The 144,179-nt window shown below is 43.4% G+C and overlaps 1 long non-coding RNA gene across 1 annotated transcript; it reads left to right on the forward strand.

The window, feature by feature from the left end:
• The first annotated feature begins 15,263 nt into the window (after positions 1 to 15,263).
• Positions 15,264 to 72,728, forward strand: LOC142070569 (uncharacterized). The gene is made up of 3 exons (XR_012666435.1): positions 15,264 to 15,357; positions 17,777 to 17,899; positions 72,172 to 72,728. It is a non-coding gene; the product is annotated as an uncharacterized LOC142070569 (long non-coding RNA).
• Positions 72,729 to 144,179: the final 71,451 nt, after the last annotated feature.

Below are 144,179 nucleotides of genomic sequence, written 5' to 3' on the forward strand. Positions count from 1 at the left end.
AATATGGCCAGAACACAGATCATGTCTGTCACTGCACCAAGTATATAGCTGTAGATAATTAGAAAGTTACTCAAACTCCAATTCTTGACACTTAAAGAATTTCCAGTTTGTAGATCAATGACCTGAAAGATTGCAGTACAGTAACTCTGAAGAGCGGCTCTGTGTGCTAAATCTAGCTGAAAAATTCATCATGTTCAATTACATAACTAAGTGCACTCTCCCACTAACTGATTTGTAAGAAGACTGACTCATTTCAGATTTTTCCAAATAGTAAAATCAATTATTTCAAATTAGAGCGATTACTGGAAGAATTACAATAAGAAGCATTTTCATGTTATACAGGCACAAAAAATGCTTTGTTTCTTACAATCAGCCAGATTTTTCCCCCATATCTTCTAAAAAGGGATTTCTTTTCAGCTTAGTCCTTTCACTCAAATTTATTCAACAGAAAATATTTTAAAAGAATTTAATTTTCACTTGTATACCACCTTTCAGCTGAGGACGTCAAAGGACTTTACGAATATTAATTCAACTTCATGGTACTCCCTGTGAGCACAAGAAGCATTACTGAACCTATTTTTTCAGATGAATAAACTGAAAGGTTTTCTTTTCCCACATAAAATCCCAACTTCTCAGAAAAAAAATAAAATCCATTCATAAACTTTCAGCTGAAAGCCAAAAAGGTCAATTTGTAAATGGCGCCTTATAGTTTGGATGCTGCATTCTCTACTATGGGCTGGTTTTCCCCTGCTGTACTATGTAACTCATGATGAACTATGATTTTCTTGTTGCTAAGCCACCGCTCTGTACCATGGGAGAGGTAATCCAGCTGCAGCATCCAGTCTATACAGCACAATAGGGATCTCAGACACCCAAAATACAACTCCTACGCGGCACTGAGGCAGCATTTTAAAATTGATAATTTTCAAATGTTTGGCTTTTCATAGAAAAAAATGAAATTTTCTTCAGTCAGACACTTTTTGTGTGTGTTTGTGTTGATGGAAAATTTTCAATCAGTCCTAACAAATGCAAAGATGTTAGCAACTTGTCTGTATACACACATCACCTCATTAATAGATCAGGTGTAAGAACTCAAAAGTTCTCTCTCTGAGCCACCTCATATAAATACATTATATTCTGTGATGGAAAAATAATTAAAATTAAAAAGCTTTAATTGTCTGAGGCTAAATTTCCATCACCAACAGATGGGCTTGGGCTTTGAGATGGTACTGCTTTCCACTCCTGGATGTAGCAGACACCTGCATGCACAGATCAGGAAGGAGAGAGTGCATATTTCAAATACACGAGTGTATAATAATTAATAAAACAGCACTGCAATGAGGCAAATCACAAGCACTGGTCCCCTGCCAGCTGCCCATTATTGCCATCTTGATTGATAACCATTAAAAAATATTCCCCTGTCGTTCCCCTGTTAAGCGGTGCAAATTAGTTGTCTATACAGTGAAGAAGCCAGGATTTCTCAGGATAGCACTACTATAGCATTTGCTTTAATTACATAAACTGCATCTGATTACTCCTACTTTCAACAGTGCATTTCCTGTTGGGTAGAAAAGGTTTTTTATTAGGTGTACATAGTCACCATTTTGGATAGGTGAAAGAACAACCTGTGCTCCATCTTGGCACCTCTTCTCCTTCAGCTTTTTGGCATTCTTTTAGAGTTTGGCGCCAAAGCAAGGAAAAGGAGGAAAGATAGCACAGTTGCCAACTTTCATGCGGTAAATAAGCACCCTGACTTTCACAATAAGCCAAAAATCAAGTTAATCTCATTTCAAAACAAGGCCCAAACAAGCCAATTCCTAAGAACCCCAACACTCTATGTGACTACATCCCCCCAGCGTGCAGTCTGGGACTGTGGTGGGCCCACTGTGCATCCCAGACTCTCTTCCCCCTCTTGCCCCTGCTTGCCGGGAGCCCATCTCAAAAAAAAAAAAAAAAAAAAAAAAGAAGAAGCAACAAGCTACAACAAGCAACAAACTACATGCCAAACAAGCAACAAGACAAAAACTAGCCCACAAGCAACTCACAAGCCAATTAAGCTAAAAACAAGCCCAATTTCTGCATTTTTTTCATGGGTTTGGCATGTCTGAAAGGTAGTGTCTCGTAACAGTAGGATCTGCCTAGCAACAGGGAACGTATATAAGGGAGTGTCCACCCTCTGAGGAGCTCTCTGTGTCTCTGGATACTGTGAAAGCAGATCATTCCAGTGAGGCATAGGAGCCCTCCCACAGTGTATCAGCCTTCTTATTAGCTAGAGCCCTGAGGGAACAGAACTTGAGGTGAACCAGTAACACCTATCAGGGTTCCCTTAACTTACCTCCACTCACCTGTTCCATCATCACGTGGGATAGAGTTTGCATTCAGCACACAGGACAACGAGATCAAGAATAGAAGACACCATAGTGAAGATCTACTTACCTGTCACCTTTCAGAGCAGCAGCCGTGTTAGTCTGTATTCGCAAAAAGAAAAGGAGTACTTGTGGCACCTTAGAGACTAACAAATTTATTTGAGCATAAGCTTTCGTGAGCTACAGCTATGGATTACCTCTCCCATGATACAGCTGTAGCTCCTGAAAGCTTATGCTCAAATAAATTTGTTAGTCTCTAAGGTGCCACAAGTACTCCTTTTCTTTTTACCTGTCACCGAAGTTCCTGAGGTCTGATTCCTATTGTGTTCCTGTTCCTGGTATCTGTCCCTGAGATCCTGTTTCCCGTCTGTGTTCCTGTTCCTCTTCTCCTGTACAATGTGTGCAAGACATGATATAGTCCTTCTCTGTTATTTTTGTAAAACCCCTCTGTGTAAGGATTTGGGCTCTGGGGTTCATCCCCATTTCCATCATCTGTGTTAACAACTAAGCTGTTATTCTTTATGTTATCTTAGTTGCAGGGAGCCCTAGTTTGTTGTTGTGTATCTCAATAAACACCATTTTGTTGTTTGCAACCTTAACCTGCCTTTCTCTTAACGACACTAAAACACTGTTGATAGATGCAGAGGGGGGTAGGATACTGTAGATAGCACATCTTCTGTGAAGTAAAACCTAATCTTAACTGTCTCGGGATAACATTCCCTTCATGCAACAATAGACAGAACTAGCTGTGAGGATGCAGAAGAATGGATGGGTTGTTGGGGGGAGCCTTAAGTACCCCATGCCTTCTAGTTGCCCCACTCCTGTGGCAGCCGTGCCTAGATGGACATGGCTGTGGGCTAACATGTAGCTGGTTGGACCACTAGCATTCCCTGCACTTACACAGTCATGTTGGCAGGATGTTGATATTACCACTAAAAAATTCTTTCTGCACTCCCTGGAGAAGAAAGCTGTACTAGCATCAACTCCTTCCACACTTGAAGCAAAGAGGAGCAGATGCTGACAAACAGCACTACTGTTTGGGATTGTAATCGCTACCCAACACACTGCAATGGTTTCACAGAAGCAGAAAATATCAACAAAGAGCATTAATGAACACAAAGTTCACAGGTTTCTTCTGTCTATTCACTTATGATACCAACCACTCTATGAGCGGAGAAACTGAACGGAATGGACATAAATATATATTTTCAATTACAATGGCTGATGGTGTTTTAAAGCATAGCAAGTTTGTTTTCTATGATGTTAGCAAACCGCTCAATATCAGACTTGAGGAAATAACTTATTTTATTTATGCAGAGTTGTGTAGGCGTATTGGTCTCAGGCTATTAGAGAGACAAGGTGGGTGAGTAATATCTTTTATTGATGAGAGAATCAAGTTTTCAAGCTTACCCAAAGCTCTTCTTCAGATGACCTTCTGATATTCAGCATCTTGCCAACATCATAGAAAACTTCCTCAGCCATTGTAATTAAATATTATATATTTATGTCCAGATGCACTGCCGCCTTACTCACCTTGCGTAGTAGTTTATGTGACCTGAAGAAGAGCTTTGGGTAAGCTCAACAGATTGTCTCTCTCACCAACAGAAGTTAGTCCAATAAAAGATATTATTTCATTCACCTTGTTTTTCTTATTTATAGCTTAAGTTCAATCATAATTACATTATACCCTATGCTGATATACAATTTCAGTGCAGAAGTGCTTATTTCATAGCTTGTTATTAGAGAATGTAGTGAAATAAACAGCTCTTTGTTCTCCCTCACTTGTTTTCTAGACCATTCATGGCTACTGGGACACTAAGAAAAAAAAGTATTTTAATAACTTCAAGTGTATATACTTTCCCTATGTTGTCCTTTTATCAGAGAAGGTATCTGTTTCTCATAATGCAACTCCCCCTCCATCTGCTTTGTAATATACAACACATGAATAATTAATATTATGATAATTCATTGTGAATTATGAAATCTTACTCTGAAAATATGCTGGTCTTAGTTCAGTTGCTAAATCACTTCTTTTAAAATTGATAATGTTTCCGGAGGAGTGAATTAAATTTATATTTGGTTCATTCTAATTACCATTTTAGAAGATTGTACAAAAGTAAAGTTTTTGCTTGTCACATCCATAGATGACAGATGTTTTTCTTTTAATTAATCCTGTTGCATCTAGACTGTATCTATTTTTATTCTTTCTAATATCTGATCTCTAAATATATTTGTATTTGAGTAAAACTCGACAATTACCCCAAAAGTTCTTTTAAATCTCATTGAATATAATATTCTCCAAAGCAGCACAAATACAATAGTTTATATCTGTAGCAATGTTTTCTCTAATTTTTGACAGGCCGTGTGCACAAAAAATTCCTTCTGTGCAAATTTTTGAAGCAGAGTTCAAATTTGTGTGCCATGAGGCAAATGCACCCAAGCGAGTAAAATGCTTATACATTTAAAAAGTTTTAATTTGCAGTTTGTGTCAATTTATACGGGTTTTCAGATAGAGACATCATAAGTAAAAAAAGAAAAACAAGAGTCTGTGTTTTAAATTTAAAATTTTCTAAAAAATATCAATAAATGATTATCAGCCAAGAATAAGATATGAAATTACAAATGCATTTTAATTTCCTTATTGGTCGAAATGTCAAAGACTGCTAAACTAACCTTACTGTTTTTCCCTGCTATCTTTTTCATTTTCCCATTCAATATAAACTCTGTCCAGATCTATCAGTCCTCCATTCAGCTGGTAACTCTTAATACACATCAGCATGTCCAAATGATCTACTTGTAAACGATTCCACAGTTTGTTTTTTAGACTGTTCATTAAACTAAAGCCACACTCACAGTCTGCACTTGATGCTAGGAATGTTCCTCCAATATCTATCAACTTTGCAAGATCCTGAAACTGTTAGTTCTGGTGAGCAAATGTCACCATATCCGGGAAACTTAAAATCAATTGGCTTTTGATTCTTTCGGCTACTGCAAACTTGAAGCCATTGTACTGACTGACTATAACAATCTCTTCAGCAAGAAAGTCTTTGTATTTTGAACATAGGGATTTGACCTGATGAATTGCAAAATTGAAGTCACAATTAACTATTGCTGCGCAATCAAAAGCAGACAACTCCTGGACTTCATCCTCTGGAAACCTATCTGCCAAACATGCACACAAGATGTTTATGAAAGTTATTATGGAACTGGTATCAGTTTCATTATTTTCTTGAGAGCTCATATCTAAGAGAGCCTTAACTTTGTCACTCCATAAGACTGAATCTCCAAGGTACTGTCTTCTGATCTTGTTCAGTTTACCTTGGGCAAGGTGAAGTGCTTCAAGAGGTGTAAGGCCCCGTTTCTGAAGCAGCATGGATAGTGAAGTCAGCTCCAACAAAACATTCAAAACTTCTAATGTTATTTGGTATTCCATGGTATTCAGCTTTTTGTGGCAGTATTTAGAAACTGGATCAGAATCTTTGTCTTGCTCAAAATATTCCAGAAGAAGATTATAGTTGCGAATAATTGCTCGAAGTGCAAAGTGCCTAGAAAACCAGCACACTTTATTGAGTGGCCTGAAAGCCACTGACTCACATTCAGAAGCATCCGCTATTTCCTGAAATTTGCATTTTCTCCTGGGTGACCAACAGAACACCATGTAGACAGTTCTCATTAAGGTTTTAATGTCTCTGATCAACTTGATCTCTTTCCATGCATCGAAAATCCCTAAGTCTTCCTGGTGTGCAGTGCAGTGTTGCTGGACTAAGTGTGGAATATCACGTTTCAGCTGAGCTGCCACACCATTGAGTTTGCCCAACATCACGGAGGCACCATCAGATGTGCACATCACCATTTTCATTAGATCAAGTTGGTGTTTTTTATAAAACTCTTTGATTGCAGATACTATTGAAACAGCATCACATTCTTTCAATTGTAATAGACCACCAAACAAAGTTTTATAGTCTGCAGAATTTATGTATCTATATTTAAAGTCGAGTATCAGGTATCTGTAAATGGATATATCAGTGCCTTCATCAACAGCTAGAGTATGAAACATTGCCGATGCTATTTCATGCATGAGGTCATTTTGGACAATGCAGTTGATAATTTCAAGAAATTCAAAAGCGTAATTTTTACTTCTCCAGCTCACTGGTATGCGCACATATTTTTCCATATGGTCATTAATTTCCTGAACAGAAAGCACTGAGCTTTTCATTTTAATAGCCAACAACACACTGTCAATAAGTACCTTGATTTCTTCTGGGTTTGAGTGCATGCATTCAAGATTACGCTACCAGCACTCCCAGCTATCTCCTAGACACCACTAACTTCCTGAGGAAACTACAGTCTATTGGTGATGTTCCTGAAAACCCATCCTGGCCACTATGGATGTAGAAGCCCTCTACACCAACATTCCACACAAAGATGGACTACACGCCATCAGGAACAGTATCCCCGATAATGTCCCGGCAAACCTGGTGGCTGAACTTTGTGACTTTGTCCTCCCCATAACTATTTCACGTTTGGGGACAATGTATACCTTCAAATCAGCGGCACTGCTATGGGTACCCACATGGCCCCACAGTATGCCAACATTTTTATGGCTGACTTAGAACAACGCTTCCTCAGCTCTCGTCCCCTAATGCCCCTACTCTACTTGTGCTATATTGATGACATCTTCATCATCTGGACCCATGGAAAAGAAGCCCTTGAGGAATTCCACCATGATTTCAACCATTTCCATCCCACCATCAACCTCAGCCTGGACCAGTCCACACAAGAGATCCACTTCCTGGTCACTATGGTGCTAATAAGCGATGGTCATATAAACATCACCCTATACCGGAAACCTACTGACTGCTATTCCTACCTACATGCCTCCAGCTTTCATCCAGACCATATGATCCATTGTCTACAGCTAAGCTCTACGATACAACTGCATTTGCTCCAACCCCTCAGACAGAGACAAACACCTACAAGATCTCTATCAAGCATTCTTACAACTACAGTACCCACCTGCTGAAGTGAAGAAACAGATTGACAGAGCCAGAAGAGTTCCCAGACATCACCTACTACAGGACAGGCACAACAAAGAAAATAACAGAACACCACTAGCCATCACCTTCAGCCCCCAACTAAAACCTCTCCAATACATCGTCAAGGATCTACAACCTATCCTGAAGGACGACCCATCACTCTCACAGATCTTGGGAGACAGGCCAGTCCTTGCTTACAGACAGCCCCCCAACCTGAAGCAAATACTCACCAGCAACCACACACCACACAACGGAACCACTAACCCAGGAACCTATCCTTGCAACAAAGCCTGTTGCCAACTGCGTCCACATATCTATTCAGGGCACACCATCATAGGGCCTAATCACATCAGCCACTCTATCAGAGGTTCGTTCATCTGCACATCTACCAATGTGATATATGACATCATGTGCCAGCAATGCCCCTCTGCCATGTACATTGGTCAAACTGGACAGTCTCTACATAAAAGAATAAATGGACACAAATCAGATGTCAAGAATTATAACATTCATAAACCAGTTGGAGAACACTTCAGTCTCTTTGTCACAGACCTAAAAGTTGCAATTCTTCAACAAAAAAACTTCAAAAACAGACTGCAACGAGAGACTGCTGAATTGGAATTAATTTGCAAACTGGATACAATTAATTTAGGCTTGAATAGAGACTGGGAGTGGATGGGCCATTACACAAAGTAAAATTATTTCCCCTTGTTTATTCCAACCCCCACCCTTCCTCAGATGTTCTTGTCAACTGCTGGAAATGGCCCACCTTGATTATCACAACAAACGGTCCCATCCCCCGCCCACCCCTGCTCTCCTGCTGGTAGTAGCTCACCTTAAGTGATCACTCTCGTTACAGTGTGTATGGTAATACCCATTGTTTCATGTTCTCTATGTATATAAATCTCCCCACTGTATTTTCCACTGAATGCATCCGATGAAGTGAGCTGTAGCTCACGAAAGTTTATGCTCAAATAAATTTGTTAGTCTCTAAGGTACCACAAGTACTCCTTTTCTTTTTACAAACCACTCCGTTGTCCTCATCATATGTGAATATTTCACAGAGTGTAACAAGCATTACACTGTGTGATTTGGTGTTACTGTCTCTATAGTCTCATCCAGCCATCCAGATTTAAATGAAGTTGCTGTTCTTTTACGCTTTAGACCTCTAGATAGTGACATTTTGGGATTGATTTTTTTACCAGATTGGTTTATTGAAAATTAATACTTTTATTATATGGCTACTATTTCAATGCGCTTAACAGTGTGACTCGACAAAAGGGCAAACGGGAGATCATTCAGATCAGGATATCGGAAGTTTGTGCATAGCTCCGATCACGTCCATGCATCTGCGGCAAAAAAACGCGGGAAAATGGTAAAACTTCATGAGTAAATGTACGAAGTCCAATGGCTTTGAAATATTTCAGTCACAAAAACAACACTTATCTTTGTTCATTTCTGGGAAATCTTTGCAGTTCCTTAGCAACTACGGCCAGGTATTTTGACTTATTCACACATATTTGAGTTTGTACACAGCCAAATGAACAGACTACAAGGAGATGTGCGGGTCTCAACCGTCCCGACATAATCAACGTTCCACGTTCAAAATGCTGGTGGGGAGGGGTATGATTCATTGCCCTCCTTTCCCTTCCCCCCTTGCCAGCTAGTAGAATCTGGCTGTGTTGGTAGATGGCGGGCGAACAATGTCAAAAGTCTCCTGTAAATAGGGTGACCAGATCGTAAGAGTAAAATATCAGGACACATTGGGCGAGCAGGGTGGGGTGGGGTAGGAAGAGAGCCACACAGCTCCCCTGCCCTGCACCCCCTGAACCCACAATGCCCAGAGCCCCCCCACAACTCCCCCCACATTTCCACCACAAATGCACAGTGCTGTGCACACCACCACCCCTTCCCAGTACCCCCCCACCCACAGCCCCACCACAGCTGCCCAGCACCCCACACAGAACCCCCCACTTGCTAGTTTCCCAATACATACAGATTTCTCCTCCCTCCTTCCTTCCCTCCCTCCCAGTGCCCTTCCCCACAGCCCCACCACCACAACTAAACAATGCCCCACACAGACCCCCAGTGCCCTGATACACACAGATCTCCCCCACTGCTCAGCACCCCCCAACAGGCCCTCATTGCCTAACACCCCAAAACACAAACCTCCTCCACTGCCCAGCGCCCTCCACACCCTCACAGCCCAGCACCCCACAGACCTCCCAGACACTGACTCCATCACACCCTGCCCCCTTCCCTGGCCTCACTCACCAGCCCTGCTGGGAGGTCTCTGGCTCCTAGGGTCAGAGCGGCGAGGGGGAAAAGGAGGTGTCTCCAGATTCTCCACGTTCTGTGTCTGCCACAAGCGTGAGCTCCGTTGCTCCCATTGGCCGGGAGAAGCACCAATGGGAGCTGCCGGAGCCGCAGAGTGGGGCTTGCAGGCACTGGCAGCACGCAGAGACCCTAAGAGCCAGCAGGTCCCTCTGGCTCCTAGGGTCGGGTCAGGGGGGAGGGGCGAAGGGCTCTCTGCCTGCAGCCGGCGCCTGGAAGCCCTGCCCCCGGAGCTCTGATTGGGCAGGAAGTAGCTGGTACAGCACACTGAGACCCCCCTCCGCCTCTGTGCCTAGGGGCCGCCCGCACTGCAGACTCCTGCTGGTGGGCGGGAGCGCTGCCAGGAGCTGCCCCAGGAAGTGCCACCACGCCAGCCCCGGGACTTTGACGGTGATGGTGAGTGGTCCCTGATATCGGGACAAAGGGCATCCCAACCGATGTGCGGTCAGGACGCGGGACAGATATGCGCACGGTGTTTAGGATCTGTGTGCATGCGCACATGCGCACAGCTTAGAGGGAATAGTGAGCTGTAGCATGTTGTGACCTAATATAGTTCCAGTACTTTTTATTTGTCTTGATGAATATTTATCTTTACACAAGAAGAAAAGTACATGAAACAGAACTAAGTAGTTTGAATTCCCAGTGGTGCATCTTTGTCTGCACTGCTTCTAGTATATTTATAAGCATTGAATACCACTGGTCAGCCAGGTCCTGCGAAAACTCCACAATACTTCATTCAAAGTATAATCAAAGGGAATAATATCATTTTCTTACTTGAAAAGAATTCTTTGGGAAATCAAAGTTGTACTAGATTTCACATAATGAGACTTTGCTTCCTTTGTCGCTGTCCGAATACCTCTTCAAGTGTATCTATGCAAAACAATTGTGTAGGCCACACCCTTCACTCTTAACCATGATCTGAGGGGCTGGGGCTCTCCTGATTTTTTTTTTCTTCACCTTATGTACAATATCTCAAGTCCTACTTCTCTCCATGTTAACCAAAAGTTTCACTTTAGTTATATATCTTGTAGGATTGCATTATCTATTCTTTTACAGGGCTTGATCCAAAACCCATTGAAATTAATGGGACTCCTTTCATTATCTTCAATGCACTTTGGATCAGGCATAAAGTGCAGAGGTATTCCGAAGTGACACGTCAAAAATGATGTTGTGTAGATTTATAGTTATTGTCTCTGAGTGATGTTCCATATCAAATAGAGTCAATATACAAATAATTTTTTCACAGTTGCTAGTCCAGCAAATTTTACCCAGAGTCTGAAAGTCAAGTTGGATTACTTTTTTTCATAATCATCTTGACCAGTAACAAAATTTGTGCAGGTTAAGATAGACCTCTAATTACAAACATGCCAACCTATTATTTTTCTTGGGTGTGTACAGATGTGGTTGACTGGAACTGAGTAAACAATTGTATCAATGCCCACAATAAGCAACAGAATTCAGTTCACTCCTTCTTAAGTATGTCGTCTCTGCACTACCAAAAGGAGTATAAAGTGGTAGCAATTCACATGACATGCTACAGCTAGCAGATATTCTGAATGTACATCCAAGGAGCAGATCTTTTGAAAAAGAAGGTGCCATACCTTCAAAGGCCTTTTTCAGGTCAGAACTATACTTCAAGCATGTTGCTTACTTCAGTGCACTGAAGTGAGAACATTAGGGTACCTACAGTTAGTTACATATCACACAATGTTTAAGTGATTTCAATTAACCAGTTTCTCATACTGGTTTCTCATAAGTTCACTGAGATATCAGACTTCTAAAATGTATAAGTTTTTTTTACTTGACATAAATTTTAACATTACATAAGAAATGACAGAAAATAAAATAAAGATGGTTGTATGATAGTGCTTGCAAAGTCTAACAGAGTATTCAGAGTAAAACTCATGAAGTAACAAACCGAAGTGATAACTCAAATTCGTCTATCACACAGTGATATTCAACTCTATTCTGCAGAGATGATATACCTACCAGCATTGAATTAAAGAGCCTTAAAACAAGGCCTTATCATTTTGCAAATCAAGATGTATATCAATCAACAATTATGGGACTCTATGTGACGGTTCAGTCACAAGTATTTATAAAGTTAGAAATTTAAACAATGAATAAATTATTGAAATAGCAAGTCAATTGAAAATTCCAGACTATGATAATTCACAGACAAGTCTGTTCTCTTCACATACAAACTCCAGATTAAATCCTGGCCCCATTGAAGTGAATAGCAAAAGTTCCATTGAGTCCAGTGGGGCTCGGATTTCAACTGCCACCTCTAAATCCTGTGTGGACTGTCCACGGATATGGGATGGGGTACATCATTTTGCCTATATTTGCCATATTTCTTTTGTTCGCTCTTTCCATTACTTGGTTCCCATTGGGCATTTTTACTCTCCCATCTTTTTGACTGATTTACTCTCACTTTCCCTTCCTTCTGCTCTTTTCAGCAGAGGCAATTGGAGTTTAGACTAGTGGTCTCCCATCTCTGGCATACAGATTATTTCTCAGTTGTTGACAGTGAGCTGGCTGATCACATGTGGTCTGATCCAAAGCCCACTGAACTCAATGGAAAAATTCCTAATGATTTCAACAGGCTTTGGATGAGAGCCATTCTACTCCTTGTTTCCAGCTGCTTCTGGAGATGTCCTGGCTCTTAACTGAGAAGTAAGCTATCTATACCCTTAAAGGCAATGGGAGAGGAAGAGAAGAAGCCTCTAACTTAACAGTGTCTAGGAGATGCTGATGCTACATAAGAGGAAGAAGTTCTTCTAAGGATGGATTCGATCAACGAGTCTGGACCTGCCAGCCACTAAATGTAAGGGGAATGCCTAGTGGAAAAAAAAAGAATGGGACAGCTGGGTAGTATACCCAGAGGAACAGATTGAGAAGAGATTCATGAGTCTGGGTAGCATATGCTGAGAGAGTGGAAGACCAGGGGACCAATTAATTGGCAGAGTAGGATGTGCAGAGGAAAGGAAGGGAATAACAGAGGAGAGGGGAAGTATGAAGAGCAAAAGTGGTTGAAATTCTGGCCCCTCTGAAGCCAGTGGGAGTTTTGCCATTGACTTCAGTGGGGCTTGAAGTTCAACCAAAGTAATTTAATTGTAATAAAAACAAACAAACAAGCAAACAAATATAACATCCCCCGAAGACAGTTAAAACACAGAAATTTCATCCTATTACTTTTCCTTTTCCATATTAGTAACTGTTGTAGCAGCCGAAGTGGTGTTATGTAATTGTGAGTGGGAGGGGAGGGGACACATAAAGCAGTCTGTTAATTAATATGATCCACATTATGAAAAAGTTTGAGAACCTTTGCTCTAGGAGGAAGAGAAACTGTTCAGGATGGACTGAAAAAATGATATTTCCCCATGACTTTGAATTGTCTTGTGTTACATTAAGGCACTGAGTTGTTCTAATGATGGTGTATAATTTGTTTTGTTCTCTAAAGTATATACTGTGCCAGTGCATTGAACTGTTAAACCTGTGTCTAAATTTTAACTAAACTTTTTTTTCTATTAAAAGTCAGTTGAAGATAAAGAACAAATGCTTCAGGCATCAATTATTTATGTTTCCAGCTTGACAAACTGTGATATGTATTATAGCTCTGTAAGAAAATCTGTATTGGAATGTGCTACAGTTTGTTAACATTATGAACAAACTGTGTTTTGTAGATTACTTTAGGGGGTGGAGAAGCTTAATAGATTTCTAGCGTTAAAGTTCTGAAGAACTTTACACTTTAAAAAAATGTTTTACACAACGACAACAACAAAAGCTAAACTTTTTCAACATGTTGAAATGTGATCAAATCTGTCCGTTCACTTTGATATTTAGGGTTTGTTTAAGCCTTAAACTCAGACATATCCCAAGGGGTATAAACTCAAGTGGCTCAACTCCCTCCCCCAAAACTAACATGAGATCACGTAATTAATAATTGTGTCATGATGCACAACATTCTTTTAACGTAGGGTTTTTAATGTAATTTCCTATATTTAAAAAAAAAAAAACTGAAAAATAAGAAAAAAATATAATTTCCATATTGTGGAAGGACAGTCAGAAAGATCCCATGTAGGGAAAGTCCTGCTCAATCCCTGCGGTTCTGGAATGGTGCACTCTGTGGGGGTGGTGTACCAGTGCATGCACACTCTGGTCACGAGCGGGAACTGTGAGGGTCTAGACAAAGCTCAGAGCAGATGGAATCTTCAGAGAATTTAGCACCAAACTCTACCAAATCTCTACTGCGCATGTATAAACTGCTCTTTTCTTTGAGCCTTATAACTTGGTGTCAAATTTGATGGATTTTCTCAGCCTCGGAAAATGGCACAGCCCTGACATAAAGCTGCCACTGCTGCCAAATTTTCAATTTCTGCTCCAAAGCACAGAGATGCTAGGTGCTAGAGCTTCTTAATAAGCTTTTAAAATGTATAAAACAATGCCTTATTCCCTAACCTCATCCTGAAAATGGCTGAATTACTTTTGCTAAAACTTTCTCCTGCCATCCTCTTTCCCCCTTCTCCTTCCCTCCCCAACCCAGAATAAATGAGCCTGAGACTGTCTCCTGGCATGGAAAATTTCAACCTAAACACTTTGTTAGGCAAAACAGTCTTTATAAGGAAGACTGTTAGGCAACCTTAACTACAGGTGTTACTACCTGCAATGTACCTATAATATAATATAATTATATCATCATGTTCCTATTATGCCTCTGGCGTTTAGCGCAGTGACAAAGCTCCTCCATTCCTGTCTGTTTCTGGCAAGACTTTCAGTGGTTCCCTAGCTGTGCCCCAGGTTTTTCAGCTCGGCTTCCACAGCTTTTCACCATGTTGTTTTCGGGAGGCCTCATTTTTGCTTGCCTTCAGGTGTCCATCTTATTGCTACTCTGGTGATGGAATCAGTTTCCATCCAAAGCACATGGCTGATCCTGAGGAGATGGCCTCAGGCTCATTTATTCTGGGTTGGGGAGGGAAGGAGAAGGGGGAAAGAGGATGATGGGAGAAAGTTTTAGCAAAAGTAATTCAGCCATTTTGGGGAGGGATAGCTTAGTAGTTTGTGCATTGGCCTGCTAAACCCAGGGTTGTGAGTTCAATCCTTGACAGGGCCATTTAGGGATCTGGGGCAAAAATTGGGGATTGGTCCTGCTTTGAGCAGGGGGTTGGACTAGATGACCTCCTGATGTCCCTTCCAACCCTGATATTCTATGATCCATCTCCAGTGCCTCCTGGCAATGATTGTGCTCAGAGCCTCTTGGCTGCACTGTGTCCATAGACCTGGGTTTGAGATTGTTCTGGCCCAAAAGATACGGAGGATTTTTCTGAGGCAGGTTGTATGGAATGAAGACAATTTGGACATGTCATACTTTCTTATTCCCCAGAATTCTGCACTATAAAATAGTGTTGAAAGTACGCAGCTCTGATAAATCTTGAGTTTGGTTTTGGTGTTGTATTTTGATTATTTCCAGACTATATTTAAGCTGCTGAAGGTGTTCCTGGCTTTATTGATTTTGTTTCAGATGTCCTGGCTTGTTCCACCGTCCTGGCTGGTGGTGCTGACCAAGTATGTGAATGTTTCTACATTGGCGAGAACATAATCCTCTATCTGTACTGATGATGGTGAGGCAATATTAAAGGTCATGATATCTGTCTTACTGCAGTTGATTTTCAGTTCAATTTGCTGGCTGAATGCATTGAGTCACGTTGTTTTTTCTTGTATATGGTGTTGGGTATGTGATAGGAGAGCAACATCGTCTGCAAAGTCCAGGTCTTCAAGGGATGAGAAGAGTGTCCATTTAATGTCTTGGCATGTCTTCTGTTGTGTATATAATTATATAATAGACCTTTATATAATAAATAAGTAAAAAACTGTGCTGTCCGATGGGTGGAATTTGTAAAGTGTAAAAAAGCTGAAAATGGCTGAGAACTTAAAAATTGGACAGTATTAGACTGCAAATCCCAGTTATGACTTAACCTGGTGGTATTCTAAACAAAAAGCACCTCCAGTTATGCCTGTAGATGTTTCCATAGCTTTCAACTGACTCAACAGACACTGTAGACTTCAGACTGACACACTGACAATCCTGAAATTGTATTATGTAGATAATGATTAATAAATGTTGAAAACACCACACTATAGTACCAATCTTCAGCTTTCCAGGGAGTCAACTATAAATTCATCCTGGCCTAATGTTTGTAACAGATTTTGTCATAAAGCCTGAAATTTTAGATCACTGATAGACTCATGTGCAGAACAGATAGGGCTGGGCCTGCTTTGCAAAGATAGTGTTGATTTCCTCAAGGTACCTGGCACTAATCTAGTCCTGTTAGAGCCTTATGCTCTGATTTGGTGAACACAAGAGATAAATAGCTTTGCTCACACAGATAGCCACACTGACTGCAGTGCATAAAATGACTCACCTGCCTCAGAGTGTGAAGGTCTGGGGTAAAATAACCAGTGCATACATCTGAAAGTTTAGAAAAAGAATCCACAGTCAAAATGTTAGCTCTTTCTTATTCTGATAGGCATTGGATGCTTCCCTGGAGTAAGATCTCTTTGGTGTAGTTTAGAAATTCCTTTCTGAGATTCCATTATGGGTTCTGTGGAGCAAAGACTGACTTTTACTATGTATTTGTATTACAGCAATGGCAATTCCGGTCTCAGCTGAGGACTTTAGTTGCTGTTGCTGTAATAAAAATACATGATAATTATACTTTGAGTCCATCTGGCAACATTTGATGTAAACTAATAAAATATATTGTGTTGGGGCATTTTTAGATATTTTCAAAATGAAGAGACAGATCCTCAACTGGTGGTGTAAATTGGCAGAATTCCATAGTTTCAATGGAGTTATGCCCATTTACAGCAGTGAGGATCTGGTCCATGTGCTATGCTGAATGCTGTATTCTACGGCATATTATTTTTGTGCCATTTTGTTTATTTCAAAACTAAGTACTGTATATGCTTGGAGATACTAATATACTTTTTGACTTCACATCAAGCTGTATATTAGGGCTGTAATGTAGCTCGTAAGGCACATTCAGTTTGGGGCATTTGTATACATACCCACTGCAGAAGGAGTTGCCAGAAGCATCCAGACAGATTCTGCTACAATTCTCTCGGGCTCTAGGATAGTTCATGCCCCAGTTAGAACTCCACCACTTCTGCACAGCACAGCATGTGCTTTTCTCCCATTCATCCAGTCCACTAGTTGTGCTGCATTCTGTGGTCCTGTCTAGTGCCAACAGTGGTGTGAAACTCCCTGTCATGGATTGCTTTACTGAGATAGAGACTGACCTCTAGACGGTGTTATCAGTGATGGTGTAAGTTAGCACCTTCTCCCCAACCTTGCACACTCCTTAGGGCACAGTACTGCTCACTTAAAAGCAATTACTCCTCATAGGCAAAAAATGCCATGGCTATTTTTCATTGTAGTTAAGTTGTGTTTTAGCTTTCAGTTTCAGAATTGAGAATATTAAGTCTCATCTATGACTGTGTGGGGAAAGTGCAAGCTTGTTATGGTTTCTCTCATGCCTGATTAATGATCGACAGAAACAAATATCAACTTCCTCCTTTTAGCCACTGCATTTACACAGTGCATAAATAGACCTTTATTTGCAAGAATGATACAGGTATATCAGAATGTTACCTAAAAAGGATGAACAAAGACAGTGGATACAGAGTGTAAGCTCTGCTCTATCTCTGCAAATTATTAATCTGTTAGGTATTTCTAATTGCTTCATTCTTCTTATGAACATGCCCTACAACTGACAAAAAATGTATGTAAACAACTTTAGCACTAAGGTATTGTCAGCCGAATGATGTGTAGTAGCTCAGAATAACATAAAAAGGCAAGTGCACATTTGTAGCATTAGAGGCAATAGATGGCAGTCTTTATCCGATGTTCTGAATACGCTGCAAAAATATCAGCATCTCTTGCCCCTCACCCAATAAACCACCCACTATCTCTCTGTAGATTTTAAGTCGCTGTATGAACATATTTGAAAAGATCATTTTGAAGCTACTTTCCTTCTACAGGCCAGACTTGATTTACACTCTCCCCACCTTTCCCCGAAACTGCTTTTCAAGGTGAGGATTGACAATGCCAAGGAATGAACAGCTTCACCTCTCTTGCATCTAGTTCCAGAGAGTGCTCTTAAGGTAAGTAACATTGTGGGATTATTACAGCATTAAGCTATGGGAGTATTGGCAATATGTAGATCCAGACTGATGACCCAGCCCCAGGTCCCATTAGGCCCTCCCTTTGAGAGCACAAAGGAATGCTGCTTTGTGTGCAGTACAGGTGAGATCCACAGTGGGAAAGGCACACCATTCACTCAAATGGTTCTGTCCCTATGGCCCTGGACTCTGTGAAGACCCATTGATGGGGTCGTAGTGGGGTGCCCTGTCCCCACACCAATGTGCTGAGGTAAAGCTATCCAAAACTAATTCTGCCTTCAGCTACATTAGAGCACAAGGAGCACAGAAAAGCTATCTGTGTTGAAAAACACCCACTAAATAATGGTCCCAGGAGCAACCATACCCTATGCCAACAGAGATGCACAATTTGGAAGCAGTAGGAGAGGAAAGGCACCTACTAGGATTACAGAAGCACAGTGCCAACATGGGGTTGTGCAACTTCTCTGCGGGAAGAACTGCTGCTTCTTCTGCAGACAGGTAAAGGCTATACACTGCTGTCTCCCCACTCCTTATGGAACGATCCCAAGAAAACTATTCACCCTTCAGAACCCCTCCCATGGATTGTTACATGGGAGAAAGTGATTGGGATCCCCTCACACGATTGCTGAGAGGCTTAACTAGTTAATTAACTAAATTTAATTGCTGCTGATACAGTAGGCACAAATTGTCTCCCTGCTAGTTTGTTCTGCTGTGCCTGGCGGTGATTTCACCTGAGGGAGTAGAGACAGCCCTTTCTTTGTGTTTGCTACAAGGGGAGGTCAACATTAATCCTGAGAAGCCATTCCAGTGTAAGCTAAGCAAGGATGCACTGAATCACAGCATCCCTCAGTCATCCTCACAAATGCCCCTCCTCAGCCCCAGACATGTGTTTTGGGGAAATTTTTTTACCCTCTCTCATCCCCCCACAGTGCCTTTACAAGTCCAGAGACCTTGTGCTAGACTCTGTGCTGACAGGAGCCTGTGCAAAACCTAGATACATTTGCCCAAGATCCTTAGAGGATGTAAACCACCATATACATAGTAAGCATGACTGTTATTGCTACCAAAAGTCCCATGGAGGTATGGGTCTTCTGCCCGCAGTGAGGCCACAGAATGATACAATCTAGCATGCCTCTAGCAAATCAGCAAGCACCAGAGGATTTTGCAGAAGGAAACAGAGATTTTTATAAAGGTAGATGTTGGTGCAGAGTGCCAGCAGGGGAATGAGGTGGGTGTCAAAGAAGGGGAGAAGCAGTGAGTCAGTGTTTCAATGTTTGAATTAGTTTTCATTTTATCTTGGCAGCCCACTTTCAATAACTCCTTGTTGTTCCTTCCTCAGTAATGTGTGTATGGCTATTTGCTGGTATTTTTATGTTTAGATAACATTACACCCTGAATCATAAGAGTCAGCTTTTCAAAGAGAGCATTGTTTATTCTGGAAATTCAAACCTTTTGCTTCTTGCAAAGTGCCCAGCTACAGACTAGCCTTCTCTTGCAGCAGCACCACACACTTCAAACATTCTGGATCAGTGGTTCCCAAACTTTTACTAAGGTGACCCACCAACTGCACTTCGTTTTGTTGTTGTTGTTGGGTTGTCGTGGTGGTGATGGGGAAGGGAACCCAAAATTGTAGGCCAACATCCTCCTCCTTCTCTGCCACTGCCTCTTCCTCGTTCTGCCAAGGGGACACTGATTACTCACTGCAGCACTCTCTACCCTGGCACCACAATCCTAATCCCAGCCCAGTGTGGAGGATGGTAGGTTTGTTGAAGAGTGAGCCTTCCTCACATTCATCCTGCTGCGGTAGATCCTGTACCATGGGGCTGGGACTGGATCCCTACTCTGGACTTTGCAACCTGGCACACAGCAACACTCACATTTGACCTGGCTGCCCCTCCATCGTGATGGAGGGGTGATTGGGCCAAATTTGGGTGAGCGGTGCCAAAACCTGGCATGTAGGGGTGCAGCACTACTCAGGTCCAACTTGATGCTAGTGGAATGTTCCCCTGCAGAAGGAGATTCTCTGCTGGCCACCTCTGGTCAGAGCGTGTCCACTTACTGAAGAACTTGAGCTTTTCAAAGTGTCTGTTGTGAATTGCATAGTCTGGCTCACTAGATATCTATCTATATGTGTGTCATAAATATAAAGGGAAGGGTAAACACCTTTAAAATCCCTCCTGGCCAGAGGAAAAATCCTTTCACCTGTAAAGGGTTAAGAAGCTAGGATAACCTCGCTGGCACCTGACCAAAATGACCAATGAGGAGACAAGATACTTTAAAAAGCTGGAGGGAGGGAGAGACAAAGAGTCTGTCTGTGTGATGCTTTTGCCGGGGACAGAACAGGAATGAAGTCTTAGAACTTAGTAAGTAATCTAGCTAGATATGTGTTAGATTATGATTTCTTTAAATGGCTAAGAAATTAAGCTGTGCTGAATAGAATGGATATTCCTGTCTGTGTGTCTTTTTGTAACTTAAGGTTTTGCCTAGAGGGATTCTCTATGTTTTGAATCTAATTACCCTGTAAGGTATTTACCATTCTGATTTTACAGAGGTGATTCTTTTTTACTTTTTGCTTCTATTAAAATCCTTCTTTTCAGAAACGGAATGCTTTTTCATTGTTCTTAAGATCCAAGGGTTTGGGTCTGTGGTCACCTATGCAAATTGGTGAGGATTTTTACCAAACCTTCCTCAGGAAGTGGGGTGCAAGGGTTGGGAGGATTTTTGGGGGAAAGACGTTTCCAAACAACGCTTTCCTAATAAATAAACCCAGATAAATGTTTGGTGGTGGCAGTGGAAGTCCAAGGGCAAAGGGTAAAATAGTTGTACCTTGGGGAAGTTTTAACCTAAGCTGGTAAAAGTAAGCTTAGGAGGTTTTCATGCAGGTCCCCACATCTGTACCCTAGAGTTCAGAGTGGGGAAAGAACCTTGACAATGTGTAAATATCAACCCAGCAATATAGTATAATTTATAGACAAAAGAGCACAGTGCTTGTCAATGTTCATTAATATAAGATGGCTAGAAGCTAAGGAGAGATTACTCAAAAAGTTTGAACTTCTCAGAGTGGTACAGAAGAGGAGCAGCAGATTAATTTTAGGTACTATCCACTCAAGAGGGGCTCAAAATGAAATCCAAATGGTATATCTGTGGCAGAACTCATTCCTTGAATTAAACACTATGTACTTGATACAGATAAGGTAAGATTCAAGGAAATGCTTCATGTGTCATGACCAGGACTTGGGCAGTCAGACCTAGTGGTCAAAACAGGGATTGGTGTCAGGAGACAGGAACTCAAGACAAGAGTGAGAACTGGAGCCATGAGTCAAACCAAGAGTCAGAGCTGGAATTGGAATCATGGACCTGGGGCAGGGATCAGGAATGAGGAAGGAAGGCTGGAAAGCAGGAACCAGGAGAAATGCAGGGAAGCTGGAATTAGGGACAAGTCAGGAAAAGAGGGCTCAGGAGTCAGGCCAGAAACCTGGGTCCAATGTAGCAGCCAACCAGGAGTTCACCTAATTCATTAATAATGTCCTGTGCCACCTCCTGGCTTAAATAGTGCAGCTGGGCCAGTGGCTCCAACAATCAAGACTCCCATGGGTGGGGTCTTTGGTGGGCCTAGCCACTCCACCCACCACTTACTAACAAGCCACCACATGGTGGCTGGGATTCAGCAGTTGCTTTGAGGACCCACAGACTTGGGTTCAAGACCTGTGGATCCTCACACTATGTGATGGGCTAAAATCTGATTTTAGGAGCACTGTTGTTAATTCACAGTGACTTCACTAGGATCAGAACATGGCTTCCTGCCTTAAAAATAATGAATGCATCCAATGAGATCTGTTTGACTAGTTTTAGACAGAAATCTTGTAGGACAAACCTCCTGAGGTCCCTTCCAACCCTGATATTCTATGACGATTCTATGACAGTGAGGTTCCAATCAATGTTGTAATATAGATGGACGATTATTTTACAAGATGTGCCTAAGTGTAGATCCTTTTATCAGTATACAGCCCTGAGGATGTGAACCAGTGCCTTTGCAGGTCAATGAAAAGACTCCTATCAACATTGGTGGGCACTGGATCAAGCCCATAATGAGGCCCTTAATATGTTGATTCTATGAAATATTCAAGACTATTCCACCCTGACTACTATTTGATTGCTCTCAGTTTCTGTGAAGTATCATTTTAGTGTTTCTCTGTCCAAATGCAAATTGATATACCTTACAAATGCCTTGGTTCACGAAAACCAGCTGCTTTTTTGTTTGCCTCTCATGACTGTGATGTGAATCATGCTACACAAAAGGGTTAATCTTTTAACATGGATACAGTGGAATGTCATCGTTCTAAATTGTATATCCTGGCAAGACCATGGAAGTCTGGTTTCAAGCTCAGTATTTTATTTGTAAATGGAAATTCATGGAGTTTTGTTGCAAAGGAAAAAGAGCGCATAGCATGTATATAGCATATTACATTTTAAAAACATTCATATACGTTAGCTCTCCTGAAGTAGGTATTGTTCCCATTTTACAGAAGAGAGTTGTCCAAGGCCACATCTGGAGTGAGTGGCTCAACTGAGATTACAAATAGGAGTGTCTGGATTTCAGCCTCAGACACAAGCTGCTAATCAACACTTGCCCGCCTCAGTACTTTTAGTCTTAGCTGTGTTAGAAATGGATTTTTAAACTGCAGCTTTTCAATTGGTAGGTTTAAGAAAAATGTCCTGACCTGCTCTCTTCTGTAGTTCAACAATAGAGATACAGATGCTGTGAAATGAGCTGGAAAAAAACTTGTTTTCCTTGGAATATGTCATGCAGTTCTTATTAGGGCATATACAACACTGGTCAACATAATTTAATTCAGCATTTAACTACTACAGTACGTTGGCTAGGGTAACTGGGCAGATAAAGGGAAAATATTCATGAACATTTTTTGGAAAAAAAACAATGCATTTAGGGCTTCATTTTGCAAATTGCACATAATCTGTAATAAGGGGAGGTGTGTAATTGCACCACCTCACCGGGAACACATTGGGGAGGCAAAATGCCTCCCTGGGCATCCCAGTATACATGGAGAATACTCCTCCTCCATCACTACATCACTATACAGCTAGCCAGGAAGAATTATGGCTTTGCCTCTACCCTGCCCATCTGCATCTCTTCGGGGATTCCATACAAACATCGTCCCCCTCCCCCAGACAGGTAGGGAAAGTGAATTACTTGTGTAACACTGCAATTCTTGACCATGCAAGAGCTGTGGATGCTTCATTCTCCCTCACCAGTGTAAGTGCCAAGCAGAATCTTACCCTTAGATGGTGTGATAAAGTTCCTGTTCTATCGTGGTGGGTCTTGTGCTTATTGGCGGATTTGCTCGCCTTGGAGCTTCACGGCAGCCCTCAGCTTGGCCGTTTTTCTGAATTCACAGTCCAGGTCGACGACTCCTGTGTCTGACCAGGAGTTGAGAGGATTTGGGGGGAACCCGGGCCCGCCCTCTTCTCCAGGTTCCAACCCAGGGCCCTGTGGAATGCAGCTGTCTAGAGTGCCTCCTGGAACAGCTACAACTAGAGTGCGACAGCTACAACTCCCTGGGCTACTTCCCCATGGCCTCCTCCCAACACCTTCTTTATCCTCACCATAGGACCTTCTTTCTGGTGTCTGATAATGCTTGTACTCCTCAGTCCTCCAACAGTCCGCGTTCTCACTCTCAGCTCCTCGTGCCTCTTGCTCCCAGCTCCTCACACGCACACCACAAACTGAAGTGAGCTCCTTTTTAAAACCGAGGTGCCCTGATTAGCCTGCCTTAATTGATTCTAGCAGCTTCTTGATTGGATGCAGATGTTCTAATCAGCCTATCTTAATTGTCTCCAGAAGGTTCCTGATTGTTCTGGAAAATTCCCTGCTCCCTTACCCAGGGAAAAAGGACCTCCTTCGCTTGCTGCTAATCTATCTGCTTTCTTTTCTCTCCTAAAGGCCCCGGCCTGGTCTTTTCTTACTTTTTGACCCTGCTTCAGCTCCCACCCCCCCCAACCGGGCCCGGCGCTTTTTCTTCATTGTGGTTTTTTTTTTTTGCTGATTTTTTGCTACCGTTCAAGTGCTGGTCGGTTGCCAGCTAGCTGCCAGCTCCCCCACGCCTGCCCTCGGATGCTGCTACTGCTTCAGCTGAAACCCCCGGGTGGCGGGGGGACTGCCGACCCGCTACCTGGAGGAGGGGAGTGGAAGCCCCAGACCCAGCTGTTCGCTGTTCGTTTGTGGACCCGTAATTAACCGGCAGGTTATTTTTTTCTTCTTATCTGCTTGGCATTTCTGGAATGCTCCACAAAGCCCGGGAGAGAAGACAGCCGACAGAGAAATTGCCCACGGAAACTATGAACCATCGTGGAGGGGGCCATAAGACTGAGTAACTTTTGAACTGTACTCTCATGTGGGGGGAGTTTGACTGTGTCTTAATTGCATTTGTAGGAGCAAAGGAGGTGTGGCACGGAGCTGCCCCCCGATCCATCGGTGCCCCCCCCCAACACTACTACAGCCGTCACGGCCCCCCCGCCATCCATACCTGCTGGCAACTTGCCATCTGCCTCTGGATTCAGCTGCTTTCCCTGATTCCACCGTCCAGACCAGAAACGACAGCCGACCAAAGGAGACTCTTTGGACAAACGCGCGTGGGTCAACGTCCCCCATCCCCCCCCCGGACTGTCCACCCCACAGTTTGCCCCTACTCCCTGACCCCAACTCCTGTTTCCTTCTCCTGTCCAGGCCGACCCATTTGCCCCCCGCCCCCCGCCTGCAGCCCAACAGGGAGAAGTGGTTAATCTGCTTCCCCCTCCCCCCTCCTCCTTCTGGTGTCTCCCCATCTCTCCCTGCTCATGATGGCGGGGAATGAGAGGGATGAGGCCCCTCTAACAACCTCAGCTGCCCCTCCTCCACCTACCCCCCTGCCCAACACCCAATCCTCTCCCCCCACCACTGCTGCCAAAACACCTGCCCCCCCCCCCAGGGCATCGGCAGCCAGAGGCACCGGGGCGACTACTGCCGGTGCTATGCCCACCCCCCCCCCCCAGATTCTAGGAGAGCCACCCCGGTTAGCCGGAAAGGCCAAGGTGTGAAGAAGGGAAAAGGCCCCACAACAACGACCAGGCCCTCCATGGCAGGGGCTGCCCCCACCGCTGTGGCCTCGTCATCAACCATGGCATCCCTCCCCGCTGTTTCCTCCACCAGCTCTGCGAGTGTCCCTCCCCCAGCACGTATGCCCGGGTGGTGGCAGACCCTCCCCCGCCTGCGGCCTCGTCATCTCATCCACCCACTGCCTCCGCTACCATCAATAGTGGCCGGGGCCCCTTTCCAACCATGACCAGGAAGCACGGCATCCGTTGCCTCCTGGTGCCCGCCTCGCCCCACGTGGAGACATACGTGCAGGCGTTGGCGAGGGTGGTAGGACCCACAGCCATTGTGGTGGCCTCCAAAATGTATGGGAAGGTCGTCTTTTTCTTAGCATCGGAGGCTGCCGCCAGGAGGCAGTGGAGAAGGGCCTGGCGGTGGGGGTGGTGTTTGTCCCCCTGGAGCCACTAGAGGACCTAGTCCGAGCCACTGTCTGGGCTGAGTCCTTGCAGGGCAGGGTCCTCCCTCTTTCGTGCAGGTGAGCTGTGCTCACCTTCCTGCCGAAGAAGGGGGACCTCCGCGATCTACGAATCTGGCGTCCCGTCTCACTCCTTAGCACGGATTACAAAATTGTAGCGAAAGCAAGCTCGCTGCGGCTAGGGTCCATGATGGCGGACGTGATCCGCCCAGACCAGACCTATACTGTCGCGGGTCGCAGCATTTTCGACAACCTATTTCTAGTCCGAGACCTTTTGGAACTCGGGCGGAGAGATGGTCTGTCGTTCGCCCTCCTGTCTCTTGATCAGGAGAAGGCGTTCGATAGAGTAGACCATGGGTACCTCCTGAGCACTCTGCAGGCGTTTGGATTCGGACCTCAGTTTGTGAGTTTTCTCCGGGTGCTGTATGCCTCCACGGAGTGTTTGGTAAGGCTCAACTGGACCCTGACCGAACCGGTCAGCTTCGGGCGAGGAGTGCGGTAAGGGTGCCTCCTCTCGGGCCAGTTGTATGCTCTGGCGATTGAGCCTTTCCTCTGTCTCCTCCGCAGGAGGATGACAGGGTTGGTGCTGCAGGAGCCGGATCTGCGGCTGGTCCTGTCAGCGTACGCCGATGACGTGCTCCTCATGGTCCAGGACCCAGGGGACTTGGCGCGTGTGGAGGCTTGCCAGGCCATCTTCTCGGCAGCGTCCTCCGCCCGAGTCAACTGGGTCAAGAGCTCTGGCTTGGCGGTGGGGGACTGGCAGCAGGTGAGCTCCCTCCCACCCACGCTTCAGACCATCCAGTGGAGTGGGGGTCCACTACTCTACCTAGACGTTTACCTTTCTGCCACGCACCCTTCTCCACTGGAGAACTGGCAAAATTTAGAAGGCAGGGTGATAGAGCAGCTCCGGAAATGGATGAGGCTACTCCAATGTCTCTCCCTCCGAGGGAGAGTGCTGGTGCTTAACCAACTAGTCCTGTCCATGCTCTGGTACCGGCTCAACACCCTGGTCCTGGCCCCGGGTTTCCTGACCAACCTCCGGGCATCGATTCTAGAGTTCTTTTGAAGCGTCCTGTGACTGTAGGGCCATTTTCCGATCCTCAGTACATTCACGTATCCAGGCGGAGTTCCTCTGGGCGGCATCCACCGACTCCCTTGACGCCTTCGAGGAGCGGTGGGCGCTGTCCGAGGTTCTCTGCTCAGTGACCCCATCCGGTTCCCTCCTACTGACCCTTTGATTGAGGGGAAGAACAAGAGAATGCACTGGGCACCTGTTGGGGTTCTTCATCTACCCCTGAAGGAAGGAGGGCAGGGCCTGAAGTGTCTGCACACTCAGGTCCGTGTCTTCCGCCTCCAGGCCTTGCAGAGGTTCCTCTATAGTGCAGGTAGTTCGACATGGAGCATATTGGCGCACGCCTTCCTACGCCGCTTCCAAGGGCTCCGATACGACAGGCAGCTCTTTTATCTTTGTCCGAGAGGTTTTCCGCGAGACCTCTCCGGGCTGCCGGTCTTCTACCAGGACCTCCTCCAGATCTGGAACCTGTTTTCAATGACCAGGTCCACGGCGGCCACCGAAGGGGCAGATCTCCTCGCGGAGCCCCTGCTACACAACCCCCAGCTCCGTGTGCAGGTGGCAGAGTCCCACTCGGTGCGCCAGAGTTTGGTCCTGGCGGAATTCACGAGAGTCAGAGACCTCCTGGACTACGACCGGAGAGACTGGCTGGATCCCCTGACGCTCGCTCGGTGCATGGGGCTCTCCAGACCTCGTACCCCCCAGCACGTACTTCAGGAGGTGAAGGTCGCTTTGACGCCTGCTGCTCGGGCTAATCTCAACCGAGCCCTGCGCGAGGCCGCACTCCGCCCACCCTCTACCCCAGGCCAGCTGGACCTTTCAGTTCGGCCCCTACCCCGTAGATCCCAACAAACCCCTCACCCTTTCACTGTGAGCCGGCTGCATGAACTGCAGCTGGTCAGCTTCCAAACCACACCAAGGAAACATCTATATACACTCACGCTTCACACCCTTCACGCCCTCACTCTGGTGTCCCGCCCCGATACAAAGTGGTGGGATCTCCTGCCACCTCTGGAGGGTGAGCAGCCCCAGTGGGCCAGCCTGTATTCCACCTTGGTCCCGAGGCCCGTCAGGGACATTAGTTGGCAGCTCCTTCACGGACCTGTGAACACGGTCGTGTTTTTGACACGGTTCACCCCCATCCCAGATACTTGCCCTTTTTGCAACATGAGGGAAACCCTGGCACATGTATATTTAGAGTGTGCCAGGCTGCAGCCCCTTTTTTGGCTCCTCACAAATATTTTATTACGCTTTTGGTTGCACTTTTCCCCTCACCTTTTTATTTACACACTCCCCATCCGTGGCCCCACAAAGTTGCGGGATCTCCTAGTTAACCTCCTCCTAGCCCTAGCTAAAACAGCCATCTATAAAACCAGAGAGGGGAGACTGGCCAATGAAGCGTCCTGCAATTGTAGGGCCGTTTTCTGATCCTCAGTACATTCACGTATCCGGGCGGAGTTCCTCTGGACGGCATCCACCGACTCCCTTGACGCCTTCGAGGAGCGGTGGGCACTGTCTGAGGTTCTCTGCTCAGTGATCCCATCCAGTTCCCTTCTTCTGACCCTTTGATTGAGGGGAAGAACAAGAGACCCCAGCCATTGCCACTGTGGATACCATCATCACCGTCACCTAGGAAGGGTCCTATCACACGTGGGTGTACATCCCCCCCCAAAAAAAACTGCCCACCCCGCAGCCTTGCCCATCTTGTCGGGCACTCTCAGGAGAGGAATAATCGGTGACACTGGGCATGGCACTAGGTAACTCGAGGGGGTGGAAGACCATGAGTGTCAAGGAAGCCCCCCCCGCTCTGGGCCCAGGCGAGCCTGAACACTTTTCCCTCCTGAAGGCTGCTGTGTTATACCTTGTGTTTGCTTTTGTTTTGTTGCATAGTTTTGTTTTCTTTTTCCTTTTTGGTGATTCTTTGTAAGTGTTATGCAAATAAAATTCTTTTCTGCTTCAAAAAAAAAAAAATACTCTCCTATAGCCATCTGGCCTGACCCTGTCACAATGGCTACTGTGATCTTTTTTTCTTGTCTTACGCAAACATTCATATGAGGAAACTTTTGTTCTTCAAGTTGTTGCAGATGCTCATGTGAATGAGTATTTGCTTCAAAATGGGTGAGCAATCAGCTTCAAATCTCTGTGTGGGGCTGGGTATCCCCCAGTCAGAGAATAGAAAAATACCATATTGCTTATAAATGGATATGTGTGAGTAACAAATTACAGATGTGTAAAGTAATAATTATTGCAAATAGCTTGCAGACAATCCATACGATGAAGTGTGTTGCAGTAGTAACCTAGTCACTGAATAGAGTTATGCAAAATCAAAAAAATCAATGTTTGTCTATGGATAATTCACAAATAAAAGACTAGTTTCAGAGGAACAGCCGTGTTAGTCTGTATTCGCAAAAAGAAAAGGAGTACTTGTGGCACCTTAGAGACTAACCAATTTATTTGAGCATGAGCTTTCGTGAGCTACAGCTCACTTCAATCAGTTGATCCTTATTTTTTTATGAACTCTGAGTTGTTTGCCCAGTTTTGTTTGCTAGTCTAAACATCCATATTACTGGAAACTGATTAATTTCATAAGCTTAATTCTTAAGCAAAAAGTTTGGAAAACTAAAACTGGGTAATCAAATGCCATAAGTCAAAAGTTAAAGAATGTTTTTATTAAGTAATTGGTATAAAACAATTTGAGTAGCTCGTTAAATACTTAAATGGTCAAAAATATTGGTTCTTTAACAAATAAATTTACTAAAATTATAATCTAACTAAGAATATTTTTAATTTGACTATAAAATACCCCCCCCCAAAAAACCCCAAAAAACAGTACATGACTGGTTAACCCGACTCTTGCAGTGTCCAAAAATAGGAATTTGGTGTCTTGTCTCTCTAGAAATCACCCCCAAAAATATTTGCCTTTTGGACGCAGCCATGCATCACTCCTATTAAACATGAAAGGGAAAGACAAATAAACTATTGGAAATAAGAGGCTTAGTTAATCCTTTCCGCCTTGGATGACAAAAAGCAAAACCAGACTATGTTTTAATAACTCTCAGATATTCCCGGTTTGGTACCATCTTTCTTCAAATGAAACTAATTGGCTTCGCACTCCTGATGACCTCTCTGCTATTTTTTTAATGACTTTTCCAACTTCAGTTGACTTCTCTGCACTCTAATATGCCCAAAAATATTTTGGAAGCTAAAAAGAAATATGACCTGGAAAATGGCATAATCTGAGGTCCTTTGTTTTTGAGAACATCCTTCTAGCAAACTATGGTAGGACAGCATGAAAATAGAAATAACATTTCTATTCTCTCCTTGAGATAAGATCAAGCAATAGTGTCACAAGGGAGACTTCCCTTTCAAACAGTCCACTGATTCTGGATTCGAAGGCCTGGTCTACACTGGGAGGGGTGGGAGAAGGGGCGGGGAATCAATCTAAGTTACGCAACTTCAGCTACGTGAATAATATAACCGAAGTTGACTTACTTAGATCTACTTACCGCAGTGTCTTCACTGTGGTAAGTTGTTGGCTGATGCTCCCCCGTTGACTCTGCCTGTGCCTCTCACTGCAGTGGAGTACCAGAGTCGACGGGAGAGCTCTCAGCAGTCGATTTATCGTGTCTTCACTAGCCGCAATAAATCGACCCCTGCTGGATCAAGTGTAGACATGCCGTAAGTGCTGGTTTGCTTGTGAACTCAGAGCATGGAATGTGTCTGTCAGGTGCTACAGCTCATGAACCCAGGCCTGTGGAGTTGCTGAGTGAGAGCCTTACCCTCTGCACCACAAGGTCAGATGAGGGAACTGTCAGAGGCTACACCCACTGATTCAGCTGAGTCAGGGGAGTAGCAACAGATGGCTGATTGGACACCACAGGGATTAAGGATCCTTACACAACGGGATGAACTAGTCTCCTTAGACTTTCTGCTGGTGTTAGGCCATTCTGAATTAATCCAGGTTGATGTAAATTACCCCTACTAATATCCTGATTATCTTTTCATCCGGGGGAAAAAAGGACTAGTAACCTGTTCTTCTTAACAAAAACTCTACTCTTTTTCCAAAATTAGTTTCTAGGTGATGTATTTGATTGTTTTGTGTTTAAAATTCTTTCTCCAGTGGTTGCATTTTATCTGCACTCATTAGTCTACAGTGACCTGTAAACCTTCAGATGATTTCATGCAGGCTTCATAGGCATTAAACATGACAAAAATGATTTGACTGGCCACAGTTTTTAAAAAAAGGCTTTGTTTATTTAACAGGAAATTGGGTTAAAGAAGGAGGACTGAGTGGGTCTTTGTTTGGTTTTATGTAAATTGAGAGAGATTCTAATTCTTGTATCAATGTGATTTTATTAATAGCTCTTTTTTTTTAGGAATACCATATATTATTCCCTATTGTCATATCTAACGCCTACTGTATTGGAGAAAGTATGTGACCAATTTTTAATATTTTAGTTTCACCTTTTTTCTACCCGCTTGTCTTATTTTCCTGGCAATTGTGTTGGTGTTTTTGGGTTTTGAAAGTAGATACTCCATCTCAAAGTGGTCTCTAGAACAATTTATCTGCATTTTTTTTGAAAAAAAAATATTGCTTGAGGGTTAGCATAGCAAGGCAAAAATATCAGCTGCACCATGGTTCATTGACCTATTGGGTGGTTACTTTTTTTGGTTATTCTTTTTCACGTTTAGCTAAAGAGCTCTGCTAATCCAATTTACTGCAGGGTACTAAAGATCTGATCTAGTATATTAGATACCATTCTTTTTAAACTCTTCAGATGGGAGTTGCCTGATCGGACTTTGGGAATCTTACGTGCCACAAACACATTTCTTGAATTTCCATGGTTTTGCTATGGTGGTACTCTTTGTAGCTATTGCCTCTGACCACCTTGATTATGCATTAACTAGTATGAGGAACATTTGTTTGTCCTTCTCTGTAAAGTCAATAGGAATTCTCTGCTATGGGCTCTGAGCCCATTACCAAGGATGTCAGAAAGTTCTATTGGCATTCATTACATTGTATGCTTACAAACTCTATACCCTAATCCAACTTGGCCACCAATGCTAGTTTCTGCTAACAGCTTTCATTCTAACTATTCCTGTCTGCTTCCTTGCAATTCTGCCAGCAAACTTGCTTTGAATTTGGTATAACCATACATAACCCCCTTAATATACAGTCAATCTGCTGTGAACTAAATTTTTGGACAACATATAAAATCATAGAAGTGTAGGACTGGAAGGGACCTCAGTAGGTCATCTAATCCAGTCCCAGGCACTCAAGGCAGGACTAAATAATAGTTAGACCATTCCTAACAGGTGTCTGTCTAACGTGCTCTTAAAAACTCCATAGAGATTCCACAACCCCCGTAGGTAATTTGTTCCAGTGTTTAACAACCCTGACAGGAAGTTTTTCCTAATGTCCAACCTAAACCTCCCTTATTGCAATTTAAGCCCATTGCTTCTTATTTTATCCTCAGAGGTTAAGGAGAACAGTTTTTCAGCTTCCTCCTTGTAATAATCTTTTATGTACGTGAAAACTGTTATCATGTCCCCTCTCAGTCTTCTCTTCTCCAGACTAAAGAAGCCCATTTTTGTCAAGCTTTCATCATAGATCATGTTTTATAGACCTTTAATCATTATATCTCCACTAACCCTAGCCCACATGACCCCAAATCCCCACTGATGCTAGCCTGCACCCTCTTGAAGCATACTAAATTTCAAAGGAATCCAACTAAGCAATTCAATTTTACAGTACTGAGAAAAGTCAATCTTTGGATAAAAGTCATGACTCAGCTTTGACTATAGTAGCTTGCTGCACCGCTATAATACAGGCAACATCCATGACCTAGAGAACATATGCTTCCTTTCAAAAACACATCCTAAAATAGCAAAAGACCATGGTGTATGGAAAAGGGAGAGTGAAACAACAAAAAGGAGGATAATATAGTTATTGGAAGAGTGTATATTTTTTCCAAAGAGTGCATACGTTTTCATGTCACCTATATCTTGATATATAACTTAATTTTGTGAGTGGGTGGGGGTAGTTTGTTTCATCAAATAAATTATATGCTCTTTGGAGGAAAGGACCATTATTTTGTTCTGTGTTTGTATAGCACATAGGACGCTGAGGTCCTGGTCTGTAACTGGGGAGCCTAGGCACTACTATGATAATAATAAAAATAATAAATACCAATAATTAAAGTTACTTTAATTTTAAAGGATAGGATTTATAATATCTACTGACAATCCCCATGTTTGAACTTTGGAGACTGAGGGCAACTTATTCTTTCTTCCTACAAGCCATGCTGAAAGGTCTCTCTGTTTCCTAGGTTTCTCCTGAGAAACCTGCCTGAATAATTTAGGACTTGTACCTATAGCATCATTTACTTCTCTATAAAGTGGATGTAGAATGCTACCATTCTATGCTTGACTGCACAGATTGGAAGACTATGGGGAATTGAGTTATTTGGTGGAGTTCATTTGTGAAATTACTTTAGTCAATTTTCTTTTTATTACAAAATTGACTTTAGGCTATTCCAAATAAGTTGAAAAATTGAGACGGGGAGGTAGTGGGTTTGGATATTTTTGTTTTTGTTTTAAATTAATCAATAATGACTTCCTACCTATTGCAAATTCATTTTTGTTTTGTTTTTTCGGAAATCTGGCCCTTCTCCACAAGCAAGGCTAGAATTCACCTTTTTCTCTAAATAAAACTTGCAGGTTGTGGCCCTCTAACTCAGGATTTTGCATGCCATAAACCAACCTGTCACAATATGTTTCACCTAGGATTTTTTCTTCTGGTTTCTTTAAATTGTCAAAGTACTCTGAAAGCATTTCCCCTTCTAACTTATTTTGCTTCTTCTGCGTCTGCAATGATATTTGCTCTAGGCATGTATTTCCTTAAAATTCAATTAGTTGTTAAACCTGTTCTCATTAGGCTTCTGGGGAGACATAAAATTGCTGGTTGCACTCACCTTTGTACTGATGTGTGGGTTAGGATGAGGAAAGACCAATTATGTTTGGTGTGGGTTTTTTTAAATGTCATTTTTAGTTACTGGTGGTGGGCTGAGGGTTGGGGGAGAATATACCTGGTCAGCCTTGTCCTTATTTTCCTGATTGCAGAAGAGCCCCTGATCTTGTGGAGTTTTCCCCATGCTGCGTTCCATCTGCAACACTTTGGATTTTTTGTGTGGGGGGTTGTGATGGCATGTACAAACCCCTGACTGGAAAGAAGGGGTTAAAGAGCTTCTCTGGGCCCAGCTGGCTTCACCCTGACATACCTGAAAAACATATATGGCCTAGAGGAGGAGCAGGACAGATGAGTAGGAGGCAGACAGTGGAAGTGAAGGGACCTACACTCTGAGCTCCTGGGAAGGAGCACTGCATAAACTCCTGTGGCCTAACTATAGTAACCAGTCAAGTCCACGAAGGAGGGACTTAAGACCCTCATCTATCCCAGAGGGTTACCCCATTGCTGGACTCTTTATGTGCCTCAAAAGGGGCAGATACTAGCAAGTGACAAGTAGCGGAAGGGACAGACCATTGTAGGGATGGAACAGCTGTCAACAGGGGGCACTGAGAAAAGGAAGGGGTCTGCCACCCACTTCCTGACCACTATGCAGTGCCAGCAGTGAATGAATTCCTTCACAGGGGGTAAAAATTAGCTCTCCTTCCCTGCTACCCTTGTTCTGTCTGTTTGTTCCCATGGGGAAGGAGATGATCCCCTCCTCCAGCAGGGTAGAAGGCACAGGTGCCTATTCCTTGCCCATCCCATATCCTTGAATACTGTGTGCATTTCTGGTTATCCCATCTCCAAAAAAGAGATATTAGAACTGGAAAAAGTACAGAGAAGGACAACAAAAATGATTAGCTTTCATATGAGGAGAGATTTAAAAAAACTGGGATTTTTCAGATTGGGAAGTGAGAACACTAGGGGGGCAGGGATATAATAGAGGTCTGTAAAATCAGTAAAGTTGTGGAGAAAGTGAATAAGGAAGTGCTTCTCCTTCACATAACATGAAAACCATGGGGTCACCCAATTAAATTAATAGGCATCACGTTTAAAATAAAACAAAAGGAAGTACTTCTTCTCACAACACGTTGTCAAACTGTGGAACTAGTTCCCAAGAGATTCTGTGAAGGTCAAAAGTACTGCTAGGTTAAAAAAAAAGAATTAGATAAGTTCATGGAGGATAGGTCCATCAATGTCTATTAAGATTGTCAGGAGATGCAATCCCATGGTCTGAGTGTCCATACACCTCTTACTGCCAGAAATTGGGAGTGGAAGAAGGGGTGGATCACTTGATTGTCTGTCACTGTCAAAAGACAGGATACTGGGCTAGATAGACCATTGGTCTGACCCAGAATGGCCATTCTTATGTTCTCACACATGGCCTCCCATCCCTGATAATTATGTTCCCCTGGTGTGCTTCCTGGCAGAGATTTTTTCCAAAGAGAGTGTTGACATGAGTAGAGGTGCCCCTTAAAACTTCTGCTGTCTCTCCTTTCCCAGGGCAGAGGGTATTCCCTTAGCTGGCTGCCAGCTGTTTCCTCACTGCCTCTTCCTCCCATTGGCTGCTGCACATTCTCCCCCTCTCTGGGCGGGGGCTATCTCTTAGGGCTACAGGCTTTTGAAGCAGCAGCAGTCCTCACCTTCTCCTCAAACAGTTGTTACTATCCCATTTGTTCCTACGCCCCTGTAATAGCATGAGAGCCTGCTTGGGCAAGGCTGTTAGCAGCAGTGCAGAAAAAAAAAAAAAGAGGAGGAATGAAACAGGGAGAATGGAGCTTAAAAACACAAAATTCAGTCTGTCAGGACCTTTGAGTTTTACTTCCCACTAAGATCAGAAATTAGTCTTCCTATTTTCTTCAACAGCAGTTTTCATGAGCTATGAAATACCATTCAAAAATTCAATGTAAATATCAAGGCTGTGCTCACTTTCATTAAAATGAGAGTTGTGAGCAGCATAAAAACACAGCCATATTGGCTCTTTGAGAAGACTTGATAATTTCTGTATGTGGGTTTTAATCACTATGATTTTTCAGAGAACAAATTGGTAATCTTTTAACTGATCCAAACTGGATCCCATCTAGTTGCTAATTATTCCATATTGTACAATGATAAACATGTAGTCCACCTTCTTCAATTCAGTGTTTCTCAACTTTTTTGATACCAGGGTCTGGCTTGCTGCCTTCCTAAACTGTATCAGGGAGATCTCAAGGACTGTCTCTGGTCCATGGACTGGTCATTTCAAAACAGTGACTTTATTTTATATTTAAACTGGGGGTAGAAGACTCCAAGAGTTTAAAAATCACTGCAACCAATTAAAGAATTTATAAGCTGGCACTTTTCTCAGAAGGAGAGGGGGTGCACTTAAACATTTTTTATGACTTTGAGTAAGATTATTGCTTGTAGAATAGTCTCCATTTTAAGTATAGTGAATATCTCTTAAATTGATAGAATTTTTTAAACTAGAAGATTTTAAGTGTAGCCACTGTACCTATCTGCTTCGTTAATACCAAACATTTTCCAGGTACACACCACAAAAGTAGAATCAAGGCAGTGGATGGGAACAGAATGTTGGGTTCAGCTCTTGGCTCTGCCACAGACTTCCTGTGTGACCTTGGGGAAGTCCACAAATTTCCCTGTGCTTCAGTTCCTCATCTGTAAATTGGGCTAATAATGCTATCCTTCCTTAGAAGGGTACTATGGGGATAAATACTTGCGAGATGCTCAGATACTATGGTGATGAGGACCACGTAAATACAGATATATATATGGATCACCTGTGATGCTGATATATCCTGAAATTCAACAGATTTTAAATGAAATGTCTATTTAAAATATCAGTTCAGGAATATGTGGGGCAAGGTAGGGGGTGCAATAATGACAGAACTAGTATATGTGTTGTGACAAAGTTCCTGCTCTACCTTGGTGGGTCTTGCGCTTATTGGCGGATTTGCTCGCCTTCATGGCAGCCTTCAGCTTGGCCATTTTTCTGAACCCGCAGTCCAGGTCGACTCCTCCTGTGTCTGACCAGGTGTTGGGAGGATTTGGGGGGAACCCAAGCCCGCCCTCTACTCCGGGTTCCAGCCCAGGGCCCTGTGGAATGCAGCTGTCTAGACGCCTCCTGGAACAACTGTGTGACAGAGACAACTCCCTGGGCTACTTCCCCATGGCCTCCTCCCAACACCTTCTTTATCCTCACCACAGGATCTTCCTCCTGGTGTCTGATAATGCTTGTACACCTCAGTCCTCCAACAGTCCGCGTTCTCACTCTCAGCTCCTAGTGCCTCTTGCTCCCAGCTCCTCATACGCACACCACAAACTGAAGTGAGGTCCTTTTTAAAACCGAGGTGCCCTGATTAGCCTGCCTTCATTGATTCTAGCAGCTTCTTGATTGACTATAGGTGTTCTGATCAGCCTGTCTTAATTGTCTCCAGAAGGTTCCTGATTGTTCTGGACCCTTCCCTGTTGGGAAACGGAACGTCCTTTGCTTGCTCCTCAGCTATCTGCTTTCTGTTCTTTCCTAAAGCCCCCTGGCCCGGATTTTTCTTACTTTTTGCACCTGTCTTAGTCCCCCCCGACCGGGCCAGACGCTTTTTTGTTTTTTCTTGATTCTTTGTTTTTTTTTTTCCCGTCTACATCCTTTGCCAGCACCCGCCCCCCCCAACGCCTGCTTTCGGGCGCAGCTATTTGCCTCAGCTGAGCCCCCGGAGGAGGGGGGGGAGGATTGCCAATTTTGCTGTCCGGAGGGGGGAGTGGAAACCCCCAGACCCAGCCGTTTTGCCAGCAGCTCGGACTTTACAACATTCTTAGCATGCCGGAAGCCTTGGAACACAGCCAACACAGCCGGAGAAGAAGATTTCAGCAGACGGAAGAAATGATTCAGGAGAGCTATAAATCATTGTGAAGAGGGCCGTAAGACTGAGTAATTTTCTGAATTATACTCTCGTGGGGGGGAGTTTGACTGTGATTACTTGCGTTTGTGGCGGCACAGAGGGTGTGCCGTGGAGACCCCCACCCCCGATCCATCTGTGCCCCTACCCCCCCATCGTTATTACAACTGTCACGGCCCCTGCGCCGTCTGTCCCTGCTGGCAACCTGCCATCTCCCTTCGGATCCAGCTGTTCGCTTTGAACTTTGCCTTCTGGACCGGACATAACAGCCGACCAACCGAGACTCTTTGGACAAACGTGTGTGGGTCTGCACCCCCGCGCCCCAGATTGCTTATCCCACAACTTGCCCCTATTACCGGACCCCGATTTTGTTTCTTCCCCCCCTCCCCCAGTTTAATCCCCTCGGCATTCCTCCCCTTCCTGCCCGCAGCCTAACGGAAGGAGGGGCTACTCCGCTTTCTCCCCTCCCCCCTCCTCCTTCCGGTGTCTCCCTGTCTCTCCCTGCTCACTATGGCGGGGAACGAGAGGGGCAAGACTGCTTCAATAAAATTAGTTGTCCCTCCCCCACCACCACCCCTGCCCGACCCCCAAGGTCCCTCCCCTACCACTATTGTCAAGATACTTGCCACCCCTCCTGCTGGGGCACCGGTAGCAGGAGGCACCAGGGTGATTGCTGCTGCTGCACCCACAGCCCACCCAGATTCTAGGAACCCCCCCCCGGTTCGCCAGAAGGGCCAGGGCGGGTGGAAAGGAAAGGGCCCCGCTAAAATCACTGAGACCTCCATGGCAGGGGCTGCCTCCACCACTGCAGCCTCGTCATCAACTGTGGCGCCCCTCCCTGCGTTTCCCTCCACCAGCTCTGCGATTGTCCCTCCCCCGGCCCCCAGGACGTATGCCCGGGCGGGAGCGGGCTCCCCCCTGCCTGCCGCCTCGTCATCTCGCCCCCCCCCCGCCTCCGCCACCATCACCAGCGGCCGAGGCCCTTTCCCCGCCTTGACCAGGAAGCACGGAGTCCCTTGCCTCCTGGTGCCCGCTTCGCCCCACGTGGAGACATACGTGCAGGCGTTGGCAGGTGGTAGGACCCACGGCTATTGTGGCGGCCTCCAAGATGTATGGGAAGATATATGTGGCGGCCTCCTCTTCTTAGCCTCGGAGGATGCCACCCAGGAGGCGGTAGAGAGGGGCCTGACGGTGGGGGGGGGTGTTTGTCCCCCTAGAACCGTTAGAAGACCTGGGCATTCGCCTCGTCCTTACCTCCGTTCCTCCCTTCTTATCCAATGCTGCCCTGTTCCTGCTCTTTCCACCCTGGGGAAACTTGTCTCTGTCATCAGCCCTCTCCCGTTGGGCTGCAAGGACCCCACCCTCCGTCACATTTTTTCGTTCCGCCGGCAAGTGCAGCTTCTACCACCGGCAGGGGCGCGTGACGAAGAGGCGCTCGAGGGGTCCTTTCTAGTCCCCTACCAGGGAGCCCGCTATCGAGTCTTTTATTCTACCGGAGAGGCCCGGTGCTACCTCTGCCGTTTAGCGGGGCATGTCCGCAGAAACTGCCCTTTGGCCCGGGGGGGAGGGGCACCCGAAACCCCCGAGACCCGGCAGGACATCGGCCCTGTTGCTGCCGACGCCCCTGGCTGCCCAGCACCTGAAACCAACCCTCCTCCTACTCGACCAATCGCTGCTCCCGTCTGGGCCCAAGAGATACCTTCCCTACAACGCCCGGGCGAGCAAGGGAGTTCCACCCTTGCTAGTTTTAATCCAACAGAGCCTATGGAGGAGGGTGTGGCAAGGATATTATCGGGTATAGGAGAGGGCCCTCCCCAAGGAGAAACCCCCGCCCCTCATGTTACCTCACCGCTACCTCCCCGAACCCCTAAACCATCGCCTCTGCCCCCCGACACGACCCCTGCTAACCAGCCCCCAGATGATGCTATGGAGGGCTGGACCCTAGTCCAGGGGAAGCGAGGCAAGCGGAAGGCTCGAGCTCCGCTGCATCCACCCGACGCAGAAGCCCCCCGGAAGACCAGGAAAGGAGGCACTGCTATCGAGCCTCCCGCCACGGCCATGAGCGAGATCCATCCGCTGGTGTCGGGAGGGGAAGACGGACTGGCATTGGAGGGCAGAATCCGCCCTCCACGGGAGACCCTCCCCTCCGAGACTTCTGAGGACGCCCCTTCTGCCTGGACGCTACCCGAACCCCCCGCGGACCCCAAGGTGACCGTTGAGGCAGGCCCTAGAGGAGAGGCCCCCGGGGCGGCAGGAGTTGGCCTCTCCCCCATGTACGCGGAGATTGAGGCCCTAGATTTGACCCCGGTCACCCAGGGAGGGGATGATCTGCTGCCGGCTGGCCTTGAGCTGGGCAGCCTTACCCCAGCCTCCCTTTCCCCATGCTCCCTCCCCCTAATTGCCTTCCCGGGTGAGCACCCTGCAGAAGGTGGTCCCCCACCTGATGCCATGGCCGCTAAGACCACCATGGAGCCAGCACCTAGCATTATTGGGAGCCCCCTCCCTTACCCCTTAACCCTTGACTCTGCTCAGGAGGCACTTTCCTTTAGCTGCTTGACTCCTGCACCCCAGAGCCTTACCCCTGCCCCTGCCCCCACCCGTGCCCCTGCCCAAGTTCCCACCTCCTGCACTGTTAATGCCGCCCCTGGGGTTATTTCCTTTCCGCCTTTCGCAGATTCCCCCCAGGGAGCAGTCTTTGCACTTTCTAGCCACGACCCATTAGGAGTGGCAATTTTTCCCCTGCCATCCCCCTCCACCTCAAGGCGTGGAATGAATTTAATAACCCCAGCCTGTCAGACGCCCCGTCGGTGGTCCGCACCCTGTCTACCCGCCTTAGCGGACCACGAGGCTGTATTAAGAGGCCCATCAGGGAATACCTCGGGAATTGTAACCCCACCCCCCCATGAGCTGCGGCATGCGCTACGGAAGTTCCTAGAGCACACCTGTGGTGCCCGCAATAGGGCACAGCTGGCTCTTCAGCTATGGGGGGACTTTGATCAAATCCTCCAGGCCACAAAGGCCCTTATAAAGGAGGGCAGGGGGCAAGGAAAGCGCGGTGCTGCGGCCTACGAGCGAGCCCGCAGCTTCCGACGCGATCTACTCACCCACGGGATGGGTCATGGGTTGCTGCGCAACCCGCCGGGGGCCCTGAATACCCCCGCCAATACGAGGCCCCCACCCCCCCAGCCCTCCGCATGACGCCTTTTATTATTGCGACCCTGAATACCAGGGGCTGTAGGATGGCTCTCCGCAGGTCCCAGGTGCTCTCTTACCTTCGGGAAGGAAGGTACTCTGTAGTTTTCCTGCAGGAGACACATACGGACCCGGCCGCCGAGGATAGGTGGCGGCTGGAGTGGGGGGACGGGGTATACTTTAGCCACTTCGCGACCTGGCAAGCTGGAGTGGCGACCCTGTTCTCCCCCAACCTACGGCCTGAGGTGCTAGGGGTCAATGAGGCCATGCCGGGCCACCTGCTGCACCTTCGAGTCCGTATGGAGGGGCTCGTGGTTAATCTTGTTAACATCTATGCCCCGGAAATGAGCTCCAGGCGGCCACAATTTTATCAGCAGGTGTCCGACTTTCTCGGCACCCTGGATTTGCATGAGTGCCTGGTCCTGGGAGGGGACTTTAACACCACCCTCGAGGAACGGGACCGCTCAGGGGCCGAACCGAGTCCGGCCGCTGCAAATATTCTCCAAGGGATAGTTGACCATCACTCCCTAGTGGACGTCTGGCGTGACCATCACCCAGATGACACCTCCACGTTTACCTTTGTCCGGGTGGAGGCCCATCGGTCACACCACTCTCGGTTGGACCGTATTTACTTATCCCGTTTCCATCTTTCACAGGCTCACTCCTCCGCCATTCGGCCGGCCCCATTCTCCGATCATCATTTAGTCACTGTAACGGTCTCCCTCCGTGCAGAGAGACCGGGGCCGGCCTATTGGCACTTTAATAACAACCTGTTGGAGGACGAGAGCTTTGTGATGTCCTTCCGGGAGTTTTGGCTGGCCTGGCGAGAGCAGTGGCGTGCCTTTCCCTCAGTGCGGCGATGGTGGGATCTCGGGAAGGTGCGCGCCAAGCTCTTCTGCCGTGACTACACTCGGGGCACCAGCCGACGGCGAAATGCGGCGATAGAGCAGTTGGAACGGGAGGTCTTAGAGATGGAGAGGCGCCTGGCCGCCGATCCCGAGGACCCGTCCCTCTGCGGAGCGTGCCGGGAGAAGCGGGAAGAGCTCCGGGCCCTTGAGGACCACCGGGCCCGAGGTGCCTTCGTTCGGTCCCGCATCCGCCTCCTTCGGGAGATAGACCGCGGCTCCCGCTTCTTCTATGCCCTGGAGAAAACGAGGGGGGCCAAGAAACACGTCACCTGCCTTCTTGCAGAAGACGGTACCCCCCTCACGGATCCGGAGGAGATGTGTGGGAGGGCCCGTGACTTCTACACAAGCCTTTTCTCCCCAGACCCGACCGATCCTGACGCTTGCGAGGTGCTCTGGGAGGAACTCCCCACGGTCAGCGTGGGCGACCGAGACCGACTAGAGCTGCCTCTCACCCTGGCCGAGTTCTCGGAAGCCCTCCGTCGCATGCCCACCAATAAATCTCCGGGCATGGACGGGCTGACCGTGGAGTTTTACCGCGCGTTCTGGGACATTCTCGGCCCAGACCTAGTCACCGTCTGGGCTGAGTCCTTGCAGAGCGGGGTCCTCCCTCTGTCATGCAGGCGAGCGGTGCTCGCTTTGCTGCCGAAGAAGGGGGACCTCCGCGATCTACAAAATTGGTGTCCCATCTCACTCCTTAGCACGGATTACAAAATCGTAGCGAAAGCAATCTTGCTGCGGCTAGGGTCTGTGACGGCGGACGTGGTCCACCCAGACCAGACCTATACTGTCCCAGGTCGCAGCATTTTCGACAACCTCTTTCTAGTCCGAGACCTTTTGGAACTCGGGCGGAGAGATGGTCTATCGTTCGCCCTCCTGTCTCTTGATCAGGAGAAGGCGTTCGATAGAGTAGACCATGGGTACCTCCTGAGCACTCTGCAGGCGTTTGGATTCGGACCTCAGTTTGTGAGTTTTCTCCGGGTGCTGTATGCCTCCGCGGAGTGTTTGGTTAGGCTCAACTGCACCCTGACCGAACCGGTCAGCTTCGGGCGAGGAGTGCGGCAGGGTTGCCCGCTCTCGGGCCAGTTGTACGCTCTGGCGATCGAGCCTTTCCTCTGTCTTCTCCGCAGGAGGATGACAGGGTTGGTGCTGCGGGAGCCGGAGCTGTGGCTGGTCCTGTCGGCATACGCCGATGACATACTCCTCGTGGTCCAGGACCCGGGCGACTTGGCACGAGTGGAGGCATGCCAAGCCATCTATTTGGCAGCCTCCTCCGCCCGAGTCAACTGGGTCAAGAGCTCTGGCTTGGCGGTGGGGGACTGGGCTCCCTCCCACCCGCGCTTCAGACCATCCGGTGGAGTGCGGGTCCACTGCTCTATCTCGGCGTTTACCTTTCCTCCATGCACCCTTCCCCGCCGGAGAACTGGCAAAATTTAGAGGGCGGGGTGATAGAGCGGATCCGGAAATGGACGAGGCTACTCCGATGTCTCTCCCTCCGAGGGAGAGCACTGGTGCTTAACCAACTAGTCCTGTCCACGCTCTGGTACCGGCTCAACACCCTGGCCCCGGCCCCGGGTTTCCTGACCCACCTCTGGAGATTGATTCTAGAGTTCTTTTGGTCAGGAATGCACTGGGCCCCTGTTGGAGTTCTTCATTTACCCCTGAAGGAAGGAGGGCAAGGCCTGAACTGTCTGCACACTCAGGTCCGCGTTTTCCGCCTCCAGGCCCTGCAGAGGCTATTTTATAGTGCAAGTAGTTCGGCGTGGAGCATACTGGCGCACGCCTTCCTGCGCCGCTTCCAAGGGCTCCGATACGACCGGCAGCTCTTTTATCTTTCTCCGAGGGTTTTTCCGCGAGACCTCTCCGGGCTGCCGGTCTTCTACCAGGACCTCCTCCGGACCTGGAAACTGTTTCTAACAACCAGGTCCGTGGCGGCCACCGTGGGAGCAGATCTCCTCACGGAGCCCCTGTTACACAACCCCCAGCTCTGTGTACAGGTGGTGGAGTCCCGCTCGGTGCGCCAGAGGTTGGTCCTGGCGGAAGTCACGAGGGTCGGAGACCTCCTGGACTACGACCGGAGATACTGGCTGGATCCCCTGACGCTCGCTCGGTGCATGGGGCTCTCCAGCCCCCGTACCGTCCGGCATGTACTTCAAGAGGTGAAGGCCGCCTTGACCCCCGCTGCTCGGGCTTATGTCAACCGAGCCTTGCGCGAGGGCGCACCACGCCCATCCTCTACCCCAGGCCCGCCGGACCTTTCCATTGGGCCCCTACCCCGTAGATCCCAACAAACCCCTCACCCTTTCACTGCAAGCTGGCTGCATGAACTGCAGCCGGTCAGTTTTCAAATTTCACCACGGAAATATTTTTACATACTCACGCTTCACACCCTTCAGGCCCACACCCTGGTGTCCCGCCCCGATACAAAGTGGCGGGACCTCCTGCCTCCTTTGGAGGGTGAGCAACCTCGATGGGCCAGCCTGTATTCCACCTTGGTCCCGAGGCCCGTCGGGGACATCAGTTGGCGGCTCCTTCACGGAGCTGTGAGCACGGGCGTGTTTCTGACACGGTTCACCCCCATCCCGGATACTTGCCCTTTTCGTAATGTGAGGGAAACACTGGCGCACGTATATTTAGAGTGTGCCAGATTGCAGCCCCTTTTTCGGCTCCTCACAAATATTCTATTGCGCTTCTGGCTTCATTTCTCCCCTCACCTTTTTATCTGTACACTTCCCATCCATGGCCCCACAAAGTCGCGGGATCTCCTGGTCAACCTCCGCCTAGCCTTGGCTAAAACAGCAATTTATAAAACCAGAGAGAGGAGGTTGGCCCATGAAACGTCCTGCGATTGTGGGGCCTTTTTCCGATCCTCAGTACATTCACGTATCCGGGCGGAGTTCCTCTTGACACCTTCGAGGAGCGGTGGGCGCTGTCCGGGGTTCTCTGCTTGGTGACCCCGTCCGGTTCCCTCTGTCTGACCCTTTGATTGAGGGGAAGAGCGAGAGACGCCAGCCCCAGCCGTTGCCGCTGTGGATACCATCATTACCGTCATCTAGGAGGGGTCCTATAATACATGGGCGTCTACCCCCCCCCCACCCCTAAACCGTCCACCCCACAGCCATGCCCATCTTGCCGGGCACTCTCAGGAGAGGGAGGATTGGTGACACTGGGCGCGGCACTAGGTAACTCGAGGGGGTGGAAGACCACGAGTGTCAAGGAAGCCCCCCCGCTCTAGGCCACCAGGTAACTCAGGAGGGTGGAAGACCACGAGTGTTGAGGAAGCCCCCCCGCTCTGGGCCCAGGCTAGCTTGAACACTTCTCCCTCCTGAAAGCTGCTGTGTTATACCTTCTGTTTGCGTTGTTTTGTTGCATAGTTTGTTTTGTTTTCATTGGTAACTCTTTAAAAAAAAAAAAAACCTTCCCTGTTACCTTACCCAGGGAAAAGGGACCTACTTAGCCTGCTCTCCTGCTGCAGCCCTCTGGCCTGGGCTTTCCTTGCTTTTGCCTCTGCTTTCGCGCCCCACCCCCTCTGCCCCCGACCAGGCCAGATGCTCTCCCCGCTTTCTTTTCTTTTCTTTTTGTTTTTTTTTTCTTTCTCCACTGTTGCTAGAGTGCTGGCTGGCTACTGGCCGGCTGTTAGCCCCCCGCGCCTGCCCTCGGACGCTGCTGCCGCTCCAGCTGAACCACCCCCCCGCCCCGAGAGAGGGGGGACTTGCTGGCCCACTTCCCCGGAGGGGGGGAGTGGAAGGACCCAGCCCCCAGACCCAGCCGCTTGCTGTTTGTCTGCGGACCCATCTCCAGCTGAGAGAATTTCTTATCATCCGCTCCGGCATCCCTGGAATGCAAAAAAGAAAGCCCAGAACAGACAAAGAAACAGCCGTCTACTGAAGGAACACCGCCTGGGGAATCTACAAATTGCCGTGGAGGGGACCCAAGACTGAGTAGCTTTCGAACTGTGCTCTCGTGTTGGGGGAGGCCTTGACTGTGTTGTGACTGAGTTTGTAGGGACACAGGGGGTGTGGCACAGAGCTGCTTCCCAATCCATCTGTGTCCTCCCAACCCCCACACTACTATCCTCATCACTGCCCCCTCCATCGTCATTGCTGGCTGATTAACATCTGCCTCTGGACTGCTCGCCCTGATTCCACTATGTGGGCTAGAAGCACCAGCCAACCAAACAGGACTTTCTGGACAAGTGTACAGTGGTTCATGTGCCCCCCGACCCTGAACTGCCCATCCCACAGTCTGTTCCTTTTTACCTGACCCCAACTCCTGTTAACCACCTGCCACCGCTCCCGCTGGTGCATCGGGAATGGAGGGCACCGGGGTGACCTCCGCCGCTGCCATTCCCATCGCCTCCCCAGACTCTAGGGGAGCCCCCCAGCTGGCGAGAAAGGCCAGGGCAAGAAGAAGGGGAAGGGCCCGGCTAAAAACACCAGGCCCTCCTTGGCAGGGGCCACCCTGACTGCTGCGGCCCCGCCACTGACCACAGCGTCTCTCCCCGCTACCCCCTCCGCCGGCTCTGCGGGTGTCCCTCCCTAACCCCCCAGGATGTATGCCCGGGTGGCAGCAGCCCCCCCGCCTGCCGCCTCCTCATCTCTCCCGTCCACCACCTCCGCCACCATCAACAGCGGCCGGGGCCTCTTCCCCAACATGACACGGAAGCATGGTGTCCGATGCCTCCTGGTGCCCACCTTGCCCCACGTGGAGACCTACATGCGGGCATTGGCGAGGGTGGTGGGGCCCTTGGCCATTGTGGCGGCCTCCAAAATGTATGGGAAGGTCGTCTTCTTCTTAGCATTGGAGGCCACCATCCAGGAGGCGGTGGAAAGGGGCCTGGTCGTGGGGGGGGGTGTTTGTCCCCCTAGACTTGCTGGAGGACCTGGGCGTCCGCCTGGTCCTGACCTCTCTCCCTCCTTTTCTTCCCAATGCTGCCCTGTTACCCGCCCTTTCCACCCTGGGGAAACCTGTTTCTGTCATCAGCCCTCTCCTGTTGGGCTGCAAGGACCCCACCCTCTGTCACATCTTTTCTTTCCGCTGGCAAATGCAGCTTCTACTGCCGTTGGCGGTGCATGACAGAGAGGCGCTCGAGGGGTCCTTCCTAGTCCCCCACCAAGGGGCCCATTACCGGGTGTATTTCTCCATGGGGGAAGCCTGGTGCTACCTCTGCCGGGCGTCAGGGCATGTCCGGAGGGACTGCCCCTTAGCCCGACAAGGAGGGTCACCTGGGATCCCCGAGACCTGGCAGGACATCAGTCCCATCATTGCCGACGGCCCTGGCCGCCCGATACCCGAACCCACCCCCCCTCCTCTTTGGACCACTACTTCTCCCGCTCAGGCCCAAGGGGCACCTCCCCTACAAAGCCCAGACGAGCGGGAGAACCCTGCCCGCGCTGCTGACAATCTGGCGGGGCCTATGGAGGAGGGTGTGGCAGAGATACCACCAAGCATGGGGGAGAGCCTGCCCCAGGGAGAATCCTCCCTCCCTTATGCCACCCCACCACACCCCCAAGTCCCTGAGCCATCGCCTTTACCCTCTGATACGACCCCTGCTAACCAGCCCCCAGATGATGCCATGGAGGGCTGGGCCCTAGTCCAGGGGAAGCGAGGCAAGCGGAAGGCTCAAGCTCCGCCTCATCTACCCAAGGCAGAGGCCCCCCGGAAGACCAGGAAGGGGGGCACCGATGCTGAACCTTCCGCTTTGCCCACGAGTGCATCCCAACCACCGGTGTCAGCCGCGAAAGACGTGGTAGCACCGGAAGGTAGTGTCTCCCCTCCACGGGAGACCCTCCCCTCCGAAACCTTCAAGGAAGCCTGTTTTGTCCTGACACTACCCGAAGCCCCCGTGAACCCCGAGGCAACCGTCATGGCGGGTGCCAGCGGGGAGAACCCCAGGGCGACGGAAAGTGTCCTCTCCTCCATGTTCGAGGAGATCAAGGCCCTAGATCTGACCCCGGTCGCCCAGGGGAAGGATGACCTTTTGCCAGCAAACCTCGATTTGGGTGACCTCACTCCACCTCTTTTTTCTCCATGCTCCCTCCCCCTAACTGCTGCTTCTGCTCCCACATCCGAGGAGCCCCTGGACTCCTCCATCGACCCGGCTGCTGATGGCACCCTGCTGATGACCACCGAGCCTGCTCAGGTGACAGCCGGCACCACGCGGCCGGGACACGAGTTGCCAGGGGCACCCCCCGTTGGTGCGGAGCAATTGATTTCCTTCCTGGGCGGCGGCCCAACAGAAGATAATCCACTTCCTGATGCTGTGGCCACTAAATCCACCATAGAGCCCACGCCCGGTATCACTGAGAGCTCCCTCCCCACCCCCTTAACCGTCAAGCCTGATCGGGAGGCGCCACCATCCAGCTGCTTGCCTCCCGAAACCCAGAACCTCGCCTCTGCCTCTGCCCCTGTCCCTACCCTTATCCAGTCTACCTCCTACGATGTTAGTGCCGCCTCTGGGGCTGTCTCCTTCCCTTTTCCAATTGATGACCCCCAGGGAGCGGCCTTTGCATTCTCCTGCCCCGACCCATTAGGGGCTGTTATTTTCCCTCCACTGCCCCCTATCGCCCCAGGGCTTGAGGTGGGCCTAGAAGCTCCAGCCCATCAGGCACCCCGTCGGGGGTCCACACCCTGCTTGCCCATTTTAGTGGGCCACAGGGCTGCACCAAGGGCCCCGCCGGGGAATAACCGGGAAACCGTAACACCCGCCCCATGCCTGCAAGGAGAGCTGCGGAAGTTTTTAGAGGATGTCCTTGGCTCCCGCAACAAGGTACAGCTTGCTCTCCAGCGATGTGGGGATTTTTTTCAAATCCTCCGGGCCACAAGGGCCCTTATGGGGGAAGGTAAAGGGACGGGGAAGCAGGATGCCGCGGCCTATTGGCGGGTCCGCATCTTCCGTGACCAATTACTCACCTACGGGATGTGTCAAGGATTGTTGCATGGCCCGCTGGGGGAAGCGAGCGTCCCTGCCAGTGAGGATCCCCCCCCCAGCCCTCCCTATGACACCTCTCACCATCGCAACGTTGAAGACCCGGGGCTGTAGGATGGCTCTCTGCAGGTTCCAGGTGCTCTCCTTCCTTTGGGAGGGAGGGTACTCTGTGATTTTCCTGCAGGAGACCTATACGGATCCGACCGCCGAAGATAGTTGGCGGCTTGAGTGGGGGGAAAGGGTCTACTTTAGCCATTCCACGATTCGGCAGGCTGGAGTGGCGACCCTGTTCTCCCCCGACCTATGGCCCAAGGTGCTAGGGGTCGCCGAGGCCGTGCCGGGTCGCCTGCTGCATCTCCGGGTCAGTATAGAGGGGCTCGTGGTTAACCTCATTAACATCTATGCCCCGACATCGGGCCCGGAGCGTCTGCAATTCTATCAGCAGGCATCTGCCTTCCTCGGCACCTTAGATTCTCACGAGTGCCTGGTCCTGGGAGGGGATTTTAATACCACCCTCAAGGAGCGAGACCACTCAGGGACCAAGCAGTGTCCGGCCGCCGCAGACACCCTCCGGGAGATAGTTGAACATCACTCCCTAGTGGACATCTGGCATGACCACCACCCGGATGACACTTCCATGTTCACCTTTGTCCGGGTGGAAGCCCATTGGTCGAGCCACTTCCAGTTGGACCGCATTTATTTATCACGCTTCCATCTCTCATGAGCCCACTCCTCCAGTATTCGGCTGGCCCCATTTTCTGACCACCACCTAGCCACCGTGACAGCCTCCCTCTGTGCGGAGAGGCCAGGGCCAGCCTATTGGCATTTTAACAACAGCCTGTTGGAGGATGAAGGCTTCGTGACGTCCTTCCGGGAATTCTGGCTGGCCTGGCGAGGGCAGCGGCGTGCCTTTCCGTCGGCGCGGCGATGGTGGGACCTGGGGAAGGCGCGCACCTGGCTTTTCTGCCGCGACTACCCTGGGGCACCAGCTGACGGAGAAATGCGGCGATAGAGCAGTTGGAACAGGAGGTCTTAGAGCTGGAGAGGCATCTGGCCGCCAGCCCCGAAGACCCGCTCCTCTGCAGAGCGTGCTGGGAGAAGTGGGGGGAGCTCCGGGCCCTCGAGGACCATCGGACCCGGGATGCCTTTGTTCGATCCCGCATCCGCCTCCTTCGGGAAATGGATCGCGGCTCCCACTTCTTCTATGCCTGGAGAAAACGAGGGGGGGCAAGAAACACGTCACCTGCCTCCTGGCAGAAGATGGCACCCCCCTCACAGAACCGGCGGAGATGTGCAGGAGGGCCTGAACCTTCTATGCAAGTCTTTTCTCCCCGGATCCGACCGACCCTGGCGCTTGCAGAGTGCTTTGGGAGGAGCTCCCTACGGTCAGCACAAGCGACCGAGACCAGCTAGAGTTGCCTTTCACTCTGGTCGAGTTCTCAGAAGCCCTCCGTCGTATGCCCACTAATAAGTTTCCAGGCATGGACGGGCTGACCGTGGAGTTCTACCGCTTGTTTTGGGACATCCTCGGCCCAGACCTAGTCACCGTCTGGGCCGAGTCTCTGCAGAGCAGGGTCCTCCCTCTTTCGTGCAGGCGAGCTGTGCTCGTCTTATTGCCGAAGAAGGGGGACCTCCGCGATTTACGAAATTGGCGTCCCGTCTCGCTCCTCAGCACGGACTACAAAATCATAGCGAAATCAATCTTGCTGCGGCTAGGGTCTGTGCTGGTGGACGTGATCCACCCAGACCAGACCTACACCCTCCCGGACCACAGTATCTTTGATAACCTATTTATGGTTCTGGACCTTTTGGAACTCGGGCGTAGAGACGGTCTGTTGCTCGGCCTCCTGTCCCTAGATCAGGAGAAGGCGTTCGAGAGGGTGGACCATGGGTACCTCCTGAGCACTCTGCAGGCGTTTGGCTTTGGACCCCAGTTTGTGGGTTTTCTCCATGTGCTGTACACTTCTGCAGAGTCTCTGGTTAGGCTCAACTGGACCCTGACCGAACCAGTCAGCTTCGGGCGAGGAGTATGGCGGGGTGCCCGCTCTCGGGCCAGCTGTACGCTCTGGCGATTGAGCCCTTCCTCTGTCTCCTCTGCGGGAGGTTGACAGGGTTGGTGCTGCGGGAGCTGGAGCTGCAGCTGGTCCTGTCGGCATACACTGATGACGTGCTCCTCGTGGTCCAGGACCCGGGTGACTTGGCGCGGGTGGAGGCTTGCCAGCCCATCTATTCGGCAGCCTCCTCCGCCCGAGTCAACTGGGTCAAGAGCTCTGGCTTGGCAGTAGGAGACTGGTGGCAGGCAAGCTCCCTCCCACCCGCGCTTCAGATGATCTGGTGGAGCGCGGGTCCGCTGCTCTACCTCAGCGTTTACTTTTCTGCCACGCATCCCTCTCCACCGGAAAAGTGGGAAAATTTAGAGGGCAGGGTAATAGAGGGGCTGCAGAAATGGACGGGACTACTCCGATGTCTCTCCCTCTGAGGGAGAGCACTGGTGCTTAATAAACTAGTCCTGTCCATGCTTTGGTAACGGCTCAACACCCTGGTCCCGGCCCTGGGTTTCCTGATCAACCTCTGGACATCGATTCTGGTGTTCTTTTGGACAGAAATGCAGTGGGCCCCTGTTGGGGTTCTTCATCTACCCCTGAAGGAAGGAGGACAGGGCCTGAAGTGTCTACACACTCAGGTCCGTGTCTTCCACCTCCAGGCCCTACAGAGGCTCCTTTATGCAGGCAGTTCGGCATGGAGCACACTGGCGCACGCCATCCTGCGCCTCATCTGAGGGCTCCGATATGACCGGCAGCGCTTTTATCTCCGTCCGGAATGTCTTCCACGAGACCTCTCCGGGCTTCCGGGCTTCTACCAGGACCTCCTCCGGACTTGGAAACTGTTTTTAACAACCAGGTCCGTGGCGGCCACCGAGGGGGTAGATCTCCTCGCGGAGCCCCTGCTACACAACCCCCAGCTCCATGTGCAGGTGGAGGAGTCTCGCTCGTGCGCCATAGCTTGATCCAGGCAGAAGTCACGAGAGTCGGAGACCTCCTGGACTATGACCGGGGAGACTGGCTGGATCCCCTGACGCTCGTCCGGTGCATGGGGCTCTCCAGACCTCGCACCCCCCGGCATGTACTTCTGGAGGCGAAGGCCGCTTTGCCGCCCGCTGCTCGAGCTTACCTTGACCGGGTCCTGCTCGAGGGCACGCCCCGCCCACCCTCTACCCCAGGCCCGCCGGACCTTTTAATTGGACCCTTGCCCCGCAGACCCAATCGTCCCCCTCATCCCTTCACTGCGAGCCAGCTGCATGAACTGCAGCCGGTACGCTTCCAAACCGCGCCAAGAAAACATCTATACTTGCTCACACTCCAGACTCTTCACGCCCTCACCCTAGTGTCCCACCCCAACACTAAGTGGCGAGACCTTCTGCCACCTTTGGAGGGTGAGCAGCCCTGGTGGGCCAGCCTATATTCCACCTTGGTTCCGAGGCCCATCGGGGACATCAGTTGGCGGCTCCTTCATGGAGCTGTGAGGACGGGCACGTACTTGGCGCGGTTCACCCCCGTCCCAGATACTTGTCCCTTTTGTGGTGTGAGGGAAACCCTGGCGCACGTATATTTGGAGTGCGCCAGGCTGCAGCCCCTGTTCCAGCTCCTCACAAATCTCCTATTATGTTTTTGGTTGCATTTTTCTCCTCACCTTTTTATTTATGCACTCCCCATCTGTGGCCTCACAAAGTCACGGGATGTCCTAGTTAACCTCCTCCTAGCCCTGGCTAAAATGGCCATCTATAAAACCAGAGAGAGGAGGTTGGCCGATGGAGTTTCCTGTGACTGTGGGGCCATTTTCCGATCCTCAGTCCATTTATGTATCCGGGTGGAGTACCTCTGGGCGGCATCCACCGACTCCCTTGATTCTTTTGAGTAGCGGTAGGCGCTGTCCGAGGTTCTCTGCTCGGTGTCCCCGTCCGGGTCCCTTTGTCTGACCCTTTGATTGGGGAAGAGAGTAAGGGACCCCAGCCCCAGCCATTGCTGCTGAGGACACCACCACCTTAGAGGGGTCCTTTCACACATGGGTGCACGTGCCCCCCCCCCCGGATTGTCCACCCCACAGCCTGCCCCTCTTGTTGTTTGTTTTCAGAGGAGGGAATTGTTGGTGACACTTGGGCGTGGCACCAGGTAACTCGAGGGGGTGGAAGACCACAAGAGTCAATGAAGCCCCCTCGCTCTAGGCCACGAGGTAACTGGGAAGGGTGGAAGACCACGAGAGTTGAGGAAGCTCCCCGATCTGGGCCCAGGCAAACTTGAACACTTCCCTCCCATGAAGCTAATGAGAAAACAATTGTGATTGGTTGCTGTGTTACACATTGCATATGCTGCTGTTTTTACTTTGTAAGTGTATTATGCAAATAAAAATATCTTTTGCTTCAAAAAAAAAATTACTCTCTTATAGCCATCTGGCCTGACCCTGTCACAGTGTGTATACATTCAGTCTTATCTGGAATCATCAAAAAATGCTTTCCAATCTAAGAGTTAGGACTATGAGATATAACATAGATAGAAGACACTAGTTTCAAATACAACATTTCTAGGACAATCATTCAGATCAGGTAACTTTATTTTTGTCTAAAATTAAGGGAAGATCATTCATTTTTATCCCAAATGAAAGATAGGTCTTAAATGTTAAGTGCCTGTAGCATTTAATGTTTAATAGGATTTGATTTGATGCATCACACAGAGGTTGAACGGGCTCACCCATCCCCTTAAATACCTATTGTTATTAAAAAGAACAGAGAATTTATGTCAGGGTATTTTTTAGATTTACCAGTTACTAGAGCAGAACAAACCATATTCTGTGGAGTGCAAATGAAAACTCTTTATCTTCTCTCTTGTGTCTAAACCATATTTCACAGCTCATGAGACACAAATGGGAGAGGCTTTCGATAAAATGTTCCTAGGATTTTCTCAGTACTTTAAAAAAAAAAGAGGTTGTAAAATAATTCATCATATAAGCAGAGTGATAAGATTAACTGCTTTGAGTTTTACAACTGACAGAAATTATGTAGAGTGAGGGCTAACTGGCAGAATACCACTATGTTATGCTGGCTGTAATAAAAACAAATTTTAGGCGCAAAGAAGTGGCTATTTCTTTTAAGTGCAGATCTGTCCCTCTCCTATATATTTATTAATGTTAAAATATTTCATTTTGAAGTAAATCTGTGATAGTTTTGGGGCAAAGAGTAAATATGAAGTAGAAAGGATGGGAAAAAAGAGTTGGAAGAAAGCATTAGGACCTGCAAATTGAGAGTATTTATAGCAGTCTTGTAGACTTGCAGAAGGAGGGAGAATAACTAAAATGTATTGGCTCTCAGGGCTTCACAAACTAGGGGGATGTAATCCAGAAATTGGAAAAGTCTAGGACAGTCTTGTCCCTGGTCCAGCTACTGTGTGCCTCTTTTGGCAAGATAAGAAACAATAAAACTGCAGTAGCCATACATCTGGGAATCCTCAGGTGTGGTAAATCAGTGTAGCTAGCTCTACCTCACCTCCTTTGATTTTCCGCCTCCCCCTCCTCCCCCTGATTAGAAGATATGCTAAGGTTGTGGCTAAGGGATGATCTGGCATGCCCAGACTATTGCTGTGCTCCAGTGATCCCTGCCCAATGGCTTATGGCCATTACTACTAATGTAGGTTACAAATACCTGAAGTTGCTCTAAAGATCACTGGGAGCTGAACCCAGTAGCCTTGAGGATTGTGTATGTCGGTGGAGGGGGTGGAGAGAGGGAAGATATGTGGGTGGCATACAGCAAATTTTGCTCCCAACTCCTCGAAGTCTATACAAAGCACAACTTAACCAGACCCAAAGATCTGAACCTTTGTGTAAAAAGGTGGACTCAAATCAAGCAAAATTATTTCACAGAAATGGTAATAAACATATTGTTTGTTCTACCACAGAAGGTTTATGCTACTGTCTTTTCCTGGAAGGAACATATCCTGCTGGACTGGTTGTGCCAGTATCACCTCATAGTGACTGGCCTAGAAAGAGAAGAGAAGCAATAATACTACTGAGAATGGCAGTATTTGTCTTCTGTCAATGGCTTCTGTCTTTGGAGCAACCGTTAGAGGTAGTTTCCTTGCTACATGAGTGTGGCTTAGCTGACAGTTGTGTTTTTTGTATGCAGATATGATTTCTTACAAGCTGTTTGAGACAAAAAGTTTAGAATAACCAATTAATAATTAATAATAGTGCTTTTCATCCATAAAACTCCAAGTGCTTAACAAGACACTCTAGACACTAGAGGTAGAGCATGGTTGTTAAACACAGGATCAAGAGTCAAAAGAAGTTGGCTTCTGTTCCTAGCTCTCACTTACATGCCTTGTGACTTCTCTGTGCCCCAGTTTTCCTGTTATGTAATAATCGTGTAATTTCCAGGGTCATGCAATTATTTGTAAAGTGCTTTGAGATCTTTGGATTGAAGATGATATAGAAATGCAAAGTAGTAGTATTATTAACAGTTAAGTCTTGGTTCCAGTGTATGCAGTCTGTGGAGCAATCAGACACTTTAGAGCCATGTAAACATGGAATGCACTGTTTTAGTTGTCTGTAGATCACAGGAAATCACCGCAATATAACTATCCAAGCCAGACAAATTTTAAGCCTAAGAACCACCTTACATTTAGGCTGGCCAGAATTTTATTTTTTTATAATTCTGACAGATAATATCAAAGTTTATATTTAAGCATTATTTTATTTTTAGTCATTTATGGTTGTGGGAAATTATGGATGTATGCAGACAACAGGGAGAGTCAGACAATAATTATTTAATGACAGTAGACTTTGAGCTTCAAAAGTCAAAGCTTTATGACAAATTGTCAACATCACATGTGAAAATATCCTTGAATCAAATTCTAATAAAGTCTCAAGCCGCATTTTCTTGCTTTGCCTATCTGTACATTTCTATTATCAGTGGAAATTTTTTTCATCTGCTTGTGTGTGAGGTGAAATTGACATTTACCAATGTTTACCAGTAAAAATCTAATCCTTTCAAGCCTACTATATTAAATGTATAGATAATCTTGAATCAGATGGAATTTGTTACAGTTTAACACAACAATTTGCTATCATTTGAGTATTAGGAAGTGTGACAGTATAATAGTAATCACAATTATTTAGATGCTCTTATGAACAAATACCATCAAACAACTGCAGTGATACTTCAGGTACTTAAAGCTTCATTGCGCTACAACTATAGCAGAATGAAAAGAGTTCATGTGTGCAGCTGGTTATAACAGACAAAAAACAGATTTCCCAAAACTGCATGCATACGTTCAGTACAGTTTTCATTAGTAAAAACAAACAAAAGCTAGAGTTTGAACTGACAGTCTTTCAGTACTCATGGGCTTTGCCAGTGCTCAGAAGAAGGAGGAAGAAAGCCAGAGCTGTGAACATGAAAGAGAAAAAGCAATAAAACAATTGCCTGGAAGCTGCGTAAACCTAGTTGCTCGATTATCTAAACAGGATAAAAGACAAGAAGTCCGTATTTTTCAGTAGCTTCATTGTAATTGCCTGTACTTTAAAGTCTGATTAAAAAAAGAACAAGCAGATTTTGTGGGTTGGGTTTTTTTTTTATTAAATCTATTGCCTGGGGCCCTATGTTAGTAAGCTTGCTGATCTGATTTTAGTTCCTAATGGACCATAGTCCATATTACAAAAATATTACATATTTACATAGCACAGCTGGCAGTTGTAGTTCAGGGAAGACTCAGAAGAACCTCATGCTACAGTTACCTCTCCTACTCTGAGCATGTGTTGTATGCTCCCTTCTGGATTTTGTTTTGGGCAATTTGTGAGATTTATGACCTTAGTATTCAGCAGTGCTGAACATCATCCACTCCAGTGGACTTCAGTTGGAATTGTGGGAGCTCAACATTTCAGAAGAAACCAGCCTTTATTATACAGCATGAGTGCAGCATATGTAAAGAAAAAAATATATTAGGAATTTGGTGCCAGATACTCAGCAAGTATCAACTGGATTAGCTCCATTGAAATCAACGGGGTGATGCAGATTTACACCACTGAGACTCTGGACATTAGATTCCAAGCCTGTCAACATTTTAAGCATACATTTCTTTTGGGCCATTTATCATTAGATCAATGAATTACACTCACAATTGCCTTCTTGAGAAATCTAGAAACTCTTTCAAACTCTCAAATAAATACCAGACAGGCATTGTTTTAGGAAAAAGATCTTGAACAGGTACAAAATCCATCGGTTACAAAATCCATCACGTTCCTGAATCTATGTCCTCTCTGGACAAAAGAGGCTGCAGTTTCAGTGTCACCTCCCCAATTTACTGTTCGGCCTGCTCTTCTGTTAAGTACAATAGTGTGAAAAGAATTTTACGTTGTCTAGGCATGAAATTATTTGAGGATTTTTTCTTTCTGCCTGTGGTTGTACGAGAAGGGGAATCAAGATCTGACAGCAGAAAAAATATATATTTTGTGTGTGTGTGTGTGTGTGTACGCACACACACGTGCATGGTGTATTGCTGTAGCATCAAGGATTGAAGGGCCTTGTCTCTCCAATAGTAATTATTTCAGAGTTAGCAGGATGAAAAAGACCTTGTTTAGTCCTTAAAGTCTTAATGGTTCCAGACAATCTTTTTTCCGTTTAAATGCAATATTTTTGGCTTAATTTGATGGGGATCTGATTGCTATCAATTTTGACAGGTGCCAAAGAGCACACTGCTTTCAGCATATAAATTATTTAGGGAATATCAGAACTTTGAAAACAGACGGTGATGTCTGAGAACAATGTAAAGGGGTAACCTCCACAAAGCACAGGCATTTGTGAGATCCTTACCAAATGTTCCAGTAACGCACTGGACCCTGAATTTGACCTCAGAATTATACCAATTTTCTTGTAAAGTTATTTTTAAATTAATCTTCAGTACGAAGAATATCTGGACAAAAGATATGATTTCAGATTAAATAAAACTAAACTGAACAAACAAAAAGTAAACGAGGAAAACCATATGGTTCAGATAAAGTCACAGCATACAAATTCTCTGGCATCATTCTCTATATTTTTACAAGTTATTTTCAGAGGCTGATTGGCAGGGCAGAGGAGGGATAGCTCAGTGGTTTCAGCATTGGCCTGCTAAACCCAGGCTTGTGAGGCCCCTTGAGGGGGCCATTTAGGGATCTGGGCAAAAAATTGGGGATTGGCCCTGCTTTGAGCAGGGGGTTGGACTAGATGACCTCCTGAGATCCCTTCCAACCCTGATATTCTATGATTCTATGTGTACCAAAATTTAGAAGGTCTGCACAAGAATCCTAGGCACCTATGTTCCCGATATTTAAATTTCGGATGCATGTAGGAAGTATGCCTCTATTAAGGCCCTATGAATACATGTGTAATGTTAGAGAAAGAGAGCAGATGAAGGAGATATTTCCACCCCCAAAAAACATACAAATAACTTTCAGCCTCACAGGCTGTGTGGAAAGAGTGTTTGCCTATCTGGAGAAGGAGAGAGGGAGGTAGCACAGAGATACAAGAGAATCTATTGCCTCCATCCTGTGTGGCATGTGGCCTTCAGGTAATTATACAGCAGAAAATTGACTTTTTTTTTAGGCTGCAAAATCATACTGGAAACTCCTATTGAACGTCCCTGTTCATTGATATTATTGTTTTTTCAAATATATTACTTGCACTGGATATCAATCTTTCCCCTTACCCCCAGTATATTAGGCACCTAACGTGAAAGTTCATATACTCAAGCAGAACCCTGTGCTTGACTGGAGTCATTCAGATGATAGGGCCCTTTATTTATATTTTCCTAAACTGATTCTCCTTTTGTTGTTGCTTGCTCATTTTTCTTACCCCTGGGGATCACTTTGTAGACTGGTTTTAGCCTCCTATTTGTTCATAACACCTCAAATGATAACGAGCTACAACTTTTCCTAATTAATTCTTTACTCCCATATCCAGATTACAAAGATGATATGCTGCTGATACTTGTTACATTCCTATTAGACATCTTGTCTTAGGTTGATATTATCATTTACTATGGCCATTGTTTGCCATCTTTCAGCTAGATCACAATTTTTGACAGTACTTGCATCCACACGAATTTCTACTCCACTTGCAAGGAGCTCCCGATGTTCTATAGAAAATCCTTTATTAATATCCAACATATATTGGACCTAGCGCAGGGATCGGCAACCTTTGGCATGCGGTAAGCCCCCTGGTGGGCTGGGCCAGTTTGTTTACCTGCTGCGTCCGCAGGTTCGGCCGATCGCAGCTCCCACTGGCCGCGGTTTGCCGCTCCAGGCCAATGGGGGCTGCGGGAAGTGGTGCAGGCCAAGAGATGTGCTGGCCGTTGCTTCCTGCAGCCCCCATTGGCCTGTAGTAGCGACCCACAGCCAGTGGGAGCTGCAATCGGCCGAACCTGTGGATGTGGCAGGTAAACAAACCTGCCCGGCCTGCCAGGGGGCTTATCCTTGTAGGTCGCTTGCCAAAGGTTGCCGATGCCTGACCTAGTGCATTCCCTTCATTCATTAATTTTGTGTTTCCATCAAGAAAAGTTTCAGGTCTTGCAATAAAATAATACAGATCAGGACCAAATTTGTTTTTTAAAGAAAAATCAATTTGAGCTGCTACCAACAGTGTCACAATATGCATCAACAATATGCTACTCCTGGGGAAATTCTATGCCGCTGCGCAAGCACAGAATTTAGTGCCCCCCAGATTTTTTTTCTCTGTAGAAAAGACATTCTGCTGGAAAAGTGCTGCAGTTATGCCTTTCACCTACTAGGAGCTGCTGTGGTGCCAAAACATAGGGAGCCAGCTCACCAGTCGTAACAGCAGTCAAGAGGGAGAGAACAGAGATTGCGTTCCTCATAGCACCCTACCTGCGGTGATGTGGAATGGGATTTGTGGGGGTGACAGACAGAGCAGGGCAAATGGTGCTGCTGGGGGGGCCTATAGACTGGGATTCCGAAAGGCTTGTTGGGGGAACAGACTCAAGTGTGGGCTGAATGGGAGTGAGGGTGCAGGGTCACATGGAGATGGCGGAGGTGGGGGTGCAGTGCCACAAAGGGCAGGGAAGTGGCTGAGTGGGGGTGCAGGTACATGGGGAGAGGGCAGGGGGCTGTAGGGCCACATGAGGACAAGGGGGAGGGAGATGCAGGAACACACGGGGATGGAGAAGGGGGGTGGTTGAGTGGGGGGGGCAGGGCCACAGGTGGCAGGGGGTGTCTGAGTGTAGGTGCAGGAACACATGGGAATGGGGGGCCATGGGGACACAAGCAGATGTTCCTGACTGAATGGGACAAGCTAGAGGTCATCCAGGGTCTGCCTGGGTGAGGCTCCACAACTCCCTAACAATTCCTCACACTCCCCTGCAAAAAAACCTGTTACATACTTCTCCCATCCACACCCAACAACCCTCCAGGTTCACTCCCAGGCTTCTGCCCAGCAATTACTTCCCAATCCCTCAGCTCCTCTTACCCCTGGCTCCCCAAAGCCTTTGCACTGCTTCTGAGGGATGCCAGAAATACATTTCTCTATTGTAGTTTAAATGAATTATTACTCAGAGTTCTGTATTCATATGCCTAGTAAGGAATCTATTTTAAAAAAAAAAATATTTCCTGAATCTTTTTGTTGTCTGTATTGTTAAATTCATACTTGTTGATAGGTATTTTGAAATAAATAACCAAAATAATTGAAACTGGTATGATTATATTGTATTGTTTAGACACAAAATGCAGAATTTTCCAGAGTTTTTAATTTTTTTTCTGCAGAGTTCCTCCCACAAGTAAAAGGAACTACTTTAAGACCTGTGCTTTTATCACTGTTCCCTGAAATAGTCTCTGTGAATGATACTGCAGTTTTGAAAGTATTCATTGTCTGATACTTTTCCAGTCTCAGAAATAGGCATTTTCATACTGGCTCCCTCATAAACATAATAAATATAAAGTACTCAGACTTTCAGAGTTATGAAGTACGTGTGTAACTGAAGTAAGGCCAACTTAAATAAAGTAGATTAAAAATAATTTGAAGCTTGATTCTACGATCCTTACTTATGCTGAGTAGCGCTATACCCTGCAAGTTTGGTACTGAAATTAGTACATCTGCTTGCAGTGTAAAGTATTACTCCTCATGAGTAATGGCAGGAGAATCTAGCCCAATATAATTGATTTCTAGTAATAGTTTATAAGTTATCCTGAGAAGGGAAAATGTATTTAATTAAGTTAATATGTGATATGCCAGTGTTATCTTGTGACATATAAAAAGGCAATTCAGAAAATGTACTCACATGATTCAAGTTCATTGGGCCGGATCCTGTTACTTTATCTCATGCCAAGCAGAGTAATGTACTACTTATAGTGAATAAAGTGTAGTGGAATCTCATCCAGAGTATGTAAAATACTATAATAGAAGTTAATTGTGATATTCTTACTTTATACTTTACATCCATTGAAATTTCCAGAGTAAGAATATAACATTCTAGCTCATAATGATATAGCAATAACCTTTATTTTCATAAAAAAAGGAGTACTTGTGGCACCTTAGAGACTAACCAATTTATTTGAGCATGAGCTTTCGTGAGCTACAGCTCACTTCATCGGATGCATACCGTGGAAACTGCAGCAGACTTTATATACACACAAAGAATATGAAACAATACCTCCTCCCACCCCACTGTCCTGCTGGGGTGGGAGGAGGTATTGTTTCATATTCTCTGTGTGTATATAAAGTCTGCTGCAGTTTCCACGGTATGCATCCGATGAAGTGAGCTGTAGCTCACGAAAGCTCATGCTCAAATAAATTGGTTAGTCTCTAAGGTGCCACAAGTACTCCTTTTCTTTTTGCGAATACAGACTAACACGGCTGTTACTCTGAAACCTTTATTTTCATGTAATACATTACATTATATTTATACCACAATAACTTTTGTCATTTAATTCTAGACTGAAGAGACTGAATTAAGAAACAAAACAACCAGAAATACTAATTACATCAAAAGATTCTTCTGTTTTAAAACCGTTTACTGATTAGCTTCAATGGAAGCAGGATCACGTCTTAAATGTTCAGAGCTCAATGTAAGGATCATGCACAAAAGGATTTATGGGTAATGAAAATAATACTGAAAGATGTAAATTAACAAAGAACTGCATCAAATACTATAAATAACAAATGTAGTTCTTAATCACTGGAAGATGTTGGAAACTCTAAATGTTAACTTCTTATATAGTGGGCAAGAGATTCAGAAGTAGCTTGTGGGTGACCAGCTTGCGACACCATAAAGGGTACTGGTTTTTCAGAAGCTGGGTGCTCAGCACTTTATGAAAATCAGGCCCCTTTAAGATTTCTCATGTTGAGCACCTAAAACCATTAATTATTTTGGAAAATGTTGGCCAGTATGGTTAACCTAGAGATAATTGTCACTCACAACTAATGCATTACTAACTAATCATAGGGAGCACAGGTAGTGACACCTAGAGTAAGGGTTGCCCAATATTTCCTCTTATAAGCCTCTGTTTTCAGTTGTTTATAACTTTGGTCAAACTTACCCATTCAGGCTAAAATTCCCCAATGTTGAGATGGCTGTCTGAGGCTGAATGTTTTTGACAGTTTCAGCAAAAGTGGTTTGGCCGTTTTCAAGAAGGAGAGTAGACAAAAAATGTTTTCCCTATCTTACAAATGTACAACCATTGGGCAACTGTGGCACCATGCTTTGAAGCAGGGACTTGAAATGTGGTTGGGTGGCCCTTGGGTTGGTTAAAATTTTGAACCTTTGAAAAATCTCAGTTTACACAAGCTCAGTAGAGATGTTAGAGTTTGGCAGCTAAATTCCCTGAAGATTCCATTTGCACTGAGCATATTCTAGCCCAGGGATGCTGAGGCTGAACGGGACAATACACAACAGCCACCTTTACTATACAATCCTGCATCACCCCCAGGCAGCAGTTTGTGTTGTGCAGTGAATGAGGCAGGAAATCCTGTGGGAAAATAGTACGTAGTCATGTAATTAAAGCCAGTAGCTTTAATTACATGACCACATACTATATTAAGCATATTATATTAAGATTACACATGCAATTCTGCCATAAAATAACATTCGAATGCTTGATTTTGAATTGTTAAAGTTCTTTTAACATAGTTTTTGTGTGTAACGTAATACCAGATACACCATTTCATTGCCATTAAGCTTTTACAGCTATTTTTCATGTTTTTGTACAAGAGAACTGATTGCTGTAACTGAATGTTAAAAGAAACTTGTATTGGAGGAGGCAATTTTTCTCTGGCTTATTTAAAAACAGAGTTCCATGCAATTATCATCGGTAGTCATTTTTTATCAGATAGAAGTTGCTTACGGTAAGCTCAAGCACTAGATACAAATCAATATGTGTAATCAGTTATATTTGTCTCTATCAAAAATCTATTTATGAAGTTGCATGTAAATACTGAGTGGCTGGAAACAAGGGACAGCTATTAGCTTGTTGGAAATATAATAGACAGACCAAAGAAAGTATAAAAAGGAAAATTAAAGTTGCGTCAAGGATTTTTATAATGTACTTTTATCTTAAAGATCTCATGGAAGTTGAGAGGGAGATTGATGCCTTTACTCACTGCACAGCTTCTTGAAGTGCTGTATGAGCCACACATTTCTAATTTTCCCCACAGCATTGGTGTGCACATTCTCAATACGTTTTGCCAAACAATTCACCATTTGTTCCCTTAATTCAGAGGAGCCTTTGCTGACTCCTTTTGAGAACAGCCTGAAAAGTCAAGTAATATTTTTAACTCTGACTGCAAAGTCTGTGGTTGTGCTGGGGTGGGGCAAAGAACATGTGTCAAGGTTCCTCCCCCACTCTGAACTCTAGGGTACAGATGTGGGGACCTGCATGAAAAACCTCCTAAGCTTATCTTTACCAGCTTAGGTCAAAACTTCCCCAAGGTACAAAATATTACACCCGTTATCCTTGGAATGGCCGCTACCACCACCAAACTAATACTGGTTACTGGGGAAGAGCTGTTTGGACGCGTCTTTCCCCCCAAAATACTTCCCAAAACCTTGCACCCCACTTCCTGGACAAGGTTTGGTAAAAAGCCTCACCAATTTGCCTAGGTGACTACAGACCCAGACCCTTGGATCTTAAGAACAATGAACAATCCTCCCAACACTTGCACCCCCCCTTTCCTGGGAAATGTTGGATAAAAAGCCTCACCAATTTGCATAGGTGACCACAGACCCAAACCCTTGGATCTGAGAACAATGAAAAAGCATTCAGTTTTTACAAGAAGACTTTTAATAAAAAATAGAAGTAAATAGAAATGAAGAAATCCCCCCTGTAAAATCAGGATGGTAGATATCTTACAGGGTAATTAGATTCAAAAACATAGAGAACCCCTCTAGGCAAAACCTTAAGTTACAAAAAAGATGCACAGACAGAAATAGTTATTCTATTCAGCACAATTCCTTTCTCAGCCATTTAAAGAAATCATAATCTAACACATATCTAGCTAGATTACTTACTAAAAGTTCTAAGACTCCATTCCTGTTCTGTCCCTGGCAAGAGCAGCATACAGAGAGACCCAAACCCTTTGTTTGTCTCCCTCCTCCCAGCTTTTGAAAGTATCTTGTCTCCTCATTGGTCATTTTGGTCAGGTGCCAGCGAGGTTACCTTTAGCTTCTTAACCCTTTACAGGTGAGAGGAGCTTTCCCCTGGCCAGGAGGGATTTCAAAGGGGTTTACCCTTCCCTTTATATTTATGACACGCCCCCCAAATCTCAGCTAGGGTGAAACACTGGCTGGGATTTCTTCCTGGAGCTCTAGGAAAAACAGAGTTAATAAGACACATGCATCTCTAAATATACTACCAAGTACATAAAGACTAACAGTATTTTCCACATCTCAAGGACGATTTTAACCAGTTGACTCTGGGAAACTTTCACGGGAGAGTGCATCAGCCACTTTGTTAGAAGCTCCTGAGATGTGTTGGATGTCGAAATCAAAATCTTGGAGAGCTAAACTCCACCGAAGAAGTTTTTTGTTAGTTTCTTTGACGGTGTGAAGCCACTTCAGTGCAGCATGGTCGGTTTGCAGGTGGAAACGCCGTCCCCAAACATATGGGCGTAGCTTTTCCAGAGCGTAGACAATGGCGTAACATTCTTTTTCAGTGACTGACCAGTTGCTTTCCCTCTCAGACAGTTTTTTGCTGAGAAACACTACAGGGTGGAATTCTTGATCAGGTCCTTTCTGCATTAAAACTGCTCCCACACCATGCTCGGACGCATCTGTGGTTACTAGGAACAGTTTGTCAAAGTCTGGGGCCCTTAGTACAGGGTCAGACATGAGTGTCGCTTTAAGCTTGTTAAAGGCCTTCTGACACTTTCCGGTCCACTGAACAGCATTTGGCTGTTTCTTTTTGGTTAGGTCTGTCAGTGGGGCAGCGATTTGGCTGTAGTGCGGTACAAAGCGTCTGTAATAACCGGCCAAGCCTAAGAAGGATTGAACCTGTTTCTTTGACTTTGGGACAGGCCACTTTTGGATAGCATCCACTTTGGCCTGTAGGGGGCTGATAGTTCCTTGACCCACCTGGTGTCCAAGGTAAGTCACTCTGTTTAGGCCTATTTGACACTTCTTAGCCTTAACAGTTAGTCCTGCCTCCCTTATGCGCTCAAGGACTTTTTGTAGATGTTCCAGGTGGTCTGCCCAGGAATCCGAAAATATGGCCACGTCGTCAAGGTAGGCGACTGCATATTCTCCTAATCCCGCTAGGAGACCATCTACAAGTCTTTGGAAAGTGGCGGGTGCATTTCGCAGCCCGAAAGGGAGTACATTGAATTCATACAGCCCGAGATGTGTGATGAAGGCTGACCTTTCCTTGGCAGATTCATGTAGCGGTACCTGCCAGTACCCCTTGGTTAAGTCCAAGGTAGAGATGAACTGGGCCCGTCCCAGTTTCTCTAATAGTTCATCTGTGCGTGGCATTGGATAGTTGTCTGGGCGAGTTACAGCATTTAGCTTACGGTAGTCCACGCAAAAACGTATTTCCCCATCTGGTTTGGGAACTAGAACCACTGGAGATGCCCATGCACTTTCAGAGGGGCGGATTACCCCCATCTGTAACATATCCTGGATCTCCCGTTCTATAGCAGTTTTAGCTTGAGGAGACACCCGGTAAGGTTGGACCCTAATTGGGTGAGCATTACCTGTGTCAATGGAGTGGTATGCCCGTTCAGTAAGTCCTGGGGTGGCTGAGAACGTTGGCGCGTAGCTAGTGCACAGCTCCTGGATCTGCTGTCGCTGCATACTCCCAAGGGTCATGGAGAGGTTCACCTCTTCCACACCACCAGCACATTTCCCTTCGTAGTAAACACCTTCAGGCCACTCAGCGTCGTCTCCTCCCTGGGCTGTAAACTGACAAACCTTTAATTCTCTGGAATAAAAGGGCTTTAGAGAATTAATATGGTACACCTTAGGCTTTCGGTTGGAGGTGGGGAATGCTATGAGATAATTAACAGCTCCCAGGCGCTCCTGGACCATGAATGGCCCTTCCCATGATGCTTCCATTTTATGGTCCTGGAGCGCCTTTAAGACCATGACCTGGTCTCCTACTTTGAAGGAACGCTCTCTGGCATGCTTATCATACCAGGCTTTTTGCTCTTTTTGAGCATCCTGTAAGTTTTCTCTAGCAAGGGCTAAAGAGGTTCGGAGGGTGTTTTGTAGGTTGGTTACGAAGTCCAGAATGTTAGTTCCTGGAGAAGGTGTAAATCCCTCCCATTGCTGCTTCACCAACTGCAATGGCCCCTTAACCTCACGGCCATATACAAGTTCAAATGGGGAAAACCCTAAACTGGGATGTGGTACAGCTCTGTAGGCAAAGAGCAACTGCTGCAATACTAGGTCCCAATCACTGGAGTGCTCATTTACGAATTTACGTATCATGGCCCCCAAAGTTCCATTAAACTTCTCCACCATGCCATTTGTTTGATGGTGGTAAGGAGTGGCAACCAAGTGATTTACCCCATGAGCTTCCCAAAGGTTTTTCATAGTTCCTGCCAGGAAATTAGTCCCTGCATCTGTGAGGATGTCGGAGGGCCAACCTACCCTGGCAAAAATGTCTGCTAGTGCCTGACACACACTTTTAGCCCTGGTGTTGCTTAGAGCTACTGCTTCCGGCCATCGGGTGGCAAAATCCATGAAAGTCAGTATGTACTGCTTTCCTCTGGGTGTCTTTTTCGGAAAAGGACCCAGAATATCCACAGCTACTCGCTGAAATGGAACTTCAATGATGGGGAGTGGTTGTAGAGGGGCTTTGACCTGGTCTTGGGGTTTTCCCACTCTTTGGCACACCTCACAAGACTGGACATAGGTAGAAACATCCTTGCCCATTCCCTCCCAGTGGAATGACCCCCCCAAACGGTCTTTGGTCCTGTTCACCCCAGCATGGCCACTAGGGTGATCATGGGCTAAGCTCAAGAGCTTGGCCCGGTATTTAGTTGGAACTACCAACTGTCTCTGAGGATGCCAGTCTTCCTGGTGTCCACCAGAAAGAGTTTCCTTGTATAAAAGTCCTCTTTCTACAACAAACCTGGATTGATTAGAAGAGCTGAGAGGCGGTGGGTTGCTCCGTGCCGCCGTCCAAGCTCTCTGGAGGCTTTCATCTGCTTCCTGTTCGGTCTGGAACTGTTCCCTTGATGCTGGAGACATCAGTTCCTCATGGGATTGTGGACCTAGGCTTGGTCCCTCTGGAAGCGATATAGGGGATGGAGCTGTTTCTGTTGACTGTGAACCGCTCTCCGCTGGTGCACTATGTTGGGATTCAGGCTCCGGCTGAGCCTCTTGGGTCGGGTTATCGGCTGCTGCCAGTTCAGGTTCGGTGGGGCCCTCTGTTGTTGAGGTTGCAAGTACTGGATTCAGTGCTGACACGGGGTCTGGTGTTGGTTGTTCGGCTGGTTCCGGTTCTAGGACTGGTTCCGTCTGGGTCTCTGGGACTGGATCCACTACTGCTGTTGCAGACATTGGCCTGGGGTCCAGGTCCATCACCTCTGACTGGGTCCTGATAGAAGTTTCCGGAACAGAGCTAGGCCTCACGGCTTGTTTAGCCTGGCTGCGGGTGACCATTCCCACCCTCTTGGCCTGCTTCACATGATTGGCCAAGTCTTCCCCCAACAGCATGGGGATGGGATAATCATCATAGACTGCAAAAGTCCACATTCCTGACCAGCCCTTGTACTGGACAGGCAACTTGGCTGTAGGCAAATTGAAAGAGTTGGACTTGAAGGGTTGAATCGTCACTTGGATCTCTGGGTTGATTAAATTGGGGTCCACTAAGGAAGCATGGATAGCTGACACTTGTGCTCTGGTGTCCCTCCACGCGGTGACCTTCTTCCCGCCCACACTCACAGTTTCCCTCCGCTCCAAGGGTATCTGGGAGGTATCTGGGCCTGTGGACCTCTGGTGTGATTCCGGTGCAATGAACTGTAATCTGTTGGGGTTCTTGGGGCAGTTGGCCTTTACATGCCCCAGCTCGTTACACTTAAAACATCGTCCAGCTGACGGGTCACTGGGGCGAGGAGGGTTGCTGGAGAACGGGGTGGTGGGACGATAAGGGGTCTGGAGGGTTCTTTGGGAGGTAGGTGGGGCTTTGGGCGGCCCCCGGTAATAGGGTGTGGTCTGGGGTGGTCCCTTCTGGTCTCCACTCCAACTGCGACCAGTTTTCTTCTTCTCTGCCACCTCCACCCATCTGGCTCCAATCTCTCCTGCCTCAATTACAGTTTTGGGCTTCCCGTCTAGGATGTATCTTTCTATTTCCTCAGGAACACCCTCTAAGAATTGTTCCATTTGCATTAGGAAGGGCAAATTTGCTGGAGATTCAACACTTGCTCCTGATATCCAGGCATCCCAATGTTTCACAATGTGGTAGGCATGTCGGGTAAATGACATGTCTGGTTTCCACCTTAGGGCTCTGAACCTCCGACGAGACTGCTCGGGTGTTATCCCCATTCTGACTCTCGCCTTGGATTTAAACAGTTCATACTTGTTCATGTGTTCTTTAGGCATTTCAGCTGCCACCTCAGCTAAGGGTCCACTGAGCTGCGGCCTCAGCTCTACCATGTATTGGTCAGTAGAGATGTTGTACCCAAGGCAGGCCCTTTCAAAGTTTTCTAAGAAGGCCTCAGTATCATCACCTGCCTTGTAGGTGGGGAACTTTCTGGGATGGGAAGTGGTACCTGGAGAAGGATTGCTAGGGTTTGTTGGTATATTCTGCTGGGCCTTTATCCTCTCCACCTCCTCCACATGCTTCCTCTCTTTTTCCTTCTCCTCCTCCACATGCTTCCTCTCTTTTTCCTTCTCCTCCTCCACATGCTTCCTCTCTTTTTCCTTCTCCTCCTCCACATGCTTCCTTGCCTCCATTTCCCTCTTGTGGGCAGCCTCCTGTACCTCCTTCTCCAGCCGCATGAGTTCTATCTGTCTTTCATGTTCCCTTTGTCTTTCCTCAGCCTGAAATTTGGCTAATTCCAGCTGTAGTTGAGCTGAGGATTTGGTCATTCTAACCTCTCTGTTTTTAACTAACTTTACACCTGAGGTTTAGAAATAAACAAACAAAACTTGGCTGTAAAATTTTGCTGTGCTGCAATAGAATACCTATTCTCTGATAGTGATTGTCAGCCTACAGAAAAAGACAATTCCCTTGTCTCTGCTCTGGGCCCAAATTAAAGCAAAAAACCTCCAACTGCTTGGAAACCTGCTTACCCAGCCCAAAGAAAAAGCAAATGGGTAGAACACACACCCCCTATTTACTTTTAGGAAGAAAAGAAAAAAAAAACCTCTGGGATGGAAGACTGTGAATTTCCCTGCAGGAGTTAAGTACCCTGCCTCCAGGCAAAGAAAACCTGCAATTCACAAGATAATCCCCTTTTGTCTCTGCTTGGCCACAAAGCAGAGAGAAACCAAGCTGCTTTCAGTTTCAAAGCTGCTTTCTGGACTTTCTTTCCAAAGAAAAAAAAATTTCCTTTTTAAAATCTGTATTTCTAGTTCAAAAAATCTCAACTGGATCTCAAATGATTTCAGGTTAATCCCACCACTGTGCCACCATGTCAAGGTTCCTCCCCCACTCTGAACTCTAGGGTACAGATGTGGGGACCTGCATGAAAAACCTCCTAAGCTTATCTTTACCAGCTTAGGTCAAAACTTCCCCAAGGTACAAAATATTACACCCGTTATCCTTGGAATGGCCGCTACCACCACCAAACTAATACTGGTTACTGGGGAAGAGCTGTTTGGACGCGTCTTTCCCCCCAAAATACTTCCCAAAACCTTGCACCCCACTTCCTGGACAAGGTTTGGTAAAAAGCCTCACCAATTTGCCTAGGTGACTACAGACCCAGACCCTTGGATCTTAAGAACAATGAACAATCCTCCCAACACTTGCACCCCCCCTTTCCTGGGAAATGTTGGATAAAAAGCCTCACCAATTTGCATAGGTGACCACAGACCCAAACCCTTGGATCTGAGAACAATGAAAAAGCATTCAGTTTTTACAAGAAGACTTTTAATAAAAAATAGAAGTAAATAGAAATAAAGAAATCCCCCCTGTAAAATCAGGATGGTAGATATCTTACAGGGTAATTAGATTCAAAAACATAGAGAACCCCTCTAGGCAAAACCTTAAGTTACAAAAAAGATACACAGACAGAAATAGTTATTCTATTCAGCACAATTCCTTTCTCAGCCATTTAAAGAAATCATAATCTAACACATATCTAGCTAGATTACTTACTAAAAGTTCTAAGACTCCATTCCTGTTCTGTCCCTGGCAAGAGCAGCATACAGAGAGACCCAAACCCTTTGTTTGTCTCCCTCCTCCCAGCTTTTGAAAGTATCTTGTCTCCTCATTGGTCATTTTGGTCAGGTGCCAGCGAGGTTACCTTTAGCTTCTTAACCCTTTACAGGTGAGAGGAGCTTTCCCCTGGCCAGGAGGGATTTCAAAGGGGTTTACCCTTCCCTTTATATTTATGACAACATGTTTGCTTTACACAGACAACTATCTATAAAACTCAACTCACTTTGCAATTTTGCCACATTTTCTGGAACCACATATGTAATTATAAAATCCAAATCACGGCCAATTATCTTGCAAAATTTCAAAACTTCAGGAGAACAAATTGTTAGCTGAATGAATTGTTGCACTGGCTTCAATGAAACTGCTCTTAAGGCCAGTAAGATTCTGCTACCCTGGTATAGCTTGAGTAGTATGTTCCTCTGGAAGCAGTTTGGTTCATCCCAGTGTCACCTCTTAACCAGTAAAGGACTTCTCAGCCTGGTTCAGAGGGGAAGAATATGAAGCTAACTGAAACAAACAAACCAACACAAATATTGAATCTGTACTTCCTGTGATGGAGTGCACAAACCCGACACTAGGAAACAAGGGTTAAGAAATTACTTTGGGTCCAGCCAGCTCTGCCCCACAACACCTATAGTATATACTCCATCTGGTGGAGGAATTACAAGACAGGGAAGCTCATTTGGTGGCAGACCTCGAAGAAAGCAGACCTGTAACACGCTGCTCCAGCAGCGCAGCACAGAGGGAAGGTTGATATCTCTAGGATAATTGCCCCAAAAGGCCCTCCCCGAGGGAAGGGAGGACCCACCCCAGAAACAGTCAGAGGGGGAAGCAATTCCCCTCTCCCCTCGATATGAATCCTGGACATTGGTAATCCCACTTTACTTTCTTGGACTACCCCAGCAGGGGAAAGCCTTGGACTGAGCTGGCCCAGAGGGGGAAAGATAGGAAGTGGCCTAGGGAGGGAGCCTTAAGCAGCCTGGCTTGCCAGATCATTGGTAGCCCCAAAGCGCCCTGGGTTGGAGTCCAGTGGAGTGGGAGGATCCTGGCTTCCCTGCCAACAACACCCCTGCTGGTTATGGCTTGTAGCTCTGACCAATAGGCCATACTTCCCAACCAACCCTTCAAGTGTGGATGGTTACACTTCCCTATAAAATTGTTGCTGTTAAGCAGACTTTCTGTATTGTCTCCTGGGATTTTCATAGGTTCTGTTCATAAACTCAGTCTGTTGCTGTAGCACTCATCCTTTTTCTCTCTCCTCTCCATCTATCTGTGGAACAAAATGTCATTATTACTGCAACCCTGTTAAACTGTGCCTTGGTGTATAGACTTTATCTCTGCCTCTCCCTCCCAAGCCTAACAGTGACGGAGGCATAAAAGCTAGTAATGGAAAGATGGTGCCATCCCTAATTTTTTGTTGCATTTTCACTAAGCTATCTTCCCGATACACTATTTAGGTCTATTTACCTACTCAGCTTCTCACCAAATTGCATCTGTGTCCTTCCTTTCACACCTAGAGGCTTCTGATTTCATAAGTTGTTGTTGTGTTGTTGTTTTTTAAACCAAACACAGGGCCGGAAAAGACCATATGGGTCTTTTAGTATTTCCAAAATATTTTTAAAAAATCTTTGGCTAAGGACTTTGGAACTCTTAAAAGGGATGTGACCCTGAGAGCATCCCTGTACCAGAAAGCAAGGGACTCCCTGATATCTAACAGTGAGATTCACTTGGCCTGACCAGCATAGTGTACCCTAGTTCATTATTATAATTTGTATCTAAATGGTGTTATATAATATGTCATTGGAAAACTAATAACTCACTGATCATTAATATTCTTTTAGGATGTATGTACAATCAACCCACAAAGGATTATACAGATGTGCTGAAATTATGTGACTAAAATATATTTAAACTGGGCATGTCGGGGGAGTTGATAAACAGGTTTCCTCTAGACAAAGGAAAGAATCCAACACCTCAGACCAGGTGTGGCCAAATTCTATGAGTTATTCATTTGTATTGAAGGCTGCAGGAAGAGATCATTTGCATTGTGAAAAATAATTGGGGGAAAGTGGATGGAACCAGCATGGAATCTACACCAGAAACCATGGAAAAAAAGGACATTTCAGATTAATAGATTTCAAAAGTTTACTGGACTATAAAGAGAGTGGAAGTGAGCCCCTCAGTTATCCTTCATTTGATGAGACAAGGAAAACCAGTGCCTTGGATTCTGTGCGGATCCTGACTACGATAGTCAGCCATTGCTAGAAAAGGAAAATTGGTGAGGAAACTACCTTGAACAAAGACTGTAGCTTGTTAAGTTAGGTTGTTAGGTCTTAGCCATTAGAATATGTATTTTTACTTTTGTCTGTAACCCTTTCCAACTTTATGCCTTGTATTTGAACTCACTTCAAATCTCCTTTTAATTGAATAAACTTGTTTTACTTTTCATGTAAACCAAACCAGTGCTTTGATTCATCTGAAATGATTGTTAACTGCCTCCTTGGAGTGTCCAGCCTTCTCCTGGAACACTCACAGAAGTTTCGCTCACTGCTCTTTAAAGAGATAGAAACAGCAGCTTGTTTACCTCCAGTCTGGTGAACAAGCTGCTGTTTCTGTCGCTTTAAAAAGCAGTGAACGTAACTTCTTAGGGAAGTAACAATTTTAGGGACATTCAGAAGTGGGGGTATGTGTTGGTGTCACTTTGCAAAGAGTAACTGGGCGATGGAAACTACAGTGTGGACTAGAAGACTACCGTGGGACGGAAGAATCCCATGCACTGCTGCAGGCTGGAGACTGTCTGGCTAAGCAGCAGTTCTGCAGAAAAGTAGCTGGGTATTACAGTGGATGAGAAGCTGGATATGAGTCAGCAGTGTGCCCTTGTTGCCAAGAAGGCCAATGACATATTGGGCTGCATTAGTAGGAGCATTGCCAGCAGATCGAGGGAAGTGATTATTCCCCTCTATTCAGCACTGGTGAGGCAACATCTGGAGTATTGCATCCAGTTTTGGGGCCCCCACTACAGAAAGGATGTGGTCAAATTGGAGAGAGTCCACCAGAGGCCAATGAAAATTATTAGGGGGCTGGGGCACATGACTTATGAGGAGAGGCTGAGGGATGGTGGCCAGCACATCCCTTGGCCCGTGCCGCTTCCCGTAGCCCCCAGGAGAACCGCGGCCAGTGGGAGCTGCGATTGGCCAAACCTGCAGATGCAGCAGGTAAACAAACCGGCCCGGCCTGCCAGGGGGCTTACCCTATGAGGCTGCATGCCAAAGGTTGCCGATCCCTGACTTACACCGTAGTCATGTGTTTGTGGTTCAACTCAGACCAGCAAGGGGTTATGTCACCACCTGTCCTGCAATCAAAACTGTCATTAACTCCAGTGACCCAGAATTTTGCCTCAGGTCTTAATCTTCACAGGTATTCAAAAGAAGTTTACTCACAAAATAATATGAGAAAAGGTTGGTTCACCCAAATCTAGAAGTAGGGATGGAAGGAAAGGGGCATTAATTGTAGTTCACATCTGAGCTGCCATAATTACATCCCTGGAGCTTTTTTATTTTAAAGGATAAAGTTGTGAAAAGGTCTCTCTCTGCTGGCTGCTGCTTCCTGTCCCAGACAGAAAGAAAACAGATGGAGTTGGAGAGTGTGCTCCCTGCTTTTCTGTCAGATGTTCAGAATTTTCTATTTTTGCAAGATAGCTGTAGGATTGACCCCTGTCTTCTGTTAGCATCCATGTGTTTGTGTAGGCAGTTGCTTTTTATTTGGCTAATAGTTGTGTCTCAAGCACTCTGATCTTTTTGCAATTTAACACCTTCTAGAGAAGGTTAAATAAACAGACCCAGGGATGTATATTTTTGAATAGGAACGATTGTGAAATCACTTACACAGCTTACATTTTTCTCCACTACCCTTTGATCTGTATTGTTCCTGTTAATATAAACTTGCTTTGAGAAGCTTAAAGATTCTGCATAATATAATAAGGCTATCTTACATTTTAAATATGTGTAGACCGTTGAAATATAGCGTAATTACTGTACTATTGGGGGTTAAAAGAGAAGAACAGATTATACTCAGCCCTGAGGTGTGCATACTATTTTTACTTACAGTACATTATTAAGACAATAGATGGCTCTGAGCACTGTGCAGAGTTCCAGATTGGGTGTGGTTTATAGTAGACAAGGAAGACAAAGCTGGAACTCTATTTGTGTGGAAGCTTGTTTGTCTGTTGTCATAGTTTTCTTTAACAAATGCCTCCTGCTTAATATGGACTGTGATTTCTAATATCATGTCGAAGAGAGGCAAATGAGACAAGTGAAGTGGAAGGTTTCCAAGAGCCCTTCTTTGCTCCCCCATCCAACCTTGTGACCTCATCCAGAAGAATCATAATCCTTGCATTCAAGAAGCACAAGGACTCCGAATGTGGTCATAGCAACCAAAACAAATGGAGTTAGGACAGGTCCATGGCCTGACTTCTCCTTTGTGCCATGAGGAAGGGTTGTGGGATTTTCTGAGGGGGAAGAATTATGAACATACACTAGAAGATAGCTGAGAGAGCTCTGTCTAAAACCCACTTACTTAATCCTCTGATTAGTACAGACCTATTCATTTGTATGTTTAATAGCAATACTTAGAGCTTGTCTTCACTATGTGGAGATCGACGCTGCTGCAATCAATGCAGCAGGGGTTGATTTAGTGAGTCTTGTGAGTGCTCACAGGTCTGAGAAGAGGAATGTAGGTTGACTGTAGAGCGTCGCCTATCAAAGCAGCACAGTGAAGACAGCCGGGTAAGTTGACCTAAACTACGTCGATTCCAGCTATGTTATTCACATAGCTGGAGTAGCGTAACTTAGGTTGACTTAGCCAGGTAGTGAAGACATGCCCTTAGTCTTTATATAGCACTTTACATTTCAAAGTGCTGTACAGACATTAACTAATTAATCCTTACAACAGGCATGAAAATGGCATAAGGCCATGTAGCAAATCATTGGCAAAGCTGCAGCTAGAGTTCCCAGCTTCCAGTCCCAAGGCCACTTCTCAACAGCATGCTTGAAAATATGTACTGGTTAAAAGGAAGATGTATGTGAAGATAGTAAGAGGCAAAAGTCAAAATGTTTTAAAATACATGTTAATTAAAAATAAATAGTTTTTGTTTAACCTGTTAGTTTTACTACAGTCAATATTCTTTGATCCAGTTCATTAACTAAAGATAGTACCCAAGAATAAAAATATTGCATAGTCAGTCCTAAGCCTAATTGACAAAGGAGGAAGGTTGGTGTCAGCCTGGCCGTTGCCAAAGAAATCCTTCAAATGAGTCCTTTAAAGAGCTGACCTCATATAGAGGATACCAAGAATAAAAATAACTTGAAATTACTAGTGTCACGTTGAGGTTAACTATCTTTTATTTCCCTATGATGTATAGAGTGGCAAAATATGAAAGCATTGTCATTAGTAGAATAAAATTAAGGTCAAATAGATTTCTGGGGTAGCAAGCACAGTTGTCTGCCATTGTGTTGTGATGCCATGTTATTCAAGGGAAGCATGAAGAAAAATAGATACTAGAGTAGAACAAATAATTAATACACACATTAGATTAATTTAGCTTTTTCTGCTTCTGGAAGATCTGTGAGCTGACAGTGTTTTTCCCAATAAATGTATTTATAAAGATATTTATATATATATAACTTTAGTGAATTGATCACAAAATATTTTGATGTAAGTATTCATAATTATATTAAAATTTTGAACGGTGACTGGTCAGATTAAATCACGTGATCTTGCTTCTATTCTGTGATTGGCTAAATCAACAAATTGTGATAAAGATTTCAGAATGTGAACTATATAGTTTGGTTTCCACAACTATTCATATGTGCAATTATGCAATGCATTTTCTTCAAACATTTGTTAGTAAAACTCAGTCATTTGAATGTTAATGAAAATTAATACAACAGGGAAGTTCCTAAATAATGCGTGATGGGCTCTATTGATACCACTAAAATTATTTTTCGCAGCACTCACAAGTGTCCTGGACACCATGGCACAAATGGAAAAGTGTGATCCCTACTTTAGAAAGCTAACAATCTTACTTTAGACTTGACAGAACTTGTGGAATTAACAAACAGCAGGGAGGAGACAAAATGGAAGGACTAGGGATGTAGCATTAACATTACATGGTACAAATGTATAGCATGTTTATACATTAGGAATTCACAATCATTTAAATAAATATCCAGCAGACATCCAATTAACTGCAAATAATAATTAATAAAAACAATAATAATAAACAGTAATAAACAATGGCAATACAATAATGCCATGGCAATACAATAATGAACACTAATAATACAATACAATAATAATACAGTAATACAATGGCAATAAAGCAAAATAATAAAAATGACAAGAAAACAGAAGTTTTTATTGCAAAAATAATTGTGGATCAGTGTCTTGTTTTTATTATTTGAAGAGCTTGATTAATAATGGAACTCAGTGGAAAATATCATTTAATTTAAAAGAAATAATAATAATCTGGGCTTTGCAATGTGTATGTCAGCTTCTCTTTTTGGCTACTCCCAGACTTCATTTCCTATTCTGAAATTTTTGCTAATGGACATTTGTGCACCCTAGGATAAGATGAGACACAACCTCATACCTATAGCTGACTAGAATTCTTCAGGCTGGAGAGCTATGATTGTTTGAGATACAGTCCCAATAATATTGGATACAGGAGCCACAGGGAGCATGTCTGTAGTAGCTGTATTGCTGGAATTGAACAAGAACTGCTGAGGAAAGACATGTCTATGAGATTAACAAAGAAAAAATATGATGGCCTTTTCCTTTAGTATTTTGAAGACTGCCTTAAATTTTGCTCGACTCTTCCATGCGCAGTAGGATTTCAGAATGTAGCCAGGGATCTGGAATGGAATCTCCTGGATCATTGTTAGTCATAGTGATAAGGGTGGAACTAGTCCTCATTGCAGGAATCTGTCTAAAACACTGCACTGTATACTGATCGCCTGAGAGCTTGCATTATGAATGATAGTATGGATTTTGTGGTGAATGGTTTTGCTACTTCTGTGAATCTATTCCTTTTAATGAAGCTGTGGCACCATCTCACTTAATCTTGGCCATAATCTTTTAAATTTGTCACGAAGCAATGTGTGCATGTGGTTATTTTTTAACTATGTCCGCTACTGATATCCTTTTTTTCAAGCTGTAAAACAAAGCATATAAAAGTGAGTGGTAACCAAGACAACATCTCACCAGTCTGAAAGCCCTGTTTTTTTGCCTATGTGCGTCTCTCTAAGTGCTTCTAAGGCTCAGTAAAGCAGGTTATAGAAGAAAATAGAAATTCTGAATCATACTGAAAGTTCCATAAGCCACTGCTTATAATGATAGACAGTGGCGCTACATGACCATTTACCCACAAGTGGAAAAATGGCACTGATTGGATTAGACCTCGAAAGACTAATGCAGAAGTGTCCTTAAGGGTTAGAAGAAAAATGGATCTTTCAGCTCTGCAAGTGAGCACAACAAGCAATCCAAAAGCATTATTAGTGAGAGGTAGTCTGTAGCATCTGTTCCATTTATCACTGAAACTAGTTGTAGAGTACTCAGCAAAAAGTGAGCTACGTTTCTGCTCCAGGATCCATGTCCCAAAGTCCAGGTCTGTGCGTAAACTTTAAAAATAGCCCAGGGGCATCCAAAAGGAAGGAAAATCATAACATATTTCCCCTGTCTGCAGGAATACCTTTGCTAAGTACCTCTTGCAATACATTTTACTGACTGAAAAGATGTGGCTTCAGTCATCCAAGACCTATATAGAATTATCCTTTCAGAGGTCTCCCAAGACTAAAGGGGAGATTTTTTTAAAAAAGCACCTGAATGAAATGCACTGGGGCATTTAACTCTCTTTAGCCTTGTCCACACAGGCAAACTTATTGCAATAGTTAGTCCTTACTAGCTTCCTTGGAATAACTCTACACATGAGTGCTCGTATTTTGGAATAAGAGCATCCATGTTTGGAGCTATTGCACTTTAAATTCACACCTTCCGTTCTTCCAGAATAACTTCTCTTTGTAGACAAGCCCTTAGGCGCTATTGAAAATTCCATCTGAAGTAGTTTTTAAAATGACAAAAATGAAAATCCCACAATCTCTTGAAGCATTATAAAATTATTAGTTAATAGAGCTGATTAAATTATCCATTGCAAATACATGATGAATGTAGCCTCTCTTAGTAAATCGTTGGCAAACAAAACCTAATTTCTGTAAATGCATTTTTCAGCTTGAAGAATTTTTTGAATGGATTATGTATCAGAGGGGTAGCCGTGGTAGTCTGTATCCACAAAAACAATGAGGAGTCTGGTGGCACCTTAAAGGCTAACAGATTTATTTGGGCATAAGCTTCTGTGGGTAAAAAAACCTCTTCTTCAGATGCATGGAGTGAAAATTACAGATACAGGCATAAATATACTGGCACATGAAGAGAAGGGAGTTACCTTACAAGTGGAGAACCAGTGATGATAAGGCCAATTCAGACAAGGTGGATGTGGTCCACTCCCAATAACTGATGAGGAGGTGACAATACCAAGAGAGGGAAAATTGCTTTTGTAGTGAGCCAGCCACTCCCAGTCCCTATTCAAGCCCAAATTAATGGTGTTAAGTTTGCAAATGAATTGTAGCTCAGCAGTTTCTCTTTGAAGTCTGTTTTTGAAGGTTTTTTTTTTTGAAGGATGGCTATTTTTAAATCTGTTATTGAATGTCCAGGGAGATTGAAGTGTTCTCCTACTGGCTTTTGTATGTTACCATTCCTGATGTCTGATTTGTGTCCATCTATTCTTTTATGTAGAGACTGTCCGGTTTGGCCAATGCACATGGGCAGAGGGGCATTGCTGGCACATGATGGCATATATCACATTACTAGATATGCAGGTGAATGAGTCCCTGATGGTGTGGCTGATATTCTTGGGTCCTATGATCGTGTCGCTGGTGTGGTATGATGGTGTGGCTGGCTCACTACAAAAGCAATTTTCCCTCTCTCGGTATTGACACTTCCTCATCAATTAGTGGGAGTGGACCACATCCATCCTGACTGAATCTGAAGAAGTGTTTTCTTATGAAACGAAAGCTTATGCCCAAATAAATCTGCTAGTCTTTAAGGTGCCACCGGACTCCTCTTGTTTTTGAATGGGTTATGTGCATAAATTTGAGTCTATACCTCATAGGTTGTTTGTAAAATGTTAACTTTAGTTATCACTAGTAACTCTCTAAATTATATGCAGTGTGTGATTAGTCACCTTAATTGACTGGTAGTATTTCTACTCTCTTATTAGATATTAATATAGAGATTAGAGACCCTAGACACTATAGTTAGGGTGAATGCAAGACAATATTTCCTGTTTAAACCGATACTTATCTCCTTGTTATATGCCCTTAGTAGCCACCTTGAATAGTGTCTCTAAATGTTCCCAACTAACATTACATGCTCCTTTGGTGAAAGGTTCTATAATTCTTTGCTTTTCAAAAACTATTCACCAAAGAACAACATATAACAGGAATGAAATAGCAACATAAAACAAAAAATAAACAGCCCTATGAAGAACAGGTTAGACTGCTGAAACTTTAGTCTTCTGTTAGGAACTTATTTTGCCCTTTTAAGCCTTTTGGCTTTTGAATTATCAAGATCTTATGCAATCTCCAGGAATGCCAGAGGCCATCGTTCTCTAACAGGATCTCTCTTCACAAGGAAAGGCTAAAAGAAAAGGAGTACTTGTGGCACCTTAGAGACTAACCAATTTATTTGAGCATGAGCTTTCGTGAGCCACAGATGAAGTGAGCTGTGGCTCACGAAAGCTCATGCTCAAATAAATTGGTTAGTCTCTAAGGTGCCACAAGTACTCCTTTTCTTTTTGCGAATACAGACTAACACGGCTGTTCCTCTGAAAGGAAAGGCTAGTGATTCTATATAGTCAGACAGAGGGATGTTCACAGCTTTAGTGTCTGGGTAGTGATCAGTGTATATTGGAGATCCACCTGGTTATACAATTAGATGACACCAGTTCTGACAGAATTCCATCTGGCATAATAACAACATCTTAGTATTGACGGGTTCTGACCTGTCTCCTTTTTTTTTTGGGGGGGGGGAGAATTATTCACCTAGACATGATTTCCTGGATTTGGTACGCTCAAGGATTTGACTTTTTGATGTCTGTCAAAGTCCCTCTTCTGATGAGTTTTATATTAATCTTCCTTCTTCTGTAGTGTCAGAAAGTCAAACCAACAAAGGTCTAGTAGGGAAGGGATGGCTGGGATACTGGACCTCAATTTCCTTCCCACCAACACTTCTGGAAGACTGAATCTATTTGGTAGGGGTGTTGACTGAGATGCCAACAAGATGAATTGAGCTGAGGATTTAGAAATAAATTGTCTTTACAATGAATTCTACTTCACCATTACTCAAGGGAAACGGGGCTGGATGGGACATGAGTCAAACCATAGGTATCTACAAACCACTTGCAGGTCTCAGAGGAAAACTGAAGACCATTGTGAGGGATGACTTGCTTTGGAATTCTGAAATGGGCAAAGATGGATTTTTATCCTTCCTCCATTTGTACTTCTTGTTCAATATCAATGAATCTTGAGAATTAATCAGTTATCAAAAGATAAGCTGCATTATCCAAACAGAAAAGAAGAGTTCCAACATTCTGCCATGGCATGCCTGGTAGAGCAGATGGTAGTAACAGTTCTGGTGAATTGGTCCTCATGCAATGACAAATACTACACTTCTTAATTATCTGTTGTAGTCATTTGTTCAGCTCAGGCCATCAAACAAACTGTTTAGCTCTCTCCCTGCATTTTCTAATGCCCTGGTGTCCTTCATGCAGTCTGTCACAGACTTCCTGTTGCTTTGATGTGACATAGGGATAACCATTCTGCATCCTTTCACAACAGAAGCAGTCTTTCTTCTCATTTTAGAGTGACTAAAAAATTCCTTTTATGCTTAATGGGTACTGTCCTGGGCCTTTCAATATATTTTTTGGCTCTTGAAGTGTTGATTCTTTCATCCTCCTATAAAGCGATTCTGGAATCAATGTTACATCAGCATCTGCGTCTATTTTAAAGTCTATTTGACATATTCCCAAGGTGACCCTGGTGATCCATAATGGTTCTTTTTGGTTATCTTCTATGGCTCTAAGTTATGCAATCTCAGTAACTTTTGTGTATTTTTCTTGAAAGATACCTGCTACCATGAACTTAGACTGCTGCATCGCATCCTCTTTTTAGACATTTCCTACTTGTGGTGTCCCTTGCTGGACAAAGCTATTTTTTGTGAGGTAGTTTGTGACGGGTAGGATCACAGAAACCCCCTTGGGGCTGCCAACTGATGTGCCAAGACTACTTCTGGCCCTGCTTTCCCTGCCAATTTGGGACTCCAGAGCCCTGCCTGCTAGTGCCAGACACGCTTGTCGGCTACAAACACAGACTCAGGTCTACGTCCCAAAAACTGCAGGCTTAACTGAAAGCAGCGTAAGAAGTGTTCCTGTCTCTAACATTCAGATGCCCAACTCCCAATAGGGTCCAAACCCCAAATAAATCCATTTTACCCTGTATAAAATGTATACAGGGTAAAGTCATAAAATGTTCGCTCTCTAGAACACTGATAGAGAGATATGCAGAGCTGTTTGCCCTCCCCCCTCCGGGATTAGTCCATACTCTGGGTTAATTAATAAGTAAAAAGTGATTTTATTAAATACAGAAAGTAGGATTTAAGTCATTCCAAGTAGTAACAGACAGAACAAAGTGAAATACCAAGCAAAATACAAAAAAACACACAAGCCTATACCTAATACAGTAAGAAAACTGAATACAGATAAAACCTCACCCTCAGAGGTGTTCCCGTAAGCTTCCTTTTACAGACTAGTCTCCTTCTAGTCTGGGTCCAGCAATCACTCACAGCCCCTGTAGTTACTGTCCTTTGTCCCAGTTTCTTTCAGGTATCCTTTGGGGTGGAGAGGCTATCTGTTGAGCCAGCTGAAGACCAAATGGAGGGGTCTCCCAGGGGTTTAAATAGACTTTCTCTTGTGGGTGGAGACCTCTCCCTCCCTCTGTGTCAAATTCCAGCTACAAGATGGCGTTTTGGAGTCACATGGGCAAGTCACATGTCCATGCACGACTCAGAACTTACAGGTAGCAGCCATGGTTCCCATGCTACCTTGAATGTCCTCAAGTAGACTTCTTATGTGGATTGGAGCCTTCCAAGATTCATTGTCCATTAAGCATTTCTTGATTGGGCACTTAATTTGCACATTCCTTTCTCAAGAAGCTGACCAAATGCTTTACTAAGGTTACTTAAAATCAAGCAAGTACACAGCCAATATTCATAACTTTGAGTACAAAAATGACACATGCATACAAATAGGATGAATATATTCAGTAGATCACAACCTTTACATAGATATGTTACATGGCATATGTAGCATAAAACATATTCCAGATATGTCATATGTACATTCATAAGCATATTCCCATAAAGCATTGTGGGGTGCAACGTCATACACACCATGGGCATTCTTTCATGCTACTTGTTTAGTCTATGTTAGCATAGTCCTCTCTGGATTTCTTTGTGCTTGTACTGGTCTGGGAATGTATTGTTTCAGAATGTATTCAAAATACCTCCTGAGGTATTTTCCTTCTCATGTGTATGGCTTCTACAGATTCCGCCTCCAAATTATTCCTGAGAAAAGTTTGTTGACTTTGGAGGACTATGTTCTTAGCTGCCCCTTGGGTGAGGTTTGGGTAATTTTGGAGTTTTCCTGATGGTTGGCTGTCCCTCAGCCCTACAACAAGCCAGTCTATGATAATTCTTTACTCATGTCCCCATACCCCAGCATTGGATTAGGTTGTACAGGGGTGTTATGAAATCATTCTGACTTGCCCTTGTCTTGCTTCCGTAACTGAAATCATGTCCACTGAAAAATCGCATTGTGGGCATAGCAGGAAATGCTTATCCAGTTCTTCTTTTACTGTACTTAACTGTTTCATTTGATCAGCTGTGCGGCTTCTGGAAAGGCTAATGTCCTCTCCTGCAGGTCCCATTGTCTAGGGCAGGATATTAACTTATTTCTCCTCTGATTTGCTATCTAATACTGAAGCCTGACAGAATCACTGGAATCTCCTTACTCAGAGTGGCCATCACTCAGGTTGCTGGAAATCAAATTCAGATGATGGTGTTATTTAGAAGAAGGCTGGATCAGATGGACCATGCCTGCTGTTCCACCAGATTAGAGATTTATCCCCACCCTTTTCTTTGCTGCCTTTGCCTGATGTGGCCCTTTAAGGAAGAAAACTGTTTTCTGGTGTCTAGCTTTAGCTTCAGTGTGCCTTACTTTCCTATCTTCACTCTTGATTACAGCCTGGACTCACCATAATATTTTTCTCAGGGCCTCTGTGTTTTCTTAGGCCTCTTCTGCTGCTAGCTCTATGCCACTGTTTGTTGGTTCTGGCTTGGTTGGAAAGCTAGCCTGTCTGTTTTCTTTCCCCCCTTTCCTCTTTCTACAAGGGAGTTCTGTGATCTGTTGCAATTTTATTCAATCCAATTCAACACACTGTGGTCAGGATGAATGCAAACTGTCTTTATTTCCTGTTTACAAAGATTCTTACCTCCTTGCCATATGCCTCCTACTGGTCCTGAGTAGTGACTCTAACTGTTCACCATTAGAACATTTAAATAAGAGAGTAAGGAACATTCACATTTATCTAAAAACTTCTTCTAATTCAAATATGAAAATTCATAAATGGGCAGACCCTCAACTGGTTTAAACTGCTATAGCTTAATTGCAGTCAATGCATTATTTAAGTCAATAGAGCTATGTCAGTTTACACTAACTGAGGATCTGCCCCAGAGATCTTAATCCTGCACAGCACTCTTTAGCATGTGAGTAGTCCCATTGATTCACCTCAAATATTATGACACTAACAAATACTCTTATTTACCAAGAAATTGCTTTTTTTTTTGCATTCAAACTTTCACATAACCCCCTTTCCCTAAAAGTACTTCCAGCATGTGAGTATTTAGTAGAGTCTGTTCCATTTATCAACCCATGTGAGTTGATAAATGGAACAGATCTACAAATTGACAAATGGAACAGATTCTACAAACAACCTACACAAATAATGCTTTTGGATTGCTTATCGTGTTAGTTACAGAGCTGAAAGATCCATTTTTCTTCTCTTCCTTACCAATTACTCAGATGCTGAAAAGTAAGTGTGAATTTAAGTATATTGCTTGAAAGGGACCACAGAGAAGAGCCATTCACCAGTGTTTGTGTGAACAAGACCTACTTTCATGAACACTTCTGAATAGTAAATAAGAAAGGGTACAAACTTGATTGAATCAAAAAGACTTTTGGAACAAAAATGAATGTTGCAAACACTGGTTCTTCTTTGAGTGGCTACAGGTGTGTATTCCATTCAGGTGTATTCATGCCAAGCACACTGAAGTTGGAGACATTTTTACCCCAGTAGTACTTATCAGGATGGCGCACGCACCCTATGCCTCCCTGTGGCCCCTCTTGAAACTGACCTGACCTTCTCATTTCCTTTTTACTGCCAGTGGCCTTAATTGGAGCTCCCTGTCTGGGGTTTTTTCCTCATGGTTTTATTCTCTGCAACACAATTTGTCACTGAGACTTTACTAGTGTGAATAGATAATAGCAGCTAGTGTCTGTTTAGTGTAATTAGTTAATTTTGTGGTGCTCAGCACTATAGGTTATGCAGCATTCTCCAGATTTCCAACACTGCCTGTCATGTGGGGTCTCAGTCCCCCACATATGCTGCTTACTGTGTCTAGATGAAGGATATAATAATGTGTACCATTTCTCATTCTTTTAAAAAGAGAAGGCAGATTTCTAGGGATCTTCATCTGAAGCAGCACCCGATTGAACAAGCTATGAGGCTTGCCTCAGTACTGGGGCCCTCTTTGGATCATGGGGCCAGCCACCCTCAGGTGTCCTGTATCTCCAAAGTAGTTGCAGACTGACCCCTGCACTCTGATGCTTCTCTGAGAAGGGAAAGGGAACAGTGATCACCACATCCTTCATAAAACGACATATACAACAGATTGGAGCTGTTGGAAATCAAAGAGCGATCTGTCCTCCTCTCATCAAAAATTGGCTCACAACATCCACAAAACCAAGATATTCTGGTAGATCTGGGCTGTCAATCCGTGTCTCCCTGGTACCAAGGCAGGAGGATCTAGGTGCCATACTGTTGACTACAGAACTGTCCATAGAATAACCATCAAGGCCTGTACCCATGGACGCAGCTGCAGCTCTGACACTTTCTGTACCAACAATCCTGCAAGTCTTGCTCTTGCAGTTGTCCTCCCTGGGACCTGTGGGGTGCCCCTCCCTCACGTAGATCTAGATCTCCACCCCAGTCAAACAGATGATCCCCTTATAGTCAGGCAGACCAACTCCCAAAACAACCTACAGCTCAGGTACAGGATGATGGCCATCCTTTTGAATGACCTTTGTTGGAGGAGCCTTTGAGCCCTCTCATCCCACAGCTCAGTCACAAAATGAAATGACACCACACCAGATTAATCTTCATAGCCCTGGCCTAGCTGAGATAGTGCTGGGTTGGTTTTTTTGGACCTTCTCAGTTCATCCTTCTCACCCTATGCTTCTTTGAGACCTACTCTCCCAGTATCATAATAGAATATTATATTAAGACCCAAGCAGCCTCCACCTCATGACATGGCTTGTGAGTGGCTAGACCCAGAGGAGAGAGCATGTTCCTTAGTTCAAGTGATTCTACTCAATAGTAGGAAGCAATTGACAAGGTTCACTTACCTGGCTAAGTGGAAACATTTTTGTTTGGGCTACTAATTATGGAACACACCCTTTGGAAGCAAGGATCGAAGCCATTTTTGAGTATATCCTACATCTGATCTTCTTACAGTTCTCTGAGAGTACACTGAGTGGGGATCTCTGCTATTCATCCTCCAGCCCAGGGGCGCTCAGTTTTCTCTAACTCCATGACTGCTAGATTTCTTAAGGGCGTATGTGATGGGGTCTACCTGCCCCACCCTGAGCAAGAAGAGGGTAACCCCATATTGTGGGCTGAAGAAACCCACCCCCTTGCCCCTGTTGGGCATGCTCCAACTGGAACCACAGAATAAAAGGAAGCAGCTCAGTTTAGACTGGGCTGAGGAGCGAGGACATGTGTTGCAGGCTCATGCCCAGAAGCTGTCAGAGGTCCAGGCCCAGGTGCACTGAGACTCAGCTGAGTACCCAGCTGGCCGTTGAAGCCCATGAGGAGAAGAAGTTGTTGGGAGCTTTGCCTAACAACCCGGAGAACCAGACAGCCTGTAGACTATGGAACAAGTAGGCAGGGTAGGAAGTGTTCCAGGGGAACTGAGACCTGAGTCAGTGTGTTTCAGGTGGATACCCATTGACCCAGCATGAATACACTCATTATTGACAGGGCCCTGGGCTGACACCTACTGCAGTAGGGAGGGCTGAGGACCCCCTACCCCAGCCACCAACCCACCCCTGCATGGTGGCCCATCCCATAATGTGGCCTAGTTTGGCCACTAGGCCACATTATCTGGTGCAGGACAGTCCTACTTACTCTGGCCACTAGACCACACTGTCTGAGGCAGAAAGGCAGTCCCATTTACTTGGCCACAGGGCCATAACACTGTGATAGATTTTTGTTATTAATTTGTGTGAGGTGTTAAGTGATTAGGTTGAGGCTTTAGGATTGTTAAGGGAGGAGATGATGTAATAAATTAAGTGTTTAAATTTTAAAGTTTTATTAATAAAATAAAATAATAGCGGAGAGTGTTGGGGGGTTATGTTATTTAGAGGAAGGACGGAAGTGTTAGTGTTTTAAGTTTTAATTTATTTTTATATTTATATATGTATTATTTGAGGCTGGCTAGGCTTGGGTGTAATGTAAGAAGAAGAGGGAGAGGGGTAGACGGGAGTTTTGTTTTGTGTGTATTGGTTGTTTGGGTTTGTTGTAATTTTTAAGTTGTTTTAGTTTTTAGAAGGGTTTTAAGCTTTGGGACTGTTTGTGGAGGGTGTTTTATTTAGGGATTTTTGTTTTTTATTTTAGTTTAAATTGTTTTTTATGGTTTTTTTAGTTTTTTTTAATATATTTTGGTTTTAGGGATGTAAGGTTTGAGGTTTTTTTTGTTGTTTTGTTGGTGTTTTTAATTTTTGTAGTTTTAGATTGGGGTTTTTGAGTTGGTTCTGTTGTTTTGTAGGTTTGTGCAGTTGTATTTTTTATGGTTGTTTGGGTATATTTATGTTTTTCTTTTTTTTTGTTTTGTATATTATATGGCTGCTGCAGTTTAAATTAATTTTATAGCAGCTTTTAGGTTTTTATTGTTTTGCTTTTTACACTTGGCATACAGGTTTAATAAATTCTGCCTGGTATGCATGCTTTTTTGAAGCTTTGCAAAGGAACCCCAGGGATTGTATCCCACTTTGGTGAGAGCCCTCTCCAGCCGGGAGAGGTCCTTACCCCCTTTTGGAAGAGGCAACAGGGTCCCGGCCCTCTTTGCTGCCTCCCCTGTGGCTTGGGCATTAGGTCCACCTGCTTTTTATGATGCGAGCTGACTGGGCAGCCGGATTACTGTGTCTGTGTTCCCTAATACCCGTACGTCTGGCTGTGAATCTATTGCTGATGCCATTGCCCAGGACTGCGGGACTCTTGAGTCTGCAGCTGTACCCTTCTGTTTCCTGAACATATTATTACATTTTTTTAGTGTAATTTTAAAGATTTTTTAATTACTTGAGATTTTATGTAGCCCACGCCGGCATCGGGGCTTCCAATGTTACCCCACTGGGCCAGAGGGAGAGACACTAAGCCTCCCTCCATATAACTCAGTGTTTTTTTGCCACTGAGGGTTCATACACCAAATGCCCCACTGGGCTGAGCGAGAAACCCAGAGCTCTCCCCTTCTACTTAGTCATACTATGGCTGAGGGTGTATGCACCGAGGATACTGTGGAGCGAGGGTCTCTAAGCCCACCTCCTATTACCCAGTACTTTTACGACTGGGGGTAGACTCACCTGCACCCTTCCCCCGCCAACCGGAGTGGAGAGAGGAATGCTAAACCTCCCTCCGGTTCTCAGCTATGCTATAACTGAGGGTGGGGCACACCTCTGAGGGTGGGGCACACCTGTAACCATAAAATCTTTAACATGAAATAGCAACAGTGCCGGACAGAGCAAACCGGAAATACCAAGGGCAGAATAGTTGGTGCACTCCGCCGGGGCTCTCCCCTCCGCAATTCTCCACCAAAACTGTGACAGACTTGTTACTAATTTACATGAGGCATCAGGTGATTAAGCTGAGGTTACAGGATTGTTAAGGTAGGAGATGACGTAACATACCAAGTGTTTAAATTTTAAAGCTTTATTAAAATAATAAAATAACAGCGGAGAGTGCTGGGGGGGGGGAGCGGGTCTCCCACGTTACTTAGAGAAAGGAAGAAAGTGTTAGTACCCCAATCCCTAACCCACTTTTATACTTACACACCCATTACTTGAGCCTGGCCGAGCCTGGGTGTAATTTAAGAAGAAGACAGGGAAGGATGGGTGGGAGTTCTGTCCTGTGTGCACAGGTTGTTTGGCTCCACTGTGATCTCCAAGTTGCTCCAGCTTTTAGGTGGGTTTTAAGTCCCGGGCTTTTTCTGGGGGGATGCTTTGTTTAGGGACTTTTGCTTTTGGTGCTTTTGGTGCTAGTTTAAATTGTTTTTTTTTATGGTGTTTTTAGTTTTTTTTAAAAAATATTTTGGCTTTAGGGACGCAAGGCTTGGCTCCCCCGCTTGCTGTTTTGTGGGTGTTTTTAATTTTTGCAGTTTTAGACTTTGTTGTTATTTTTTTGCTGGTTTTGATGCCTTGCAGGTTTGTGCAGTTTTTTGTTCGTTTTTTTTATGGCTGCTCGGGCACATTTATGCCCCTTTTTTTTTTGACTGTTAGCCAAGTTTTGGCTGTGAGCAGCGTTTTTGTGCTGGGGCCAGCGTTTTATTGTTGGACTGAGCTTGCTAGCTGTAGTGTTGAGTTAATTTCTTTTTGTTTTGTTTTGTTTTGTTTTGGGTTTTTTTGTTTTTTTGCAGCTTGCAAAATAATTTTTTATTTTATATTTATTTATATTTTTGACCCTTCCCAAAATATTTTGCAATGCTTACAATAGCGTTAGCAATATATAATGCTAATTTGCATTTTTAGAGGACTTTTTAAGGGAGGGCGCCATTGGAGTGTGACAACACCCCCTCCCCCCAATGGCTGGTGAGGTAAACCTGCCTTGCAACACAGTGACACGTCTTTTCCTACCTATTAAGAGCCTTGGGGTCCCACCTTGGGACCTCAACACTTTCTTGGCAGCTGTTATGGGCCTGCTGTTTGAGCCCATAGCAACTTGCTCTTGGCTTCACTAAACCAAAAAATTGCCTGCCTTATAGCCATCACATCCACTAGGACAGTGTCTGAACTGCAAGCTTTGATGGCAGGCCCTCTTTAAACAGTATTTTTCAAAGACAAGGTAACTCTATGTCCACACTGTCAGACCCCAAATGTCCCCTCCCTCAGGGAGTCTCCGGGAAAGGCAGATCAGCACTGTATGTGGCTAACACTGTTGCAAGCATCACAAAGCATTTTGGGGAGGGTCCAACGTGTGAGTGGAGAGTGGAAGTTTCCTTTGCAGAATACAAGAGGCCGGGGGGAGAAAGAAGAAGAGCAGAGAACGGGTTAACTCAACACTTCAGATAGCTCCATGTGAAGATAAGACACTGGCCCTGGCCCAAGGTCATGAGCTTGATGAGAAATCAACAGCTGTGCAGCCGTGAGAAGAGGAGAACTAAGTTGACAGAGCTGCAGAGATGGTAGCAAAAACAGTGAGAGCAAATGAGACAGTAACAGCGAAGGCCAATAGAAGGGAAAACAAAGTCTCCAGCGCCGGGATGTTTTGGGAAACCGAGGAGGCCACGGCAAGCCGGTTTGGACTGGCACAAAGAGCACCAGAAGCAGAGGTCTCTGAGTGGAATACCCCCCCTCCCCAGGGATCCCAGGACTTAAAACCCTCCTGAAAACTAGAGCGACTCAGAGATCAACAGCGGATCCTTGGACGACCTGGGCCCAGGAGACCACTCCCGTCCACCCTTCCCCCGCCCTTCTTCTGACGTTACACCCAGACCTGGCCAGTCGCGGTTAGTGCGTGTGTGAGTATGAAAGTGGGTTAGGGCTTGAGGCACTAACACTTTCTTTCTTCCCCTCAGTGATGTGGGCGCGTTCCCAGCACTCTCCGCTATTATTTTATTATTTTTATCAATAAAGCTTTAAAACTTAGACACTTGATGTGTTCTGTACCTCCTCCCCAAAGATCCTGCGGCATCAGCCTGATCAACTGTTTCCCCAGGCAGATTGGTAACAAAAATCTGTCACAACACCCAAAGCTTGTAACCAAAGTACGGTCAACTTTTCACTTAAATCAGACAATATATCTCTTGATTTTCTTCCCAGAACTGCATTCTAGCAAAGATAAATGTCCTCATATCTTAAATGTTAGGAGTGTGCTGGCCTTCTACCACAACAGGACAAAGCCTTAGACAGACTCCTCATCTCTTTGGATCCTATTCTGATCATGTGAAGGGTCATGCACGATCAGCAGAGCTGATCTCTCGGTGGATTACTTCCTGCATTACAATGGCATATGCAGTAGCCAATGCTCCTTCTCCATGAAGACCGTTAGCCCATTCTACAAGGGCCAAAGCAACATCAGTTACCTTCCTAAAAGATATTCCTATACTGGGCATTTGTTGGGCTGCTACTTGGTCCTCAGTGCATCTGTTTTCTTGGCACTGTGTGGTCAGCCACATCTGGATCTGATGTGAACTTTGGCAAAGTAGAATGCAATCATTGCTTAGCTAGATTATGAGACTGCTTGTGCATCACCAGAGTGGAATACATGTCTGCAACCATTTGAATAAGAAAAGACTGTTACTTAACTGTGTCAGTAATTGTTGTTCTTCAACAGGTGGGGCAGGCATGTACTCCACCCTTGAGCCCTTGTGCATTGGTGTCTTAAGCCAACTTCTCTAATGAGAAGGAACCAAGGGGGCTTGGGGATGGTCAAGGTGGTGATGCTCTTATATAGCCTCAGGAGAGGGCACAAGGACATGTAGGGCACACGGAAACATAGGGCCTTTGTTTGCCAGAAGCTGGGAACGGATAATGGAGGATGGATCACTTGATGATTACCTGTTCTGTTCATTCCCTCTGGGGCATGAGACATTGACCACTGTTGAAAGACAGGATACTGGGCTAGATGGACCTTTGGTCTGACCCAGTATGGCCGTTCTTATGTTCTCCACCCTGATTAGTAATGCTGTGTGTGGGGAAAAAGATTCTGGTTCCAGTGCATTTGGCACAAACACTCCTGAATGGTATACACATCTGCACCCACATCTTGAACAATAACAGTGACTGAAGAGTAACAGTCTTCTGATCTTGACAATTCCCGGTTTCTCTCTCTCTCGTAACAGTGTGGACAAAATTCAACCCTAGAATTACCCCTCACCTTTGTATCAAAATCACCTTTGGATGAATTTCTCATGGACATAAATAGTCATTATGCCCCTCCCATCTTCCTCCAGAAAGATTTGTCCTTTTCCCCCCTATTTGTGAGTCAAGTCTTTAGCCATACTGTGCCACCCATTCAAGATTATCGGTGTCTGATATTGTCAAGGAGAGTGTCATATGGGACCATTTCAAAGACTTAGATCTGGGATCGGCAACGTTTGGCACACAGCCCACCAGGATAAGCCCCCTGGCGGGCCGGGCCGGTTTGTTTACCTGCCGCGTCCACAGGTTCAGCTGATCACAGGCCAATGGGGGCCACGGGAAGTGGCAGCCAGCACATCCTCGGCCCGCGCTGCTTCCCGTAGCCCCCATTGGCCTGGAGTGGTGAACCGCGGCCAATATGGGAGCCGTGATCGGCCGAACCTGCAGATGCAGCAGGTAAACAAACCAGCCCGGCCCAGCCCGCCATGGGGCTTACCCTGGTGGGCTGTGTGCCAAACATTGCTGATCCCTGACTTAGGTAATAGCTAATAACAACAACAACAAAAACAACAAATCCACCACTTTCCCATGCCTACCATCTTAGTTATTGCTAAGCAGCATTTTCTGTTATTTGGAACCCATGCTTCTTATTGCTCATTTATTTTCATCTATGGTAGATGCTTACTGTTTCCTAATTATTTGCTGAATGATTTTATGTTACAGAAGTCCAACTCGTAGAATACTATATGGTCTCCTTTTCTCTCTCTTTGGAAATTAGTATATATTTTCTGTTTCTATTTGCTATTTTTCTGTCTTGATGGTTCTCCTGCTATTCCTTCAAGAATCCTACAGTTAATTTTATTTAATCTTGATTTCTGCATACCTCAGGGCTATCTTTTCTCAACAAAATTAAAGTTAATGGGAGCTTTGCTATTGTACAGATGGCATGGTTGGTGTAAACAGTGACTATCCTATTATAATTATGCCCTCTGACTTGTGTCATTATTAAACCTTCATTCACCATTATTTGTATCTCTTTCTCATTAAAGATCAATAAAAGACACTTATTAAATATCTCAGACATTTCAGTGTTTGATTTCCAGTATCTAATATTAGGTTTATTTTCACTTAATGTGGAATTGCTTGTTTAGTTTGATTCCTTTAGTTATTAGTGTATAGTCTTGCATTTTTACCTAACTGATTTTGCTGCAGCAGCTGCATAACTGCCTCCGTATAGTTTAACTTCACCTTTTTAAAAACTATGCCAAAATGCAGTAATTCACATTGTAGACTGGCAGCTTGCAAAATCATAGATAGAACACAGTTGTTGTTTGTTATGGAAGTATTAAAAAAAAAAAAACTCTGAAAGTCAACCCTAGAAAATATCTACTTTAATTTGTAATATATATTATTTAAATGTATCTATTTCCTTTTCCAATGTTCATCAAGTAAATTAAAATAATTATTCCCTGGAAATGTTAAAAGCCCAATTTCTGCGCAGAGAAAAATTTTGTGGACAAACTGTATATTCCTTAAGATGATGGTTTGTAAGGATGATGCCAATTTATACAATATGCAGTTTATACATTTATAAATGTGCTCAATAGCAGTACTGTAGCATCTCTGTGCTACAGTCTCCTCAACAGAAAAGAGCAGAAGTTTAATGTGAGAAGTTAAGTGTTGGAAGACTCCAATATAAAGCAAGGTTGATTAAACTTAGTGATACCCAGAGTGGCTCCAGAGCATGCCTGGAGCCTAAGAATAGCTTCTGATTTGTTTAATTTTTTTATGGCCTGACTTTCAAAGGTGCTCAGAACCTGCTATTATGATTAACTTAATGGGATTGGTGGGTACTCAGTACTTCTGAAACCCAGCCATTAATATTTTTTGTAAAGTAATTTCAGATTTCCATGAAACAGAAGTTTCTAGCACCAATGAACATGTGTATGATACAAATAAAGACTCATTTTATTTCAAAGCGTAAAATTTAATAGGACAAAACACAATATTTTTGTCAAACAGGGGACATGGCATTGAGGAAATGTCTCTCCATTACAGCTCTCACAGTTGTGTGTAACTCCAGCTTTCACTGTGAAACCAGTCCCTAGGGGTGGAGTGCAAGGGGTACTGCGAGGGACTGGGAACAAGTGCGGAATGTGGCGGGGGAATTTGCAGAGGGCATGGAACAGAGTTCTGTATTGGCTGCAGGGGAAGTTGTGCAGAGATGTGCTCAGACGGCAGCATAATGAGGGACCTGAGCATTTCTGTCTGGCCCTCCAGTAGATTTATCATCTGCTCCAGCCCCTGTCTCCTTTCCAGGCTATCCAGACTGAGTTTTTCATTAATTGTCTCCCTCCACACACTTGCTTCACTATCTGCTATATCGGTTGACTGAAGCACTTTGCAAAACATCCTCCATACTCCTCCTGGTCCTCCTTCTTATCCGATGGAGGTGCTCCGCCAGTGTGGAGAAGTGTGTCCTCCAGGGCACATCTGCAGAAGCCAAAGAAATAACCAACAAAGACAGTATTGTGAGTGCACTCACAGCCCTGAAGCACAAAAGTGACACACACCTCTTTTTCATTGTCTCTTGGCTAGCCCACAGCTCTGTGTGAGTCCCAAATATGGGTTCATTGGGGGATGACAGCATGGGAAGGGGGAACGGGGCAAGAAGGGACAAAGGGTCTGGGTGGTTTGTGAAAGAGATTGCTACAAGTGCCTAGGAAGACTATTCTGACTATTGGTGCTCTTTTCCACAGGCTAGGATAATTGAACCCGATATCTCACTCCTAAGTGTAAACCAGGGTGCAAGGGTGCATCTCCTTCATGGGTGGGGCTTCAGACTAGCTCCATATGATTCTCGCTTGTGTACTGCTCTGGTCCTTGCAGAAATAATTTCCGGGTGGCACAGCAAATTTTTGTACAGTGAGGAGAGAAACAAGGCAGCTCTGCCAAAGAACCTTTGGCAGAATATTGCAGAATACCTATCATAAAGTTTCCTAGAGATCTCTATGGAGGATTCTTGTGTACATTAACAAACTTTTCCACCGGGTCCCCACAGCATAGCTGCATAGGCTCATTTGTTAATTTCTTTCTCTTATCCTTCTTCTACCGTATAACAAAGTACACAGTCTCCTCTCACCATGTGGTGTCAAAGCAAAATGCATGCTTACCAGAACTTGCATCCCCTGCTTCATGCATGCTGGAGTTCCTGGGCTGTCTAGACACCCCCCTCCCCCGAGTCAAAAAGAGGCCCTGACTCCCTGTGCCACTGGATGACCCTGTCGTGTGTTCCACTTCCTCATCGACCACTTTGTCTTCTTGGATGACTCTGCTGGGTGCTGCCTCCAGGCCCCCCAAAGTATCCCTGGAGCTCTTGGCAGTGGAGGTGGAGTCGCTGACGAGGATGGCATGCAGCTCCTTGTAGAAGCGGTATGTCTCTGGCACCACACCAGAGTGACGGTTGGCCTCCCTTGCCTTCTGGTACATCTGCCTCAGCTCCTTGATCTTAGCATGGCACTGCTGTGTGTCCCTTTCATGCCCCTTCTTCTGCATGCCACTAGCAATTAACCTGTAGGTATCAAAGTTAAGCTGCAACTGCATAGCTTTCTCTCCCCAAAGATCCACTAGATCAGGGATCAGCAAACTTTGGCCCCCGGGCAGGCCGGGCCAGTTTGTTTACCTGCCAGGTTCAGCCGATGGCAGCTCCCACTGGCTGCGGTTTGCCACTCCAGGCCAATGGGGGCAACATAAGCAAGCACAGTGTCTACAGGGACACTATGTTGCTCTAACTACATTGCAAAAAGACCTATGCCTCTTCACAAGATGGTTTTATTATGTCAGAGTCACAGGGGAGTTACATTGGTGTGAGGAGCATTTCAGTATGTACACCTCCAGTGTTTTGTCAACAAAACTGTGTAGTGGAGACAAAGCCTAAATTGCTTTCAAAGATGTAAGTAGCATGCATAATAAGAATCATATCTGCATACAGATAAGCGATAGATAAGTCTATTTCTACTACTACTAAGGAGCTGAAGGTTTTGAAAGTAAATCCCATTGAGCTTAAGAATGAGGTCCTTGAGCAAGATGTCCACACCCTGTGAGAGGACTCTTTACAAATCTCTCCTTGAAGTGTTTCTTTCACATCCTTGCATCCAAGAAAAAGGATTTTGCAATTTTGTGAATCAAGGAAGTGGAAACACCTGCCAACCCTTTAGATTCTAAGAATTAGTGGGGTAAGCGTATGTAGATGTTGGAACCCACTGTATGGATTATAGGATCCCAATCCCTCATAGTAGCATGGCTCCCTTAGGAGGCTGGGTGTTGCTGGCAGTATCCAACATGGTGGCACATTGTCCCCTCAGAGCAGTAGGAGAGGAATCATTGAGAAGTTAAGGCTTCTAGAAGCAGCACTGCTTCCTGTGTCAATTCCCCAGGGAAGCAAACCCAAGGAGACTACCAGATCCTAACAACTTTTATCTGATCTATACCCCATTGGTATCCAGATCCCAAGGCAGGGATGGAGTGTGCTGCAAAGGCACCCTCCCCCCTTCAGCATTCCTGTCCAAATTATATGTGCTTCTGCTCCAGTCTGCTAATAGAAATAGAGGCGCCTCTATCATGGGATCACAGTAAGTAGTGGTATCATGCCTACTGGATCAGAGAGTCCATTCTCCCTACAGGAACAGGCTACAGGGCTCCATGTGAGGCCTTGCCAATTTTTTTCTGTCAACTGTTTTTTTGTAGCAGAAATGGTGTTGATTAAACAAAATTTTACGCAAAAAGTGGCTTTCTGCCAAAAATTACATTTTTTGTTGTAGAAAATCCAAATGCCTGAAAAAACAAAATATTTTCCTTTAGGTATTCCACCACAGAGCCTCATGGGAGTTATCTCATTTGATAGATCCTTTTTGGAAAATGAGTAAGTAAAAGATGAGAAGACCTTTGGAACAACTCTCTTTCTCTATTTGTAGCTGAGTGTACTTTTCCAGTCTGCCTAGATTTGTTTATTGTTGGAGTAAAACAAACAACCCCCGCCACACACACACTATAACTGAAATCTCTTCTTTTTTTAAAATATATTGGGTACCATTTATGGCCCAAGTGATTTGGACTGATATTTGTGTTACTTCTATAAATCACCTATGCAGCTCTTTTAGAAAACCAATAAAAGTACCTCCCTTGTGTTGTTGCTGTGCCTCAGAAATGATTGTGCAGCTGCCACAGAGCAATAAATAAGAACATATATAATTATGTTGCCTGCCTGTGGTGTATATTCAGTATGTAAAGGATCTCTTTCCTAATAGTTGTAGATCTGCCCCCTTCCTACCTACTGAATATATCAGAACAACCTGTAGGAGTTGCTCTAATCCACGTCTGGCTAAGTCCCCCACAATAGACAATTTGCGAGTCTAGAAGTGCCAGAGCACAGTGATCTTTGGCCACACCCATGCCCAAATTGCCTAAGAATGTGTCCCTTACACCTGGTGGGGAACTGGAGGTGTAGAGCCTTCCTACATCAGATTTATGCCACTTTGCGATTCCTCCTATATTGAAGGAGTGGAAAAGGGAACAAAGTCACATCCAGAATCTGGTGCAATGAGTACTCCAAAATCCTTCTTAAAAAAAGCCCTGCTGTAACATATGCTCAGGTATTTGTTAAGGGACATATAATGTGATGTGCAGGCCATTGAACAGTTCTTTCTCAATTGCCCAAAGCCTCATTTAATGGGTTTTGTCACTGTTGTGACAAGGACTAAATTATATATTTTAACTGTGGGATTAATTCCAACAAAATGCATTGTATTTAATCGTGTGTGTGTTTGGACAACACGTTGGCAGATTAATTCTAATGTAGGTACATGTAAAGTAATGCATATTGGGGAGAAAGTATTGAGATTTTGTATTCATGCTAGTGCACTTGGAATGGGACAACTGCAAACTACCCCACTAATAAAATTTATCCTGGATCTGAAGAGACTTGGCCTCTGTGCCAAGACTGCTCACTGAACAGCAGCTTTGATTATGCCATTTTCTTGTTTTTAAATGTGGAAACTCATCCCCTTGATCACTGCTTCATTTCCCATACGGCAGTTGAACAATCATTAAGCAGCACCAAATTTTAGTCACTGACTTGCTGTCATACTGCCTTGGGCCACATTCAAACAAATGATCCTGAGGCAAGAGGCTCCATGTCTGGAACCACCCAGACTTTTGTTTTTCAACCATGACACATATTCCCTTTAATATGGAGCTACTGTACTTAAATATCCCTGATATCTTATTACCTGTAATAGACCCTCTCATCTTTATGAAAACAAGTTCCTGTGTTTTTCCCTGACTGGATACGGACAATGAGTTCTTCATTACTTTAAGCCAATATATCTGGATGACTCTTCATCGAAAAAGTTCTCCTTAGAGACTGGGATGGGTTACATGCAACTTACAGCCATCTTTTCCTGCAGATGGCTAGCCTGAAACTACCCCAATATATTTATTGAATCTCATCCCACTGAATGCTTTACATAGAGAAATCAGCACAGTGTTCTTAAAATAATTTACACTAAATCCAATCAAGAGTCTGTGTCTAACTACTACTGTAATCTCCTCTCTACTAGGGGACAGCCCGGAGACAGTTAATGATGCCTGAAAAGTGGGTGGCATTGGCTGGGATGGGGCATTACTAGGGATGTGTAGGTTCAGCCACTGGCTGGGCTCCTATGGAGCTCCCAATTAAACTAAAGTTGCCCTCCCTCCGTTGAGCTGAGTAGAAACACTGCCTACCAATACAAAGGGAAGATTACTTTATAGGGCACAATAATCCTCACTGGTGCAGAGGTGAAAGTTGCACCTCTGTCCCATTAATAGTGGATCTGACCCTTCATGTTGATCCGTGGGAACAATCCATTCTTATGACTTTCATATAAATGATATAGAACCTTGCTATTGATTTCTTAAAAAGGCTAAGAAATCATTCAATAGTTGAGCAAAACTGTCTGGCAAAATTCCCATAGATGTCATTTGGATTTTTGTTGAAGCAAGGACTGAATAGCTAGGATATCTAATTTTTGTCTTGCTTGTTTGCATTTGTATCTTCCAAAAACTTCCAACAATAAACTTTATGAAAGCTTTGTAACTAGAGATACTTTTCTTCCCCCCTAAATGTATTTGCTATTACAGTGCAAGGCCTTTAAGGTGGTACAAGGATATATCATGGGAACAACTGGAAAATGTAAGAAAGGGAAATTGTAAGCTGAATATCAAGAAAAACTTACCAATACTGAAATATATTAGACTATTAGAGTCTCCCCAGGGAAGTGTAAAAGGACCCTTACTTAGCACAATTAAAACAAGGCTGGGAAAGCACTAGAAAAATGTAGTGCAGGAAATGGAGGATGGACTTTAGGTATTTACTATCTCTAAATTTTATTTCTGTGGTTACAAGGAACAAACAAACAAAAAAGCTCTGCAACATGAAAGATGTTTGGTATCTGTAATTGTGCTCTAGTTAGAGTCAAAACAGAGGCACTGCAAGATTGGGGAATACACCTCAGCTGTCCCACATTACAAACCTACCAACAGCCCAAACAAAATAAGGTGTTCTCTTTTTTGTGTGTATAAAGGATGGATCTAGTGTTAGCTTCACTAGGGCCCCTCTCTAAGTTTTGAGCTGTAGCTGGATGAATACTGAAGAAAAAGTGCTCGTGGCATTCACTTGAATAAAAAACATAAATCTGTGGTGACAGTCAGGAAGCAGTGGGTAATAGAGCAAACTGCTGTATATGGCCATGGTGCAACCACACCCAGAGTAGTGTTTTAAGTAGTCGTCTACTTTATTAGCAGAAATGATTTAATAGCTCTTTATATATTACTTCATGGTGTTTTTCCTGAAGTTCCATGCCAGCCACTCTCCCTGATCTGGCACAGACAGCCTGACGATATGCTGAGTTCCTGCTGTGAGAGCACCTTAGGGACTGCTAGCACAACCTGTTTGTTACCATCTCCATCTCCACTGACACCTTTCTCCCCAAAACAAAGTGCCCCTGCAGGTATGGCAGAGGAGGAAAGAGATTATTGTCAAACAAAACATATAAAATACTAACTGAGTAGGAAACTCTCACTTCGATGCTCCGTGCTGAGTAACACCAGCCCTGCCTCAATCTATCACAAAGAGAAGCAAGAAGTTTGGGGAGGAAAGAAGAGCTGAAAATGAGTGAACCTTATTAGGAGCCTCTTTCCTTCTGTCAAGCCATGAGCCTCCTGTGTAGCCATGGGTTTCTGCACTAATAGGAGGGAGAGCTGCTAGCAAAGAACTCGCATGCAGAGGAATGATTTTAACCAGAAATACAGAATGATGAAGCGGAAGTTATAGAAGTCTGATTTTTGCTAAACCAATAAAACCTATCATAATTTAATTAGTTTGCGCTAACAGGTCTTTTGGATCTCTCCTTTTGAATATCAGAAAGGAATTTGGCAGGTTGACAGGTGAATCTTCTGTTCAAAAGGAGAGAGTGTATTTTTGTTCACTTAGACCTGCTACTTTAAAATGTACTTCTTCCTGCTTTAATCAACATAAGAACAGATGTTCTTGTAGTAGCATGATGACCGAGCCTATTGTCTTTTTCAAGTGATAGCAAGCAAGTTCACGAACTTGGAGGACTGTAGTATCAAATTTACCCTTGCAGTGCAACTAGTCTGTTTTCAGCTATTTGTGTACAAGAAATTGAGTGTTTCCATTTTACATAAGACATAGTAAAATGAACCAGCATGCACCACTCAACAAGATGGGGAGGAGACCCCCAATGACAGTACTGTGCTTTTAGTCAAAGAAATTAATCTGCTTTTATTGAGGGCTTAGTTTGATCCTTATTCTTTTGCCACCTGGGGTTTTCTAAATGTTCATATCTCCCTCTACCACCTCCTCTGATTCTGAATCCTGATGCACGTGTTCTGACGACAATTTCTGCCTAGAACAACAGTGACAAGAATCAGATTGCAACCTTTACTATGCAGTAGTTCCATTATCGGAAGCCCAAGTTGTTGAGTGGCCATGCCAACTTTTATTATTACTTTTTTATATGAAATGGAAGCACTCAATTTCTTCTAAATGAAGAGTAGAAAATAGCAGACTTGTGTTTAATGGGCAGGACCAGTTCAAAAACCATTTAACAAACAGCCCATTCTCTTCCTTCGCATTTTGAAAATATACTTATTTACTGTGCACCGAAGGAATAAAAAAAGACAATTTATCAGAGGGACTTTACATATTGTGACAAAGTGCAGACAAAGTACAATAGTGGCAAGTCTTCTATGCACTACACTAGCTAGCATCCCATCCATTATGGGATAATGAAGATGTGAGATGTGAAAAAAAGCTCTCTCAAAAGATCTGTGAGCTGGTTCAGCTTCCATCTAAAATGACCATCAGAGCTGTATCTCAATCTTTCTATTTTGATCTTCTCTGCGATGTGACGCTATATAAATGCACACAATACTCTTATACAGTTATCCTTTGCTAAGTAATATGGAAATAATTTGACATTTATTTGGATTTCTAGAGCCTTTAAGTTAGAATGAAAACAATTCAGCCTCACCTCTCACAGCTATGACTATAGAAAGACATCCTTGGTTGTTCCTCTTCTTTCAGCATATGTAGTATAAGCCATCTTGAGTGCATATCAGGAGAATGCAGAGCAAGGTAATTAGATGAAGTCAATTGCACAATTATTTTTAATAAGTTGGCTGCTATAGATGACAATTTATGGACACCCTTCTAATACCAAGCTAGAACAATTGCTTTTAGTTACTTTCGTATCATAGGCCTAACAATTTAAATAACATCATGAAATTTAACTGATGAATTGCTGAGAAACAAGTACGTTAACGCCTTTCCTTCTGTGAAAGATGAAAGTGTAGTTCTTACATAAAGTGGAAATTCACTGAGTTGTTTTGCCTGAACTGTGAATTGTGTGGGGGGGGATCAGGCTTCTCAAATACTAGTGCTCTATTTTCCATTTGCCTGGTAAGTTCTTCAGTGTGAGGCTTGGAGGGCAGGGGTGGGGGTCGGGGGTGCAGTAGGAGGACCTGACTGAAAATCCCACCACCAATTTGGGAATTCATATGTCCAATGCTTATTGGCACTAAAGCCCATCAAACTCAATGGATTCAGTGCTGCTTTGGATTAGGCCCTGACTTTGCAAGACAACAATGTTTTCATCCAGTGATTTGATTTTTTTTCCGTCTTTCATATTAGGGGTGATCCCAGGGGCAGCTAAGAGATGGAAGAAGAAAATGGAGTGCAGAATGATGTTCAGAACAGAACTTTTAACATGTAGAAAACTTGGATCTCCAAAAATATGCATTTTTGGTCATTGCTAGCATATATGTGTGTGGTGTGCGGAAGAGGAAAGAAATGTAATATATTAGATATATCAATAAAGTGATATTTTTGGAAAGTTAACATTTAGCCATTAGACACCAGTGCAAACCAAACAAGTTGTATGTAATTTTACAAAATTGTGTGAGAATGCTCAGCCATTCTCTGATATCTGATGTCATTCCCACAAAATTCTTCAATTTCACAGAAGAACACCAAGACTATGATGTTCATTTTTTCAATTAAAATAAATGAACAAGTAACAAAAGGGATTCATTTTTATGAAACCATCAAAAGCCAAAATTTTCCAGTTTCTCTTGACATGTAAAACTTTTTGGAACATATCTATGATAAATTCATTACTCTCCCCCCATAGCTTCAGAGGCAGAGATAAATAGAGATGATGGGCATGGGCAGATTTAGCAACAAAACAGGCAAAAAGGAAAGGGGAGAAACATGTCTAACACAGCAAGGTGTTGATCATCTTCTATCTAAGCACTTGGAATTTAAGAAACTCAGAATCATGTCAGATTATGCCCATACGTAGAACCTTTTAAAATGGTTGACTGTTGCTATTTATAAGTAGCTAGAGATCCAAACATTCTCTAGCAAACATTTACTAAAACACTGTTCATATATATAGGGACAACAATGCAGCACCAAACTTCAGTCCTGTGTGACTACATCAGCAAGACCAGAATGGTAGTCGATAGTCTATATTAATCTTTATGTTTTCACAGCAATCAAAGAGATAAGCAAGATAAAACATAAAATACTCTTGCTGGAAGGCTGCAACGTAACACTACTTTATTTCTCAGAATTCAGAACAACAACACACAAGAACCCAACAATAGAGAGAGACAAATCAGGCTGCTCCTAAAAGAGAGAGGCATGCTTGTTCTGGGCTGACTGGTGATTGACTCTGATTGTACAGTTCCCTACAGAGCCCTTTAGCTTGGAAGGAGAACCAGGACAACCTACTCTTGGAACTGCAGAGCAGTCGACAATACAGCACAATCTCTGATTTTAATCTCTTTCCTCAAAAGTGAAATTTGGCTCTAGTTACCAGTTCAAATGCCTATGAGATACAGATATGCCCATTGTTCTACAGTGTATGTCTGCAGTACTGTGTGTGAGTCACTGATGAGTCTTCTGTAGATCATGCTAATCTTTTAAATTAGGATCTAATTATGACCTATGGAAGAAAACTACTTGATCATGTCTTGCAAAATCTATTGCTTGCTTGAATGTTTGCACTTGTAAGCTATCATGCATTCAGAATTGTGCATGGATATAGCATAGCAGCCACTTTGGATATTTTGGCTTGGGGGAAGAAGGTAGCAAGAGTGAGAGCAACACAGACAGTCACCTATTCATAATTGATTATAGATAGTGACACATCACATCAATGAGGGATGGAAGTAATCAAAAACATATACGGTTTGATTCCAAATTCTTAAGAATAAGCACCTGTATAATGCTTTTCATTCATAGATCTCAAAATGTTTTTACAAAGGAGCGTCCACATCATTATCCCCATTTTGCAGCAGGGTAAACTGAAGCCCAAAGAGATTATTTATAAGTGACTTGCCCAAGGTCACACACCAGACTAGAGCCAGAGCTAGGAATAGAACTAAGGTTTTCCACCTGTCATCCACTGGACTCTCCTGCCTTCCTAGCACTGGGATTTGTATGAGCTGTCAATTCAAGATTCTCCTAGTCAATCATCCCTTCAGAACAGGGAGCCAAGTGGGGTTTCACATGCGTTAGTAGGTACATGGAAGCAACAAATGACAGATCTTTCCAATGAGAGAAGAGCAAGTGACAGCCCAGATAAGAGTGGACTCCATCACTTTAAAGTCACTTTCATGCTGTTTGCTATCATGATTGGCCACCAGAGTCCCAGGAACAAGCTCTGGATGACTGAAAAAAATAGACCCATCCCATTATTAAAGGCCTGGTAATGGAAGAGATGTCAATGAGACAGGAGGCAACCCACATTTGCTGCATCACTGTTGATGAACCTCTCCTCTGCTGCCCTACTACTGGATCTGTAATGGTGAGCTTTTTTCCCCTCTTTCTGCCTTGAGGAGGAGTCAAATAAAGATTTAAGTGGAATTTGGGGAAGATAGAATGAAGCAAGGTAGAGGCTAAAGACTTAATAGTTACTGCTTGTTATTTATGTCAGTATAAGGCGGCAGATAAGGCAGCCTGTTTCCCACTAGGCTCTCCCAAAAAACAGAGTACTGTATGATCATCATGGCCATTGCATTTTTGACAAAATGACCTTTGAGTTTCTCTCTCTCTCCCATAACAAGCCACTATCTTGGTAAGTGAAGCCGGACAAGACTCCCCCATCAATCTTTACACATTTTGCTCTATGTATGTCCTGTGTAGTTAAGTAGAGCAGCAAGAACTTTGGAGGGTGGGGTTGTCTTTAATGTTTTTTTAATTGTTTTGGTAAAAACTAGTCTTCAGTCATACTAAGAGCAAAAAGGTTTTCACATGAAATGTCGTTGTAAACCCTGTCTGTTTTTTAAAGTACAAATAGAGTTATTGTTCCCAAAACCAAGCACAGTTTTACAATAAAAGTAGGGGTTTTCAACTTGGGGTCATGCTTGCAGCATCACAAACAGGTATCTGGGCGGGGGGTGGGAGATCATGATCCGCATCCTTCCCATATAGAATATTGAGACAAGAGTCATGGCTAGATCCCAGCTAGTTAGGAGGAAGGTTCTGGCTGAATGGGAGGTGTTCCTGGTGTGGAAACAGTTAAGAACCACTGCATTAAAGCATTTCACTGTCAATCTTTTGCCCAGCCCTCAGTTTATAGTAAAGCATGTCCAAAGTCTTATCATAGAATATCAGGGTTGGAAGGGACCTCAGGAGGTCATCTAGTCCAACCCCCTGCTCAAAAGCAGGACCCATCCCCAATTAAATCATCCCAGCCAGGGCTTTGTCAAGCCTGACATTAAAAAGTTCTCAGGAAGGAGATTCCACCACCTCCCTAGGCAACACATTCCAGTGTTTCACCACCCTCCTAGTGAAAAAGTTTTTCCTAATATCCAACCTAAACCTCCCCCACTGCAACTTGAGACCATTACTCCTTGTCCTGTCCTCTTCCACCACTGAGAATAGTCTAGAACCATCCTCTCTGGAACCACCTCTCAGGTAGTTGAAAGCAGCTATCAAATCCCCCCTCATTCTTCTCTTCCACAGACTAAACAATCCCAGTTCCCTCAGCCTCTCCTCATAAGTCATGTGTTCCAGACCCCTAATAATTTTTGTTGCCCTTCGCTGGACTCTTTCCAATTTATCCACATCCTTCTTGTAGCGTGGGGCCCAAAACTGGACACAGTACTCCAGATGAGGCCTCACCAATGTCGAATAGAGGGGGACGATCACGTCCCTTGATCTGCTCGCTATGCCCCTACTTATACAACTTATAACTATCATACTCAATTTCTGAACTCTCTGACTGGCCTTTTTCAGGATATTAGGTGAGATGAAGTACATATTTCAACCCCAACTTGAGATGCTTTGGCACAGAACCCAGCCTCACACGTATGTTGACTGGATTTTAGTTCTGTGTTTATCTCCATATGACTGGGGGCTGTGGCTATCATAGCCAGTGAATATTTTCACTGGCACTACTTTGTCTGAGCTACAGCATGAATAATGTTCATGAAATAACTCTAAACAAGCACTATGGTACTTAAAATAGGATGCTGAAATTTGTTGTCTAGTTAAATTTGGATTTGTATTCATCCATATACCTATTAAAATAGCATTTAACCCTTACAACTGTTCCTGAATATGTGTGTCTTATATATATGGCAGATAGCTATATTGACTAGAAGTTATTGAATAAAATTAAAAGTCTGAAGTAGAGAATTCTGTCTACTTAAAAGTTAAAATAGAAATGGATAGCAATAATAATAAACTTAATGATCCAAAAATAAAACAAATCAATGGTCTCATCTAAACTACACTGCAATAAATGTCCCTGCTTAGTGCTTATTCCCTTTCTAATAAAGAAAACCGATTAAACAAACAGATTACAACTGGGGAAAAAAAACAATAAAAGCTCAATTGGCTCTTTTAGTTTCTCTCAGAAGGGTAAAACTGCAGTTTAGATTAAGCACATGAGATGAAAACTAGGATCTCTGAACTACTAGAAATGTATATTTGATAAGGACAAACACAGATTCAGTCTTAAATCTTATGAGGAACTTCAGCTGTTTTATTGGTTCATACCAGATAACATTCTCTCTCTATCACTCTTTCTCACTAACTAGCTCAGCTGATTGAATAGCTTTTCATTTTATTTTTAAAAAATGTTCTGTGAATATTTTTGTGTCTAAAAGTACAGTGTTTGAATCACTAGGTTCATGGAGTCACATTGTTTATGTGTTTCAGAGTAACAGCCGTGTTAGTCTGTATTTGCAAAAAGAAAAGGAGTACTTGTGGCACCTTAGAGACTAACCAATTTATTTGAGCATGAGCTTTCGTGAGCTACAGCTCACTTCATCGGATGCATACCGTGGAAACTGCAGAAGACATTATATACACACAGAGACCATGAAACAATACCTCCTCCCACCCCACTCAAATATTTATTTGGCCACTGACTATATTTGAAAATGCTCATGCATCCCCAAAGTGATTTACTGACATGTGAGTGATTATTTGTCTGAAAGTGTGTTCATAATTTGTCATTATTCTTCTATTTAGAAACTCCGGTCAGGAAAGTGAAATCAATAGGCAACATAACCCAAAACATGAATAATAGATACAAACTTTTCAAAGCAAACAATCAAAGAGAATAAACACAACCCATCTAAACTATTTGGTAATAATAAATAAATTTGGAAAAACCAGGATTAATTCATGCACCATTATTTTTAGTGGATTAGATACTGAACCACTGTTGAACATAAAAGGGGTAAATTAATTGGACCAGATATTGTGATATCCTTGCCCACATTAAGTAGTGCCTCACTTAACAGATAGTCCCATGGGACATGTTTCAAGACTGGGTTCAAGATCACATTGATCTGGTTTAGCATTTGTTTTGAAGGAGTCTAATGGAAGATACTGGGAATGAGTGCAACAATAGCTTTTCTGTTAATTGAAAAAGTATGAAATGCAGAGATACTTTGAAGGATGGGTTATTGCTTACTTTTTTGCTGCTTGTTTTGTTTGCTTTGTGTCTGTCCCTCCTCTTTGTAAGTTGTGGACCTAATGGGTATGAAGCCAAATAAACCTCTGGTCATGTTGTTTCTCTAGCCTAACTACATAGGCCTTGTCTGCTTATTAAACACTGTACATGGAAAGAGAGGTGTAGTTCACTGTAGTATATAGAGACCCAAAACAGATTAAAAGATCTCCTTGTTCAGTTCTATTCTGGTACATAGACAACTAATATCCCCCTCTCACGGAGAAAATTCCTCACCCCCACCACCAACCAAACTAGGGGGACCAGATAGCAAGTGTGAGAAATCGGGAAGGGTTTGGGGGATGCTCATATAAGAAAAAACCTCAAATATCAGGACAGTCCATACAAAATCAGAACATCTGGTCACCCTAAACCAGTGATTCTCAATCTTTCCAGACTACTATACCCCTTTCAGGAGTCTAATTTGTCTTACATACTCCCAAGTGTCACCTCACTTAAAAACTACTTGCTTAAAAATCAGACATAAAAATACAAAAGTGTCACAGCACAGTATTACAGACACAATGCTCACTTTCTCATTTTTACCATATCATTATAAAATAAATCAGATGTAATATAAATATTGTACAGTAAAAGCTGTGTTATCCGGCCCTGTACCAACCGGCCAATGAAAGCTGCAGAGCCAGTGCGTGGGGTGGGGTAGGGGCAGCACGCAGAGCCACCTGGCCACACCTCCACCTAGGAACAGCAGGGACAGGTTGCTTGCAGGGAGCCAACCAAGGTGCACACCCCCCAGAACCAGCACTCTGAAACCCCGTGCCCCAACCCCTTGCCACAAGACCCTCCCACATCTAAACTCCCTACCAGAGCCTGCCCCCTCCCACACCCAAACTCCCTTCCTCTTAATTAACTGGAATTTTTCACTTACCGATACCCCGCATTTTCCCAGCATGCCAGATAAAAAAGCTTTTACTGTACTTAACATTTCAGGTTTAGTATATAGAGCAGCATAAACAAGTCATTGCCTGTATGAAATTTTAGTTTGTACTGACTTCGCCAGTGCTTTTTATATAGCCTGTTGCAAAACTAGGCAAATATCTACATGAGTTGATGTACCCCTGGAAAACCTCTGCATGCCTCCAGAGGTACGCATACATCTGGTTGAGAACCACTGTCCTAAAGCAAACCCTCTGGTGCATGCTCAGTGCAGCCTTTGGGCTTCTAATAGTAAACAGCTATTCTTACATTAGCCACCAGGTGGCAATAAGCATAAAAATATCTACAACATTACCCTTCTCTCCCTTTAAATTATTAGTAACAAGAAATTTAAAATAGTATAACAATAAAACAATACACCCTAATTACAATGTTGGGGTAGACTACCCTAATCTTCAGAGATTATTCTGCCTTTTCAGCATAATTGTCTTGATGGTACAAATCCAGTCTGTCTCTAGGTTTGGGAGATCTTCTGGAATGGTGTATTTTGGAAACACCTGTGGTTCTTGATTAGTCGCAGGTGCAAAAAGGCTTTAGGTTTAATTTCCAATTCTGTGGTAGTGGTTGATATGGGGTCCTTAGTAATTTAACTATTTCTGGATGTAGCAACTGGATAGTCTAATAACTCCATTATCACTTAGTACCTCAACATGCAAACCAAGATACTCTACAGCTAACTCCTCATGGTTTTGCAGACAAATATGATTGCGATGGCTACATATGTGCCTCCCATCTGATAAATCAGACACCCACTGAGAAAATTCAGAGCATACACTGCATTGCTTAACTCTTTTCATGTTCTTGGTGATGCTCATACACCATAATATAAATGTTGTGCTGCCTGCTTTTCCTTCGCCTTAGCAGCTTCAGCAAGGTGGAGAGAGCGAGATAAGTTCTTAGTTTCCTTCCCATTAAGAGGTCTGCAGGTGACTTTCCGATCGTGGCTTGTGGTGTCACATGATAAAGAAAAAGAAGTCTGGTCAGCTTGGCTGCTATGCTACTTTTTCCAGTCCCTCTTATGATTTGCACAGTCCGCTCCACTAGGCCATTTGAAAACGGAGGATTTGGCGCAGTTCTAATGTGTTTGTTGCTGAGTTTTTTCAAATAGCTGAAATACAGCACCAGTGAACAGGGTACTATTGTTGCTCACCACTGTCTATGGAAAGGGTAAGCTGAAGTTTATTTACGGTAGCCTTGGCTATAGAGGAGGCATTACTTGTGCCTCAGTCCATTTTGAATGAGCATCAGTTATTATTAAAGACATTTCCCCATAAATGGACAAATGCAGTCTACATGAAGCCTTGTCCAGGGTGACTGAGGCCACTCCCATGTGTGCAAAGGAACTTTTGGGGGTGTATGGCAGCTGGCTTGACAAACCACAAATTGTTGCCCAACAGTCTCCATTTCCCAATCCACTCCTGGTCACCCCACACAATTGTCGCAAGCCCCTTCATGCGTACAATGCCAGGATGTGCTTCATGTAACAAGTTTGTCCTCTTGTAACATTTGTCCTCTTGCTGGAGGTATGATCACCCAGGACTGTAATAAGCCTGCATCCTGGACTCTTAAAGACTCCTTTTGGGAGTAATGAGGTTGGAGCTCTGTGCTTACCCTCTGTATGATACAACCGCATTTGCTCCAACCCCTCAGACAGAGGCAAACACCTACAAGATCTCTATCAAGCATTCTTACAACTACAGTACCCACCTGCTGAAGTGAAGAAAGAAATTGACAGAGCCAGAAGAGTACCCAGAAGTCACCTACTACAGGACAGGCCCAACAAAGAAAATAACAGAATGCCACTAGCCATCACCTTCAGCCCCCAACTAAAACCTCTCCAACGCATCATCAAGGATCTACTACCTATCCTGAAGGATGACCCATCACTCTCACAAATCTTGGGAGACAGGCCAGTCCTTGCATACAGACAACCCCCCAACCTGAAGCAAATACTCACCAGCAACCACACACCACACAACAGAACCACTAACCCAGGAACCTATCATTGCAACAAAGCCCGTTGCCAACTGTGTCCACATATCTATTCAGGGGACACCATCATAGGGCCTAATCACATTAGCCACACTATCAGAGGCTCGTTCACCTGCACATCTACCAATGTGATATATGCCATCATGTGCCAGCAATGCCCCTCTGCCATGTATATTGGTCAAACTGCACAGTCTCTACGTAAAAGAATAAATGGACACAAATCAGATGTCAAGAATTATAACATTCATAAACCAGTCGGAGAATACTTCAATCTCTCTGGTCATTAGATTACAGACCTAAAAGTCGCAATATTACAACAAAAAGACTTCAAAAACAGACTCCAACGAGAGACTGCTGAATTGGAATTAATTTGCAAACTGGATACAATTAACTTAGGCTTGAATAGAGACTGGGAGTGGATGGGTCATTACACAAAGTAAAACTATTCCCCCTCCCCCCCCCCCCCACTGTTCCTCAGACATTCTTGTTAACTGCTGGAAATGGTCCACCTTGATTATCACTACAAAAGGTTTTCTCTCCCCGCCCCCGCTCTCCTGCTGGTATTAGCTCATCTTAAGTGATCATTCTCCTTACAGTGTGTATGATAACATCCATTTTTTCATGTTCTGTGTGTATATAAATCTCCTCACTGTATTTTCCACTGAATGCATCCGATGAAGTGAGCTGTAGCTCAAGAAAACTTATGCTCAAATAAATTGGTTAGTCTCTAAGGTGCCACTAGTACTCCTTTTCTTTTTGCGAATACAGACTAACACGGCTTCTACTCTGAAACCTCTCTGTTCAGCCATTCATAACCATTCTGTGCACTCAAGACAATAATGAGTCTCTCTGTCTCTTTTTCTGTGCTGCATTGATTAGAGAAGTGAACAGTAGTTCAATGAACAAGATGGTTTCACTAGGGTGAGGTTCTTTGGGTGTCTAATCAGAGCATCTGCATTACCCAATGCTGTTCCAGATTTATAATCAAACCCATTGTCATAAATTCATAAGGTGAGAGTCCATCACTGAATTTTAGCAGATGCCATAGGAGGCACAGGTTTGCTGTCACCAAACAGCTCTTTCAGAGGTTTATGGTCTGAGTGAGTAACAAAATGCCAGCCATGTAGGTAAGAGTGGAACTTCTTTACCCACAAAACCACTGTTATCCCTTCTTGTTCTAGTTGGGAATATTTTCTTCTTCTGGAGTTAGTGACCTTGGTGCACAACTGATAGGACACCCAGATCCAGCTGACACTTGGTGGGCTAATACCACACCTACTCCATATGGTGAGGCATCAGAAGACAATACTAGTTCTTTCTGGTTATCCTAATGAACTAAAACATTTGATGACTTTAGCACTTTCTTTGATTCTGCAAACGCTATTTTTTTGTTTTGCCTTTGACCCCACTGGAATTGTGTAATGGAGCCAATATGGATGCCAAGTTACCATAATTATTTAGCAGGCCTAGAAAGGATTTCCATTCAGACTCTGACTTTAGTGGTGGTACCTTGGTAATAGCTTCTACCTTCTCCTACTCTGGATGCAAGCCAGTGGCATCAATTTTGTAGGCCAGATAAATGACTTCAGCAGCCTGAAAAATATAGTAACTCACTCCCTATTCTGTAGAATTTACTGGTGGCCATTTTCAGTTTATTCTTGTCACCAAGGTAGAATATAGAAACCCAAAACAGGAGATATTTTATTCTTGTACACGCTCACATAGACAACTATATTGCCTTCATTTTGGAAAGTCTTCCTTTCCCCCAGCATGTTGGAGCATGCTCAGTACAGCGTTACGGCTTCTAAGAATAAATAGCTCATATGATAAATAATTATATTTATATTATAAATTATAATAAATATATATAATATATATTTATATATATATTATATAATATAATTATATAATTATAATTATAATATAATTATAATATAAATATATAATATATTATAAATTATAATAAATTATATTATAAATAATCATAACAAAGATGCTAACAGCATTACATTCACCCTACCAAAATCTGAGACACCTGCTATCTGATCATAGCTGTGATAGCTAAAGCAGTGGTTCTCAATCAGTGGTATGTGTACCCATGGGGCTACGCAGAGTTCTTCTAGGGAATACATCAACTCATCTAGATAGTTGCCTAGTTTTTCAATGGTCTACAAAAAAGCGTCAGTGAAGTCAGTACAACCAAAATTTCATACTGACAATGACTTGATTATATTGCTCTATATACTGTATAGAGAAATGCAAATTGAGGGATAGCCAAGGACACTGAAATGTAAGTACAGTATTTATATTCCAATTGATTTATTTTAAAATTATATGGTAAAATGAGAAAGTCAGCAATTTTTCAGTAGTACTGTGCTCTAACCCTTTTACATTTTTATATCTGGTTTTGTAAGCAACTTGTTTTTAAGTGAGTGGAACTTGGGAGTATACAAGAAAAATCAGACTCCTGAAAGGGGTACAGTAATCTGGAAAGGTTGAGAGCCACTGAGATAAAGTATAGCAAACAAATTGGTTATACCTCTAATTCAGTACTAAAATATTCAAGAGACCAAATAGCCAACCCTACTCAGTTTGTTAGTCAGACAAAGTAGTACACCATAAAAAGGAGACATAAATACCACCCTCCTTGGGTGGTGATCACTTTACATAGAAGGTCTGCTTTGAAAATATGCACTCAGCATACTGTAGTTGTTTACAGGCTAAAAACACCCAATACATCACCTGAGATTTTACCCACCAGTCTGTAACGGTTTCTTATCTTGTTTTTCTGTATTGTCCTGTGCCTTCCTTATCTTTGTATTGGTATTCCAGCAGTCAGTGGGCTGTGGCAGCACCTTCTTACTGTGCCAGGACATAACAGTCATACATCTTGTTTTTGATGGGTTTTGCATCTGCCTGAGTTCAACGGTTTCAAAGTATTATGAAATATACTTCAATGTGCATAAACATTATTTTGGAAAAAAGCACACTACAAATCACAATATTGTACAGTTTAGCATAACTACCCATCATTAATATATGATATGTGTACAATTGTGTGATATATAATAACGTGGTATGCCCTATGTATAACAAATACATATTGGCTAACAACTAAGTATTTTTTTCTCTTCCCTTATTCCTTTCATTTTTTTTTCTTTATCTGTATGAAATTTGGTTTGGAGAAACTGTTTTGACAAAACTAACCATTTGTCTAGTCTAATCTAGACCTCAGCACTGTAGCAGTGGAGTGGCTTTGTCACTAAGCTGAGGATTTTTTCACTATAACACAGTTAATATTTTCCATCATATAATAAAACTAGTAAAGCTGCTTCTGTAACTTGCAATTTTTGGCTATGTGTTTAGGTAAACACAGAGAGAACGTTTAAGATGGTGTGGTTATTAAGAGTTTAAGTATAGGCCACAAGAAAGAACCATAAAAGAACTATGAAATGTAATACTGGCCCTTGGGTGCATTAAATAACATCTAGTTAATCCATAAATCATGACCCTAGTCGACAGCATCATCTAACTCTGCTCAATTGTCCCTTATAGAGAAGGCAAGAATACACTCAAAAACAATGCTCCAAATGGGAACATTGATTTACTTGGTGTTGTACAAGTGAATTGCACACAAGCCAGCCTGCGTGTAGGCTAATGTGGGAGGATGAAATAACTATATATAAGCATAAGGGTGTATATCAGAGGGCATGGGCGTGGAGAAACAACCTGATGCTACAAAAACAGGAGCATAAAGGTCAAATTAGTAAACATCCTGTGGAAAAAAAAATGCATGAGGATAGAAAATGCTTAGTAAGGGGTACCTGGTAACCCACAGGAATGAGTGTTGTAAGAGCACAGTGAATACCAGCGGCAGGAAACAACTCCATAGAACCAACTCAGGAGAATGAAGATAGTCAGACAACAGTCAGTCAGTTAGTCACTCAAAGACCTCAGTGATTGGCAGGGTATAAGAACTTGAATAAAACTGAATGTGGGGGAAAATCCACCGTTACAACAATCCAGGTTTTTTTGTTTAGAAACTTAATTGTATGATTCACATATGCTTAACACAAGAAGACTCCATGCCACTTGCATCTCCCACATATCGCAACACAAAGTATCACGGGCAAAGATCGAGCCAACAGGTCCCATGATTCAAACAGCAGAATAGGCAGAGATTTTCTTAGGCTATCCAACATTTTGTTGATGATATTAGCACAAGAGGGTCATTGGGGCATTTTTTCCTTAAGGATAGGTGCTCTCATTATGGTGCTTAAAGATTCCTTTGGCAGCTTTAATTGATCTTTTTTTGATTCTGTGGGAGAATCATACAACATCGTGCCGTAGCTGTGGCCAGCAGGGGCACTCAAGCTGGATCCCACTCAATACAATGGGTGACTGGCAGGGTGGCTGGTGTAAGGGCTCTCGGACTCTGGAACTTGAGTCTCACTTTGACCTAAAATAGCTCAAATTTTGTGACCTTTTGGACACGCTGCAAAATACATTTATTTTATTGAATTTTTGCAGAGGGCTGCGGGTACGCATCCTACAATGATGAAAGGGTGAAAAGGAGTCTCTATAGGAGCTGATCTGGTGGAGTACCTGTTCAAATGATTAATATGCTGGATTTTATCTGTATTATTATCCGTGTGTTTGGGCACCTAGAGCCTTGGATAGGCAACTTTTTTATTTAAATTCTATCCATAAAATTAATATCATAGTGACTGATTCCTCGTTCCTGTTTCTATGACGACACATCATTTCTCTGATGAGCCACTGAACAGCACTCACATTAGTGAATCTAAGGGAAGAATTCCATTTTGGGGGGTATTTTATACCTCTTTGCCACCTTTTCATTCCCATGTGTGCCAAACAGATGATAGGACTGCAAGGCCTGTTGTATCTTTAGATAATTAAGACTTGCAATACACTGACAAATACAATTCTTCTTTTGCTGAATATGGGAAAGTTCACAAAAACATGCTTTCTATTTATTAATCCTAATTATGGACACACAGCTGAAATCCATTTATTCTTTTTGAGAAAACTATTCTTTTTTCATTTTTTCCAGTTGTACATACTTGGCATTTCAGCTGAAAATGAGTTTAATCTTATTACTGTACAGTCTGAGACTTTGTATCCTATTTATTTATTACTGATGGAATAAAAAATATTCATTTTGCCTGGAATGTTTTCAGAACTTGCTCCCTGCATCCTTCCAGGTAATTGCACAGCTTTCAAGAGAAACTTTGCACCTAGCTTTCTAGCAAACGTCTGCTTTTAGATTAAATCAATATTGGTATAACCCTTTGAAGACTCTGTGTGTGTGTGTGTGTGTGTATATATATATATATATAATTATTAAGGCATTGGATTGGGACTCAGGAAATACATACCCTTTGTTCTATCATAGACTTCCTATATGATGTTGGATGATACTTTCATAATACATACATAAGTGGCTGATCTGAGGCTCCTTGCAAACCTTAGTTCTTGCATTTCCTAATGGTTTAGAGGGGTGCAGGATAGATGAGTGGGAAGGGTGTGGTTGAAGTGGACAAACGATGGACTAAAGTTGAGAGAGATGTCAATAGAAGCAAGCAGGAAGAGGAGGATATGCAGAGGAAGGAGATGAGCTCATGGATGGGGAAGTAGGGAGAGTGGATGGAGCAGAGGCTAAGTGTAATGAACCTAATGATTGAAAGGGGAGAGTCACTGGAACGAGTAGGCACTGAATTAGTCAATTGGTTATGCAGTGAATTGATTCAATAATGTGTTAACCAACTGATGGATCAATGAATTAACTAAACAATAAGGTAAGCAGAGACTCAGGTAAACAGTTAAACAGGCAATCAGGAAATTAGTTAATCTATTGATTCTTCATCTAATTAATTCACTGCTTGATTAATTAATTTATTAATTAAACAGTACATTATGTGGTGATCTACACAATTAAGCAAACAGGCAAGTGTTGAATCCAATGAGCAATATTTGAGGCAGTCACACAATTAGGTGTTGTCAGCTACTCAGTGGGGTTGAACAGTTTAAAATGGTAGCCTGAGAGTATTTCAGAGAATAGCCAAAAAGCAGTTATGAGGTGGAGGTCAATGTGGAAGGCATGGTTCAGCAGCTAAGGGTGATAATACCAGCTTCAGGGAGCCTGTGGATATATGCTTGTTTCCCCAATTAATATTTAGAAAGGAGCAACTGAGAGAAGTGCTTGGTCCCTGGTTTAATGTTCACTCAATAAACTTCTACTTTTGTGATGGCACAACAGTTATCTCTGACAGCAAGTGTTGGCTTCTACCAGAGACAGGGTAAGATGAGTAATAAATGATCTGATGTGATGCAGCAAACCCTAATTTATTACAAACTGGGGAGTTCTTTTCTTTTTTTTTTTTTTTTTGGTAAGTTACATTTCTCTGTGCTCTATTTTCTATATGAATTTGCTTCAATAGTATTGTACCTCTATGGGAACAAGGAAATTTTTCCACCTTCCATTACTATATGTATTTCTGTAAAATCTTTTTTAACCTTCTTAATTTGTATTTCTTATTTGCATTATAACACACGAACAAAACATTGGAATGCCAATAGAATGAATCTTTCCTATGCATGCATGCATGCACCAGTGCTTTTTCATAATGGGTGTCATGTCTCCGAGTGCATGTTGAGACATCATACTCATCACAAGCTGGTGAGTGATACAGAGGCTAAAACTAAACTAAATCAAACCATGACCTTTGTATATATTTTCACCACCAGAAAACAGAAGTTTACATTTGCTTGTTTTTATGACATTCAATATAGTACTGCCTAATAAAAAGTTCAAGGCTCAGTGAACAATCTGATTTTCTCCAAACTCAGTCAATTTGTAGTGTGTGTAACAGTTTCAAAAAGGCAAAAGTTAAAATGCTACTTGTTGGTCCTTCAAGTTTATTGGACTGAGAGAATTTGTAAATTGCTCACTTCAAGTAAAGATTTGCCTCAAAAAGAATAAGGAGCCCGATGCCTGCTTTAGAATAGTGGCTGATAACAGTGCTTTATTAGCCAAAGATTTCCAGCTTTTGTCAACTTGAGGACATGAGGGTGCTGGAGGGCTTCAAAGCATAAGATGGCAGCTGCAAGCATCAGTGAGGAAGAGAACAAGTTTTAGGGATTTTTTTTTAACTTTATCTAAAGTGTGAACTTCATACACTCTGTAAACTGAACCAGTGTTTTTCTGAAAAAGGGAAACAGAGTGAGCTTCTTGGAAGTATATAGCTACTCATCCTATGCACATTCCAGATTTCCATCATAGATATCTGGTTGAATCTTAGTCCACGCTAGATAGGATGTGCTATCCTTGTGGAATTTACATCCAACGGGCATGTGTGGACCCAGCTGGCATGCATTAAAAGTTCTCTAGTGTACTTTAACTTAATGCTGTCTGAAATGGAACTATTGGCTTGTCTACAAGGGGAAGTTAGTGAGCAGCAGGCTAGGGTATGAATTCAAAGTGCACTCGTACTCTGAACTAACTGCCCGTGTGGGAGGAGCTAGGACTGCTTTCTGTAAGTACATCAGAGGGATATGCACCAGGGAGGGAGATGACTTATTTAAGTTAAGGGCCAATGTTTGTACAGGAACAAATGGATATAACTGGCGATCAATAAATTTAGGCTTGAGAATAGACAAAAGTTTTAAACCATCAGAGGAGTGAAGTTCTGGAACAACCTTCTAACTTGTTTTAAGACTGAATTTGACAACTTTATGGAGGGGATTGACTACCATGGCATATGGCCCATCTGCAACTGCTCCCAGCAAATATCCCCAATGGCCAAAGATGGGACACTAGATGGGATGAGTCTGAGTTACTACACTTTCTCAGGTGTCCAGCTAGTGAGTTATGCCCACATGCTCAGAGTCTATATAACTGATCCTCATATTTGAGGTTGGGAAGGAATTTTTCTCAAGTAAGATTGGCAGGGACCCTACAGGGTTTTCGCCTTCCTCTGTAGCATGGGGTATGGGTCGCTTTCTGGTTTGAACTAGAGTAAATGGTGGATTCTATGTAACTGTAAGTGTTTAAATCAAGATTTGAGAATTTCAGTAACTCAGGCAGAGGTTATGCGCCTACTACAGGAGCGAGTGGGTAAGGTTTCTGTGACTTGCAACATGCAGGAGGTCAGACTAGATCATGACGGTCCCTTCTGGCCTTAAAGTCTGTGAATAACGTAGCTGAAGTTGACATACTTAGATCTACTTACCGCGGTGTCTTCACTGTGTGGTAAGTTGATGACTGACACTAATTCCCGCCGCCCCCCCCAAACCCAGTTGACTGCACCTGCTTCTGCACTCTGGTGGAGTACTGGAGTCAATGGCAGAGCGCTCGGTAGTTGATTTAGCTCATCTAGACTAGGCATGATAAATTGACCCCCGCTGGATCAATCGCTGCCTGTCGATCCAGCGGTAATGTAGACAAGCCCCCAGGTCTAAGTTCATCAAAGCAAACAGTTTCTATGAAACATCTTGGTTTTGACAAACCTGGTATTTTCCAGTGAAAAACTGTTTTTATCAGAAAATTCCTGACCAGCTATAGTCAGGAGACCTTTGTTCTTCCCAGCTTCCCATTCATTTTGTGACTTCTTCCAAGTCACTATCCTCTCCTCGTAAATCGAGGATATTCAAGCTTATCCACCTTTTATAAAATATTTCAAGATCTGTGGATGAAAGACTATAATGTGATATCACATAAAGCAAAGGTTACATTAAGAAACATTGTAGTTTTAAATTTAAAGCTTTGCCTGTTTAGGGTATTAAAAAGAGTAATTTTATTATGTCTTTACAGTTTAAAAGATGATAATCTATGCAGTTTGAGGAAAAAATGATGTATTGTGTCTTGGTATTCCAGGAAGATTGCTGTAGGATAGCTAGGTGTTTCAACTTTAAAGTATACTATATTTGTGCAGAGCATATCAATACACGTTTTATTTATGCATTTGTGACTGCATTTTGACAATGGATAATTTTAGCTGCTGCTGCTTTGTGTGTTACGGATACATATGCAATTAGTATTCATCTTCATATATTCAGTCATTTTCCATGTTCAACATATATTTTGTAGCTACTAGATACTTAACCTGTTCTCTTGAATTTTTAAGTCTACAAATCTTTTCCTTGTTGGAATAGACATATTCAAATATACACTCAGGATGGTATACAACTAGAGAGTTTTCAACCTGGGCTCCCAGTATGTGTAAGAAACCTCTTTTATTGGTCTTCCCTCCAAGATTAATGTCCCTATTGTTAGAACAGAGAACACATAACAGCTAATGGAGAACGGTGTTGCTAACTTTGTAAGGCATTTTAACCATCTTGTGTCCTCTGCTATCAATAAGGTAGCTCCTTAATGCCCTTAACTCTGTGGCAACTTCACACGTCACCCTAGTATATAGATGACCTACAACAAATGAAGCATAAGAAGATGAAAATAGAGCACTAGTAGGTGAAATTGCACTGTAAATTTGTCCAACTATAGGATAAAAAAAGTGAAGATTTCTACTAGGAGTGTGATAGAGATACATAACATATTTCACGACAGCAGCCATGAAATCTCAACCAATTAATCTGTCTGGGGTGGCATACAGTCTAGATCCATCCTCTCTAGAACCCCCTTTCAGATAGTTGAAAGCAGCTATCAAATCCTGCCTCATTCTTCTCTTCTGCAGACTAAACAATCCCAGTTCCCTCAGCCACTCCTCATAAGTCATGTGTTCCAGTCCCCTAATCATTTTTGTTGCCCTCTGCTAGACACTTTCCAATTTTTCCTCGTTGTTCTTGTAGTGTGGGGCCCAAAACTGGACACAGTACTCCAGATGAAGCCTCACCAATGCCAAATAGAAGGAAACGATCGCGTCCCTTGATTTGCTGGCAATGCCCCTACTTAGACATCCCAAAGTGTCGTTCGCCTTCTTGGCAACAAGGGCACACTGTTGACTCATATCCAGCTTCTTGTCCACTGTAGCCCCTAAGTCCCATTGTGAAGAACTGCTGCCTAGCCATTCGGTCCCTAGTTTGTAGCAATGCATGGGATTCTTCCATCCTAAGTGCAGGACTCTGCACTTGTCTTTGTTGAACCTCATCAGATTTCTTTTGGCCCAATCCTCTAATTTGTCTAGGTCCCTCTGTATCCTATCCCTACCCTCCAGCGTATCTACCACTTCTCCCAGTTTAGTCATGTCGTCATGGTAATAAATTCACCTACTATTGCCTCGTCTCTAATCTCCTCTTTTTCCAAAGAATGTTATTGAGATGTTTGCAGATGTGATGTCTCCCTGTTTCTATGGTCCCTTTTAGCTGGGTTTTAGATCTAGATGTGGAATGGTCTGATTGACCAATGATCCTCTGGTGTTGGACCAAGTCCCAGATGATCATACAAATCCTGTTAGGTCTGTCAGTCGCTTTTCTGGATTTATTAACCGTGAGGTTTTGATTGAGATAGCTGTTGCCTTTCAGTGTCACTGCTCTTTCTTCTTTGAGAGATTTCCAGCAGGCAATACTGTGCCGTTGCTTTTTCACTCTCAGAGAAAACCCAGGTTCTGAAGATTCTGTTCGGTTTGTAAGGGGTTCAAAAGTGGCTTAAAGCCAGGTATGTCCCTCCTCCCACCTTCAGGCTGCAGCTATGTGTGGTGCACACAGCATGTAATCTCATTCAATATACTGCTCCTTCTTAATTGTGAAATACCAAGACTATTACTGCAGCCTGAAGTTTCTCTCCCATTATGGAGACGGGGCAAATTTACAGTATTATTGTGTTTTAATCTCCCTGTAAGTCATTTGAGCTTCAGATACAAAAAAAGTTAGTAAGTGCCCTATTTTATGGAGAAACATATTTTAGAGCTGAAACATAAGAAAATACTTCTTATCTTTTTCTGAAGGAGGGTGCTTTATGGAGTGAGTTGTAAGAAAAAGGACCTGTCTGTCCATAAAAGGGAGAGATTCATGCAGAGACAATCCCTTTCATACATGGATCTATGCATGGATGTATGGATGCACAACTAAATATAATGAACCCTAATTACACTATCTGAACCCTGACCCAAATCCTTAAGTTTCCTCTTAATACTTTTAAGGGCTACTTTTAACTATAGCACCAGTGCCTAATTAAATATTTACTTAAAATATTTGGATGTATTTCCATAGCATTATTTAGCTGCCCTTAATTTTAATCCCAGAGTCAGTGAATAATGTTGAAATGCATGTCATAGCATCCATAGAACACAAATCTAGTCACATTTTCAAACCTGTGAGTCTTTGAAGTGTAGAGAATTACAACCTGCCAAATCAAGTGAGTCATTCCCAATTTGTATTAACAGGAGCTGATAGGTACAGTATGTAAATTAGTTATGAAAATGTATGATTGTGATGCAGTATGGTCTCTTGGGAGCAGTATCAGTTGCTGTTGTGTGTTTGTTTTTGTTTTTTTTTTTGCATTACTAGTATTCTGCTCTGAAGATATCTGTTCCATATCCATTGTGTCAACTCCATTACAACAGTTAGTGAGGAAACTTGGAGACTACAGATGCATTCTCCCACACCCTGCCCTGCAGAAAATAAACTCCCTGCCTCCCTACCGCCTCACCACACATATAGAAAATTGTCTGTGGGAAGCTCCATGCACAGGTTCCTCTGAGACTCACACAATGGGAATGGAAAACAAAGGACTTGATTCCCTTCTCTCACACCAGTGTAAATCCAGTTCACACTTTGTATGTATTGTTGCAGCTTTCACAACGAAAAGCAAACATGACTCTTCTACAAGTCTGTGGAAAACCATTGTTCCCAAAATGGTGTTTACCACCAAGCTTTGATTCCAACAACTGTGCTGCAGTCCAAATTCTATTATAATGTTGATTTTAGACAAATACAAAGTGACTGAATATGCAAATAACACTTTGTTGGGGTAGGTCCTCTACTCTTTGCAAATGAATTGCTGAGGCTGGTGACATAGTGATGTCACAATAGTGATAGTGATGTCACAAGAGGGGGTGGAGCTTCTGGGTTTTTTGGTCCTGGTGACAATTGCACAGTGGATCTCAAGGAAAGGAGACCTGGGAATGATGATGGGGCCACCAAAGGCAACTGGTGGGTCAGACAGAAGGTCTGGCTAGACTTGCCTGGAGAGGGGGCTTGCTGAAGAAGGGTTATTAGAGCTCTGAGGAGGGAACTTGAAGATGCTGAAGAGAGCTCACAGAAAGTAAGTGACTCTCAAATCCCTCCTCCTAACCCAGCAGCAAGGGTTGGTGGTGGGAGGTGACACTGGGCACAGCTAGATCATGGCATGAGATGTATGTACATTTGTAGATAAATAAGAAGCTCTATGTAGACTGACATAGACTGGGTAAGATAAGCAGTTTCTGGGTATTAAACTATTTCTTTAATGCTTCCAGTTCCATGTGAGTTTATATTTGTTCTTAGTGTAATAAATGTGACGCTTTATTTTAACCAGCTCCAAGACCAAGCCAGATATGTACTACTAAGTTATTTAGACACTTGACTGCCTCTCTTTGAAGTGGTGCTATATAATAATTACCACCCACTAGGGTGCATATCTGGGTTTCCAGTTCTTGAGAAGAAAAGACTGAAACCTTCTAACTCTGGGTCTAAATGAGACCAGGAGTGAATACTGGTTGGAGGCAACAATGATACTAGATTAAAGCATCATCAAGTTCACTTTTGTATTGTCAGCTGTTCACCAGAGGAGGAGCAGGTCCTCGGGACCACATTGTAGCAAGACAGAGATGGACAAACATGGTTCATATTAAACATTCTACCTTGAGAAATTTAGCTTTTGGATTATCCCTCTCCCCTACACTTAACACGCCCTTCCCCATTTCAGTTGAAAGGTCTGCTCTTAGTTTGAAATTTCTTTAGAAAATCTGGTGATAAACTCTGGATTACCATAGAGGGGAATTAAAAATTGAATCACATGGCACTAAATTAAATGAAGGAAGCCTAGGGCCAGATTATGCCCTCTCTGAAGGAAGGTATCCATGAGGTTCACTTTACAGAGATGCCTCCAAATTCTTCTGTTGGGGCAGTAAGGTTTGACTCCTGGTCACCAGACTGAAGTCCTCAAGTTCCATGGGTCCTGAGATGTGCTGGATACGTAGGGCTATCTACACAGAATTTCTATCTATACAGAAACCCTCACTCCCCCCTCCTCCTCCCCCCAAAACTTCCTGGAAGCAAAGCTCATTCAAATGGTTGACATATTTTCCATCACAAAGATAAATGGTTGTTAGTACAGTGATGGGGGAAGAATGATATAAGAAAGATAAAAATAATTAGAGATACAGTATAACAACCCCCTGTATTAGTTTGTTTTTATTTTGAACTGTTTCAATTGCTTCAGAATATGTATTCCTTCAGTAGACAAGACTTCCCATAACCTGTTCAGGATTGTTTATTATTTCATTTGCATTTCAGAACACTTCCCTCCCCCGCCCCTCCAGTGTTTGAATCTTGAAAAATTAATAGTTTGCAATGAAATAAATTCAAGTATCACACCTAATTTTCATACAAATATATTTTGCTATATAAAGATGGAAGGTTTAGTAAAAATTACCCACAACCTGTTCTATATTAATATTGGGATTGTCAAGGTTCCTCCCCCACTCTGAACTCTAGGGTACAGATGTGGGGACCTGCATGAAAAACCTCCTAAGCTTATCTTTACCAGCTTAGGTCAAAACTTCCCCAAGGTACAAAATATTACACCCGTTATCCTTGGACTGGCCGCTACCACCACCAAACTAATACTGGTTACTGGGGAAGAGCTGTTTGGACGCGTCTTTCCCCTCAAAATACTTCCCAAAACCTTGCACCCCACTTCCTGGACAAGGTTTGGTAAAAAGCCTCACCAATTTGCCTAGGTGACTACAGACCCAGACCCTTGGATCTTAAGAACAATGAACAATCCTCCCAACACTTGCACCCCCCCTTTCCTGGGAAATGTTGGATAAAAAGCCTCACCAATTTGCATAGGTGACCACAGACCCAAACCCTTGGATCTGAGAACAATGAAAAAGCATTCAGTTTTTTTACAAGAAGACTTTTAATAAAAAATAGAAGTAAATAGAAATAAAGAAATCCCCCCTGTAAAATCAGGATGGTAGATATCTTACAGGGTAATTAGATTCAAAAACATAGAGAACCCCTCTAGGCAAAACCTTAAGTTACAAAAAAGATGCACAGACAGAAATAGTTATTCTATTCAGCACAATTCTTTTCTCAGCCATTTAAAGAAATCATAATCTAACACATACCTAGTTAGATTACTTACTAAAAGTTCTAAGACTCCATTCCTGTTCTGTCCCTGGCAAGAGCAGCATACAGACAGACCCAGACCCTTTGTTTCTCTCCCTCCTCCCAGCTTTTGAAAGTATCTTGTCTCCTCATTGGTCATTTTGGTCAGGTGCCAGCGAGGTTACCTTTAGCTTCTTAACCCTTTACAGGTGAGAGGAGCTTTCCCCTGGCCAGGAGGGATTTCAAAGGGGTTTACCCTTCCCTTTATATTTATGACAGGGATCAACTATGTCACCTTTTTCTATAGAACTGAAACTTTTCAAAGTTTTAATTTTTTTATGACCCCTTACTTTCATGGACAAAGTCAATCTTCGACAAGTTAATTATAGTGAAATTTGGAGATGCCTTTGATCTGAAATGTAATATATTATTAACAATCCTTTTTTCCCCCACCTCATTAAGAGGCTAAAAACGAGCATATTACAAAGAAATGTATTTAACACTCATTTTCAGGAGCAATATTGTATTTTTTTCTCTTTGATTGGAGCTTGTTTGTTTTCCTTTTAATGTGCTGACAAAAAAATAGAAGTGAAGCTAAAATGATAATTTTCTTTAAATTAAAATACAAGACACTAATGATCTCAACTAAGTGTTCTCAGTAGGAACCTTCTTAACCAGAACTTTCATTACTGGAGAAACACTTTAAGCATGCAGTCTGCTATGGTAGATGAATAAGCCAGCCTTGTAAGGACTGGTTTCAGAGTAACAGCCGTGTTAGTCTGTATTCGCAAAAAGAAAAAGAGTACTTGTGGCACCTTAGAGACTAACCAATTTATTTGAGCATGAGCTTTTGTGAGCTACAGCTCACTTCATTACAGTGAGTATTTATGGACAGTAATATGCTTCTTAGCAATGTTTTAAACTGTAAACCTCCACAGATGTCCAGGAGATTTTTTTTTCATCTTTTCTTTTCCCCCCTGTAATTTGGAAAACCAAGGAAATTTGCTTAGCAGGAAATGCATTTAAATTAGAGCTGGTAGAAAATTGTGTGTTAATCTAGTTTTCCACTGAAAAACAGATTTAGGTAAGATTTATTTTTATTATTATTTTTTTTCCATGGAGAACTTAGACTTCTCAAACAAAAACAAACAGAAACCAAAATGTTCTTGTCCAAAGAATGGAACATGTTGATGCAAAAAAAAAAAAATATTCAGAAATGCTACTGCAGTGACTCATGGAAGTTGTAGTTCAGGTGGAGAATGGCCCCATTCTTATTTGATACCTCTCCCGTAATGCTTTATAGTTGGGAACTCCCATAATACATTATAGTGGCTTAGCAAAAGGAAAGGCCATGGTACATCATGGGAGAAGTCCAGCTATGGAGCCCAGCCCATTGACGAAAATGGGAAAATTAGGCATCTGAATTGCAACCACCATGGTGATATTTCAGAAATTATTTTTTTCAGTTTTTGGCAGAAAACTTCCAATTCAACTTTTGTCAGCCTACATTTTCTTTAGGGAGTGGGGAGGGGGGAATCTGTCCAGAAATAAATAAAATAATAGTTAATTGCCATCTGCACTAAAGAAATGCAGACTTAAAGCTAGAACCTAATCTTTCTATTGAAAGAATTGGGTATGTTGGGTAAAACTCATTTCCAGTGCTGCCACCTGTTGGTAGGATTTTTTTACTGAAGTGGCAGTGTTCCATTGGAAAGTTGGTACTTAAAATAATTTTGTAGCCAAAGGAATTGCCATACCAGTTTAGAGAGATGATCCATCTAGCCTAGTATTCTGTGTCTGACTAGCTGATTCATAGGAAAGTATGAAACTTATAAATTTTCAAAAGCACATCTAAAGCCTAAGTCATTGATGGCTGGCTTATGCCCTGAAACATGAGTTTATAATCCTTATACATTTTTGTCCAAGGTGATATAACTGTGGATCATATTAGTATTATTAATTAAGAATGACCAAAATAATATATTGTGGTAGTGAGATCCACATATTAGTTTTGCATAGTTTTATACACAATGTCCTTTTATAACTTCTAAATGTGCTACCTAATTTCATTGGTTGTCCCCTTGTTTTTATAGTAGTAAAAAGTTTGAATACTAGAGCCCATCTGACTTTCCCTCTACCTTTCCATATTTTAACTATTGCCATTTTATGTCACCTTTTATTCTTCTCATCTCTGTTCTTCAGTGAGACCTATTTCCATGCCAGATTTTAGTTTTCAAAACTCAGCTTTTATCAGCTGTAGAGCTGTTCCACAAAAGTCTCAAATGTTTTATAATGGGGGAAGGGGGGGAATCCCCACTTTCGCCACCTCCACATGTCTTACTCAAAAATGGCCTAAGCTGTTTTTTTTTTAAATCAAATTTAGTGTTATGCTAGTCTGAAACATTTAAGCTTAAACATATCAGAAAGTTATGAGTGTCTGATAGTGGGGAGAAAGTAGAAACTGTTTATGCAGCCTTAATGATAGCACTCACTGCTATTCCTATTACAGGAGCGCTTTTCTCAATTCCATAGTTAAGGCTGGGTTGAGTTTTTCACTCAAAGCAGAAATTCAACCACTTTATTATGTATGAAGAAAATAGTGCTCCTCAAAAGTACAGCAGTGACTCGGAATACAGAATGAATTTTCTAAGAATTTGTAAATTGGGAATTCATTTATGACTTAAATGACAGTATGGGACCTTAAGAAATTTCATACCTGTTGTCCGGCTATTTCTTCCCCCCCCCCCCAGTGATCTTAACAAAAGGAATACTCTTTTGCACAGGCAGCATTTGAATACTGTCTTAGCATTAATGATATTTTTCCTGTTTATTCTTCATAACTGAATTTTTTTTCACTAAGGGTTGATGAATATTGTTGTATTACAGTTAAACTGCTTTCTTACAAAATGGCTGCCATCACCCATTGTTCTCAATAGACTAATGCCACACACTGTTCTGACAAAATGGGTCCTGGCTTTGCTATCACAGGTGGTGGTGACCATTTTGAAAGAGTGTCTATGGTCTCCATCCCTTTGAGAATCATGGGAGGTGGCAGCCATTTTGAAGATGGAATTTTTTTGAATCTCTTCAGATTTTTAAGAACCAACCTCTGCAGATAGCTCAAGGTTCAGCTATGACAATTAATGGCAAAATTATTAAATATTCATTTAATATCATGATTTTTTTTTGAGGATACAGACTAACACAGCTGCTACTCTGAAACATGATCTTAAATATTTACTTTTAAAAGTAATCTGTTGAACCAGATCTACTCTGCTCAGATAGTAGGTGGGGACGCTGCATGTGGGAATGTAGGAGTGCAGGAGGAAGGGGGAATTTCAGTGATAAAGAACTGGGTGACTGGGCAACAAAATGGCAGATGAAATTCAGTGTTGGTAAATACAAAGTAATATACATTGGAAAAGAGAATCCCAATTATACATACAAAACGAAGGTGTCTAAATTAGCTGTTGCTTATAAAAGAGTTTTTTGGAGTCGTCGTAGCTAGTTCTCTCAAAATATCAGCTCGATCTGCAGTAGCCGTCAAAACTAACCATGTTAGGAACCATTAGGGAAGAGAGAGAAAGTAAAACAGAAAATATCACCATGCCACTGTATAAGTTAATCGTATTACCCACACCTTGAATAGTGCCTGCAGTTCTGGCTGCCTCCTATGAGAAAAATATATATTAGAACTGGGAAAAGATACAGAGAAACTCAAAAAAATGAGCAGCTGTGGTGCTGGAACAAGTTTTATAGCTGGGGAGCTGAGACATTGAACCAAACTGAACCCTGTATATGATGGAAACCACTAGAAGTCAGGAGGTGCAGCAGCACCCCTAGTTCCAGGACCTATGATGAGCAGTATGGAACAGCTTCAATCCATCCCAGAGAAAAGATGACTAAGCAGGGATTTGGTAGAGGTCTATAAAATCATGACTGGTGTAGAGAAAGTGAATAGGGAAGTGTTTATTTACCTTTCACATAACACAAGAACCAGGGTCACCCAATGAAATTAATCGGCAGCAGGTTTAAAACAAACATAAGGAAGTTCTTTTATACAACACACACTCAACCTATGGAACTTGTAGCCAGGGGATGTTGTGACAGTCAAAAGTGTAACTAGGTTTGTCATGGTTCCTTCCCCACTCTGAACTCCAGGGTACAGATGTGGGGACCTGCATGAAAACCTCCTAAGCTTACTTTTACCAGCTTAGGTAAAAACTTCCCCAAGGTACAAAATTATTTTACTCTTGGATTTCCACTGCCACCACCAAACTTTATCTGGATTTACTGGGAAAACATAGTTTGGACACGTCTTTCCCCGCAAAATCCTCCCAACCCTTGCACCCCACTTTCTGGGGAAGGTTTGGTAAAAATCCTCACCAATTTGCATAGGTGACCACAGACCCAAACCCTTGGATCTTAGAACAATGAAAAAGCATTCAGTTTCCTTACAAGAAGACTTCTAATAGAAGTAAAGGAATCACCTCTGTAAAATCAGGATGGTAGATACCTTACAGGGTAATTAGATTCAAAACATAGAGAATCCCTCTAGGCAAAACCTTAAGTTACAAAAAAGACACACAGACAGGGATAGTCATTCTATTCAGCACAATTCTTTTCTCAGCCATTTAAAGAAATCATAATCTAACCCATACCTAGCTAGATTACTTACTAAAAGTTCTAAGACTCCATCCCTGTTCTGTCCCCAGCAAAAGCAGCATACAGACAGACACAGACCCTTTGTTTCTCTCCCTCCTCCCAGCTTTTGAAAGTATCTTGTCTCCTCATTGGTCATTTTGGTCAGGTGCCAGCGAGATTACCTTTAGCTTCTTAAGCCTTTACAGGTAAGAGGATTTTTCCTCTGGCCAAGAGGGATTCCAAAGGGGTTTACCCTTCCCTTTATACCCATGATAAGGTTAAAAAAAGAATTAGCCATTGATGGACCTATCCACCATTAAATAATCTATTAGCCAAGATGGTCAGGGATCCAACTCGATGCTCTGGGAGTCCCTAAACCTCTGACTGCAAGAAGCTGGGACTAGATGACAGAGAATGAATCATTCAATTAAAGTGTCCTGTTCATTCCCTATGGGTTTTTGTCTATAAAAATTAAGATTGTCTTGTGGCTAAGATGCTAGATTGTACCTTAGGAGAATTGCAACCACCCCAAGAGAGACCAGAGATGGTGTCTCAGACAGACAGTTTCTCCCATGGAATGAGCAATCCTCTCTCTCCCATCCTGGTGCTCTGCCGGCATGTATGGAAAGGACATTTGATATAATGACCATGGCTCCTCTTCACCCTTCCTTGACTCTCTCTGCTGCTCACTTTTCAGCAAGGGGAAGCAGAAACAAAGCACCTGAAATCCCTAGAGTGCAGGAATTGCACAACTAAGCAAGGCAGGACAAGCTTCTAACTCAGCCCTTCCAGGCCTGCATAGCTACGGAAGGGACACTCGCCATCACACCCAGAGTGATTGTCATTTATTTTTGGAAAGTGTCTCTCCAGATTATCAGAGTTATATTAAGCGAATTCCCTCACTTCATTTTTATCCCAGTATAGCAAAGTCATAGTTGTCCACAACTTTAATTATTTATGACTCCTCAAGGTTTGTTCTTTGTGGATCGGATCATCTAAAATTTATTCTGATCAGCGTCCACTTAATTACAATTAAGTACTAGAGTTTATAGGGAAACCAAAGATCCAGAAGAGTGGGATGACATGTATTTCCCATGGAAAATCAGAGTTAACAGTTCCAAGGTACTCTTCTGTGATTTGCTCCTAGTAATGAATAAAATGGAGAATGTTAATTAATACTTTATCTAAATGACACCTAGCTGTAGCAATAAAGTTAATGACAACGAAGTTCTGTCCTCAGGAAGCAGTCTGATTTCCCCATTGAAAGCAATAATCTGGTGCAGTAACTACTACAGACTAGGAGAATCCACTTCTTTCTTAATCTACAGCTCATAGGTCAGAGACAATGACCGAGAAAAGTTACAGTATGTTCAGTATGCACTGTTAAGTTACTCTAATGTTGAGGGTTATAGGGCAAACTACAACTTAGATGCAACCGGCATGGCTCCCTGCTCCTCACTGTGGATGGAACCCAAACATTCCTAGAGTGGATCTATGGGCAGCAGTCCCCTGTTGTCAACCATGTTAATGTGACTGGCCCAACTGTGTGTTAGTCATTTTTAAGCCCCATCCCTCCAGGTGCCTGTGATAACAGCTGATTAAAGTTACTCAAAAACAGCATTTTAAAAGATTATTACTTATTAGTTGGCTTTTAATTGCCAAAAAGAAACATAACATTTAGGAAAATGTTTAAAACAAGAGTCCTATAAGAATGTTTTATTACCTAATCTTCACCACTCTATCCATAGCTCAGTTAGTTCAAGCTTATTTCCATCTCTGGGTTGGGAGAGCCAGCCTGGTTGTTGAAGTCCCTAACTCCTGTCTCTGTGTCTGTCAGTTTGGGTGTTAGCTTCAGTCTGATAAGCAGCTTCCTTCCTCCTTTCTGAAACCAGCAACTTTAAGATTTAGGTTCCTCTTTGATCCTAGGTTTTGGTCTGGGAAGAGTTAACCATTCTAGCTTGGATGGAACCAGCTAAGCAGCCACTTCCCAGTTGATGGGCCAAATAGCTTCAAAGGAATTGTTATCATAATTTCTTTGAAGCTATTTACCCAGGTATTTTAGTTTTGCTGTTCTTCCATTTCCTGTTTTTTCTCCCTCAACATGCTCCTTTGATTTAACTCCATAACAAATAAGCCATCATAACAAACACATAGAGGCATGTACCATATTCAGAAAAAAAATAGACATCTCCTAGTTCATCACATGTAGAAACCTCAAACCACATTACTCACAAATTCCCATGTTTTTCAAAAATGTATGTAGGGTGACCAGATGTCCTTTTTTTTTTTTTTTTTTAAATAGGGACAGTCCTGATTTTTGGGCCTTTTTCTTATACAGGCTCTCATTACCCGCCGACCCCGTCCCAATTTTTCACATTTGCTCTCTGGTAACCCTATGCGTGTGAAATGTCACAACCAATAGTGTATGAACTTGGAGTAGCACCAATGGGAAAAATGCTGATTTTTATAGTTTATTCTAAACAGATATTTATGCAAGAGTTTAGTACTTGTTAGACATTATGAGCATCCTTCAGAACTCACTGAAGACCATGAAAGAGCTTTACAGAAACTTGTATATAAATTCTAAAGATAAATGATGACAACAACTAAAGGAGAGGTAAGTAAAGTTCATAAAAGTTTAGTCTAATGGGGCTAAACCTCAAATACTGTTGGTAAGAAAATTAAATGTAAAAATGCTGAGGGTAATACTGTAGTAAATTGTTTGCAAACTATTCATTTTTATCAGACATCTGAAATTTTCCACCACATGTGTATTTTGGGGTCATAATATGCCAGCTCCACATTTGGCATAAATCAAAGTTGTTCCATTGTCTTATGCTGATTTACATTGACTAAGATCTTGCCCATTAAAAATGTGAGCAATGATTGCCAAAAATATGTTAATGGGAGACAGACAAACAATTTTTCCCCACTGAATATTTTTATGTAGGAAACGTTTTTGGAGGGAGAGGCTGTCATAAAATCTCTGGGATAGAGCAAAATTCTTTTCAGAGGCTTGTTTGTTTTTCCTTTAAAAGAAAAAAAATTCAACTCTATAGGTAACTCTAATAGACATTGCTGTAATCCAAAGAAGGCCTACCTACTGGATAAATTATTTCAGCCTAAAGTTACACAAATATCTTTCTACTACTGAGGAACCAAGACTTTTTTTTTTTAAATAGGAGCCTAAAATTAGTCTCCCAAACCCATATTTAGGCACCTGCCTGATTTTTCAAAAGTGCAGCGCACCCAGCAGATTCCATTCAGGTCAATTAAAATTGCTTTGGGCTTGGCAAATTTGAAAATTATACCGCTCATTTAAAAATTCTTACATATGGATGTTGAAGCTTAACTTTAGGCATCCATTTTGAAAATGTTGTCCAACGTGACTTGGGTACTTGAATATCATTAGGCAGGGTTTAGACACTGGCAGAGAGAGAGAGAGGCAGATGCTCAGGTAGTGTAAATTGTCATAGCACATTGACTAGCTGAAGTCTGCACCAGAGACTCTTGGCAACAGAGGAAGTAAAACCAGGAGTAATTTCTGAGTGCAAGGTCAGGAATGATAGAGCCACTAGATGGCTGAATTTCAGGTTATGTCTACACTACAGACCTGCGCAACCGTAAGGTCTCCTGTGTAGCTGCTCTATGCTCTCCCCCACTGGCATAATTAAACTGCCCCCCCACCCCCGAAGCAGTGGTAGCTATGTCAGTGGGAGGGTGTCTCCCACCAACATAGCACTGGCCACACTGGCTCTTCTGTACCCGTCTGACAAAAGTTTTGCTAACAAATGCTAGTGTAGACAAAGCCAGACTCTCAGCAAATGTTCTTGAAAGTGTGTTTACAATGTTTAAATAGACATGAGGTTGATCAGAAGCTCACTTTTTTCCCTACCTTAAGTGTCTGAAGAGTTGTTTTGTTTGTTTTTTTGTGTATGTGTGTGTTTCTTCCAAGAGTGTATGAGAGAGAGCTACAACCCAGCTCACCATGATTAAGAGAATTAGACTCAATCTTGAGAGCAATATGACAGATTATACTGCTGGCTGCTAGAAAGACCATAGAATTTTAAAAATTAAGAACCCTAATTCATCTATTTAATCATATACCCTTGGTATCTTCTAATATTATATTTGCAGTTATCTCTTCTAGATAAGATGGCTCTATGTGGAGATGAGGTTTGTTTAGTGCTTTAATAATTTTAATTTAGAAATTTAATGTGGATAAATGTAAAGTTGTGTACAATGGAAAAAATAACCCTAATTATACATACAATATGATGGGGGATAATTTAGCTACAACTAAATAGCACTAACATATAGGAATAGAGACATACTTACACAATAAATGCATGTGATGTAAGTTATGTGATTATGGATATTGTTAGCTTGGTGTTGCTCATATGAAAGCAGAGAACAACCCAAAGCTTAGAATTTTAATAATGTACCAGTTGCCATGTTGGCTGATGTACTACACTCTGTGAAAGCTTTATTGAACAAAAGCCACATTATATTGAATGGGCATGGTTAGCTCCTATAGGAACCCACTCTAGTTTGAAATTCTATTTTTGGTTCAGCAGTCTCAGACTGTACTGTCCAAATATACATATGTGGTATTTGAAAGGCCCCAATCCAAAGCCTGTTGAAGTTCTTTCCACCAACTTCACTGACCTTTAGAGCTGGCTATAAGTAAGTTTGCACCTCCGAAAGTTGATCCTAGGAAATAATTACCAGATCTGAGTTGACTAATAAGTAGGCTTTTCTTCATTCTTCACCCCTACATGGGGAAAAATCATTTTGGTAACATATTGGACAATGGTGTGTAATAATACTTGATATTTGATAAAGATTATTGACTATGGAGACACTGAAAACATAGTTCCTTTAAAATTATCAACAGGAAAAATTGAGCGAAAACTGACAAATGTCTTCAGGTAACATTTAATGTAAAAGCATGCCTTAGTGAGAAAGATGATATAGACAAATAGAGCAATAATCACCTTTATCCATAAACTGTCTAAGAAAGTAGTATGCTATGAGAAATCTGCTGGGCAAGATTATGGTTTCAAACCACCAAATGTGTTGGTGAGTGGGGTAAAAATGGTGACTCCATGAATGATGAATTGGGGCCTATATTAATATTAATTGTGTGTGTGCACTCATGCACACACATTCACAGTATTAAAACCCACTCCATTATCTCTAAATACTTTATATAACAATATATCAGTATATCTGTTTTTATTTGGCAAGTTATGTGCATGTAAAAAAAGGATTATCAATAAAAATGTGGGGGGAAAACCCCGCAATTCTGAGATTAAGAAAACTTTATAAACATAAATGTCATTGGTGGCTTTTTTTTTTTTAAATAGAGACTATTCCCTGGGGCAACTCATGGATGTGAATAAATCCCAAATGTGTATTTAGTTTAGTTAAATAAAATATTTCCTTTTTTGAAGTAATTTGCCTATAAATTCCCCCCCCCCCACTGTTTCAGCCCTAATATTTATGTCACTTTCACTAATGTGCTTACAATAAATATAGTAAGGGAGACATAAGCACATTAATACATATGATGCTTAATAGCTTTTGCTCTTGGAATGTCTTATCCTGCACCTATTGAAGTCAATGGGAATCCTGCCCTTAAATTCATTTGAAGGAAAATTGGACCTGCATTAAGAACCAATAAATTCAACATCAAGTTAAACTGTTGAGTGATTACTCTTTTTAACGTCCATTGTAACTTATTTCCTTATTGTGACAATCCAATTCATTTTGTTGGTGCGTAACTACAACAGTTTTGGAATGTTAATAAATTCCAGAAATAATTTGCATTATTTGATGTGCTGTTCCCTATTTTAAAATTTAAGATTTCATTTTTCAAGTAAACTCCTGAAGCTGTATACTAACAAGTGGCAGACGGTGTCTAAACCACTCGAATTCTACCCACCTTAAAGGAATAGTAGAAGAAGTAATATACTTTAACCATTAAAAATTGATACATTATACATCTGGTTCAATCAAATTAATCAATAAATTAATTATAACACAAGTTCTGAATTAATTCATTGCTTCATTTTCTATGAAAGAATTAAACTTCTTGTTGAAAACAATGATCATTAAACTGGAGGTTATACATGTTATTTAAAAAAAAAAAAGTTTAGTCCAATGTGCTAAATCCACTTTCATGAGGGTATTGCATAGCCTACAGCATTTTTGTATAACATTTCTTTTTTTAAAAGAAGCATTAAGAACATTACTTAATAGGAACTTGTACAATTAACCAAGGTGGAGTAAAAAGTTACGGTAGTTAAGAGCTACTTAAAGGTTCAGTAAATGCTGAGATATTTCACTAAAATTGAATGTAAATTATTGCTATTACCATGTCTTCATCAAGACTACTAAAGGACGTTTTAGTCATCTCTGATTCTCTTTATAAAAGTTATTGTGACCAGCAGCTATGGCACAAAGAGCTAATCCTAAGAAGAAAATGAGTCAAATTTTGAAAAGAAAATGAGAGATGATAGAGCACCAAAAGAAAAGGCAACTAGAAGCATTTCCTCGGAGGAATCCAGAGGAGTGAGTAGGATTTTAAGATGTAGTGTAGCTTTTGTCAACTCTAAATCCGATTTTTGTACCACATTTGTGTCTATCTTGCCCTCTGGAAACAGACAGAAAGATATGTTTAGGTTTCAGTGATAACTGTCTGAAGAAGGGTAACAGTCAAGATAATATCCATTGCTTATCACAATGACATGAACAAAATGACAGGCTATGTAATTATAATACAAATTTACTCCAGTGCCTAGCACTTACTAGTCCAAATTTACTGGAGAAGGGTGGAATCATGTAAAAGGATACCCTCTACCATGGTAAAGTAAAAGTAAAAAAGTGTCATGGAAGCCCACCAGACCTTGGTCTCAGAACTTAGTGATAATATCAGGGATTTCAAACCCATACAGATAGCATTGGTTTTGTAATCTCCTAATAGAAATGAACAGCTGATATTGAGATTCCATTTAATATTTACTTAACCTCATATATGCTTCCCAGGACTGATATTTTTTTTTTCTGCTCCATAAAGAAGGTCTTTGCTTGTTTTAGGCATGCCCTCTGATTTTAAGTATCTAGAAGTAATTGTGTGTGAGTTAAATTCAGCAGCATATTTTTTATTCCTTGGAATCTATGTTTGCACATACTGACGAAACTGAAATATCTGATAAAAACACTAATGTTCTATCAGCTACACTGCTTGTGGAAAAATAAAGTGAAAACACTTTAGATAGAAATCTTCATCTTTCAAGGACAGAGGAGTATTGCAAGGCGCTAAACTGAACAAAGAAGGACCATTTACAAGATTTTGAAAGTGTTTGGTCTATATTTTAAACGTTTGCAATTGTGACTAAATTTATATGTAAGAATCCTCATAACTCAGCATCTAAATCTCACTTATACTCTGACATACTGTTTGTTTCAAGGCAACTGTGCATTGTTGTTCTTGATGATTTATGTGGATTCTGCTGGCTTTTAGGAAAGTGGGCAAAGAGGATTCTAAACATGTATTACACACAGAGGGAGGAAAATGTTCCATCACCTAGTTAATCTTTTATTTTTTTAATTATTATTATTTTACTTTTCAGGAGTTCTTAGGTTAATGCCAAGAAGTCATCTCACATTCTCTTTCCAGGTGAACTAGGGTTATAATAGAAAATATATTCAATTACCATCTTTTATCTAAATCTTACAAGGAGCCAAGTGAGGGTGAATGTTAATATGGCAAACCTCCTGATGCAGAAATAGACAAGACCCAACATGAATGAAGTTGTCTCAGATGTAAATATTAATGCTCTCAGAAATAGATTTTTGAATTTCAAATCACCAAAAGAGAAAACAAGCAACAGTTAAATAACCGGTTCTATTGAGCATAAAAAGAAGACTGTGAAAATAAACAATTAGAAACATCATAGAGCTTCCTGGAAGGAAAGAAAGAAATCTGATGGAAGGAAAGGGAACATAACCCCACAGAGGAACCTTACAGCAAATGCTCTTGAGTATATGAAGATAGACAGCAGATAATAACTCCACTACATGATAGTCCTGTGGCTAATGCATCTTGTCAAGGCTAAATCCCCAATCTGTCACTCCGAGTGCAGGAAGTGGGGGCCCGCAAGGATTTTAAAAATTAATACTTGCCACTCCAGGCTTGTATTAAACTCACAAGGTTACAGCTTCTCTTTGACCTTGGCTTGGTAAACGCTGCCACCACCCAAATGCAAAAAAAAAAAAAAAAAAAAAACACTTTGAACCCAGGAAGGAGCACTTGGGAATTCCTCCTTGTGGGGTACCCTTTCACCCCCATCCAGGGAAAAGCTGAGAAAGCCACAGCTAATCTCCTTTGTTTTCTATCAGCTAATCAAGCAACCTGCATAAACCTCTTAGGACACAAAAAATCCAATCCTGCTCTAAAAAAAAAAAAAAACTTTATTAAAAGAAAAATAAAGAAAATACATCTGAAACTTAGGCATTTGATAGATTTGAAAAGTGAAATGCCCAAAATGAAGCACCCAAACTAGCTTTCTTGGGGGTTCAACTTAAAGGTTACAAGCAAACTAAAGCATCAGGGATTAGCACAGAGGAGATCCACAAAATTAGAAATAAACCTGATAGTGTCTGTCTAAACATTCCCTATCCAAATTATTCCTTCTAGGTATGGAAAATGCTTTTCATACCTGGTTCAAACCTTACACAGCATTGCTGCTCCATCCCTGCAGCCCAGAGAACAACAGACAAAGGGAAAGTTTTTCCCCATTAAAAAAAAAAAATCTAGCCTTCCCATTGGCTCTTTTGGTCAGATGCCCCTCTTTTTTTTCCCCCCACTTTACCTGGGGGACTTCTTTACTTGTAAAGGGTTAAAAACAGCTACCCAGAGGGATTTTACAGCTAACTGGCTGGCTGGGTGCCCATCAAAGGGAGCTATTCTCCCCCCCCCCCTTTATTTATCACACATCTCAAGCACATACCTGTCTATAATAGGTTCTGCCATCCTACACTGTTGCTAAGGGGCAGGATAATATGGAAATAAAGAGAAATGTGGGCTCCTGAGTGATATGGAACTAACTGAGAGATGACAAAAGTGTCACAATGGCATTTATAGAGTCCATTTTGGGGTAGAACTGTGTTTTAAGCAGATTAGTGAACAAAATTCACTGTTCGGATATATCAGTAAGCTCCACTGATATATACTTTAAACCTAAACTAACAGCCAGAAAATATTATACTGTCTATAGAATAACTCTTCTAACCCCCAAAATGTGCAAATCTGGAAATGAATGGTGAAAGGATGCAGCCACTTCATTCATTCCTTCTGCACATGCCGTCACTACATGCTGAATGGCTTTGTCGATAGCCATGTCTATCATTTTGCAAAAGTGTGTTTGAAATTAAGAAGTATGAACAGTTCTGTGATAACATTTGAATCCATGTAAAGAAGGAGTCTCTGTGTTTTATTTCAGAAAATTAGTGTTTTAATATATTTTGGCTAAGATCCTGTAGCTTCTACTAATGTGAATAAGTAACAGCCACTGAAGTCAGTGGGACTGCTGAGGTTAGGGCTGCAAAGTCAAACCAAACATTTAAATTAGTTTAAACTGTTTCTCCCTCCCTAATTCTACATCCATATCAGAAAAATGTCAACTTTTCATACTGTACTCTCAACTTCTGTGTAAATGCTGCTTACAGAAACTTCACTACATGCACAGTATTGGTGTTATGCTGAAAATGCTAATGTATGTGTTCGTAACAGTTACCTGTTACTAGAGCTGGTTGAAAAATGGGAAAATGTATCATGTAAATTAAGGGAAAAGAGTCTCCGCTTTTCACTGAATAATTTTAAAATTCTAAATCTTTAAACCAACTGTACTATTACCTATGTATTTGCCCTTACGATGAAAAAAATATTTTTTTTCTTTTAACGTAGAGTAGCTGATTTTGTGGCTTTAGACTCAGAAGTTCTGAGTTCAATTCCTGACTCAGACATAGACTTTTTGTGTGTGACATTGGTGAGTCCTTTTATCTTTGCCTCAATCTGGCAAAACAATTAATCATGTGCTTTAATTCTAAATGTGAATCAACCCATTCAAGTGTTTTTTTTTTAAAAAAAAAAGCATTGTGGGCTTTGTTCCCGTGTTCTCCATTTGTGTAATTAAGAATAACAATACTTCTTACTCATCAGGGTGTCAGTGAGGATAAATGAATTCAGGTTTGAAACCCTCATATTCTATAGTAGGGACCAAGTAAGTACCTCATCTCCTTGTTGCATATTCTGCAACTTGAAGAAAAAATCACTTACAAATTAATTAAGGCTATATCTCCCTCAGGAAATTTGTGCAATGAAATCTTCCTTGGTGCCAGTATATTTCCAAAGAGTGCTTATCCTTTGCCTATAATTGCTGACTTCATTTAACCAAATGATAACGAAGTACATGGCATGCTCAATAATTCTGAATTATCTTCCAGAAAGGAATGTGCCAAGTGTAGTGGCTACGTCAAATTTATTTTAAAAAGCAGATACAAATCAGTGCTGTTCAGCCCACTGATTCTGTAACTGGCCTGTAGTAGACCTGGATAAACAACATCTCAGCAAATAATGTATGCATTGAATTCTGTTCCTATTTCTCCTTCTGAAATAGCCACAAATAGGCTGCCATTTTTCATTAAGTTGTTTGCTATTCACAAACGTTTAGACTATAGATTGTTCAGAAAATGGTGGTTGTGTGTATTCAAAATTGGCTACTCACACTGCTGCTTATTAAACACATGTTTAGATGCTTTGCTGAATGCCCTGGTTTCCCTGCTGTGACTGTAGTTTATTGCCCACTTCCACATCCTTCTCTCACTGTCACTTGGCAACTAGAGCTGCCCTCTGATCTTTAAGTGGTGACACATTATGGCACAGTTTAACACACACCTTACTTCCCCAAAACAGCCTCACTCTTTCCTATTTCAACCCACAAAGAAGAGATTCCAAAATGGCCAAGGATCCCATCAGGTGGGAATGCACTCTTTCCCATGAAAACTATTGCACACTAAAGCTTGCACACCTGAATGGTCATGAATAAAAGGGGCTGTAAATATTGGTGGAGTGAATTAATAGGTCTTATTTTCAAGGTGTTTTTTTTTTTTTAAATCTGTATTCATCCAGTTCTAATCAGAAACTCACCTTTACAAAAGTGCTAGGATCTTATATGGTGAAAGTGGGGCTAAAGGGAATCTGAAATGTAATTTGAACCTGTTCAAATCCCACAGCTCGCAATCTAAACCCTTCAGATGATAGGTATTTTATTTGCTACTGACTTCATTTTTCACTGCTGAAACTTTGACGTTGAGATAAAATATTCCTGGTCAATGGTCAGTTTTTCTTTTAATGAACAGCCAACTATTGGATACTTTACATGGGGCAATTTGATTACAAATAACTACGAAAGCGAAAGTCTTTTTGTGGAAAAATAGCATGTCATAAATGCATTTAGAATAAAGGTAACTTTTTTAACTGAAAGGCTGAACAAATGTGCAATGAAGTATACAGGCAGCCTGCAATGTTTTTGAGGGCATACATGTAGAATCTGTTGTGCTTAAGAGTGTAGCTCATTTCTTAAAACATATGGTTCTACTAAGGACATTGAACTAGTTCAGTCCTCAACAGACTGTGGAACTAATTTAGAAAAGCACTGAAGTGCATCCTTAACTTGACACACATACTTAAGACCCATTGACTGCAATGGCTCTCTGTGGGTGCAGAAGTCTGCCTATGAAGTTTTCCTTGGGGGATAATGGCCTTACAAATCAGATATGTAATGAGCCAGTAAGGGAAGATGGGAAGTTGGCTGAAGTGCGGGGAACAGAATGACATCTTTAACTGTTCATTTCCATACTTTCAAATAGTTGAGTTTCTTCCATGTTTAACCTTAGTTCTGAATTCCCTGTTTTTAGTGATTTCATTTTTCTTAATTGTAGCATTCTTGTAAGGATTTTTACTCTTAACGGTACCAATATCTGTCTCCAGAAAAATGGAATGGTTTGTCTGGGAGGTTCCTTTAGGGATTTTTTTTTATTTTAATTTGTTTGAAATGTTATGATGATCTATGAGGAGATGGGCAGGAGGAAACCCTGCAGAGCTCTTAAGCAAGATCCCTAGAATGGGAACTCCTGGAGCTACATAGGGCACCGGGAAGCACATAACAGAGAACTCTATGGGAACCATGTTCCCTCACTCCACAGCTGGCTTCAGTGCATTGGTTTCCAAACTTCAGGTCACAACCCCAAATGGGGTTGCACCTCAGCAGATGGGGTTGTGGTGATCCTAGTGTGCAGCAGAAGCCATTCTGATCCACACAGTCTGACCTCACACATACAGTGCATGAGAGGTCACAAATAAAGCTAAGATTCTATTATGGATATTTTTAGTAGAAGTCATGGACAGATCATGGGCAATAAAGAAAAATTCATGGAAGCCCATAACCTGTCCCTGACTTCTACTAAAAATATCCATGGGGAGCTGCTGAGTCCCTACAGCCCCTTGGCAGCTGGACGGCTGTGTGGGGTCCCTGCTATTCTCTCTGGGTCCCCCCACTGCCTGTAGTGGCCCAGAGTTGCAGGGTACCAGCCTGGAGCTGTGGGGTACCCCCTGCCAGCAGCGGCAGGCTGGACTTGTGGGGTACCAAAATCAGAGCTTTAGTCACAATGCATGGAGGATGTATTTTGTAGAGCATGACCTCTTACATGCTGTACATACGAGGTCATGCTCTGCAGAGGATGCCATTTTCTCTTCAAAATGGTGTCCTCCATGCTTCTGGGGTCATGACAGGAAATCCTTCATTAAAATGAGGTCATTCCAGGAAAAAGTTTGGGAACCCCTGCTTTAGCGAGTCATTTACTCTTACTGTCCTTTTTCCCCCAGTCCCTAGAGCTGGATTTGGCACTGTACCTACTATGCACTTTAAGTAAGTCAGCAAGTACTGGGGGCCTGATGTGAACTCTATTGAGATCCACAGTGGGACTTGAACACTTGCAGGTAGTCAAAATTGGTACTAGGAAGAAATAGTGTGGAGATTGAAGCAGTAGGGGAAGCTTGGGTGGCAGGATCTGATGACTCGTGGGAGACAGGAGGGCTTCAGGATCTGTCAAAGCAAAAGAAGCCTGTATACCTTAGGAGCTACATAGGGCTACAGAAGTCATTAAGATGAGGAGAAATTAGTATGAAGGCATCGTATGGTGCCTCTAGAAGGCATTGCTTAATAACTGAACTGTTCCTTTTTCCTGAATATGCAGGCATTAAAACAAGTGACCTAATTAAACCACATCCTTTACCTCAACTTATTAACTTAGCACATCTGGGAACTATCCATCAATAACTCATACAGGGGAAGTCCCCATTCCTTCCTTACTCATTTTCCACCTATCTGAGGGCTGCCATCAGTCCCTCAACCCCCCAGCCAGCTCTGGTGATGCCTTTCCATCCTCCTCACCATCCTCCTCTACCAACCTGAGAGAGGAACACTTAAATGAGCCACAACCCCTTTCTTCCCACTGCATAAAGACCCCACATTTTGAGGTTGCAGAGGGTGCACCAGCTTAAACTTCTGGACTGACTTGAAGGCCAGAATTTTTGTTTACCCTATACCAGTTTACATCACTCTGGCAGTGTAAAGGGGACTTAAAATAGGTGTACGTTACATATAACCACACTTTTCATTTCCTGTAAGCTACCAGAACAATGTAGAGGGGGCTGAGTGTAAATGGGAATCCAGCCCTAGTGCTAATGTAGCCCATGCATCAGTGTTGAGGTTGCAAAATAATAATATGAATTAAGAAGAGAAGCCAATCAGAGTAAAAAAGGGCAGAAGGAACCTGGCCTGCAGGTTACAGTGAATGGGAGGAAAGCATCTTTTCTATGGCATGTTCCCCCCTCCAACTCAGGAAAAATACCATAATAAACCATATAAACATTTATGCTGTAGACGTTAGCTTTCCCTCATGATCCTACAACCCCCTCATTGTGTCACTAGGCCACAGGCATAGATAGACTGGGGAGCCAATGAAAGCACAGTTCCTCAGAGAGGCATAGTGCTAGAAAGAGTGGTTTCCCATGTTGGGTCAGGTTTAATAGATCTAAAATGTATTAATACACACTACTGAAAAGGTTTGCATTGGTCAAAGGGTCTGTTACTGACACACAACCATATATATATATATATATATATATATATATATATATATATATATATATATATAAACATCATACCAACATGCTTAATTCATTTGGAAAGCAAAAGATTATTTTCCTTAAGCAAAGGTCTTGATAACAGGGGGGAGGCGATATATTGTACCTTCTGCTTAAAAAAAAAAAAAATGAATTCCTCACTGAAATCAGGGAGGAGTTGCACCTAAAAACTGCTAGCAGGATATGGCCCTGAGTTAACACAACTATTAGCCTCTTTGGGTATTTCTACACTGCAGTAAAATACCTGTGTCATCTGACTTGGGCTTAAAGTGCTCAGACTGCAGGGCCATAAAATTGCAGTGTAGACATCAGGGGTCAGGCTGGAGCCTTGGGCCCTGAGATTCCCCTCTCCCCATGGAGGTCCCAGACACTGGCTTTAGCCCAAATCCAAACATCTACAGTGCAATTTTATAGCCCCTCAGCCTGAGCCCCATGAGTCTGAGGTGGCTGACATGGGTCAGCCACAAGTGTTTTATTGCAGTGTAGACATACCCTGTGAGGAAAGTTCCTCAGACCTAACTT

The sequence above is a fragment of the Caretta caretta genome, chromosome 1 (genome assembly GCF_965140235.1).
Source record: "Caretta caretta isolate rCarCar2 chromosome 1, rCarCar1.hap1, whole genome shotgun sequence".
In the NCBI taxonomy this organism is placed as follows: Eukaryota; Metazoa; Chordata; order Testudines; family Cheloniidae; genus Caretta; species Caretta caretta.